Source organism: Haemaphysalis longicornis, unplaced genomic scaffold (assembly GCF_048455015.1).
Source record: "Haemaphysalis longicornis isolate Haplotype H1 unplaced genomic scaffold, Haemaphysalis longicornis Haplotype H1 scaffold_6, whole genome shotgun sequence".
In the NCBI taxonomy this organism is placed as follows: domain Eukaryota; kingdom Metazoa; phylum Arthropoda; class Arachnida; order Ixodida; family Ixodidae; genus Haemaphysalis; species Haemaphysalis longicornis.
Genome location: NW_027526407.1, coordinates 198,748,597 through 198,892,775, shown reverse-complemented (window position 1 = coordinate 198,892,775; position 144,179 = coordinate 198,748,597). Strand labels below are relative to the sequence as shown.

Here is a 144,179-nt window from a genome sequence, read left to right as displayed (position 1 = left end):
GCCGCATGCTTTTGGAGATGTCCCAAAGTGGGCCGCGTTGCACGCGCAAGAACCGGCTGCAACCGGCAGCGCAAACTCGTCACCGGGAGCGCGAGCTTGTCTGTTTTCGCCAACGGAGGCCCAAGCGCACGTGCACTGCGAGGGGGAGATAACGCAAGAGGTCACGCCACGAACGCAGGCAGTCGTTCTCGGAGATCGAACGACACGCAAGGATCTTTGCTCGTTTCCTCTCGTCTTGTTCGGGCACAAGTTCGCCCTAAATAAAAGTTCTTTATTTACCATTGTGTCCCATCCTCCTACGTGACAAATTGTGGTGGAGGTGCGGGGTAGTCCTCTATGGCGCGGGGTCTTTCACCAGGACTGGGCCTGGGAGCATTGACTCCGAAAATAAAAGTTGATTTGTACAATGTACGCACACAGTCTTACATCTTTCTTAATGATGTAATGGGCGAACTTTCACGGGAGAGTTACGGTTACCGATGATCTGCTCCTCTCGAGCTTCGCCCCACTTATCATCATTCATTCCGTTAATATGGCGTGATTTTTTTCTTGCGTTCAAATCATGTCAATTTTTCACCAACTAGCCCAGCAAGAAGTTCTCGTATCCAAGGCATCTTTACTCTTCAGGGCCTTGGTGTGTCATCATGGTTCTGTGAAGCGGCTATAATGGATTCTTAGCTCTTTCTTTTCAACGTAGTTTTATTGTGCCCATTCGGTGGCAACGTAGGGTTTCCGCAGCGGCAATGTAAATTATATGTAAACTATACCGGGACTAGACGTTTTAATGTTACACCGGCGGATAAAAAGACACTTGTGACATTGCAGCCACCTTCGCACATCCATTCTCAAAGGTAAGTCGGCACAACCGCGCGGAACATTACATCTGCGTGCCTGTCATTTTCGCAGGCCATGAACAAATAAACAGCGTAAAAATCAAAAGAACACACTTTGTAGTGGAGAATTAGGGTAAGCGTTTGTGGAGTTCACAACATAACAGCTCTTGCGGACGCCTAGAAATCACCTTCCTAACGTAACTACCCCAGCGTTCTCTGCTCGACTACGCGCCGCGTAGTTTGGGGGGTGTGCACGAGACGCAGCAGCAGTCTTGTTGCAGGGTACATCTGCACACTTCCGAAAAAACAGTTCTCTGCATAGGTTAGACCCCGGGAAAAAATGTTTTACGGTAGGCGGAGTAAATACAGTTGTGGAGCTGAATTCGTTTAAATGTGCCCCTAAGCACATTAGCGCACACATCGAAGTTATGGCGAAGTTTTTAATGCAAGAAAGACTATTAAATTCAATTGATAGTTCTTTTAAAATGCTAGAAAATCTCGTACATACGCTGGCAAACGCAACGGCAAAACCAAATACATACTTGAACTCCGCCGCAGCCATCCGGATTTTTAATGCCCTAGAGCGACGTCGGCGTATAGCGCTGAGTATCGGGGTAAAATGTGTCTGATGCGAACAGTAGGGACGCCTAAGTCGGCCAGCAATTCGCAGTGTGGCGCGCACCGGCGGTGTGCCGCCAGCTGAATGTGGTGGTTGTTTCTTTTTATAAAGCAGTGGTGTCCGGCCGACACTGCCCACCCAGGGACACACAAGATAAGGCTAGCATTTAGATAACAGCAAAAATGAGCGCGCAAAACACGGATCGACGTATGTCTTCTTGGCATCGTTATGAATCGCCCTTCGCGGAAAAACTTGTCTCCAAGCGCCCTCTCCACCGTAGTTTAGGCGCGACTGCATCTCATTCACTCGCCCTGTCCTTCTATACGGCGTTGTTGTCCATCCCCACCCCTCCCCCATTCTCCTCGCCGCGTGAGCTGCCCTCTCCGCCACTCACCCCCTCTCCTCTCCGATAGCGAACACTCTCTCGCCAGGGGCATTGGATTGGATTCGATTGGGTTAACTTGGCTTGGCTTGGCTTGGCTTGGCTTGGATTGGACTGGATTGGATTGGATTGGACTGGATTGGATTGTATTGGATTGTATTTGGATTGGATTGGATTAAAGTGGATTGTGTTGGATTGTGTTGCGTCATAGCCGCGGTCGTTCCAGCACCGCGTTCCGATTTCCATCGATGCGTTGAATGGAGCCTAACAATTCTGCTATCGCCCGCGCAACCGTAACAAGCACCTGTCACTGCGATAAGAGGAATGCTAGCACCACTGAAGACAAGGCTGCGAAGCGGCGTGAACGTGATGCTGAACGCAAACGTTTGAAGCGAGCAGCTGATGCTGAACTTCGTCAACGTGAAGCCGCTGCCGTACGCGAGAAGCCACCGGCCGATGCTGAACTTCGTCAGCGTGAAGCCACTGCCGTAACCGAGAAGCGAGCGGCCGATGCTGAACTTAGTCAACGTGAAGCCGCTGCTAAACGCCAACGTCGAGCTGCTGATCCATGTACCGTTCGTCAGACCGAAGCCGCTGCTCAACGTAAACGGCGGGCATCATAGGAGAAAACGCCGCGTGTTATATAAAGAATACATCATACACGTTCCTCACACGTTTCACGCAATTAGAGAGTCAACCCAACGGAAACACCAAGTGAACCCCCAAGATACGTCGCATCTCAACAGGGTGCCCCTCGCGAGAAGGTGGGGTAATTTTTTTGTTCTCTGCTATCGCTCAATTCGTTAAGGGACAACGCAGGTCAACAAGGAAATCTTGCAGACATCCCCAACGTATTTTAAACGCAATTGAATCAAAGACCGCATGCCGTTCACGATCAACCCTCCACACAGGCATTGATAGGAAGCGAAGTCATTATGTCGGAGTCCGAAGTGAGCTCAATAGAAATAAACACCTAAACATGACAAAAGGACCCAAACAGGAAATTTACCCGAAAGGGATATCAGGCGGTTGTAGATTAAAAACCCATTCACATTAAGAACCTGGAATACCGTAAGCGCTGCAGCAGGTATGTCTGAAACTAACACAGACAGTTTAAACCAAGCTGTACAATAAGAAATGATTACAGGGAATGAGTGCGATGTAAGTATGGTTGATAGTAAAAAAATGGTATTCACTCTGTGAAGCTTGAGAAAGCATTCAAAGAAAGCGTCTGGAGGTTTTACACTCCTAAAACAAAAATTACTCATTTTATTTTAAATCCCAATATAGATAACTGCAGTGTACTTGAGTCTTGCGGACATATTACTACATATTGCCCGAAGCTAGTGTGCATTATTATCGATGCATTTTTATCGACAATACATTGGGAGCACATGTAAGTATATCTTACGGGCACTTTATAATATCCAGGCGCAGATTCTCTAATTTTCATGTGAAAATGTTTCCTCTACTTGAATGTGGCGAGTTACAAAAAAAGTATGAACCCCTAATCGTGCATATACCTAACAATACAAACGCTATAAATAAAGCCGCTGCTGTGGCTCAGTTGGATCCGAAAGACGAGGATTTATTTTAGGTGAAAATAAAGAAAGAAAACACCGGCGTATGAATTTCAAAATACCCCAGAGTTCTCTGTTACGGCTTTACCAACAGGCCAAGTAAAGCTGCGAGGCGTTCAAATCCCACAAGTTCAGTTTTAGAATGCAGTAATTACGGAAACCGAAGAACAATGAGTTTCAAATGAGGGATCGAGCACTACGCGTCACTAAATCTGTTAAACTATACAAAAGCGGTTTATTGAGTAGCCAATCGGAGAGTAGCTGCGCCAGTGTTCTACCTAAAATATTTGGTTCACTCTAGTTTGTCGAGCAATAAGACACCTTTGAGGAAAAGCCTTAAGTGGCCCGTTTTGCGACAACAGGCATTATTTTTGCTGTATTTGTCCCGTTGAGAAAATGGCCGCTGCTGTATAGATCAACAAGTTGCGGCAGATTTGCTTAAACCTGTGAATATGTTCTCGTACGAATAGTGAACTGCCCCAGCTGCCACGCAGCACACTCTTCCCTCTGTCCCTGCGTCCCCTCATGATTTCACCTGCTTCTCGCTCTTCCACACCAATGAAATGGCAATTTGTCGATTCCCATTCTGAGCACTCGAACTGATCGCGAGCCTCCAGGTTGAAGAACACGCAACTTACCTTCTTGTCACAAAAACCGCACCAACTGTTTGTTTTGTCAAAATAGCATTGCTTCCGTAGGATACGCGCTGATATGCTTCCTCAAACAAGCCTGAAGTTTCCTTGGCACTGCATAAAGTGAACATAAAATGCCTCATTCTTGAGGATTTACTGCTTGGAGTGCTATTTTGTATTTTTACTTGTTGTAAAGAAACCGTGCAACACTTTTTTTTAACTTTTTTGAAAATCTTTAATTCAACCAACACATTCACCGAACCAACACGTTTAACCGACACAATCAAACAACACATTCAGTACTTACATTAGGTGTCGTCAAGTGCCTCAGCCAAAAATAAGTTCTATATGCAGATCTAATAACCTAGAAACTTGCTGAAAAGACTTTGGTCTGTTTCCAAGTCGTGCCGGTTTCGACCGCTGGTATTACGTCATTCAAACAGCGTACCGGCTAATTACCGACTTTCATTCAGTTGCAACAGTGATTGCATTTGAAAGCCACTTTAAAAGAAAGCCGTAAAAGCAAAGCAGAAACGGAAAGCGCATCCGCTGCGACGACCGAATCACGCAGTGCCGCTACATGCCAGCGATAACTATTAGCCGCAAGATATACATGTAGGTGGCGACAGCGTCGCGCTGCAAGTGTGGATGCTCCGCTGAGCGGCCCGAAGGAATGCACGTTGTGGGCGCGCTTCCTGCATTTTTCGCGCCGTATGTGAGCATGAAAGGTGCAGACGAGAGTGGTGTGCTGTAGTTCGGTTCCTCAACGTTCAATGTGTAGCATAGAAGCGAAAATGAGTTTTCATTACTACACCGAAAGAGCGGCGACCCATCCGGAATTTCCGAATGGCAGCAATAATGACTTAACTTTTACGCCGTGGCTCGTAGCAAGCTCGACATTTCCAGACTATGCCTCTGAGCGTTCAGTAAAAGCATATATAGAAACGAATCTGAAGCCTCAATCTCTGGAATTCTTTTAACAACGCAGTTTCAATGGCTTTCACTCGTAGCACGACGCAGTCTTGCATTTCTGGGATGCCCGGAAAATTTTAACACCACTAACTGCCCCGACATTTTAAATGCAGAGCATTTCTTGTACTCACGATGTCACCAGTTCTAGTTGTCCATCGTAGTCCGCACCCCTCCCCCTACACTATATAAAAAAATAATACTTACCGCCGCCTGGTTTCGATCCCACGACCCTGCGGGCGGAACGCAAGGTACATGGTGCTCTACCCACTGCGCCACAAAGCCGACACAGAATGGAGGGCTACGAACGCGCCTTATATCCTTGACTCATTCAAACTACGTCAAGAAGCTGCTGATACAACGCATTCACTACCTGTGGGCGGAACGCGAGGTACATGGTGCTCTTCCCACTGCGCCACAATAATCATACCCACCTGCTAATAAATGATGTCACGTGACCACGTAATTACGTCTCCTCATTTAATTACAATACAACAACCAACAGCAACAAGTGCAACAACATTAAGGTAACGCAAACTACTTAACGTCGTGCGCCCCCGGAAATGCTCTGCATTTGATCGTGCCCCTCGCGAGGGGGATGTTTAGTTTCCTGCCGCAGCAAGAACCAGGCGGCCTCCTGGGCAGTATGTGGCGCATACCCACTTGGAGGATTGGCCAGGATCGTTTCATTTATGACTCGTTTTATTCCCCTGGAGTAAACGTGACCGGCTTACTTTTTTCTGACAGCTTATGATATTGCCGCGAACCATGCACTGGGTATGTTTATTTATGTTTCGCTTTTTTCGCCAGGTTGCGCCGGTCTGTGTTATCTGTGTGCCAAGAGAAGCGCGTGTTCCATTCTTTATTTCTATGCTGAACGTGTTATCTCTTTCTCTTTTGATAGGGAGAACGTTTCAAACAAACGTCAACAGCCTAAAATATTCTTCTTTCATCTACAATGTTGTGGATGTAAATTGACGGTTCGAGAAGCACTCGCGCCGAAAGATAAAAGCGTGCCGAGCGGACCCCGCGGTATTCCATTCTTCGACGCTCGCCTGCGGACGTTGCTTTGTTGACTGCAGCTTTGCCGTCTGTGTATTCTTTGAGTTGATAGGGGATACATGTTCGCTACATTGAACTAGTTTTGTATTGAAGGCAACTGCGTCGTCTTTGACTACGTGACAATATTTTTGTGTGTTCGAAAGGCAACATAAATGTTCTGAATTTTAATCAGCGCAGAGATATAAATGCAACCGTTTTAAAGGGTCTTTTGCGCGCAGCATTAGTTAAATGAAATTTTAGTGAGTATGACGGAAGGTTTGATGAATACCGGTGTCGGACCACTTATTTAAGTCTTTCGTCGCAAGTGCACTTGTGAATTAAATTGCTAACGCGCGCAGTACAATTAATCAACATCTCATGTTTAGCTAGACTTGCCAAGTGACAAACAGGTTTACAGTGGGTAAACCAAGCTTGCGGGACTTCACAGTGAGCCCATATTTTGTGCTACGGCTGCACTGTTGACCATTTGCGTTTTTTTGAAAATCTAAAAGGTGCCTAGAACAGCGAAGATGTCTCTGCATTCTTGCCCAATGTTGCCTACGAACCCTAACAATGGCAAATAAAGTGGCCCTGTGGCTGATGTGGTAAAACGTTCCTTTTTAGTTCTCGTTACGAAACAGCCCAAACTAATTTGTGTTGTACACTGATCCCCTGGCTTTTGTCCTGGCATTTGATTCTTGAGGATTGGTTAAAAAGGCACAGATAAAATTTTTTTGTGCAGTTAGATTTTTTTTTTTTTGGGGGGGGGGGGTCCCTACGTTCCAAGCTCAGGGGGAAAGAGAACGCATGTAACGCGAAAAGCCAAACGTTGGTCATCAGTTGTACTCGCAATTGGAAGGGCGCTAGGCGTCATGTTCCCTAGTGCTGAAAAAGCAGTACTTCAACAAGTAGACGCCAGCATTTTCGAAACTGATTAACCCTCCTTTGGGCCAAGACTGTCCAGAAATTGTGGCTCGCCTTTTTCAAAATTGTATTGAAAGTGAGCACTGTGGGAAAAAAAAGCGAGTTATGGCACACACCCTCTACACATGTGGGCCACAACGTGCATTATATTACGCAAGTTTTCCTCCTCCTTTAAACATAGGTCCGCCTTTGAGGCTTACATGTTATCATATTGGGCATTTGGTTATGCGGAGTGAAACACATTTCTGGACAAGGTGATTCGTGTCGAGGTTTGAAAACGGGATATATAAAAATGAGACACGAAATTCCATAGGCCAGAACCAAACTAACAGCTGCTTAATTTTACCGAGGAATCTCCCCGAAGTACTCCTGCGCATCCAGAGAAACGTATTTTAAATAATTTGTAAAGTTAGCAAGACAGTATAAGAAACGACTGTCCAAAAATTGTATTTATTTTCGAGAAGGTACGGGAAGAATTTGATCACACAGACGCTTGCGGGGGTAAAATACGTCCCAGGTTATGTATGGGCGATAGCGCACGGGTCGTGTACAGTGTAATTGACTTTGTTTGTTTCTTCTTTCTGTAAAGACACATCGCAATTTTACAATGGTGTGGCACGGGTATGTTCAGGCTTTTTTGCTTCTACCGTTTCGTGTATTCTTTTATCCTTTAAATAACCACCACCTTACCCGTTTCGTGTATTCTTTTATCTTCTACATAACCACCGCGCAACATTTAAAAAGCACCCTTTGATGCTCCCGAAACGGCAAACGACTGCACTCATCAGTAATAAAAGTGCAATGTGTCGAAGCGATGTTTTTAACACGTTTCACACTCAAGCGGTGACCACGGCAAAAATGTTTTGTGGATTTTAATAAGCGTTTACCCGCAACGGCCGCTGATTATTGCGTTTCTAGAAGAAATGTCCAAACACAGGTAAATATGTAAATTCTTACTGCCAAACAAGTGCACATATTCGTTATTTACCGTGTGCAGCACGCGTCTTGCGCCGCGCGCAAGGTGAACGAGCAGACGACGCGAGAGCGGCATCCACAGTAGGAGCGGTTCGTCCCGCACCCGCCAGGAGCCGACTGTGTTAGATCTCGGGACTAATAGCTTTCGCAGTTCTTCCACATGTTGATGAAAGAGTGAAAGCGTTAATAAAAAGTGGTTAGAATCACTGTAAGAACCACCTAAGCTTCGGGCTGCCAGTCAAATTAATATTAAAATTCGGCATTTTGGAAACTCAAAAAAGACAAGCGTCTTTAAAAACTTTCGTTTCACGGGTATTGCACCCGGCTTTCGGGGCAGCAACTAAGTGCACACCCGCCGCTACCCCCCTGCGTTTGCTGAGGTGGGTTAAATTTTAGAATAATGCGGGCCACTTGAACACTAAAAGACACGGGATTATGCAATATCGCGGAACCCCACCCACTCAGGGGCTGAGCGTGGGGCGCCGCCCTGCGTGCTCCTAGTACGCGTATAAATACATTCGCACCGAACGATAAAAATGTGAAGCCGAATGACGAAACAAAACACAGTTGCAAATGGATATATTTGTGCCTTAGGCCGCTATTTTGGAGATGTATGGTTCAGATAAACGCCCCGTGGACGGGACATAATTTAAATACTCACAACATGGTCTTCCGATAGTACATCAGACGCTTCAGCGCAGTAACAGGAAGATGATATACATGCGCTATGCAACACCGTCTAGGTTCGTCATTGTAGTATAACGGGTAAATGAAACTCTATCGCTATTTAACTTGTGGTAAATGTTCCTTAGAGAAGAGCCTAAACTCTTTAAGTGCAAGAGTAAGCCATAATATGGTCATTTCCGCTGGTGTTGTCAACCCCGAGATTCTACGTTTCAGGTTGGGTTCTGGATTTCGGAGGTCCGTTACGCATGCGAGATGGCCTAGCACAAGATTATAAATGACCTCTTGCATGCAAGCAGCGGTTATTTCATAGTTAAAGTTGTAGGGCGCTATGTCGGGCGAGAGGAAGGAGCCTCAGGCAGGACGACCGTTCGTCGCAAGGCAAAACCACATTCTATTTTTGTCAGCGCCAGTGCGACCCCCGTGTCCTCGTGCGCTCGCGCGGCCACGCAGCCTGTGTCCATGTCCACCGGGCTGCTGCGCGAGGAGCGGCGCTCGATCCAGCGATGTCGCTGGAGCTGCCGCTACAGGGCTCCCCCCCAAGAGAGGAGCGGGAGTGTTGAGCGAAAAAGTCATGCATGTTTCCAGTGGATGCGCCGAGGTCGTCTTGTTAAAGGGGGCAGAGCAGGTTCCAACGAAGTGACTTCGGGCGGCTCGAAGTACGCGGGCTTCAGGCGTTCGATTGCCACGGTGTCTGGAGAGCCGTTGATGTCCAGTGCGAAAGTAGTCGAGTGACGTTGAACGACTGGATAGGGGCCGATGTAATGTGGGCGCAGTGGTCCTCGGACGGGTCCGTAGCGCACGAACACATGCGTGGCAGTTTTGAGGTCAGGGTGCATGTAAGTCGTCGAGTTCTTTGCAAGGCGTGTGGGCTGAGGCCGAAGGTGTCGAAAAACCTCTCGTAGGTTATCAATGTATTCACTTGCCGGGACAGGTTGCGGAGACTCGTCGAACAAATCCGCTGGCAAACGCAGAGGTGTACCGTAGACGAGCTCAGCAGACGTGCACGAGAGGTCCACTTTGTACGCGCTCCGGATTCCGAGAAGCGTCAGTGGTAGCCGTTGGACTCACTCGGTGGGGCAGCCGTGTGCAGTGAGTGAAGCCTTGAGGTGTCGATGAAAGCGCTCCACAAGGCCGTTCGACTGCGGGTGGTACGCAGCTGTTCGCAGACGAGTCGTTCCGAGAAGACGCAGTAGTTCGGTGAACAGGGATGACTCGAACTGCCGGCCGCGATCGGTGACAACGGTGGAAGGGCATCCGTAGCGCGACACCCAGGTAGACACAAAGGTTGAAGCTACTGTGGAGGCCGTGATGTCGGGAAGAGGGCAGGCTTCGGGCCAACGTGTGAACCGGTCAACACAGGTTAGAATGTACCGGTAACCTTGGCAAGGGGGTAGGGGGCCAACGATGTCAACGTGAACGACAGAAAAAAGTTCATCGGGCCTGAGGAATGGCTTGGCAGGGGGAACGGAATGGCGTTGGACTTTTGAACGCTGGCACGGCGTGCAGGCTCGTACCCAGTCTCGAATGTCAGCGTTCATACGGGGCCAAACGTAGCGGGACGCAATGAGCTTTTGAGATGCCCAAATGTCGGGGTGGGCCATGTTGTGTATGGCGTCAAACATGCGGCGACGATGTGAGGCAGGTAGGAAGGGTGGAGGACACCTGTGGACGTGTCGCAGACGATGGTGACACCACGAAACGGTACATCTTCAAGGTTGAGTGCGGTAGGTGCTCCACGTAGACGGGAGAGCTCGTTGTCGTTGGCTTGCGTCGTAGCCAGTTCTTGTACGTCAAGCGGGTGTGTAACTGCTTCCAGCGCTCTTGGTGAAATAGCATTTACATCGTCCATGCGACTCAGTGTGTCTGCAGGGGAATTGGCCACACCACTGACGTGCTGGATGTCGGACGTGAACTCCGAGAGGTATGCTAGTTGACGCACCTCTCGTGGAGTGTAGAGGGTGTCAGGGCGGTTCAAGGCGAACGTGAGCGGCTTGTGATCAGTGAAGATCGTGAACGTGCGTCCTTCGAGGTGATGTTTGAAGTGTTTGAAACAGAGAAAGACGAGAGACAGAGAAAACATAACAGGTGGGTTAAGGACACGGGGTGGCCACCATACTGGTGGCGACTATAGCAGTTCGTCGAACCCACAGCTCTAGGGTGTTGAAGTTTGAGGTTCGCGGCGTCTCCTCACACTGGTCGCTGCTATTCATTGGTTTGAAATAATCTTGAGGGCGTTCCGACATGCAATGGTGAGCGACGCATAATAGCCATGATGCAGACCTTGAGGAGAGGGAAATTTAAAAAATAAATATTGCGCAGGATCCTGTTTAGAAGGCTCCCATTTTACAAGAGAAAGAAGTCACCGAGCGTTATTGCGGCACAAGGAATGTACTCGAAATACGAGGTAATACGATGGAAACAGAACTTCCTACTGTGTGAGTCGCCATTTGCCGCCGGTGGCGTTCTTTGAAGCGCCGCGTCGATTTTCGTGCATGTTTTCCACGAGGATGTAGACTCGCAGGTCTCCTCACCAGGAGCAGTGAGGAAGTGGGACCCGTGTAAGGACAGCCCAGGACTGGCGATGAGAGCGGGGCTCCGGGAAGTCGATCCGTGGCTCGTGCGTCCACGAGAGCTTCAGGCGAAATTTATGGACTGGATTTCTGGGGTAAACCGACCCGCAAAGGTTCAAGCTCCGGAGCCCACCGCAATTGTCGCCCGCCTTGTAGGCTTGCCTAGTCTTGGCGGCCGCGTCAGTCCAGGCCGCCTGTCAGCCCTGGAGCTGCTTCCAGATAAAAACTTTCAGACCGTGCCTCATGCGGAAACTGCGTGCTCCTGTACGCCTCTTCGTTGTGTTGTTTCTCAAGCGCACATAGGTTTCGGAATTTTTCTGTCGTCTCTGGATGCCTAACAGATTCTTCCCGTTGGTTCTTTTCAAAATTTAGTCACATCGGCCGCATCATTACACCTGAAGTGACAAGTAGGCGGCGACAATTCTCAGCAGCAAATCAATACACTTCGCATATTACCGATCGGTCCCTCTCGAATGGGCGCGCGTGATGTATGATTAGTTTATGCAGGGATCTTTAAATTGTCAATGCGGAAAAACAGAAATGGCGCAAAAGTAAATACAGCGTATATGTTAAATGATGTAATTTTGCATTTACATCTCGGTGTTTACGTATTTCTCTCGCTTATAAGCAATGTGGGGGGGGGGCAGTTACTGCGTGCCTTTTGTGTGGGACGGTTTATGTTAAATGTAAAAGGAATAAGTTAAACCTAATCTACAGAAATGTAAAACTTCTGAAAAAAATCTAGATGTTTTTCCGTAGACTGGACTTTATGAAACAATTCATGCTGTTTCTTCTTTTTGCCCTCCTGTTCATTTATTTTTAAAAACAAGAAAACCAAAGATAAACGTTAACTTTTACATTATATGATATAATGCTCTGTTCTGGGTTTTGAGGCTTCGTGTTGAGATAAATGGGTGCAGTGGAGGCCCGTGCAACGCGTTCATGAAATAATAAAGCAGCGAAACTCCGAAGACCTATATTCCTTCTCATCCATCGTTGGTATACATAGTTGTATTTGCTCACATGTGCACGTGCACTAGTAATGTTTCCGATTCGGTAACAGGAGCTCTTTATGCTTCTCATAGTATACTGCCTCCCTTCATTTTTACACCAGTTGTTTCCATGAACTCTGCCACCTGCTTTTTTTCCAGTTGTCTTTCTGACAAAAAAAGCATTTTTGTTTAACATACCTGCAGTCAATTGTTCCGCCGTCACTTGCTTATCAACAAGGTAGTTATAATGGTTCTAACTGCTTCAACCATCGTGCGTTAGCTGCCGATATTTCTAAACTTTGTCAATTTTCTGGCTACAAGGTACAACTGTTTGTGACAGTGGCTGATGTGTAGCAGTATTTCGTTAACTTCAACCAAGTCGCTGTTAACGTCTTGCTGCAGCTTCGTACAAAAAGCAGCAAATTTATGGTACGTTATTCGTCTCCTATTGCTCATAAAAGCAATATTTTTCAAACAATTTTCATTTTTATTTGCAACACTTCCCCTGCGGAAAACTTGATGCAAAGCAAGATTACATTATGTCTGTAGTATGCATTGTTTATGTTGTATGGCTGTATAATTATGCTGGAAGACAGTTTCTGCCACGAATAAAATGACCATTTTGTTAAGGCCATAATACATTGAACGATCTTTCACCACGAAGTTCTTGCGGCGGAACATCTTCCACGGCAGGACGCCGTATGTTCGTCGGACTGAACTACACGGAGCTAAGTCACGGCATCCGCCGCCGCGCTGCCGCTGGGTTGCTCTCAGTGGTGGTAACTAAACTTTCACGTCCAGAATTAACGGCAGCGTCCACTAAACAGACTTAGTGAAGGAGCTTTTCGCTTGGGTAGTACGTCATTTTACGATTCTGCGTGACTCTGGGGTGTTTCTTCTGCTGCAGTATTCATTTTCAGTTCTGTAAAGAGCTAAAGGCAGTAAAAAAAAAAGAACGCCCCCGAGGAGATTCAAACAAGCGACTACTAGAACATAAAACTGGCATTCTACCGCCACTCCATCTCGACAGATGGTGCTTCGGTGCGAAGTACAGCATGTCAAGCCCGGCTGTGAATACATACGAGTGGCTTCTTCGAGTTTTTGCTGTATTTGAGAGGCCCCCACAGTGATACCAACTGTTCCTCAGATGCGGATACGGCAGACGGACCCTTTCTGCTGTTAATACAAGTTATGTATTATCGTTTACCGTTCATTTGTGTCTCGCAGTAATTTTATGCCATTTTTTAATTTTTTTGCACCGGCACTTCCTTTGTGCATTAAATTGTCATTACGGTATTTTTTGTCGCGGTGCTTCCTTGTTTGATTCTTTCTAGATATTGTGTACATTTTGTATGCATTGTTGTTTACACGCTGTTTTTGAGAGTTATATGCATGTACTGAATGTGATTTGTTTTTCATGTTTCACTTGTACTTTACTTGTCTCCTAAACCCACTGCCCTCTATAATGCTGTATGCCCTGAGGGTACAATAAATAAATAAATAAATAAATATGTAGCCGGGTCTTCTGTATTTAACCTAATAACAGACATCGTACACGCTTATCTTGGCGACACCAGCCACGTTAGTTGGATCGGGACGGTGTTGCGCTTGCGGCTTGAGCTAGCGGAAAAGCGCGGACTTCACTCCTTGCAACACTACTCTCCTCAAAAGGCACGGGACAAGGATACGCTTCTTAAACACTTCCAAAGCGGCCATCTGCAGCAGCACGTACACGCCATACGCCACGGAGGGGAAATCGGAAGACCCGATTGTTTCCTTCGTTTTGCCCCTCGCCTCCACTCCGCCACCGACGCACTATTCTGACCATGCTATATCTGCGGCGGACGACGTGTTTTCCGCCGCCGCTGCCCGTCGGCCACGCGCCGCCGAGCGTGGTTCGTCATCTTTTCGTAGCATATTCGCTGAATGTATTGAATGCCCTCTAGCTCACAGGGAAAACGTGCGGAAGCACAGAGGGTCTCGGATTCGTCATCCTAAAATGCTCTCAAGGTGCCTGTACCAAGGGTACGAAGTACAATTAGAACTCATGCAGCTCCTGTTTAATACGTTTCAGAGCGCCATCAACCAGCATAAAGTTCTCCAGATGGCTACGTAGGCTATACTGCACACAAGCGGTGGTCTGATTTTTCGGTGGTAGCGGTCGGACCATCTATGGGCAACCGATTCGCGGAAATTATGAGTGCTATAAGCAAACGGGGCACATGGAAAGGTGACACCATGCCTCCCGAAGACTGCATGAGCAGGGCCCGTCAAGGTTTGTCTGCGTTGAGGTCCGCAGCCTAAAGTCGTATTCTTGATACCGCAAACCCAACGAACGAGTCGTCTTGATAAGAGTGAAACAATCGCAGCAAAGCCAGAGAGCATCTTAACTTTATAAAGCCTGACTGAAGCTCAAACGCCTTTTTTGTCAGTTTCTAGCACAGAGATCTGCCAATAGCGAGATCACAGGTCCACGCTCCATAAATATTAAACGCCTTCAAAGCAGTCGAGTACATGATCCATGCGCGGCATTGGTTTGATATCCAGTACCGCGCACCTACCTGCCATCTACATTCGTGCCAGCTACATCTTGATGCCACGATGCGCTGACATACCCGTGGAAGCGCATTCTATTGGTACTTAGCTTGGTAGAAAGGCGGTAGAAAATTTGGAGTAGCAGTTTATTTTGCTTTTTTGTAGGATCTTTTCTCATGGTCGCCGTAAGTCTGAGAAGTCACTGTTCAGAATCAGAAGGCCTGGAAACGGGGAAGACGGTGCACAAGAGAGTGAAGGACAGAGTTCTGCCATCAACAAGAAGTGACAGTGGTGCTTTCAGGGAAAGATTTAGTTGGGGAAGACTTATTTGAATTTGTGAGCGTCGCAGAGCCACGTCTGAATCAGACAAAACACGTAAGAATGAGGCCTTAGTTTTGAACTTTAAAGTTCGGATTGTACTATGAGTATCGCACCGTAACAGGTCTGCGTAGGAAGAACGGTAAGTATCACCTAGTGGTGGGTACACAGGGTGAGCTAACTATAGAAACCCAAGTGCGTGTTGTTTCTATAGAAGTGGAGGAGCCAGGAATTTTTTTTCGTTTAAGGTATTTATTTCTAATTGCAATAATTGTTCAACTCTAGAAGCACTGTCCCAATGATGAAAGCGTCCGTGGGGCACTTGTAGGTACCAATGAAGGGCCTAACTGCAATATTATCAGAGTCGCAGTAACTGCCCGTTTGTTTATTCTGACTGACAAATAAACCCCGCCATGCATAAAAAATGCCACGGGAAGGCGCTTACCCCGAATCATAAACGAGCGCCCTGAAGTGACCAGATTAAAAGCTGCTGCTTAGCTTGTCACGCGCGCGAAACGACAGCACATCACCTTGATAATGGCATGGAAGGAGCAGACACAGCTAGTTTCGCGGTGCGCGTGTGGCCGATAAGGCACCAATGCAGTAGCAATTTCTTCTTTTCTTAGTCTTTATTTCATTCTGGCTAACCCATAGGGAGCCCGTTCGAAGGCGTTTGTTTGGGATGCGGCCGGGAGCGTCATTGCTTGGTATTTTTAATATCTGGCAGTATTTCCTTATTAGCCAATATACCCGCCTCGGTGGCTCAGTGACTACGGCGTTGCGCTGCTGAGCACGCCGTCGCAGGTTCGATGCCCAGCCGCGGCGGCCGCTTTTCTGCTGGAGGCGAAAAGCAAAAACGCGCGTATGTACGAGATTTCGGCGCACGTTAAAGATCCCCATGTGGTCAAAATTAATCCGGAGCCCCACACTACGGCCCGCCTCATCGCCTGCGTTTTGTCGGCACGTTAACCCCCACAATTCATTGATTGATTATTAGGCAATATAAATGGGCACGAAATTAGTTCGTCGGAAAAAATACCGTAGTCGGATGCCTCCCGTCGGTACCTACAATTGCGTTATTGACACTTCAATAATTAAGTCAGTGTTTTTTGAGCTCAATAACTAATTACAAATAAAAGAGTAAATCTCATTACTAAAAAATCCCTGGCCGCTAGTTCACTGTACACGAAACATTATGCACTAGCTTCCCTCTTTTTAAAATGTTCGTGCGTGTAGTTCGGAGGTCCTGTACAAAACGCTATACACACTCGCTGTGAAGTGTATAGTCTGTGGCACTGCTGAAATTATAGGATTCTCCGCATCGGTCATTTCAGTTTACCGTTGCTGACAGGAAATGATGAGTGATGCGGATAGCAGGACATTCCAATCCAAAATATCATGACCCCAGTGTGGCACCATTGCGCAATGAACATGACGGCTTAGTGCATCGATTAAAATTCGCACCGCGCACTGTCTAGAGGGCTCCGTCCTGCTGGTGTTAGCAACTTCAACAAGGTATGTTTTAGGATGTCCGTGTACGGAATGCAAAATTACACCTTGCACATAGCTCCAGGGGACGCACCACGCACAAATTGTAAGCATTAGACAGCAGGTTCTCATTGCCGAGCTATGATGACTGTGGAAGGTATTGGCAAGACGACGGGGCGGAAGTAATTGAGAGAGTCCAGATATGCGTTGCCATCAATTTACAAGCGCGCATGATCGCTCGAGCAATCTGAACGTATCATTCACTGCATCTTCATCGTTATCAGTGGGTCTCCTAGTGCTATGCGTCGGTGTCCACTTATGCTCCCTGCAACCTTGCCCCTTCGTCGAATCCGATCGTTAAGGTTGAAGCCACAGCTTATCAATGGTGCAGAGACGATGAGATGAGATGAGATTACAATATATAGAGAAGTCCTTGCCTCCCTGGATGAGGATGATGGCTTGCCAAAGACTAGCCCCGGAACATCGTTTCCCCCTGACGCCGCGTAGGAACGTTCCGCCCCTTGCATACGGGCCACAAATCTGGGTAGGAGAACGACGTCGTCTTCTGGTGAGGTTGCAGCTGGTCAAGTTATGTACCCTTTGTCCCATCATTTGTGCGCTGTAATGAAGTATCATTTCATTAGGTCTCGACTGGTCATTGGCAGAAGGAATGTGGCACATTGAAAAGGTTGTGTGCAATCTAGCCTTCACTTTTAAAAGAACCGCTGCACACCTTGAGCATCATAGATAACGCAGTATTATTGCATCGCTATTTACATTTCTGCGTTGATGTGTTCAGACTCAGTCATTTCATGCACATTTTATTTTACGCCAGAAACTTTGTATGTCCTTTCCGTAGAGCAGAGCTCCAAACATGACTGTGCGAGCTATTTGATCGGCCATTTCTAGTGTTCTATTTCTGGCCTGTCGATACGACCTAAAATGTCGTAGCGTCCGGTTCTGATTGACACGGAATTCGGTTTTCGTATCCTCGACGTCCTTGTCAATTCGCATTGGCGCGTGGGAATACGGAAGCAGAAATGAGCGCATCACAATATTTCATAGCATTGATTTAGCAAGCAACGATACAGCAGGCCTGATGGGTCTCGAAATAGGTTCGGACTGGGCAAATGAGCACAAATAATGTGTGTTTCGGTTATCAAGTCCGAAAACTGGGTGAGTTAACAAATAGCTAAAGATTGAACAATACCCAAGTGCAATGCTGAACTGTTGGTTTATGAGAACAGCACATTGCAGGATTCAGGCACATGGCTGATGGTGTACATGGAAAACGCAGACAGCTACCGAGTCTATAGATAGCCTAGAGTCTACAGACAGCTACAGACAGCTACCGACAAAACCAGCCTTTTTCGCGGCAACATCTAGATGGTGAGAAAAAATAGGGCACAGTTGAACTAGCAAAAACTAGGGTGGCATGAACTTTTATGTGCCACGGCAACAGCTGCAGCAAGTGTACAAGTTCAATGATGTGACCAGCCATCCCTAAAGCTTAAGGGTGAAGCATACAAAATGGCATTACAATTCATTTCGCTATAAACACAATATTTTAGATTACTGGACAAAGCAGAAGCTGACAAAGTCGGCAAAGGTAGGAAAATGATTTTGTTAAACCCTTTAATTAACTTGAAGGCGTTTATAGAAATTTTAGGTTGAGGATAACGTAAACGCGCATTGCTGAGATTTCCTAAAAATCATCCGAGAAAAACGAAACTAAACGTATCTATATTGACAAGCGTGAGCTACGTACAATTGAGGCAATATTACATATTGTCATACTTATATCAACTGCAAAATATATTACCCGTCTCTATAGCAAGTTCAAAATACAGCATGCTGCTTATAATCTAACTTCGCAAAGCTACAGTTCCTACATAATAGAACTAAGATACCTAGAAGACATCATTATATTCACTCTGATTACGGACACGGCTCTTACTATATAAATAAACAAGTTTTCTTTGTATATTCTGTCACTGTTGCAATATGCTCCGTCTATGATGCGATGACAATTTCAAGGTTTTACGTTCTGCAACGTTACCGGTAATTATCAGAACGTTACCTAAATGAAATAAATCATTTTTTCTGAAGATGATGGCAGGTCACGTGACTCTCTCAAGGCCCTTCTATGACTTGAAATCGCTAACATCCCCACAGAGCCAGACGATAAGTGGTTGGCTAGGCCACCACATTATTGTTTCGCAAAATTCAAAGTTACGCAAGACACTTGTTGAAAAGCTTCGAAATACGGCTGAATAGGCCGCTTGACGTATTCGACACTCACCTTTCAGCATGTCTTCACTCAAACGCGAAGCTATTGGGTATCAAGCTCCAGAGCATGCCGGAAACGCTCGTGGGCATTCCGTGAGGTGCTTCGAAATATGAAAAGATTCATTACTGATTTTCCTTGACAACCCGTAGATACGAAATGCCACAAGAGGACATGTGCGTCCTACCGCAAATCAGCGATGCCATCTACCACCGCTAGGACCATGCCAAGGTTACATCGTCGATGGACAGATAACCGGCTACTAAAAAAGTAAGTGGACTTGAGGGCCTGGGAGAAGGCTGCGTGCATAATGATATACGTAATTCATGAAGGAAAGCTGATTCAATTTCTGGCTGTGCCTGGCTCCAGCAATGTTTCAAGAAATGAAGGAAAGTTGAAATCACCTGTCATCAATAGCTACATGTGCTAAAGTGGTACACCGGTCCTAATGAACTCAATGACGCTGTCTCTTCTCGTGAAGAAAGCATGCGCCATAATTGGGGCCAAACACCGCTTAATAACACTGCTTAGCGGTATTTCTTTTCAGAAGTTAGCGTTGCTATGCTACTTAGAAAATATGTTCAAAAAGCGGCAGCACTACCGACACTACTGAGTAAAAAAAAAGTACACGTCTGCAGCCATGTTAGCTAGAACGCCATTGCATACGTTGTAAAAGTGCAAAAAGTAAATGAAGAAATATAAGGGCGCTCATATAGTGTACCTTACAGGAGCAGTGCAGTTCAGTGTCCGGATAGCGTTATCTGCGACCAGTGTTCTGTAAAGGCGTCCCGTGAAGCCGGCATTGTAAATTACGGAGCCCTTTAGGGGCCCGGCCTGTCGTCGTAGCTCATTAGCGGTCACTATAGTTAGCCACTGCCGTCACCCATCATTCCTTACCCTCACCGACGCTTCGAAAAGATACCCACTTCTTGCTCGATTCAACGTTCTGGCCGTATGTTAAGAGTATAGTAGAAGAAGAGTTTTATATATACCAGAACCGTTCAAAACTCCCGAAACCGGTGGCACTGCTCCATTTCTCTGTTATTTAGCGCAAAAAAAACTGCAGGTGCATTTGTGCAAAATATATGTCTTAACCGGCAGTCCCCACTTCCCACTTCAGTTACTTAGGAATGCTTCTTGGGTTGGTTTGTATGATAATAGGCGAAAAAAAGTGGCCGTGGAAGAAAAAACTGCGCCGATAAATACGCTCACCTACACTGAAACAAGGTGTCTTCGCAAAAACAGGAAGCACGAGAGATCGAAGTATTAATTGGAATTGATCAAGTTTCAATGACCAAGTTAAAACTTAAACGTGGAAATGCGGAAGTTCCTGCATTGACAATTATATAATTGCTGTCTCTCACGTAAAGAGCGAAGTTTTTAGAAAACGTCAAAGAAACCCAACTAATTTACTGGCGAAAGAGGAATTTAAACAAAAAAAGAAATATACTTTGTGCAAAAATAGGACTTAAAAAAAGGAATATAAATTACTGAGTTTTCACTCTGTAGAAAGAACTGAAAGCCAACCTGTAACCTGGTGAACAATATAATCGGCAGACCGCGAAAGGCTAATGTTGATAAAGTTATTGAGGAAGCTTTCCCCCGCCAAACTCCACAAGTATTAGCTGCTAACTTTAGTGGTCAGTTTCAGGAGTTGTTCAAAAACTGTATCAAAATAACCTAGAGCCTGTATCTGTTCTAGAGTCTTCATCATGCTGTAAGTCTGCTTATTTACCAATGGCGACCGAGTTTGACTTATGGCAGGCCATGCGACGCATGCCCATTACCAAGTCTCCTGGCTTGGATGGAATACCACTAGGTTATCTTGTGTGCATTTTCAGTGCTGTTAATTTATTACTACTTTATATCGTTATTGAAACCTTCAGAACTGGTAGAATACCGTGAGGGATGAAGACTACGGTGATACGGCACCTATTAAAAAAGGCTTGAAGAAAAAATTACTGAAATTATCGGCCTATAGCCATTCGGAGATCTTTGGCTTGCGTACTTGGAAGATAGTTTAAAACAAAATTAATTTCTTTGGTAAAAATTCGAGCTCTTCAGCTCTCATCAGTTTGTGTTTCGCCGTGGGTTAACAACTATTCATCTGCTTGAAGAATTTAATGTCCGTTTATGTAGTGAAATTGTTACAAAATTGTCATGATAGCAATTTTTGTACACTGGCAAAACGCTTTGACACAATAGACCACTTTATAATTGTTAATAAATTTAATGATTTTGCTTTTAGTGGTCCTTATCTTGCTTTTTAAAGATTACTTTTCTGGACGTCTTCAACGCATCTGGGTAGGGGATTGTTATAGTAAGCCGGCTCAAATGAAAATAGAGGAACCCCAATGGTCAAACCTCGGGAACCTGTTATTTCATATTTATGTTAATGATATGGTCAGTATTTCCCTTTAATCCCATGTCTATACGTATGCCGATGATACTGCCGTAGTTCTCCCTTGAACAGTTTACAATGATGGTGCGCGTGTCGTTCAGAGAGATATTTCTACCATTTTAGACTGGCTGACAGATAATTATATCGATATCAATAAATCGAAGACACATCTTACTTGCCTCCACCGTCCTTACCAGTCGTATCAGGTAGCTTACCTATTACACCAACATGGCAGAAAATGCTATAACTGTTCTTGTTCTGTACTAACACTTCAGCATAACCTAAAATACTTGGGGTTATATTTGGACGACACACCTAATTGGAGCATTTACATTGAATACGTTGCCAAACGTCTTAGAGCAGTGTGCGCTTTCTTGTATGCGCGGCGTTCTATTATTGACACTTCGTTCACAAAAATGGTATATAAAAGTTTAGGAGAGCCCACTATCAAATACGTAAATACAATATACGGTCTTACGTAACCTTATACACTCAATATTCTGAACACCTTCCTCCATAAAATTGCCTACAACCTCGCTCATATTACAAAGCACCATGCTGAACCAATTAAGGATGTTATGAAAGATTTTGTTGTTTTACCTGTAGGAAAGCCATTTATGTTGGATGCTTTGCGCAAGCACATTTATCAGAATCAATTTACACTTGTCTAATGTTAAAGCTAGGCATCTAGGAAACAATGAAATGTTTCTGTTGCCACGTGTGTACACTTATTACGACAAATGAGCCCGTGCCTTTTATGTCCCACATTTATTTATCAGAATTAAAACTGAGCCAGCCACTAATAGGACACAGGCAAAAACGTTTTTGTCATTTATTTCACATATTGAATAAAGGCATTGTGCTGTTTTGGAGCTACCTAAAACCATTGTAACAATTTTAAGTTCGGCTGGGTGTAAATGCCTTTTCTATGTATTTAGGTAAAACGTCCGTTGTCGTTTTGAAGTGTTCGTTCGCTCTCTTGCTTGCTTTTATTTTTTATTACTTTTTTTTCTTAGCACGGTAGTTGCTCAGATATGTTGCTTGCGATTGTTTGGCTCTTTCAGCTTTCCATTACTAAGGTGTCCCAATTCACATCCTTTTGTGACTGCCAAGCGACGCGCACAAGCCATGTGGCTTATGCGCGCTGGATAATGTTCGGCAATTTCGAAGTGTGAATAACCATTATTAATATTATTACAATGGTAAAAGCCTGATGTCTAAGCCGAGCTGTATTCGTCTCACTAAGCTAAACTCGATATACGTCATATCGGTGGCTGAGAACCACACGCCTTGTGTACATAAATAGCGCTCGTCAGGCGAAGACTAAATTAGACGCCAAGTAAAATATATAAAGGCTTTATTTGTAGAGTGCCCTCTGCAGTCTTACTATACTTATTATCCGCCTCAGCAGTCTTTCTCAAGCGCTCCCTCACCGTTGAACTCCTGCGCAGCTTCTTCTTTTTCTTTTTGTTCTTCTGGGCAATTGCATTCTCGCCTGGCAGCGCTGCGCGTTTGCTTATAAGTCACCTCTCTTCGGACATCCGGACCGTCTCTGGTGGCGTCATCCCCCGTGTGCGCAACGCACAGTCAGAGAGAGTTCTGACGCTGCGCTAGCTTTAAGGGCACAGGTGGTTGCCCCTAGCAACGCCGGGTGAGAGATGTCGGGAGAAGACAACAATCCCTTTGTCGCCAACGGTGTTTGCTCAATCGCTCGTGATTATATGCTCCTTCTTTATTCCGGTGCTAAGTTCTTATTTTCAGTTTTGTCCAGCGGTCGCATTAGCACACCTTACGCCATATTCCTGGCATGGCACGGGGATCTCTCTGGAGGGACGCTCACGAGCGCTCCGAATATTCGTGGTATTTTGTGTGTTCATTGATGGCGTAACCAAGATCTTAGACAGCTCTGCTCTTGAAAACGTTGACCACAAGCCGGCGCATTTGGGCCTCATCACGAATCCGCCCAGACGTTCTTCATAGGCCCTTCCACGCGGCTGCGTCGTCGAGACGGCCGAGAAACCCACTGGCAGAAGGCAAAAAGGACCCTCTATGTACAGTCCATTGCTGAAGCGAAGGACAGAATAACGCGATGATGTGGGAGAGAGATCTCACGTTATCGTTTCCTTTTTCGTCCGTTTGGCCTCTATGCTTTAAATTGCCTTTGGGTTCATTGTCGGAGACTCGGATGCAACGAGAACTACAGCGGTGCTAGCCAATTGCTTTAAAACACACGCTGCCAGCAACGGCTACACGGTCGCAAGAACTCTCTTTCGAGCAGACGTAGTTCACTACGATTATTATTCAGTAAAATCAAGACAGGCATAAAGCGCGGAGCAGCGTATAACTTCGTCTGACGAGCCGGCAGCTCGCCCAGTGACGTCCAGCTCTAAACAATCGTTGGGTATACATAGATAGAGTTCAGCTGAATGTTGATATCAGGAGTGCCCGTACGTGTAAAAACCTTCAAAGCTCAAGCAGAATGCGCAATCCGAGCACAAAACCAAACAACCTAGCTCCGTATCCACCTCCCCACCTTGCAACCAATGTTAAACAGTAACTGCTACTACAACGCATTTTGCGAGTTCTTGTGTATTAAGTATCGCACATGTCACTCACGCAAAAATAAAACCTTCTATCGCAGCGATATACTTGTCTCTTATCCTGGAAGCGTATGGGAACTGTTAGTGCACCAGTTTTCTTCAAGCTACTCGACGACCTGCGACTGCGGCCGCGAACTTGGTTTCTAGTCTCTCGGGTCATTATTGCAATTCCGTAATATCACCAAAGATGATGCCGCGTGCGTGATCCGCGAACTGCCCCCAAAGAGGCTAGGGGGTACATTAGTTGATTCATTGAGAAAGCTTGTTGTAATGTTTTTGCATCTTTGATAAGCAATGTCTTATGTCTGTCACCTTTTGAGCACAAATTTCCAACAGACTCAAACTTAGGCACCATCTTCTGCACAATCCCGAAAAGGCCACGATCCCATAAATATATAGGACAATTTTCCTTGTGTCTGCCCTTTCCTAAGTCTTCAAAAACGTTACATCGATACCTTTTGGCACTACTCTGGCCACGATTTCATACTGGCCGAACCACGTGATGCCCTGAAGGCCAGTAAAATAAACCTTACCTGTTTTCTAACGAACAGCAGTCCTTCTGTGCTCTCATTACTATAGGTTGATATAGTGTATTTAGACTGTAGCAAGGCATTTGATGCTGCTCATCGCAAATTACTTATTCGCGAAAATAACGCATGCGGTCTATTTTATAAGCTTTACCATTGACTACGCAGTTACATAAACGGCAGGTCTAATAGTGTTTGTGATGGTGGTGCCACCGCACTGCCTTTCGCGATAACCTCAGTGGTATGTCACGGGTCGACGCTTAGCCCTCGTATGTTTCACACTTTTTTTACGATGTGCCTCGTTATAGGAACTGTTCTCTCTCTCAGTAAGCCGATGATTTCAAGTTCGATCGCGCGGATTGTTCGCCAGACGATCGCGTCCTGCTATAGAATGACATCAACGTAATTTGGCTTGTTGCGATGGCATCTAAGTTGAACCTTTACAAAACTGTCGTTCTTTCCCATACTGCCAACACTTTTAGGCTGTTAGTAATACAGCGCGACAGAAACAAAGACTTAGGCGAGACACTCAGGACAGCGCTCGTCCTGTGTGCCTCGCTTAAGTCTTTGTTTCTGTCGCGCTGTATTATTAAGATGAATCACCAACTAGCCCAATACCACACTTTACTTTTAGGCTCTATTTTACGTGCTCTGTGTGCGGTGAAATCGTAAAACCTGCTACTGTAGTTTAGATCTAGGAAAATTCGTGGATGTAAAACTACTTTTAAAATCGCATGTAAGCTAGCTGACCAACTATTGCCTCCCTTCGCTTGGGGTGATCTTCCAAACGTTCAGTGAAATCACTGAGTGATCAGGCTAAGTCATGCTTTACCGCACTCTAAATTTACCTAAGCTAGACTTTTCCAGCTTAACTTGGACTCATTTAAGCCCTTTGGTGTCCTGTGGACCTAAAAAGGTTCAGAAGCGCTTTAAAATAATGGTATTTTGTCGTTACTCATCACCCAGCCATTGTCCGCACGGAGACCTTCGGAATCTTGTGAGCTACGAATCACGCGCTTCAGGCGTGACCTGAATTTTTTAAAACTGCGTTCATTCAAACATAACTATTCAGCTCAGTTAATGTTAGCTCAGTGTGAGCGCAGTTATTCTGGGAGTGCCAAGCAGACCACTACCCCTACATGAGGGCTCTCACGTCGATAGAACTCTGCGCCGGGCGCCACTTCGACGTTTGCCACATGTGTTTAACAACCTGTTTTTACATCGTATTGAATTCATTGTTGTACAACGGTTTTATTTAGGCGCTCTTTGACAAAATCAATATTTTTAATACGCCCTTTTTGGTGCTCTCACACGTGCCGATTTTTCTCTGTTCTTGTGTGCCCTATTCGAAGAGGAGAACCTTACGCTTGTCTGTGTTAAGTCATGCATACTGTGCGCACCCTCTTCAATCTATTTTTGTTAGTAAAACCATTTTGGCCTTTGTCCACACTCCACTGCTGCATACTTATACTGAGTTAATTTGACCCATTTTTTACTTCCATCTCGTGGGTGTTAGAGGTTTATATCCTTATATTTATGATTGTTCTTTTTCTGGTTTCATCTTTTTAAGTCGGGGGGGGGGGAGGGTAGACATCAGGTGCTATTTTTGAAACTGCTAATGGGAGAAACCAGGGTTTTTTTTTTGACGACCATTCTGAAATTTGAGATTTTTCGGGTAACTTCAGCTTATGTACCAAACAATAAAGTCTGTTTATTTTCCAAATAGCTAACATAAGCTTCTTAACTTTAACGCACTCAAATTGTTGTTAGTTTGAAGGTAATAACCTGGGGAATATCAGAGTTTTCTTGCAAATACTCTTCGAAATTTCGCGTTTGTTTTGAAATGAATCAGTAATGACGATACAAAAGAGCATTCATTACTTTTGAGAAATGAAACATTTTAGATGCGACGGCATCTCATTCACTCCCCTTGTCCCTCCATACGGCGTTGTCGTTGTCCGTCCACACCCCTCATCTATTCTCCTCGCAACGCGAGCTGCGCTCTCCGCCGCTGACCCCCTCTCCTCTCCGATAGCGAACACTCTCTCGCGAGGGGCATTGGATTGAGTTCGATTGGCTTGGCTTGGCTTAGATTGTATTGGATTGGATTGAATTTGATTTGGATTGGATTTTGATTGGATTGGATTGGATTCGATTTTGATTGGATCAAAATGGATTGTGTTGGATTGTGTTGCGTCATAGCCGCGCCACGTTGCGTCATAGCCCCGGCAGGGGGTTCACGGCACGTTTCACGCGATGGGAGAATCAACCTAACGGAAACAACAGCGGAACCCGCTATGCGTCGCATCTACACAGGGGTTCCCGCGAGGGGAGGTGGGAGTAATTTTGCTCACGAAATGCTGGTCATGGATTTTTTACACATCCTGGTTTACGCACAATATTATCTGCATGCGGAACAGGACGGGTTTCACTCGAGACCTGCTTGATCGTTCAACGTATCTCAGCTGGGAGAGAGTTCTCCCTGCTTCGCGGCTTCCATTAGCTAGGCAGAACAATGAAAGTGCTGCATTGCGTAGGGTATCGAGCGGTCGAGTCAGGCCAATACACAATGAGTTCAAAAGATGTGTTTGTGGTGCTTGCTAGCAGCAAGTACTGGTTGAGAACGGTAGACCTTCGGCCCACTATTGTACAGATGGCTACTTTGAAAAGGTCCATTCGTGGAGAAATCGTGCTTAACGCAAATCCACTAAAACATGTCCGGGGTGCAGAAATTGGCAAAGTTGTGTGAAACGAACTTTACTTATATTCGTCGTGTACAAACAGCATCACCCTACAGCACGGGGACGCGGGTTCGATTCACGGCCACGGCGGCCGCTTTTCCGATGAATGCGAAAAGCAAAAAAGCCAGTGTGTACGAGATTTCGGTGCACGTTAAAAGTTCCCCAAGTGGTCAAAATTATTCCGGTGACCTCAACTACGGCGTGCCGCATCGCCCGTGTTGAATCGGCGCGTTACACGCCAGAATCAATCAATCAGCATCACCGAGAAGGGGCATGGCTGTACGTGAGTGCTTAAAATGAAAAAAATAGTAAACAATTATATTACTTATTAGTTTCTTATAACACCTAATTATTTGATTCATATAATAATAAAAATAATAATAAATAAATGAGGAAATGAGGTTCAATAGGTACTGGACTGCGGATGAGGGACAACAGTTGGGTTAATGGTTAAATGCAGTGGTTGTTAAGCGTTGCCACGTAATAGAAAACAAGGGAGGACCAAAAGGTCGATGAAGAAGTTGACTCAGATAATTCGTAGGAGAAAAATTGTCCCGAAAACTGGGGATTCGACCCGTCGGAAATGTTTTGGGAAGGGCTTTGTCTTGCACTGGCATCGATGAAAGGAGGCTTAAGACGGGCCTCAGTTGCCACCGGCGCATTCGGAGAAGAGTGGGGGATGTCTGGTGGGGTTTTCACGCTCATCGGAGGCCACTGGTGACCGGCGGAGCAACAGCGCCAAAGTCCGGCCCACCGCGGCTTACGTCACTGCGCGGCCAAGCCAGTAGCCAATGGTCGGCAGGCGGGGACGAAGCATACGACAATGGAGATAGCAAAGCGGAGACGGTGGCGCGAGCACGCGAAATTCAACCAGAACTGGGCGACCTCCGAAAATGGCGGAGAAGTTTCACCGATACAGTGTGTGGTCATGTCAGGCTTCTCCTAACCTTTTTTTTCTTTCACTTTCAGTGAGAAAGAAAATACTGCTGCTGAATATGATAATGGTCATTATGTTGAAAACCAAACATTTACCCTAAAAAAGGCAACAATTGAGACCTATGACAATCCTTCAAGAAAAACTTTGCATCTCGGCTCTCGCCAGTGCAAAGGGGAAGATTATGGGATGCCTGACACCATTGACGCAAAACAATTGTCACCATCATTTTCTAACATGGCAATTTTTAATCTCTACATTTCTGTCTTTATCAGTCTAGTAATAAGTACTTTAAGTCAAAAAGTCTTCATAACGTACCACAAACGTGCAATTAAAGAAAATCTATCCCTATCCACTATAAAAAGGACGACCACCGAACCTATGCTCAGCGCACCAATCGCATGAAACAGAACAGGCTAATATGTAATTTTCGAATGCGCACACTTCTCAGTTAACTGTATCAATGAAAGCTGGAAGCACTGCAGTTTTACTCTAGCGGACAAACATGGTGCTGTTCGTTTTCCTCCTCTGTCGTAGGCATTTTTATTTCTGTGTAACAGCCAACCCAAACCGCATCGACCACAGAATACTGTAGCCAGGTCGCATCGGGCCGTGGGTCGCCCACGCGAATATATCCCACAACCGCCCGAACGGCATCAATTGGAACATAAAGCCTAGCGGCGTGTGTGCACAACCTTCTGTCGCCCCCACCTTTCACGTGTGCACGCGTGACCGGCCACCAGTGATGTGCCCATGCTTAGGAGTGAAGGACACGAGCAAACGTTCCCTCCAGAATGCCTTCAAGCTCGGCGTGAAGTACTCCAACTCAAACATCCCACAAGAAGTCACTGAACACGGAAACACAAGGAACTAACTCTTAAATGGGAAACGATGTCCAGTATATGTGGAATCGGGAGGATTTAGAGCTTGGTTGATTATTGATTATTAGGCGCCGTCACTCTACTACTATTAAACCTTTCTTTCAAAAACACTAACCAGCGCACGAAGAAACCAAGTCCAACTTTTTGAGCCGTTTCTAGGTCATCCGTGCTACGAACAAAAGCGCCAATACCGCACTTCTTTTCAGCTTGTCTGACGCAGTAGGCGCGAGTGCGGTGTTCAGCGCCTTGGCCCTTTATCACTTTGCCATTTTGTGCACAACCCGCACGCGTGACCGTTGTTTTTGGCGAGTAAGCAACCGACAGCTTCTTGCAGTTTTTTTGTAACTTCAGCAGTCACTGTTTTGCTACATGGACGTGAACCGCTCTTGGGGCTCCTTTCCAGGAGCCTCTTTTCGTTTAGGAGACAGATCCTAGAGAGATAAAACACGTCTATAAAGGAGGCGTCGGCGCCGGTAACACCGGCTAGACCTGTCTGGCCACTGATGCGCCAAGATTCGGCTCGTTCAGTTGTTGCATAGCCTCAGTTGTAGTTTTGGCTCAGATAACTTCTGGATTACCGGCGGCTCTCGTTAGAAGACTGCTATCCAGGTACGTGCGCACTGCAAGACATTCATCTTGGCTGCAGCTATGACGCATTATTTTCCTTAAAGTTCGCACAAACCCCATGACGTGTGACGTGTGGAATAGTCATGAAACATTAGAGTTTGATTGCCAACCCAGTTACGCAAAAAATTACAGAATACCATCATCAAATCACAAATATATTTACTCTCGTTTACGGTCTCACGTGTTTTTTCTTAGCCTGAGAGTAGAGCTGCCGAAATGAAATATCTTTCCCTGAAACAAATATGTGTTCCCGGGCATTGCAATACCCTCGCTGTACAATACGAATAAAAAAATTAGGTTCGGTTTCATGCCTGGGACATACAGCTTACTGTATGTAAGGTATGATTCCCACCATGGTAAGGGTGTTTTTCCTGGTTAGTTTGATGGTGGGCTTCTTTTTGACTCCATGAGGGGGCCAGAAAACCTTGCTTCGTGACTTCTTCCAAAGCCCCATCCACGACCTCAATCTTGGTGTCAGGCTACGAGGTGGTCCCTGAAGTTTCCCATTCTATTTGGTTGCAGAGAAGCCAGTTTGCTTTAGGTTTATCATCACCGTTTTGTGAAACCCACTCTGTAAAGTTGGCTTTCCTGCAGAGAATTTTGGCCGACATCGAGAGCCAGCAGTCTCGCAAATGCTTCACTGTTCCTCCCAATAGGCATAATTCGCGTCCCCTCGACCACATACCCAATTTATTGCAAGAAACGGACACACCCGTGTTGGCTAGTTTCACAATATCTTCTCCCCAAAAGAGCCCCAAATCAAGGCCGCCTACGCCGGAATTCGATCAACTTTCGTAATCAAGCTGAGCCTTCCTGACATAACCTCCTCGAGCAGGTAAACCACTCTCCGGAAAATTTATTCGCTTCCGCCTGCCTCAAGGTCTTACTCAGACATTTCACACCTAACCCAACCAAAAAGCAACAAACTCCTGATTATTTTTTAAAATCTCTGACCTATCTGCCTTACTACCGCTATGTGCGTAAGGAAACTTAGAAGAAACAATTACAAAAACTCTTCAGAAACAAATTGCACAATATCTTGAATTCACAAGAGTCTATTACAACCCCCCACAAGGAGGTTTTGACCCCATACTCAGGAGCCATTGCGGACTTTGGCTGATGAGTGTAGTATATGTTCGGAAGGATTCAGGCAGCCCCCAGCCACCATTTCGCAATGGACCTGACCAAGGTGCGTTTAGCCCTGAGCCAGTAAGCAATCCTTGAGGACGTTTTAAATGCTTTTGCCCGCAGAAAATATCGCGGTTGTACCGAAATTTCCTCGTAGTGCGCGCCATTCGACAGATGAAAAATATACCCAAAACAACATGCCTGACAATAGTGCATGGCGCAAGGCCGAGAGAATTGGTTCTGTATTGTCTTGTGCTTCGCACATAACTCTGCAGGTGCATCAACAGCAAATGCTCCCACATCCCTACCTCTCTAAAAGTGTGACTGTAAAAACTGCGATGTTGGGACCACGCTGCTCCCACTTTTGATATTATATATAGTGATTACTGCTTGTGCACTGTGCGTTACATGGGACTGCCTTGTGAGTAAAATCCGGTGGCACGCTTAGGCATTGCGCAGGTAAGTGCCCTGTTGCGATAAGCATTTGTTGTCCGTGTACCCAATCAGATCTGGACTCGGCAGTGTGCCTTTGGACTGTGCCGAATATTTCCAGGTCGACAATATAGATGTCGGTATGCTGGTTTAAATGCGAATGGTCTCGCACAACGTCCCTGGTATGGTTTTTGGAATACTGAGCAATGAACTATTTTTCCGCAGTTATGACTACGCTAACTGCTGTTTTTGTCGCATAACTGCCTCACTTTTACTCTTCTGCAGCGAATCGTGCTGATATTTTGCAGGTACCGAAATAGTGCCCCTCCGTTTAATCTGATTATCTTCTAAATTTGAGGTCACCTAGTGCGAGAGGTATAATAGCCCTACTTTTTTTCTTGCATTCTAAATTTAGTACCGGATTCTGGGGGTGTTTGCTTAATTTTTGCTTGTAGGCCTCGCACGGGCATCTTTACTTTCTCCTCAAGATATTGAAGACATTCAACTGTCGATCAACAAATGGAACACTCTCAATTTATCTTTGTTTTCTTCTCGAGCCATTCGAAATTGATTTAAAATTGCTACATATAATTTCTTGCCACCCCAGTTACTTTAGGCAGGTATGTTGTTTCTTGTGCCTGGGTATTACAAAAGTAAGGACCTTCTGTATCACGCTGAAACTAGGCTCTCATTGGAACTTTTCCACATGGAGCCTAAAACTCAGTACGGTGCCCAAAAGTATTCTCGGAGTCAACTTAAGATTTACGCAAGCAGAACAAAGACGAACTTTTACATAAGCACGATGGAGATTCCTAATTATTCCGACCGATGTATTAGGTACAGGCAAATAAATAAATAGACTACGTCTGAAGTACCTACCGGATACCTTCACTTTGGGTACCTGGACAAAAAAGAAATATTTCTTTTTCACCGGCTATGATTGATTATGCCACAAATATTGAAAGATTTCTTTTATTTTACCCCACAGTTCCACGCCACCATGAAGAAAATCATAGCCTTGACCACTGTTCTGGCAGTGGTACTTCACCTCTCCTTTGGCCTCTCGGAGAAAGAAGAGAAACTCGTGTCGGCGAACAACGATTTCGCACTCCGTCTTTTCAAGGCTCTGGCTAGCGATGCAACCGAGAACGTCTTCTTTTCCCCGTACAGCCTTTCCACAGCCCTCGGCATGACCTACGCCGGAGCTCGGGGAACCACGCAGGAAGAACTGTCTGAGAAGCTCGGCTACACCGAGGCGGGACTCCATGCCGCTGAGGTCCTCGATGCATTCGCCCAACAAAACGACCGCCTGCAAGCCCCGGACGCCACGAAAAGCCTCGAGGTGGCAAACAGTGCCGCTGTGCAAGAAGGTTTCGGAATTCTTCACACGTACTTCCAAGACCTCACCCAGAGCTTTAACGCTCGTCTCTTCCAACTTGACTTTTCTCGCAATGGTGAGCAGGCAGTGGACACCATCAACGAGTGGGTAAAGGAGAAGACGCATCAGAAGATTCCGAAGCTGTTCGACGAGCCCCTCGACACCGACACGAAGCTGGTCCTGGTGAACGCCATTGTGTTCAAGGGTTTCTGGCAGAGCCAGTTCAGTCGCAACCTTACCGCAAAACGTCCATTCTACAACGGCGGGAACGACCGCACAGATGTGGATTTGATGTTCCAGCGAGTTCCGACGTACAACACATTCGACAGGAATCTTCAGGCCGTTGTGGTTGAGTTGTTGTACCAAGTGGAGGACTACAGCATGGTCATCGTGCTTCCATTTGAAAGGGACGGCGTGGAAGCGGTGAAGCAAGACCTCAACTTGGACAAGCTGGAGGCGGTCATTTCTTCGCTGAAGAACACCACCATCGACTTTTATCTTCCCAAGTGAGTGTGGTAATTAGCAGAAGCTCTCAGTATTCAATTCTAGCTTTAAAGTTTCAATTGGATCGAAATTCTGGTTGTTTTGGCAGTAAAATGTAGAATACGGCCGTTGTGCCGGGGCAAAAGGTGACGCAAATGACGCCTGACTTGGCTTGGGCACCAGGTGCCACTGGAAACAGACAGCGTCTTCAGCAAGAAAACATTTAACGAAAGGAAACCAAGACGCCCTCAAATAGCGACACGGATTTTTACAATAGCGAACACTAGAGAAAAAAACAAAGAGAAATACACTAGTTCAATGAAACGAGTCAACACAAGGCGGTGGGCAATTTTATAGATCACATATAAGAATAAGCAAGCAGATGTAAAGACAGCAGGACGGCAGTACACCAGGTCAACGTAAGTCAAGACATATTTAGAACGTAAAGCGCAATATTCTGTTTAAATAATAATGGAGACCCATAACAGTCAATATGGCATAACATGTCAATGGTACTGCAATATTCAAGTCTGTTGCCAGTTATGTGGTTGCAGAAAACTTCAGACATCCCGCGCTCTTTCCCGACGCCAGAAAAACTGCCTTGTACACAACAGCGCATGCCGAAAGCACAACAACAATCCAGCACTAAACAAAAATGCGCGCCAATCCACCCGGTGAAGATGGTTGCAAAGCGAAGCTGTAAACGACACCCAGTACGATTACACATGCGACATCACTTGAATTCACACGTGGTTCTAGAAAGAGTGAAACCAGAGACAAGTGAAATGCGCTTAACCACACCCTTTCTCTTTATTACTTCAAACAGATATTATTTGCTCAGGTTACAGTGCACGATTCATGAGAGTTAGTTCGTTGAGTTGAATTCGTGAAGCGCATGAGTGGAAACTTTTATTTTATAAAATTCACGGAAGGCCAAGACCGGTGTTAGACGATCTCACTCCTCCACCGTCTCTGCCGCAACCAACAGAGGTGACGGGATCAGTGGCAGGGACGGAAACGTGAGATGCCATGAATTGGCGTGAGCTTTCTTTCATTTTATAACTCCTGATGAATGCGCAAGGTGCGCACACAGCCGCTACAGGTGCATGGTGGCGTGAGAGGTCACGTGACGCTATCACGTGTCATTCAGCGATAACACGGGGGTACGCCCACAGATCTGCTCGGAGAATGCACCATCTGTCTCCCCCGTGTCCGTGCGGGCTCGTGACACAATGGGTAAGATGACAGGCTATCCCTCCGTTTCTCTATTCTTTTCAGGTTCGATTCCTGGCGGTGCCAGTAGCTTGATTTATTTGTTCGCGGGAGTTTTCTGTTGACACCAAAGGTCGGGAGAGAAGCATTAGGACGTAGAGGTAAAAAGTTTCGCTTTGAAATTACCTTCAAGATAACACTACCTTCCTTCTCAAAAACGTTCAATGAACAGACGAAGCGATATCTCACCCTTAAACGGGGTGTTACATTTACAGTGCAATGGGTTCTGGACCTGAGAAGCGCTCAACCTTTTGTTCACTCTATGCAAAACTTGTGACAAAGTGTTTACTACAAAACGGCATCGCTCCTTTTATTTTTCTTGTTACTAAGGTGGCCCGCAATGAAACTTGGCACACTATATTACATTCCTCCCTGTTGTGTTGTAAGCGGACACAAAGCGATCGCGGGGTGTTTATTTGGTGGGCATCCGGTCGTGCATCTTCTATGCGATTCTCCGACTGCATAAGCAGCGTTAGCGCAGTGTCTCATCGCCTCTTGCTCCGTTTTTGTTCCCCGCTGTTTTGTATTTCAGTAAGTCAGCAGACATCTAGGCTGTTTTTTTTTGCGCCTACGCCATGTATATAGGACAAAAGGCGTCCAGGTGACGCTGTAACGCGTTTATTGGCTTTTCGGGTCCTAAAATATGCCTTATATCCGGAGAACGACAGAAAGTTTATGTTCATCAGTTCAAAACAAGAGCAAAAATACAATTAGCCTTTTTTGGCTAAATATACACAAACGGGTATACAGCTTCGTATACAACCAAAGCGTTCGTGTTTTGAGAATTCCGACCAGGTTAAAGAACCCAGGGCACGCCGCCGCTATTTACTATTGCGCGCTCCATACCGCCGAGTTTATTTGACAGATTGCCTAGCAACTCTTAGATGTTTCCCGCGACATTTTCATGTGTATTTGCTTTGAGGTGCAGCCAATAGTTTTGTGCTCGCAATCACCGGAGGTTCCGCTTCTGATCGATGCCGCAGACACGCCAAGCCAAACTCCGAAAGATTATGTTTGAAAATAGGTGGCAAAGCACCAAGTAACTAGTTGGCCAGTCATTGACATCACACAGCGTGCTGAACTTTTTCAAGAGCACATCCGAAGGTTCACCATTGCGCATCAAGTGAAACAAATTGCATGCAAGGAACGCCTCTTAGCTATTACCATGGGCACGCCCCGTATTAAACAATATTGCAAAACAGCGTCACCAAAAATCGTCGTATGAAGAGCCCCCCATTTGTGCTTTTATTTGACGACACCACCACTTCTCTTGGACTAGGAAAGATCGATTCATAGCGCATGAAAAATTTCATGGATGGAAATTTTCTGCGCAAACGGTAAAGAAGTAATAAAACATGTAAATTTTTCTACAGGTTCGAGCTGGAGAAGCAGAACAACCTCAAGGACGACCTGATGAACCTCGGTGTGCGCAAGATATTCGGCAACGCCGACCTTTCTGGCATCACGGGACACCAGGATCTGGTCGTGTCCGACATTGTTCAGCGGGCGCTCGTCAAGGTCGACGAGGAGGGTACCGAAGCGGCCGCGGCCACTGGCGTTAAGATCATCTCCCGTGGGGCGACCCAGCCCCCCGAAGTGGTTGTGGACCACCCCTTCCTCTTCTTCATCCGAAACCGCAGGACGAGCGAAATTTTCTTCGCTGGACAGGTCAACAAGCTCTGAACAGAATCACCGAAGCGATGTTCAGATCCTTTTGTCGTGCGGCGTTGTTTTTAATAGAGACATTTCTCTCTAACCTGCAATGTCTATTTTGTTTAAAAGCGTGGTTCCTTATTGCTCAAACCTAAGAAATCAGAAAAAAAGTATATGCGCGCCTGCTTCAGCTTCAATGAAACCACAGCTCAGGGGTATCAGGAGATGCTTAAGATATGTATAGTTCATACTCGCTGTAATTTGAAGAACACTAATAACAATAGAGATACCATTACCAGGGATCATAAAGACAATGGCAAACTTATCAGGCCTTTCGAAACCGCGCATTCAAATATTTCTCATTGTACGTATTACAGGAGGCTGCAACCTCATTGCAAACTTGAATGAATCCATTGTCTGCCTCATACGTAAGGTAGGTGTAATGAGGCGGACTGTTGCTAATACCAGTTACCCAGTCTCCAAAAGAACAGTTGCTGCTACTACTTAATTATCACACGGAAACCTCTGTGCGTTATCGATTGCGTTTGTGTCGGTTAGGCTGAGAAATGCGCACTGTCACGCTCCCTTATGTCAGGGCTCAATAGAGACAGCAACTAACTGTTTGGTATAGGAGTCTACTCAATACTTCAAAAATTTTAAGCACCACAGCCACCACGAGTAGGGTAAAGTTGAGCGATCACTAACAAAGTTAAGCAAATGTTACGGATGTCCGTCAATACTCCTATATTCAGAAAAAGATGTCGCAGCATGTGGTCGAAAACAGAGTCTATGTTCAAACGTTGGTGCCTTTTAAAACAAAACATCATTTGCTTTAGAAACATGCTATTAAATTTGTTAAAACATCCCTTCTACATATCCAATGCATTCTCTGCCAACAGCATAATGATCGCCCAACACAATCTTGTCCGTGAATGCAACTCTTGCGCCTTGAAAGTCACCGTTGTTTCCCAAATTCATGTGCGGACAATTAAGTTGTCAGAAACATTTCAAGGCTACATGACGAAGGCATCTTCGGACTCCACAAGGCTTCCGAAAGAAGTGTATAGGACCTTGTACGGTTCCTGTGTACACTGAGTGAAGGAGTATTTTGTGTCACCGACTCCTTTCAGTGTCACATTTATAAGATGTGGGAAAAAACTTGTCAGTCTTCAAAAGAATAAGAAAAAAACACCAGGACTTGTTTATTGTCCACCAATTGTCCAGACCTTAAAGCGAGATATTAATGACAAAGAGACTTAATGTGTTGTTTGACTGCGGTTGCTTTGCGAGTGCTGCCACTCGGTCTAGTTCTCTCTCAACAAAGAATAGTTTTTTCTGGCTTACCTCAGGCAAATAATATATTGAGTGAATCCTGGAACAAGAAAACAGGAAAATCGAATATTACAACAAAAACTACTTCCCTAAGAAAGAAGTAACTGGCACACAAAAAAAGGGCAGCTTGTTCATAAATACAAACATCCTCCAAGCAGATTCGAGGCTATTGGGCTATATACCCAGTACAGCTAGCTACACGGGCGCCGACTGGTCGTTGGCGTAGCCATAAGCACCGTCAGAGGCATGGTGCAATGCCCCCTGGCAGGTGCGACAAACCACGTCGAGGGCGAGGAACATGGGTGCACGTTCAAAGGAATATCAATTGTTTTTCTATTCACCCTGCCTACATAGCAGATTCATACCGGTGACTGCAATCAAACTAGCTTCACGTCGCGTGTAAAATAAAAAGCAAACGCGGCAAAAGTTTGCCGTTGACTAGCGCCCACCCGCCACGCTGCAGTGGTATACTTCACTCGCCAACTGGACATACAGTTTGAGACCGTGACCAGTAGAATGAACAAAATCCCGGGTCATCTGCACTAGCGTAAAACCTGGGCAGGAGTGAAGCACGCAGTGCATAAGTGTATCCTTAGTGCCTTTGCGTTTTAGCCCACGGATATGAAACCTCAACATGAAACCTGGAAAAGGTGAAGCATGCAGTGTATAAGTGTATTCTTGGCACCTTGGCGGTTTTCCTCACGGAGATGAAACCGTTGGGGGGTAGAGGTTTACGTATTTGCTGTACGTCTTGGTCTTTGAAGCACAAAGCTTTCTAGCGCGGGGCTTTGGAAAACGAGTGTCTCAGTGTTTCAGTACCGTGACTACATGATACTACGACGAAATGAAACACCAACGACATTAGAAGCCTACAGCCCGAGCCCCTAAGGGACTCCGCCCCTTTAACTTCCGGATCTCATGCTCAGGTAGAAATTGACGTGGTAATCTGTAGCGTGGCAACTACTGCAATGTAGCACCCCTCTCGTCGTGACATATGTTCGTTTGTTCCATCAGTAATATTTCATTTCATTTTATTTCATTTATTCCACCTTAAAGACCCGAAGGCATTACATAAGGGGGGGCGGCGTACAAAGTATAGGAAACAACGCAAAAACAAAAAAAAACTCAAAGGGTACCAAGAGTTAACATTCAGAGAACAATAATAATACAAAGGATACAAAATGCAAAGTATACAGTAAACATTACCAAGTGCAAGGTAAATGTAAAGTTACAGGGGTAAACATGCAGAGAAATATGAAACATTTTAAACAGTACTTCAAAATTACTGTAAAAACTGGCAGGAGAATAAAAAATTTAGTTAGATTGTGACAAGTGAATTTTTAGTTTATTACGGAAGGCTTGGCGGTTAATGCATGTTACTAAATTATCGGGTAGTTTGTTCCAGAGTGTAATCCTATTGGGAAAGAAGGAGGTAATCATTGCAGATGTGTGTCCATTTATGGGTGCGATAGGATGACTGTGGTCTATGCGGGATGAAGTTCTGTGTGATGGTCGAAGCAGGACGTGTCGCGATTTAGGATGATAATAGAAAGCATGCAGAAGACACAACCGAGGAATGATGCGACGAGATTCAAGTGACGGCAGGTTCAATGATTCTTTTAGTGCAGTAACTCTAATATTGTTAGAGTATTGGGAGCAAATAAAACGGGCAGAGCAGTTTTGAATCCGTTCTATATCATTAGTAAGATAAGTTTGTGAGGGGTGCCAGATTGAGCAGGCATATTCTAATTTCGGTCGGACATAAGTTTCATAAGCTAGCTTTTTAATGTCTGGTGAGGCTAATTTTAAGTTCCGGCGCAGGTATCCGAGGGTGCGTAAGGCCTCCGAACAGATGGTTTGAATATGGTTTGACCATGATAGCGAAGATGATAGATGCACTCCGAGATATTTGTAAGATAGTGAAGGGCTAATGGTAAGAGACTTTATGCTATAGGTGTACTGTGCTGGGATCATTTTACGGGTGAATGACATCATTTTGCACTTAGTGAGGTTTAATGGCATAAGAGATTTATCACACCAAGCTACAATTATATCTAGATAATGTTGAAGTTTAGCTCTGCCATCGGGTTTATAGATTGGAGAGTACAGCACGCAGTCATCGGCAAAAAGTCTTAATTTTGTTAGTACGTTATTGGGCAAGTCGTTTATGTATATTAAAAAGAGAAGCGGGGAGAGGCAGGCACCCTGGGGGACACCTGACGTTACGTCAGAGAGAGGTGAGTCATAATCGTTAGCGCTTGTGAACTGCTTCCGGTTTGTTAGGAAATTTTCTATCCAGGAAGTTATGTTGAGAGGGATTCCAAGGTTGCATAGTTAAGATAGTAATAGGTTATGAGGGACACGGTCGAATGCTTTAGAGAAATCTAAAAATATGGCGTCAGTTTGAAGATTTTCGTCCATGAAGTGAAGTATATCATGTGTGAATTCCGCTTGTTGGGTTTCGCACGATAGTAGTTTCCGGAAACCATGTTGATGAGCAAAGAAAAAATTGATGGATTCCAGATAAGTCATACGATTTGAAGCTATGATATGTTCGAGCATTTTGGATGGGATACTGGTTAAGGAAATAGGTCGGTAGTTTGCTGGGATTGCGCGGTTGCCTGATTTAAAAATTGCAATAACCTTAGCCTTCTTCCAATCATCTGGTACGTTTCCTGTTTGCAATGATTATGTGAAGATCAAGTAAAGTATCTGGCTAGAGACTGAAATGGTACTTTTTAGTAATTTACTGTTAATATTGTCGCAGCCGGCCGAAGAAGAAACTTTTAGATCGTTAATCAGTTTAAATATTCCTTCTGGAGATATTTCAATTCCTGGCATCGCTACAGCTTCTGGATCCCGCAATGCTACGGTATCAGTGGTATTAGCAGAGGAAAACACAGACGAAAAGTGGTCATTCAAAGCAGAAGCGCACTGTGCGGCGTCGATTGGTTATCCGTCAGCATTAGTGAGGTCTAATCGATTAGATTGTGACGTAGGGGAAAGCATGCGCCAAAATTTGTTAGGGTTTGATTGTAGAATCGATAATAGGTCATCGGAAAAGAATTTAATTTTTGTAGCTTTGAGTTCGGTTAAATACTGTTTCGCGCATGAGCGATAGCTCTCCCATGCAGTTGGACTTCTGCTTAGGTGAGCCGATCTGTACAAGCGTTTCTTCCGGTTGCAGAGTGATTTGAGCTGTTTGTTAAACCATTGACAGTTGGAATCTGATTTAATGAGGGTAGTAGGAATGTATTTATTTTTAAGGTTAAGCATTGTAGTCTTAAAACGTTCCCAGTTAGCGTTGACACTACGAGTTAGGTGCGTAATCCTGAAGTTGCCTAAGAATTTTGTGAGTTCGTGATTAATGCCGTTAAAATTTCCTCTCTTGTAATATGTGATTATCTTCTGTGTGGGTGATTTCTTTTTCAGCGGGGAAGAAATGCAAATATGGATTAGTTTGTCGTCACTAAGACCAGGGAGCGTGTTAATTGTTTTTATGTCGTCAGGGCACGAAGTTAGCAGGAGGTCTAGGATATTATTACCCCTGGTAGGGCAGGTTATGGCCTGGTGAAGATTAAAATCAAGTACAGTGTTTAAAAATTGATGTTCTTGAGACGGTGACCCATTCGACACTGAAAGCAATGACCAGATGATTGCTGGATAGTTGAAGTCTCCGAATAAAAATATGGGTGCCTGAGGATATTTATTGGTAACTGTAAGTAGGGATTGATGAAGTAGGTCGCAGAAGTCGGGGTGGCTGTCCGGTGGCCTATAGCAGGCGCCAAAAACAAATTTCGAGGCTCCGTTTGAGACAAGTGCCCAGGTTAATTCTATTTTGTCATCATGGAATATAAGTGAAGATGCTAGGGTATTAGCAATGGCTATCAGCACGCCACCTCCTCTCTTTCTATCTCCATCGCGGCAAAAAATTGTGAAGTTCAAGTTGGAGGGAAACACTTCCGTATCTATAATGTCTTGATGCAACCATGTTTCAGTTAGTATGATTATGTCAGCACTGATATCATTTATGAAACTGTAAAGTTCATCGCGTTTAGGAATTATGCTTCGTATGTTAGTAAATGCGATGTTTAAGTTTAGAAATGCCATAGGGCGGACACACGTATTACACGAGGCGGAATGATTCGAAACCTGTCATGTGATGCCAACGGAGGTGGCTTGTGATAGTGGGTTGTTATCTAATGTAATGATGGGTGAGTTTTCAAGCTCCGTAATGCTATCATTTTTCGCGTCATATAAGTAGGTCTTGTTTCCAACAAACAGATTGTCCATCCGCAGCATAAATGCACACTTTTTTGGCCGAATGAATTTAAGCAACTTAGCACGCGCAAGGCGAGTGGCTGCAGCAAAGTCTTCCCTTACGGCGAAGGTCGTTTCTTTAAGCTTGATTCCGCAGCCTAAAATCTTTTCTTTTGTTTCGAAGTGAGCAAGCTTTACCACGATTGGTCTTGTTTTGTCAGGGGCAAATTTTCCGATCCGATGAGCCCGTTCAATTGCACTTGGTTCGATCTTAATATCGAGTTGGGTGGTGCAAAAATTTAGCACGTTAAGTTCGGATTCTTCCCATGATTCTTTTACAGAGTCCTCAATACCGAAGAAGAGAAGGTTATTGCGGCGCAGTCGATTACTAGCGTCGGTATTAGCAGCATTTAGTGTTTCTATTTCATGCTTGATTGTGACGGCGTCTTCGGGTACGGCGTTCGGTGAGGGTTCAATTTGGACTGTTTCTAGCGCTACAATTCGGTTTGTTAATGTTGAGAGAACTGTTTCATGGTTAGTTTGTACTGCCTTGAGCTGGTTAATATCTTCAAGAATGGTTAAAACGGTTTCATCGAGCTTCTTGATAGCGTCAAATAGGGCTTCTATCTGAGCTTTAGTTGGGCCGGGGTTTAGCTCCGGACAGCAATAACATCAACTGTGACAGCAATTGTAGGGTGCACACCTTGTAACATGTACATAGCAAGTTGCGGAATTTGAAGTCGTAGGGGCACGAGACCGCGACAAGGAAGTAGTTGCTGGTTGAGCATTGTTTAGAATGCGTCAGGTAACTAACCTGGAAGGTCAGGAGCGGCGTAAACATAGTGCGCAAACCGGTGTCGGGCCCCGAGGTGAGGGTGATGTTCCAATGATTAAGTAGGCCGGATAGGTCCCACGTGATTGGTGACGTCGACGATGAGTAGCGTTGCCAGGCGTAGTTGCAGGCGCAGGGTGCTGTCGGCGGGCTGGTGATCGGCAGCAGGATCCGTCGTTGATCCAAACAGCGCGTGGGCGCTAGAAGCACGGGTAGGCCACCGGGTGGTGACCAAGCGTAGTCGCCCAGGCCAGCGGTGTCAGCAACCCAGCAGGCCACGATCTGGAAGGTCAGGAGCGGCGTAAACATACTGCGCAAACCGGTGTCGGGCCCCCATAAGATACGATGACGATAAGTGCAAGCCGCCATCAGCAAGGGTTAGCATCCTGCATATTTTAGACCTGTCCTATAAAAAATAGTAATATTCCGCAATCAATCGTCAGTAGGACTTCAGAGCAATGGGACACAGTCTTGCTCAGTTCCGAGACGGATACTTAATTGGACTGCGTTCAATTCTGCATTCAAAGGTGCCACCGGGGCTCGAGTGATCCGGACGCCTTTTAAAGACATTCAGCCAGATTAGCGCTTAAACTTTTTTGTTCGCTCCTGGAAGGATTGTGAAAGCGGTAGTTATTGCGACCACAGAGCGGCACTGTGTAATTTCCTCGTATCAGGACACCGCCCTTCCGTTTCTGCTTTGCTTTGGTCGCTTGTTCTTAACAGGATATGGAAAGCATTTATGGTTGAACCTGAACGAAAGCCGCCCTATAGCCGCACAGTCCACGTCCGGGAAAGACAGAAATTGTTCTTCCGCGAGTTTCAAAGTTATCTTTGGCATAGAGCAGTAATTTCCGGTGAGCAACGTTGTGACCTCTTATTCTAAGTACTGGATGTATTTGTTGACTACGTTCTAACAACAAAGATTTTCTCTCCTCTCTGCCGCCTCATACACACATGCATAAATCAGCTAGACGCGAAGCTTTAATCCCGGCATAATTTGGTTGAAATGAACGGGCGTGTGGTAGTCTCTTGTGTGTTGCTGTGCTTGTCGGAGTCGCCTATTTTTGAAATCTGGGAGCCGTGTCTAAGGCATCGAAATATACAAGAAAACCTTCCAATGTTTTAGTATCTTTGGCCAAGACGCCACCATTTCCAAGCGCAGAGAACGGACACACTCAAGACCTGGTGCTTTACCAGCCGCCCCTCGCTTTCCCGGCCGGTCCATGGGGCAAGGCCCAAGGCAGTGAGCATTATCGTTTGTAAAATCATCTCACAACGCCCTCTTTCCCTCGTGCGTGAGTCTCAACCCCGGCCCCATTTGGGTGATATACATACGCAAGCTAGCGCTACCTAGTCAGAGTAAACCCAGCGGTGTACAAGTACAGAAGAACGGAGCGGCAGCCTCTAAAGAACCTCTAAAAAAAAAAAGAAATCTTGGATTTACCGTGTGAATGCCTTTCCTTTCCTTTACATGTACTCGGGGTAGCAGAAATGTAGTGGTGCCACGTATTTAGGAACGGGCGAGTGAAAGGCGAAGGAAGGACGCCGCCTTACATCAATACCCCCCGCCCCCCCCCCCGGTCGAAATGCGTACATAGTAATGATTAACTGCGCAAAAAGGCACAGAAAACGGAAACATACACAACACCCTGCAGCTGTATTCCGTGGACAAAGCCATTAGCAGAAGGAGTCTTATTGCCGGTTTGCTTCCTCAAATCAATTTCAGAGTATTGATACTCGGCCGGCACGACCAACGTTAGGAGAAGAAAGTACTCATGAGGTGTGCTAAAGAATGAGAGAAAGCGCTGCCTGCTTCTCTGGTTGCTCCAGGTGATTTGGGTGGTGTTATTGGACAGTTGTTTATGCAGATGCCTAGTACATGGGAGCCGCCGCGATGGTTTTTTTTTTACGCATTTGACTCCGAGATGACTTCACAAAGGAGTTCAGCCATTTGCTACGTCATCTTGGTGAAGAACAGGCGTGACGGAACGCGATCGACATGGTCGCAACTCAACAGCCCCACTGTCTACTTATAAATACCACGGAGAGGAAAACGTATAAACAAATTAGTTTGTACAAAGCACAGACAGTAGCCGGCTCTTCTTCTGCTTCGACATCGAGCTTCTGGTGCAGTTGCAAGCGGCCATGAAATATATTTCATGTTATTTCATTTTCTAAAATAAGCCCAGTGTGTGTGAGGGGGCGGGGAGTAGAGGCGGGTATTACATAAAGGGTGGTCGCGTATATAGACAAACCATTGGAACACATTAGTTTTATCAACACAGGCGAGTTGTAATATTTTCTATGAAGGTGGTTGATGGGTAGGTGGTTGAAACAATGCAGCAGGAAAGGTCATTCCAAACTTTGGTGGCACTGAACAAAAGAGGCGGAAAAAGTTAGTGCTGGTCCGATAATGGACGCTTCAAGTGGGTGGCCAGTGCGGTACCAGTGCGGTACGAAATGTATGTAAAGGCGGATGATGTAAGGGGTTTCAATGAGCGAAGAATGAAAAATTCTTATGAAAAACGGAAAGGGTAACGATACGGTAGCGAAGAGAGAGAGAGAGAGAGTTGTGATAATCGGCATTGGGCCGACAAGCGAGTAGAGTAGTGCATGAATCGGGCGTCGTGATTTTGAGCGGATTCAGGATTGTTCGTGACATATATTTGCGGTGACTTCCATATTAGGGAGGCATATTCAAGCCTCGATCGTGTTCAAGAGTTTCTCTGGCGTAGTCCAAACCTGATTTTCAATTAGCGTAGTGCAAAGCCTTCTCATTTGACTTGGACCAACCACCATGGACGCACGTTCGGTTGCCTCCGCAATTTTACATCTTTCCCAGCGACAGAGTCAAGTTCCACGCTGCCCTGTATACCTTGGACCGCACTCACCACCGGAAAACACTGACTTTAACAGCCGTGTCAACATTAGTGAGTCACCAGGGGCAGTTCCGAACGAGGTCCTTATCTCCTAACACACAGTATCAATGCGTGAACTGGATAATTTATCGGAAAAGCCAGATTTTCTGGACGGAGTATATCTTGGGACGAAACCTGTTTAGTTGAGATTTGATTTTCTAATCATCAGAACAAAAACAAGTTTGACATAGAAATATGCGTGATTATTAATAAGGAGATTCTCAAAGAAACACCCTCTGGACATGCCCAAACATACAAAGCACCCCGAGATCTTCCCTGCAACCAATTCCTGCCACAAAGCGCCCTACTTGCTGGGAGGCATGGGTCACACCCCCTAAGGAGCTTCAAGAGCTCTATTGGACCACGCTGTTGCACCACGTTAAAAACACGCCAGGACTATAGATAGCCAGGTATATAGTCCCTGCAACCTAACCTAGAAGCCGAGCAGTCCTTTGGACACAGGCTTCAAAATAAAGTTTATCTCTCTCTCTCTCAAAGAAACATGCTAGGCCATTTGCTTCAAACTGAGTTCCATTATCCCCCGCCCACTTCCAAATCAAATTCATTGAGAAACATGGGCACGTTTTATGTCTAAATCTTATGGTAATGTTTAAAGAAACCATGCAGACACAAAAGCGATATGATACAACGTTCTGCCACCTCAAACACGTTGAAGCACGTGCTATAATTACAGGTCAAAGGTTACGCCACTTGCGTTTCACAGCATGTTTTAGAAAGAGAACCACTGTCATTTTTTGGTGCCAACATGATGCTGGCTGTTTTCACGGTTTGTTACAGATGTACGCATCTTCCTGTGCTTCCATAATATGGCGCGTAACATCACGCGGTCCTGTGAGGCTTCGATGAATCACACGTGGTGAAACTGAAATGAGGCTACTCTGCAAATGAAGCGAAGTTAGCTGTCAACAACAAAAAAGCTGGGCCCAAAATTTGCGCTGACCAACCTGCCCCAGCTGGTTGACAAAAAGGAATGTTATCGTTGGTTAATGCAATGGAAACAGCAGAACTTTGTAAGCTCGAGCTCTGTGCGCGCGAATCATTCACAGGACATATTGCTAGGCGAAGGGGACACGGGGAAAGACCTAGGCTGCGAAGTGTGATGAAAAGTTGCAAGGATGCAGATAGTCCAGAAATAGGTGTTGGGAGTGTGCGCCTTAAGGAAAACAAAAACTTGCTTCGAGCAGTCGGAATCGAACCTGGGTTCCTCGCGCTATGAAACTGGCGTCTGTTCGATACCGCTATCATTTTTTTCTTTATTACCGGCCTTGAAAAGTGAACAAAACACCGAAAGAACAACGTATGCTTCAACCACTATATAATGATAAAACCTTCATTTGCTACTACTGGTTTTTCGTGTTAGGGCGTTAAGAAGAATATGAAGAAGCGTTAAGAAGAAGACCAAACTGGTTAAAAAATTCGTTCAGCTTGTTAGCCGATTAAAGTGCTACCTGAATTTTGATCGATGATATTGGAGACGCTGTCAATAGAGTATTCCTTTGCGGGTCGTGCATCCGGGTCTGCATGTTCCTCGGCCATACAAGGTTTCCAAAGACTGCGCATACTGAAAGCAATAAGCCCGTCAAGTGGCATGCCTCCACCATTGCGTGTTAGGAAGAAAAAGTTTTACGTACGGAGATAACGGCAGTTCTTTGTGTAGTGTCTGCCGGAGAATGTCACATTGAAACAGTGAGTCAGAAGAGCCCCAAAAAATGTGTTCCGACGTCTCCAGTCTATCGCAATGTCTGCAATTCACGGACACCGCTACAATACGCTTTTGTGGCGCACAGAATTTTCATTGGTTCGTATCGCAGGCACTAGCTTTGGAATGGCTGAGTTGAAGTGAACTTTGGCTTCCGATTATGGTAGTATTAATTTTGGACTTGAGGAGGGTGGAGTGTGGACATTGATTTATTGTAGTTAGCCACGAGCAAGTTTCTTCTTTAACAGGGGAGCTGTTGTAGCTGGGAATGTGTGCTGCGTAACGCGTCATAAATAGCAAGAGAATTCCGAGCACTAGTGAGCGTGTGCCGCCTAGCGTGCCCGGAACGAGCAGTGGCTTTAGCAAAAAAATAAAGTGGCGAAAACCCCGAGGAACGATCAAATGCAGAGCCCTCGTGAGCGCGTGCCTGGTGGCGGCGGCCGAGCGTCCCAGGAACGCGCAGTGGCTTTAGCGAAAAAAAAAAATTGGCTGCGTACCTGCTTGTTTCGTTGCAAATGTCGACAAAAGACGGTAGTCTTTATCGACTTTTGCCAAGTAAATGCCTCCATTCGCTTTCCCGCTTACCTCTCATGTTGTTCCTATTGCGTCGCGCTCCTCCCAAGGTAAAGACGCCAAAGGTTTGCTTTAATCATTTTAAATTTCCCGCGTTCCACTGCTCCAAACCGGGTGTCTCGATGCGAACGCTGCCGTACGGCGAAAACGCGCGTTAATCGAGGCGCCCTACTTCAACGTTTATAGAACCGCGTTTCCCTACGCCACGTGCGTTGCAAGCAGAACGTGGAACCTATCTAGTAGAACCTTGCGTAACTGTTGCCGGTTGATTTCTTAAAATGGCGCCAGAAGCTATAGTGGCGCGGGCGACAGCAGGCGACGGCGGAGTGAATTCTTTTTCTGCAGTTGATGAAGTATTTAATTTCGCAAAAGTCAAGCATGTTTGATTTTTTTATAAAGGAACACTGCAAATATCACTTCTGTATTGCTTTGTTGTCTCATATTTGCGTAATTTCTTGTTCTTGTTCAACAATGTTGACAAATATGAACATTACACCGGACATAGACGGGTAGATTTAGCTGTGACTATATAAGATTATTGCGCAGGCATTGTTTTGATTTGGCAAAAAGTTGGCAACCCCAATTGAAGTGCTGCGTTCGGTGCGCCAGGGAAAAAAAAAGCCAGGGCTGCCCCCTCAGCCCTCTATTGTTTTGCATATACATCGAAGCCCTGTGTATGAGTATAATCAGAAATAGTGTCATCGAAGGCTTCCGACTGCATGAGTCGGAAGTTAAACTTTTGGCTTACGCAGACGACGTGGCCGTTTTTTGTATGAACGAAGAAAGCGTTCAGTTGCTGGTTGACACTGTCAAAAAGTTTGGCATGGTGACGGGTAGCTTTGTGAACTGGGCAAAGTGCCTAGGATTTGGCATGGAGAATGGTCATCAACACCGCCAACCTTCGCTAATATTAGTTGGGTCACCACTCCAGTGAAGTACTTGGGCGTTGAACTGGAATATTACAGGGATAGTGAACCGTACTGGCGTAGCCAGACAATGGTGTTGAGGGAGAAGGCCGAGAAATGGAAGGGGGCAAGGTTGTCAATTTTTGCAAGGGCCACGGCATGTAACTTATTCTTTGTAGCGAAGATTTGGTATATCATGCAGGTACTGCATTGTTCGCGAATAAACGTCCAAAGGCTTCACCGGGTATTTGCGGTGTTCGTTTGGGGCTCAACATGGGAGAGGTGCAGCAGAACAAACCTGTTTCGGAGAGTCCGAAATGGTGGCTTGGGGCTGGCGCACCTTTATGTGCGACAGCTGGCAAACCGGTTTTTGTTTTGGCGAGATGTTCGTGACCCGTTCTTGCAGAGTGTCATGCAAGTACGGCTGGCGCGTGCTATGCCGGAATATGTAGTATCAACATGGTGCATGCCAGGTGGCGTGTATGGGTATTTTAAGGAAATAGTTATGACGGCCCGTTTTCTATTCGCACGTTTTTCTGGCGAGTACCTGTCCTCTGTGACACGCAAAAAACTGTATAAGGACATTTGCGATGTTGTTTTCCCCGTCCCTATGTATAGATATAATTACCGTGCTGGGCCAGGCCAAAATGTGCTAAAGCGCGTCAAAAGAATGGAGGTTCACTCTGGTGTGAAAACCTTTTTCTTCAAATTACACACAGGCACCTTGTCTGTTGGAACCTGGATGCAGGATAGAGGGATATCTGTGCCATGGGGAACTCAGTGTTCAATTTGTAAACCACCAGAAACGATAGAGCACGTTTTTCTGCATTGTTGGGCGGCGGTATTTTTGTGGGATGTCCTCCAGAGGACCCTTCATAAAGACTTCCCGCTGAGCCCCCATGGCATACGCTATCTAGCGGTCGAAAACGAGGAGGGGGCGCCCTTGGACCTCGTTATGTTGGTGGCCTTGCATAGCATATGGCGCTCGCGCATGGCTTGGCTCCACGGTGATGTGGACGCCCGCCCTACGCGGCAATGTTTTCGTGAGTCTATATCCCAGTACGTAGAAGTCCAGAAGCGCAAGGCATACACTCCTGAGTGGCTGTCAAGGATAGAACCCTTGACTATGCTTAGGGAATTTTAGAGAGACATCAGCCTTCATATAGGTTGGTAGCTTGTCGCTCGAGTTGCTCATGTGAATAAGTTTGTTTTGTGTTTCTGTGTTGTGTCGAAGACCGGCATTCAAGAAAAAAAAGATTTGGCCAGGTGGCTGAATCGAGTCACAGACAGACAGACAGACAGACAGACATACAGACTGACCAAAATTTATGGGTTTAAGCCGCCCCAAGAAAGACTATCGTCTTTAAAACAACCGGTGAAAGCCTCGAGGAGGGAGAAAATGCATAGCAGCGACAGAATGCCAAAGCTCGTTAGCGCCTGCCGCGCGTCGACCGTGATGCGTCCGTGGCTCTCGCAGTGGTGGTGTGTCCTTCGCTGGTCACGTAGAAAGAAATCCTGCAGATTCGCTACGGTTCAAGCCTTGCGCGAGTTCCTGCAAACTTCTTCAGTTTTTTAGCGACCTTTCGCCTTAAAAATGGGCATATCTAAGAACTTTCAAGATAAACTTGTGAAGACCACCGGATACGCTGTCTCCTCAGTCTTCGCATATCTATTTCAAAGTTGGCCGGACTTTTTTGCACGAAACCGCGTAAGTCCCATTGTTCTTTTCCTTTTATTGTAATAGAACAACGCTTGCGTCAAAAGTCAGTGGATTCGTATGCTCATTTTTACTCCAGCGACTATAAGGGCTCGGCATAGGTGATCCGTATTACACAAAAGAAGACTTTGCCTACAGCTTCTCTTTCTTTAATGATCATTATTAGTAACTTCACCATGACTTCTCAGCAAACGTGATAGACATGCCCTATTCACTACTGGTTAGTTATTTTCGAGCGGCGTTTTCAGTATGCATCAGGATCATGACCGGCATTGTAGATAGCGACGCGCCCACACACGCCGATTCCTCGTGCGGAATTTTTCATTGCTTGTTTGGTTTTTTAGTTCTTTTCGGCGCCACTGCACTGGCTGTCTGCTCGGCCTGCAATCATCGTTATTTCGTATTTCTCTTGGTTCGCAGGCTCAGTCTTTGCCGATTCACATTTGGAGAAGAGCACACCTTATGTGGGGCTGACGGTGTGATGAAATGTTTTTTTTAACGCGAAATCGTTACTTGGCTAGGCTAATGAAAGCACGAACGCGGCTGGCGTCCACGGAACGAGTACCCACGCGGATACCTTCCGCAAAAAAACTATCCACAGCTTCTAAACTTGTGCTAATGAATTCCTCGGCATTCTACGTGTTGATATCGCGCGTGCAACCGAAAAAATAAAAAAACATATTCAACCGTCTTTGTTTGATAACATGGAATAGAAAAAAAAAATGAACAGGAATAAGCTCTTGTGGGCGTACTATTTTATATAGTTCACCAAAAGAAAAAGGGAAAAAATGTATGTGGCTTAACTCAGCTAACCTTTGATTCGCAAAGCAAAAGCTTGGCTTAGTCTGATTGAGCCTTGGTTTCGCTTGGTTAAGCCTTTGATTTAGCTTTATTACCGAAAACGTCTCAAAGCAGTTCGGTTCCGTGCAACGCTCACAGAAGGAGGCAGGGCGAACGCGGTCATCAGAGCGATCAGCAAAAACCCAGCTCCACAACTCCAAGGGCGAGCAAGATAATTACAAGTTCGTTAAAACAATACTTGTTCATTCTACTCCGTTGGTGTCCAAACATCCGCCTCTAGTTTGCCCTACGGCACGATTAAAATCTACTTCAAGCTTTTTATGCCTCTAGATCAATGCATCTTCGGCTGTGCCTTGATGAACCTGTCATTGAGGCAGTGAGTCGGTTGGTCGGCGCAACGACAAGACGCTTGCTTCTGAGGTTCTCAATGGGTCGAACGCTACACCATACTCATTGACAATCCCTTTGACGTTTTAGATTACGGGTCTTCTCTAGCCATTTCTGATATTTTAATAGAATGAATATACGGTGTGTCTCAGCTATCATGCATTAGGATTGAAAAGGCGCAACGGTATTACATGAACACAACCTAGCACATAATGATTTCTGTACCCTGGAGAAGCGGCTTGTTGGGTAAGTTATTTATTATTGTAGTTAATTATGTAACCCAACAAATACTGTCCTAATAATTAAAGTGTCAATTAGCACTTGAACGCACCTACGAGATGACGTAACTGCGGTATTTTACTGACGAACTAATTGCGTACTCATTTATTTTTACTGATAAAAAACACCTCTGAATATGAAAAATACCACGTGATGGTGCTCCCTCCCACTTAAAAAAACAAGGCCCTGAAATCAGCTGATTGATAGCAAATGCTGTGACTGTCACACGCCTCAAGAGAGAGCGCATCACCTGGACGATGGCGAGCAGGGAGCAGCAACAGCATGTTTCCCAGAGTGCGTGTGGCAGACAAGGCACAAACTGGGTAGCGATTTCTTTTTTTCTGTGTTTTCTTTCTTTGATACTGGATAAAATAAACGCTACCTGTTTGAGTGCACTGCAATATGATTTAGGCGGACGCATCGTCACGTGGTATTGTTCACATTTCGTGGGGTTTCGTTTTCACTCAGAAGAAATTAGTAATAAATTAGTTCATCTTTAACAATAGAGAAATTCATACCTTTCGTGGGCGCACACAAGTGTGTCATTCACACTTCAATGATTGGGGGAGTGCTTCTTCAGTTAGATCATTGGTTGTTATTGAACTGTTCCCCACAAACCGAAAAACGAGAAAGAATCGTTCCAGTATTCTCGGGTGCAGTGATATTGATATATTGGACACTAGATGGCTTTTTGTCTGAATTTCCTGCCATGTGTAAATCAAACAAACATTGTATTGTTGAAATATGGGACTTCCTTAACCTCCAAGTTCTAAAATGGGACCGTGACTTAGTACCTGTGAACCGAGAAGTGATCCGCAATCGCAATCCTTGGGTAACAAAAGAAACAGTACGAATCAAAAAGAAGCTAAAAAAGGCACCTAAACCACACAAGCAACGCCCAACTCCTCGTACGAGCGATAGGTTTCTCGGCTTCCGTATATTACTAGCAGATACCATAAAAAAATCGATAGTATACTACCAAAAATAACGCTAAAGAATTTCCTTGTGTCTTCCCCGGGTATGTTTTTGCAGAACTTATCGCCAACAAAGATAGTTACACCAAAACTCGGTGTTTGTGATACCTTTTTACTGAAAGTGCCGAAATTGCAGATGAGCTTAACAAGGGCTTCTGCTCGGTGTTCAAGTGGGATGACGGTATCAGCCCGCAGTTTTATAGCAATGAACCGATTATGCCTATTGGTGATGTTCAAATTTCAGAGGAAACACCTCCAGGAGCTGACGGAATTCCGAATGCATGTCTTTCGCGGTACGCCGAGTGGTGTTCAATCACTGCCATGCGCGGAACTCCCAGCCGATTGGAAGTACGCAGAAATCGTCCCCATACCAAAAACAAAAAATCTGCCTCTCCCTACATCATACAGCTACTAGCTTTACTCTACGCATGCGCAAACGTCTTGAAGCACATAATTTTCAACACATTTCTATAATTCTAAACGAGAACGCCATAATTGATGCAAGGCCACATGGCTTCCGGCAAGGCTTTTTGACCGTAACCCAGTTCCGGGAAACCGTTCACGACATGGCAGCAGTTCCAGATAGCCAAAGACAAATTTACCTAATGTTCTTCGATTTCAATATAGCGTTCGACCGCGTTTCTCACTCGAAACTACTGCTTAAAAGGAAACCTACTTTAAAGAACGACCTTTTAGCAATAAAATATTCATAATAATATTTTTTGGAGAAGATTGCGTAGTGACAACTTGGCTTGCTTTTTCGAGCTTCACGACGTATGGGCCTACACGCACACGATAGCAGGAGATTAAAAGTGTGCAACGAAACGGCAGTGAAACAGCCCTGTTTCAGTCAAAATCCAGAGTTAACCTTGGTTCTGACTTTTAACGGCTGTTAACGGCTCTGACTGTTACGGGGATTTGAATGCTGAACGAATTTACACAAGCGTTATCGGATAGCCCAAATGGTGGTGACGTAGAGGCGTTGTTGCTACCTGTCGTGGTCGCAAGGCGTTCGTACGTAAATGAGAGCTTCTTGGTGGAATTTACCATTTTATATCCGTAGTTCTAGTTCAGTGCGTGCAAACGGAGACGGAGAGAAAACTTCAGCTTAGTGGCGCCGTCAGATCTTCAGAAGAAGAACCCCGTCTGTCCACGTACCGACAATCTTACTATTTTTATTCCCGTTTTACATTTCAGTTTTTATGTTGTGTGTAAGTTGCATGGGCAGAAAGGGCCAGAAGGAGGCGGGGAAGTGGGAAGGTGCAGCATTCAGAAAATTATGCCGGGTGTTCTGGCACTGAAATACCTCCACGCGTCCCCACCCTCCCGCCTCCTCTTATCTACGCCCTTTGTCAATATAGCCGTAGAAAATACATATCAGAAGAAGTCTTTATAGGTATAAACTTTGAAACTTTAACAATGGGTGGTATCCCACGCCACAACCCCTCAACACTAAAAACTTCTTTCAAATGATCAGTATATGGGAACTCTTTCTTCATCCTTCTTTGTGGACATAATGGCAAGTATATTGACAACTATAGCTTGCAATTTGTCCAGATACATAATTGAGAGTTCAGACTAGCACATAAAATAGCTAGATATTGCCGAGCAGTACTTGTTGGAACATTGTGTAATCTTAGGAACCACTATCATTAAACAGAAGCACAAAAGCGCAAAACTTTTAATTTCAAGAAATGCCGATGCCTGACCTGACGGTTCGGGCATCAGTCGGACGTATTTTCTACGTACCGAAAAAGGGACTTGTGGTAATAGTTTTTAACACAATTTTTTGCCCCATACACATTAGGCTGGCCAGTTTTAACGTATAAAGTATAAGAGCCGTATTTATAATATTAATATATAGTGGGACTAAAACATAAACCTCAAATATTATCAGAGAAATTTTAAAAAATGCAAAAGATTAACTAACTAACGGAAGACTAATCAGGTGAATGCCCACGCACGCCGTAATTCAAGGAGTGATTGATTGAGGGGTATATGTAACTGTGGTTGTCTGCCGCTTCGTAACAGTGTATAGAGGCTTTGGGTATTTTTGGACATACATTTATTGGCACTGCTACTCTTTGGAAACGCAGCATCTGTAGATGTGGTGAAACTGCTACGTTCGTTGTGATTGCCTAACTAGACGTTAACTATTCCTCACTAGGAACGTAGACACCTGGGACACCTCACTCTCAATGAGAGCAGATGCAAACGAATTGTGGTAACGGTCATTTGATAAACAGGTATGGTATGAACTGTAGGAGCCGAAGAATGCTTGCGTAGGCAACTAGATATCACAAAAATAACATGATGCAAAGAAAAAGCGCAGATGTTTTATAGTGCTCCACACACCTGCTCCCCTTATTTGGGAAGAGCTGCTCGTAACAGCCAATATGATCGTACATACAGCGCTCAGTGGTTTAAAGCAATTTTGAATGTTTCTCGTCGAGCTTGAACTACGCTGTACGTACTGCACCCCGAAACAAAGAAGGATTATCGTCCCAGTGTTTTATCGTCTCCCAATAATGGCCAGTTCTGAAACATATTGGCCCTAAAAAGTCCAAAGGGAAGAAACTCTTCTATTTACTCTATAATTAGGAGCGCGAGCGATGCAATACGAATCACAATACGCGTATATGGTTTGTCGTTAAAATGATGAAACATTACTTGGTTTTTTGTTGTGTCATGGCGGACAGCTTTACGGGCAAATTAACCCGCCATTAGGCTCGTGCTGTGAACATTGCCCTGTACGTTGATTGGACGGCAAGGTGAAAGTTGCTTTTTCGGGGAAGAGTTACCGTATTGAAGCAACACTGCCTACAGTTTCAGGACAACAGAAATTCTAGACGTTTGCAATTTCTGTAAAGCTTTCCAACAGGGTGCGGCGCTCAGCTCTGGTGTGTCTTCCCTGCTGTAAACGCTAAATACCTTTTTAGTGTTTTTGTGAAGCCCAAGTTATCATACGCCGCATGTGATCGCGCTGCCATTGATTCTATTTACATGGCCGCTGCTTTTATTATTTTACGCGCACCATTACTAACATCCTATACTGGGGGGCAACTATGCGCGGCAATGCAGAAAATCGTAAGGTAGCCGAACCACGCCCTTACGCTGGCAAGATGGAAGCAGTTCAACAAAAATAATTTGCTGAACGCAATCTAAGCAATTCATTAATATCTAATTAATAACTGTTGGCCATGGATTGAGAATTGCTGTAAATGTTCTGCAAAAATATGGAAACAGAGCATTTTTTAAACTTTCTGGTGTGTTTTGTCGCGCCCTTCGCCACTAGCGTCGCGTGGGTTCTCTTCAAAAAAACAAACATGGCACCCTTGTTCACAACACCTTCACTTCCCCGTGCAGCTCAGCAATTCGTGCTTCACTTAAAATTATAAACAACCTTCAGAACCTAAAGCTCTCAGAACGAACGAAGCAAGTGGTCTAATATGTACGCCCAAGTGAGACTGACGCACTCCGTAATTTCCGTTGTTTCCGCATGTCTTTCGGTTAGCCATGTTGCCTGTATAAGCGAGCGTACTCTAGCCCGGCTGAAGGCGGAGGTTCCAAGTGGTACCCTGAAGTCCCGAAAGCGGAAGACGGTTTCGTTTGGCGCTTGTCTTTCCCTCTTGTCTTTCCTTAACTTTAGCTAGGGAAAGACAAGAGTGCACCGGTGCGACAGTTTCACCCTTCAACGCACTCGACGAGAACCACACGTGATTTGAATTCTCGCGGTAGTGTGTGCGCGCCGCTCTTTCTTATACAGCCCCTTACGTAACCATGCCACAGATGTCCCTTGTGCTGCCCAGTTTTCAGCTCCAGAAGAGTTTACATATTAGTGCTTTCCCTCACAACTGCATCGCTGACAAAATTCGAGTCTTGTTTAGACGATAGACAGTGGGACGGCATCGTTCATGCTATAATTCAATCAGTCGGTCAGAGTTCTCCATTAAAAGCGTTGGCTGTGCTGAGGAAAAATGAAGCGTACGAAAGTATAAGTCAATAAGCCTTCAGGCCGGGTGATCGTGGTTCTGCGCACTTCAGCACAGAACTCATGTGAAGAAATCAGCTGTGGCAAATGACTATCTGCCACGCCGAAACTGAAACCGAAACAAGTTGTTCGGCAGCTACTTTCCTCCAGTAACACAAAGCAGTTAGCAGGTCCCCCCCCCTCCCCGATAGCTTTCTTGCCATCGCCACACAAAATTGCCCCGAGTACAGACGTCGCCTATCATTTTTGTGTCCCAAGATCACTAAATGTGGAAAAAACGTTCACCTAAAATGCCTTCAAGGACAGAAGAGCTCCGAGATCACACACACCGCCCCTGCGGACACACCTCTCCTTGTCGCTGACGAATGATAAGATATCCATGACGCGGTCTAGTACTTAAAACCACTGTTTTCTCAGTTGACATCTTCCACAGAAGAGTGAGAGAGGAAACATGTTCATTTACATCATTTGTGTTATCCTAGGGAGTGGTTCACTCCTTTCAGAAATTCATGAGTCATGTTAGCAGAACATAATTCGAGAGTTTTCCACAAAAGAAAATGACCTTGTACATGCACAGAGGCAACTGAGGGTATGTAAAACGAGACAAAATCGCTTGCCGCTTCTCAAGACCACTTTTCAACACCGCTTGCACTTAGCGGCAGGTAAGCGTTATGTTTATTCACAATGACTATAATTTCCTCCAGGAAGTGGAATAAGCTGGCTTGTGTTCTTTGCGTTTAGTCGTGTAGTGCGCGCGGTTCTATTTACTGCAAAGGTAAAACTTTGTATTTAAGTTTCTTTCTAACGGTTGCATGCAAATGCAGCAAACACGCAATGCTACTAATATATTTTTCTATACAGAAGTGGTACAGACTGTCCGTTATCAAGTAATCTGCTGTAACGAACACAACCTGGTAGTAGGGCGATGGTCGTTGCACTGTGGCATACTTTGCTTCTGCTCCTAAACACCGCAATATTTTTCATAATATATTTTATAGCACCGGGACTATCATCCTCAGCATGGTAACAGCAAAAGTAAAAGATAACGGGCGGGGGCGGGCACAACAAGGAGGGTACTTGAACCCAACAGGAATAGCGATGTATTCAAAATGGCGAGAAACGGCTTTAAAGATTGCGCCTTCGTGGTCCCAGCTTTGAACCTGATGCCGGCAAACACGCTTGACCCCATGTTGCGCCCTCTCTAAGATTGCTTCTTTCTCGTCACAATCGTTATCACGTTGATTCATTTTATTGGTTGTAGCGATTAACGCGCCGAAGCAACGCAGGAAATGAGGCACGCTATTGTGGAGGGCTTCGGAATAATTTTGAACACCTGGGATTCTTTAACATGCGCCGAAATGCCGTACACGTGGGTGTTTTTGTTTTTTCCTCCATCAGAAAAGCGGCCGCTGCGGCCGGGAATTCTTTATCAGGGTAGTTTCCGCTGCAAGACTAAGACCTTTTGGAAATATATTCAGCTCCTTGTGACTTATCCAAGTTCTTTCTTTGCCGCCGAACTGTGTTAGTTCGTCTCCCCATGAAATCTTTTTTTTCCTATTTCGTCTGCAATTCATTGGTAACCACTCCGTTCAACGGATGACCCGCCTGTTGTCGATCATACGCAATTAAATGACCGCCCCGTCCCAACCTACCTGCATAATTTGAACTTGGATGACTCCTGTGCGTGTTTGTTCTCTAGTCTATACTTTAATTTTCTTTTTTGTCGTTGTCATCCCGATATTGTTTTCTTAACAGTTTGGTCGGTTTGACTTTTCCTTTACCTTCCACAGTGAGACTGCAACATTGCCCCCATTGTTCGTAACAGTAACAACACAATTTGTATATACCCGTGTTTGGAGTGATAATGAGAATTTATTTTCCCTAAATTGGCGATGTTTGCCGAATGCTGTTCAGCGCATATCAATATTGAACTTAGCTTCCTTCTCGCGGTTAGGCTCACCCGTGATGGGATGGTAAATGCAGTGACAACAATCCGCCTTCACATCATAATGTTCCCTACCTAGAATGGGAGATTCTCTGTCTGTCCCTACAACATTATCGTCGACCTCGTGCTTATCTTAAAGCCTGGTGCTAAGTTTACCGTATACAGCCTAATGCCCCTTGCTACTATCAAAGGGTTATTCTATTCTCTATTAATCCAAAAACCCCCATTCTTTCTATTAGGTTCTGAAAGGTTTCTATTAGGTTTCTATTAGGCCTTTTACGAAGTGTAATAGTTGCGGTGAGATTGTTTCTGCTTGCCTGATGCTCTTCCGATAGGCAATTCGTTCTTCTCCAATAATAAGTTCTACCCGTGCTGCCTTCCTAAACATCCTTGAACTGGGTATCGTAGGTTTCTTGTATTTCTTAAACTTCAGTGTTTCCAATACCATAGAAGTGCCCCGTAAGTAAAATGGCTTGCAGAGGTGTTTATTATATTGAGGCTTATGGGTCTGTACTTTTTTTGTGTGTTTGACGTTGCGGGATACATAAATTAAAATTGCGTTTGTCGGTCTCCTCACTTCGGCACCTCACGGTACTACGTTAGTATAAGAGCAACGAGGCTATATTTTCTGCGACAACGCCTCCACCTTGCCGTTATAAATATGTTTTAATTCTGTCGCCATATTAGCCGTCATGTTTCTTCGGTTGTTTTATGGCTATTTGCACGTCATCGGTGCTTGAGCTTTTTAGAGGTTTTCTGGCAGTTATTTTTGGTTGGAAACGTTTTTCTGCAAAGAATATAATGCCTAGAAATTGCTTTAAAAATTTTATGACCCCCGCCTCCTCGCCCGCCTTCTAGACTACAAAATCTGTTCGGGGCACCGAAGTTCGCTTACGTGCTATGAAGGCGAAAATATGGTCGTATTTATGGAAGGTTTTATTGTTTCTTCATAGTATTTGCTTTCCTTCGGTTTGACTTCACTGGTATGCGGCGCGAAATAAATTACCAATATTCTCGCTTCCATTTCTTCTGTTTTTGTATTTTGGCGCGAAAGAATTTCATCATTTGACAGGGAGCACGCCCCAGCTTTCCAGAACCATATTCTCCGCGACTGATGTGTGCTTGTTTTACTTAGGCGCCGCCACGTTCTCAAGTTAAAATGTTCCGCGGCTCACGCTATTCTCACCCTTGTTTCACTGCCGCAAACGCGCGCAGATGACTCCGCGGTAGCGCACTGTTGTTGTGAAGGCCGGGATTTTATTTCTAAGCGAATTGAAATGTGTTTTTATTTATTCGGTGTAACCACCGCCATTTCGTGTACCACAGGGTTAGGACAATAAAAACACTAGCGTCATTTTTTTTTCACACTGCGGCTCCAAAACATTTCGCCTATAACGATGATTGAAGCACGCGTTTATAACCAAATGACGCTAAACGTCTCGTCGAGCATCCGATACAAATGTCAAACAAATGAATTCGGACTTCTTCTTAAGGCAAAATACTACAGCAGGGCTGCTTCATCCTGTTATGGTGATGATCACTTGTGTCAGATTTTTTGGGAGGCTAGAAAACTACACGAATTACTGCCGATTCATCTCCATGCCACCCAGTCATTGCTCTCCACTCTGAGACCAACAATTCAGCAGCCAAGTTTCGAGAAGAATTTGCGACAAGGGACGACCAACTATTCGCCAGAAGCTTCACGTTCTTCAGAAAAAACAGGCGAGTTTATTATTGAGCGTACGCCTAAACGTAAGTTCCTGAATTGCGAACATTGCTTGTAAACAACAAATGCAGCCACACGGTCATTCATCTATGCAACAAATTGTAATTTATAGCGGCGAGGCGCTTATTTCCGCAGAAAAGGGTGAAAAGATCACCCACGCAAAACGTAATGTTTTTGGGTAGGTAACGTAATCTACAAAACAGAAATTTTCCCTCAGCGGCGGTACAAAACATTTTCGGTCCACAGCCTACATACGAACTTACAAGCCGCAAATGTATTTATCAACACTGCGGTGATCGTGGCGTCCGAGCCATTGCGCGATTGCTAGGTTTGTACTGTTGCGTGGGCCTTTCCGGCGCGCCGGCGCGCCGCCGCTCTAGCCTGGCCGTGTGTACTTCCAAGACGGCCTTTCGTACTCCGGCCTCAGGTGAAGGAAGTACACACAAAACACGAGTTAGCCTGAATGGGATAGATTTTTGGCTGAAATGCGTCTTTTAATCTCCTCACAGCAGGCGGCCTGCTCCCACGTGTGGTAGTATGATGGTGGATAAACTGCCAGTTTACACCGGGGGCCACGAGCCATCGTAAATAGGCGCATTTAGTACGATTGTACTTCTTCACAAAACGCAGTATCTAGCTGTGAATACTGTGTTTGTCCTAATGGGAGTATTAAAAACTACCACGCCTCCACCATCTCATCCTCCTTCACGCCTCCTTACAAAATAGCTGCCACACGGTGTCGTGTGAGCTCCAGCGTCCCCGAAAACGTATTGTCGATGTGAACTTGCGGCCGCACGAATGGATGTGAAGTGCTTCCCGACAATCGAAGCTCGTTGCGAACATTTTGGAACCAGCCTAGACTAACGTGCGACATACTGCAACGTCCCCTCCGTGTCACCGACCTTCGAGCCGACGGAATATGCCAGCGAGCCGACGCGAAGCCTAAATGCAGTGATCGCGAACGGAGAGTGGCTCGTTAAAAACAACGCGGTTGCGCTTCTGTGAGGTGGTTGAAGGTAAGAGTTTCACATTTTTTTATTGTACCGAACATTTAGGGCGACTTGCGCCTCTTCTAGTGTCAAATAAACTCAGTGTGTTTCCCTCGTCACTGCATGGGCGATTCTCCGCCACTGGAGGTGAGCGTTGTGCGTAAGAGAGGGCGCCATGCCCGGAATGCCATTGGGGAGGCCGAACGGTGTGAAAGCAATCCGTATTTGCGCGGGTCTCGAGCAAAACACTCAGTTACACACGCGAGCAGAATGAACACTGTCCGCACTGTGAACGGCTGTTAGGTGTTTTTGTTAGGCTGTGGTTATGGCTTATTGGCAGGCGAAGGTGAAGTTGGCCGGTCAAACGTCGCAGGGCGGCTGCTTTTCTTGAGAAGTACGTGTGGAGCCAGCCGCGCCTGCTACGACGAGGGTGACTGCTGCGTGCCGCCAGCTATTAATTGCTTTCACTGAAAAGGGAGAAGGTCTGGGCCCCGTGGGAGCTCTCCGTACGCTAGGCGCGTGTAACTATAACCAGCAAACGCCATTCCAGGAAGCAGTCTGTGTAGTCAACGGACGACTGATTATTTTTTTTTTTTGAAGGAGGGGGTTGAGGGGCAGACGTGGGCGTCACTCCGACCGAATTTTTTCCTTAACTTTGGAGGAGGGGAGATAGGGGCAGTGCGGGTGGTAAAACCTGCAGCTCGTTCCCACAACACTACACGCAAGTAAAAGAGAGAAAGGAAGCATTTTGAGAAGTTGGTCGCCACAAGGGTCGCGCTCCCTTTCGAACAGCACATAACTTCGTTTTGACGAACTAGTGAGCGCCGGTGTCTCGGAGCGGAAGTGCAATTTTGCGTAGCTTTAAATAAACATTCAGATATTACGGAGAGCTGGACACAACAGCGACAAGTGCAGCATCTTTACAATGCCGTTTCTTTATCTTTTTTTCAGGTGAGATGCCCAATATGCTTCTGTATTTTTTGCCGTAGATTTAAAGCGTTTTGCTATCCCTATAATGCATGTGTTACTGTGGCTTGCTGATGAACGTGCCATGAGGCGGGGCAACGTCAGCGTTTGGGAGGCAAGTGGAAGCGAACAGCGCACTGACGACATGCTTACCTCATTGTTTGCAAATGGCTTACATTTTTTTCGTTGAGGAGTGTTGCAGTAAATAAAGTTCTTACCAAGACACCTTGTGTCCTCGATGTAGGTGTTTTGTTGATTCAGTGTTGGTATTGTGCTATTAACGTGTTCACACGTTTATCGTATCTATTTATTTTTATGCAATAAATTGACTGTTTTAGAAAACAAACTTGTCACGTTTCGCCATTCAACGTTTGAAGTGGAAAAAGACTAAAAATTGAGTAATCCTAAGCTAAAAATGAAAATGCGGCCAGTGCGCTCATTACGAACTACCGATTACATTAATAAATTCATCTGCAGCGCTTATACGAAACGCACAAAAACAAAAACAAAAACCTCCAATGCAGGTCAACACTGCTTCCAATGCTCCCCCTGAAAACTCCCAGTTGGAGGAAATAATACACTCCCAATTGTACGCCTGAAAAGTCCTATTGTAGTGTCAGTAAAATGAAACTCCCATATGCCCGAAAAAAACTGCGGAAATAAAGGGAGTAAGGGGAAACTCCCATTGGAAGGAGTTTTTAAAACACCGAGTTTGTACTGAATTATGCTACAAGCCACTTACTCCCATTCCGGGTTATTAGCCGAAATGGGAGTAAAATAGCTCGAACCTATGTTGGTTCCTCGCAATGTGCATAAGTACATTCCTCAGGTGGTACATCGGTTATGCATATTGTGAGGTACAGAGGCCAGAGAACGGGCACCCAACACGAGGGCATGGGCTTCACCACAATTGTTACGTGCGGGGAACGACGGTTTATTGCCAAGTCAACAAGGGGTAGCTCAGTATGTCCGACTGCAGCCGCGAACGCTAGCAACCTCGTCTTTGTCTACCTTGCCAACACATTCCCTTAAATTCGTTGGTCAATTCCTTGGGACACTTGACCTTGTGGACCGTGAGTAGACAGCGTAACAATATGCCTTTGGCCACTTATTATCATAGCTGAGTAAGCTATCGGAGTGAGTTTTGATGCTTATGCACCGCTTGGCCACTGGGCTACTGAGCGCTAGCGGTAGCTGCTACGGGGACGCATCGAGTGCCCCTCCGCGAGAAAGTGTATCTGTACCCCTCGTTGATGCAGCCCCGTTGCGTAGTACGACGGTGCGACAGCGCCTCAACTGTAGCGGTGGTATAGGCATTCAAAGAGAGAGGACCGAGCCACCATCCGAAGTAGTGCACTATAGATTTAGGCTTGTTACTGGCCCCTGTGGGTAGAGCACGAATGTGGTAGCGGACGCGCCATCTCGTGCTCTGTTTTCCACCAAGATTCATTGTCCAAGTGTGACTTAGCCGCGGCGCCAATGCGAGCGCCCACGAAGGAGGTTAAATTAACACCACCGTTAAATGAAGGAAGGAAGTCCATAGTTGAGAAAGGTGTGCCGATTCCGGCGCCCCGCAGAGCAGACGAGGGCAGGCGCTTATTGCAAACTCCATGCCGCCGGAAACCGGACGGGCCTCGGCTGTCGGAAAATAGGGGTAGGCTATGTATTCAGTTAGGAAGAGCTGTTAACCACCCAGAAGAATGACCGGTTTTGTTGGCGGATTTGCGAGGGTGTGTGGGAAGTGAAGTGAAAGAGACTTTAATGATCGCCGGCAAGAGACGTAACGTCTCCACTACGCACGGACGTAGCCACTCGTCGATCCTGCTGGCATTCTACTAAGCAACACTTTCGCTACTTACTGCGGGGGTGGACACCCTTGTCCCCGGAGGGAGCGCGTCCGCCCGCAGCTTTCTCTACGGTGCTGCCGTTCGAGAGCCGTTAGGACCTGCTGGACGGCTGAGAGTTTGGGGGGGGATTTTTTTTTAATTTTATTTATTTGAATCGGCAAGACGCAGCTTGTAGTGCTGCGGGCGTGCGCCGATGAGCTGCTTGTGTTGTAGCTGGCGCGGGGGCTGAAGGCAGGGCGTGTCGCCGATGCCGCGGGGGTCTCATTTCTGCTGTATGGTGAAGGACTCGTGCTGAAATACGTAGCCACCCATGATGAGGCAACTGACCCAATCAATGTGGTAACCCCCAAAGTCTGAGGTTCGCGCTGCGGCGTTCTGCTCAAGACGGACCCGATTCCGGTCATTTACGTGACTCCAAGGGCTTTGGAAAACTAGCTTGCGCCGTCACCTGGCACAGCATGAAGCGAGGTATTTTTCGCTATTGCCGATTCTGCCATGTCTGTCGAGTGGTGTAGGTGCGTGGTGGAGAGCCGCTTGGAATTATGAAACCAATAGACAGTGCTCGTCCTTGGCAGACAGCCGCTTGCGATTTCAAAAGACCCTTCCCGAGGTGCAAGCAGGGCTATATTTACCTGGTGCCACCAGCAGACGATATGGCCCAAGATCCTACCGGTTCATCGCGGCAACGAAGAGGCACCCCCGGTGATACAGGCTGCTGTCGGCGGCTTATCGATACAACCTCACGAAGAGGTCACCTCAGTGATCATAGCACATTAAACGGCAGACGGCAGAAGCCCGTGCTCACGTCACTTTTTCAGTCTATATCAGCGCGGCTGCCCAGGCCGCCCCAGCACATTCACTGTGGTGTTTCGGCTTCATGCAACATGGGCCCGCCCTATCATATGACTTTCAGGGAACAACACCACAAACACGGTCGCGCTACGCGAGCCAGCTCTGGCCAGCCCCGATTTTGGGGTTCAGAAGGACTTAAGTTTTCGAGCCCGGAGAGGGGCAGAAGAGTTAGGGGCCCTGGAAGGAGGGCACCATCCTTAGGACAATCGCGACATCTTATTTTTCCCTAATAAACTTTTCTCTCACTCTCTCTCTCCCCACCAGCAAGCTGTAAGTGCATGTTGTCTCTTTTCATTTGGGGATCAACAGCGGGCATGTTACGTGGCTTTGATTATATTATTGTATTTCACCCGCCGCCGTGGCTCAGTGGCTAAGGCGTTGCGCTGCTGAGCACGAGGTCGCGGGTTCGATTCCCGGCCGCGGCGGCCGCTTTTCTGATGGAGGCGAAAAGCAAAAACGCCTGTGTGTACGAGATTTCGGCGCACGTTAAAGATCCCCAGGTGGTCAAAATTAATCCGGAGCCCTCCACTACGGCGCGCCTCATCGCCTGCGTTGCGTCGGCGCGTTAAACCCTACAATCAATCAATTATTGTGTTTCATTTAAGCTTTGTTGAGTGCATATAATGTATCTTGTATTGAATATAATGTATCTCGTAATATATTTGCTTGTGTTATCGTTTAGTGCTGGTATTATTGTTTAGTGCGCAAATGTTGAAGTAATTTTTTCCGCTCATTATTTTGAGCGTAGTACCGTGAGATGTAGAAAAAACGAATCTTCCCCCCTTAGTTTGTGGATTCGGTGCGGTTCGGGTGCCAGCCTTGGTGAAGTTGTTAGGTGTTGTTTTTGTTTTCTTTTCATTGCACGATATATTGTTTTCTTCTCCAAGTGTTCTGGCGTTCTATATTTGGTACGGCAGCCCTCTTAGTCTAAGCATGCAGAATGAACTGCCTTGTACATTTCTTTTCTTTTCTTTTTGAACACTTTTAGTTTCAGCTGGCCCCTTCTATTCTGCTTTTTCACTCATGCGCAGACTTGAACAAAGAGCGAATGGCGAAAATCGGAAGCTAGATTGTTCCAGAGGAAAGTGTCCGAATGCGGCCGCGGGCGTCCGCGTGCAGACGTGGTTGAGAGGTATGGACCTGTTTTTAGATGCGGCGCATCTCTTGCTCTGAGGCATGTCCCTCCTGCGTCGGCGTCGGCGGCATCCGCACGCCACCTGCGCATGCGCGGCTCTACTCCACTCTTCTCTCCGACAGCTGTGCGCAACACTCTCCCTCCGTCTCATTATCATAAACAACAGCTGCGTGCGCGCGCTTCGCTCGCTTCGCTCCGCTCCCGTCGCGCAAGTGCGCGCATGCGCGACTCTCCTCCGCTGTCTCCTCTCTTTCAAGCGCTGTCACTGTAAAGCGGGCAGCGTGCTGCGGCGGTTCAGTCAGCGCTCGCTCTCGTTCGACTTCGCGTCACTTTGCTTCACGACTGCGTGCTTGACTCGATTCTTCCGATGAAGACGTGATGGAAGCGACGGTCCCTTCAGCGAGTGGTGTGACACAATCCAATACCAGCGTCATTCCAAACGCTAAAGTAAAATTACGCCCATCTTCCCGCGTATGAGAACACCCGCATGTGATGGAATGCATCATACGAGTCGACAACACGTTTAACCCGATTTAGAGAATCAACCCAATGGAAACGCCAATTGAACCACCCGATGCGTCCTATCACATCAGGGTTCCCTAGCGGGAAGATGGGCGTAATTTTGGAAGTGTTGGGTTCTGCCGTCCACGATCGCGGTGTTCATCTGAGCAGGGCGTTTTTGAGGCCGTTTTGTGAACTGTGGAAAGTTAAGAGATCAGGTCAGACTTTGGAGGACCGTATATTCAATCCTCACGGGGCAGTGTCTTCTTCCTGGAAAACGCTCGCGTGGTGGACGCTAGAGAGAGGGGCACATAGCCTTGTGTCGAGGGACCTTGACGCGGTGCCAGAGAACTGTTTGGCGCGGGTTCTGAGGGCGTTCGTTAGTGCGTTTGGTGTGTGCGTCTACCGGCAACAGCCAACCCAACCAAGCATTCCTCGAGTGGCTTCTGCTTCATCCGGTGTGCCCGCGTCACGTGCTGTCTCGTTCGTGCGGTGAACGGCCCGCAGCCAGTGGAATCGGCTGACATGGAAAGTGATCCGGCGTCGTGAAATTGGCCGGGCCCTGAACAGTTGCGCTGACCGGGGGCAGGTGGGAGAGGAGATGGGTTGGGGGGTGGTCAACGACATGTACCCCCTGCGCACCGCCTTCATCAGTCGAACGTAGCCGGACTGCCCTACTCTGACAAGAGCGGGACTGGGGGTCAGTTGGGTCTGGCAAAATGGGTGCCCTCTGAAGATAACGGCAATGTGGTGCTGTCATTGGAACCGTACCATGCGTCATCGGCACCACGGCTATCGTTCGGCTGCTGCCTCGCTCACGCTCGGTTTGTACCATAGAGTTTAATACTAATATATCGGTCGCTGCAGTCGCGGGCCGCCATGGGCGACTCCATTGGTGCTAGCGACGTTCCTCGCCTACTTGGCTTAGATAGCCATATGGCTCCTTTTGTGTCTCGAAGCCAAAATCAACAAAAATTGGTGACATTTTTTTTTCTCGTTCATCGTGCATGAAGCTTCTGCACAGTAAAAATACGAATTATTCGTTCTAGATGTTCAATTTTATAATAACAAAACAACTTTGATGAACCTTCTACAGTAATATTGTTGGTTTTTGCAGCCAGAGTCAACTTTTCACCCTGTTCATGAGCCATGGCAAGGACAAGTGGAATGTGCCTGCCCGGTATATGACGGTACGCTCACCGAAGCGCGGATCCCGTAGAAAGTGACGCAAGATTTCCCTTAGTGTATATTAGTATGAAACTTTATGGTTTCTACTATTGCGGGGCGCTTTTTACCCTCTTTCCTTAAAATGACGGCTAGTCTCGGCGCCACTCTGTAGATCCAAGCAGAAGTATAGAATTCCTGCCTGAGGCGAAGGCAGTAGCGACGACGGTTGCGGCGATAAAGGACTGTCAGCGTCAAGCCTTCTCCGCCCCGGTTTGTAATTAAGGCCGAGACACATGGACGATTGGTGCATGCGATTTGCATGCGACTGATTGTTACGACGGTAGCCACGATTATTCGGACGCGTGAATTTGAGACACATGGTCCGATGCGCACGTGCGATGCGTCGTCGGCGTCACTCTGCCCACTCTTTTCGCTCCATGGTTGCCTACCTGTTTAGGAGCCCTCAGGCCGATTTAGATGTGCGCAAGAGAAATGCGAACCGGAAAAGAAAACACCAACTTGAAGTAAAAATGAATAGTGCTATTACGTTACACATTGTTCTTTATATATTCAGAGAAGCGGTGTGGGAATATTTAGCACCCATGATTCGTCTTGTCCATGATGTAGGTACCGCTGGCAACGTAACGCGTCTACCAGGCGGAGAGTTCACGGGTCCACGGCGGCGGCGGAAAGCTGCTCCGCACAAAATACTTAGAATTGCCACTGGAGCCACCTCGGTGCTTTGAAAGAAACTTTCTCGGCGATGAAACCATCGGGCTCTCATTGGCTCTGGCCACACGATGATCGCAACGATGGGACGACTGCATCAGGCTTACCAGTCGCCAGTCGTGAGCCTACCCAAACCAGCGAAGGACGCCTAAACCGGTCGTAACGATCAGTCGTAACGATCAGTCGCATGCGAATCACATGCACCAGTCGTCTATGTGTGTCGCGCCTTATCCTCATGGCCTAGGTCTAATTGATCGGCACCCGAACTCCCTTTCGCCGGGACGCAGAAAGCGCGCCCTGCGTGGGGGACTGTTCGAGGAGACGCTCAACAGGTTGCTGAAGATATGTTACGAATTCTCTACCGTTCCGCCGCACAACGGTTGCGCCCGCAATACGCCCGCAAGCCCTTCCGGCTGCCAGCACATGCCTCCGGTTGCTCCCGTTGTCCGTTCGCTTACAATAGGCCGAACCTAACACTTGACGATCACGCCGTGCCGGACGGGCCTGTGAGCAAATGGACCGCGCCTTTATCACTGTTGCGAGCCAAGCTGGCCAGCGCGGCGATGCTCAGGCCAGATTGCGCGTGGCTCCCCATTGCTTCTTCCACCCTAAGGGAGGTACGTAAATGTAAACCATGTAACTTGGACGTTGGTGTAAAAGAAACGTCTTCCCTCCATTTTCTGGGCACATTCCTTTGTCGCCCCTGCTCCATCTCCCAATAGAGGCAGTGTTGAGTTTGCGCGGCAGCGTTTCAGTGGCGCGAGGGTGCTCAACAAGCTCGAACCCACGTTGCTTACTCGCAGTGTGCATACCTCTCTGTTAATGCATCGGTTATGCATATTGTAAGGTAGAGAGACCACAAATTTTTAATCGGAGAGCTAGAACCCACAACCCCGGGTAAAAAGGGGAGACTAATACTGGCACGTGCAAATCGCAGCACCCAGTGGTCCTGAAATGGAAAACGGGTGTCGACCTGCCCAGCTTTTGAGGAAGGTTTAGGTTATCCAAAATTGGTAATAAGGAGGATATGCTTATTGGTGTGCAATTAGATTCGATTGTCAAATAGCTCACGGCAAGCTGGCCAGGCTGGAAGAAAGCTTTTCCCAAGCACGAGTGCGCATTTGGGAGATTTTGCATGAGTTCATACACTCGTGCAAAACCGAAAAGTTTGGGAGGCTTCCGGATAATGCGGGAAAGCTGGCCGGTATGTTGGAGGGGGACAAATGCATTTTAAAACGAAACATTATGTAACTATAAAAAGGAAAAACCTGGCGGTCCTGTGTACGCATAAAACTACTCTGGAGCAGTACTGTGCGCATGCGCGAAAAAAAAAAGGTCGGAGAGGCGTTAGAAGTAACCGCGAGGTTCAGATGAAGAGTCTCCCACGTAGCAGGCAGCGCACAAGCCAAGCTACTGTATAAAGCCTAGCTAAAGTGACAACGGCAGGCAGGAGCGAAGTTGGGGCCAGTGGAACAGAATCAATGTGGCAAAAGAAAACACCAGCCAGACATTAAATATTCGATTGTTAACTATACGTAAGTACATAGTGCATGGGTGCATTTTTTATTTACAACTCGTCTTTTCTAAAACATACAAAGCTATGATTTTGCTTTTTCCGCTCAGAGTGCGTTGACCTGTCCAGCGAAGAAAATTTCCCGCGTAATTCGGTTTCGAATGAAGAAGAGGAACGGGTGGTCGACGTTAACGGCGGGGGGTTCGATTCCCGTACGAATGACTGTAACTCCTGTGGCCGCCGCCGCTTCGGTTCCTTCTTCGTCGACCTTGATGACCGCCCGCTGAACTACGTCGGACACTTCCAGATCTCTCTCTCCCGTGACGCCCGAAAGGTCAGCATTGCCGAAAATCTCGCGCAGACCAAGGGTTGCCAAGTTGCTCTTGAGGTTGTTCTGCTTCTCCAGCTTGAACCTGCGGGAAACGTTCAGTTGCAAATTACTTTATTTACAGAATGTGCAAGAAAATGAAGCGAATATCTACTCACTTCGCAGCAAAGTCTCTGACACGTGAATACCTCTCTTCTCTTTCCCTCCCAACATTCACGCTCTTCACCTTCATTTCCATCCTTCCACGATAAACATGAAGGAGGTTTCGAAAAGTCAATTCACTTCTCCCGCGTCCCGCTGCTCGTGCCACCTACTGAAACAGCTCTTACAGTTGAACTTGGAAAACTGCAACGAGGTCCAGGTTCACGCGAGCCCTAATTGTATTTGTGGATCGAAATATACTTTTTAACGCCTATTTTTTTTCTTCGCTCTCGCACTGATCAGGAGCAAATTTCTTTACTACTATATGAGCGCTGGAAGTACCAGTTGTGCATTGAACGTTTGCTTCAAAAATTCCTCATGTTATTTTTCTTGCTCAACAATCTTGACAAATATAAATTATATCTCCAGATCTAGTCATACCGAAAGGTTTTGCCTCTATAAACTTCTCGTGCAAGGTATTCTTTAACCTTTGGTTGGACGGCCGAATCGAGGGACAGACAGACAGACAGGCAGACAGAGAGACAGACAGACAGACAAACGAATTCTTTTATTTAATCACCCCAAGTAAGACAACCGCCTTTAAAGCTAATTATGCGTAAAAAAAGAGAGAGGCCTTTATTGGAGGCAAGGGGGCCTCTATGCCTGTAGCGGAAGGCGGGATAAAGAAAACGGTAATATCAACTTGTCTTTTCCAATTGATAGGGACTTGGTCTTGTCCTGAGCCGACTAGAAGTGCTCTGTTACTTTATCTGTTGCGTGCGGGTTTTTGTCCATTCTTCTGGAGCAAATAGCTGGGTAAAAATATGAATACGTGGCCCCCAAAAATGGCGTGTCACCTGTCTTACACTGTTAGCTTGTGTAGCAATATATGCTCACAGAACATGGTGCGCACCACTGTGAGTCAGTTGAGTGCGGCAGCTCACCGCAGTAAAAATACAACATAATAAACTACACAAAACCTGCAAAGGCAAATGCTGAAGGTAAACATTTTCCATAGAGTACGGAGCCAACAACCGCTTTTCAGGTTTTGCTTCTTCAAAAGTGAGAAGCACTTGTCAAAGAGTGCTATGGTCAAGAACGGCACAGTGGTCCTAATTCTCGAAGAAACAGCAGTGAAAGGCAGGACCACACTATTATGATGGAGAAATGTCGGCTGTATTTTTCAAACGACACAGCATTTTTACTAAAAGCGCGTGCTTTCTTTGGTTTGAGTTCTAATACAGCTTGTGTTGTTGTTGGAAAAACAACTATTTGAGTCGATAAAAGAAGCGCCTTTACAGGCAGGCTAATTAGCGTAAATTTTCAGCTTCCTGGAAACGTTACAAATTATGTGACAGCCACCACCAATCCCTGCTGAAATGAACCCGCCGTAACTTCGGCCCGCGATCTGCCTTCAATGTTACCTAACAACCCAAAAAATTAACGGCCGCGACGAAGGAAAGATTTTGTAGAATTCAAATTTGGCGCCCTTCAAAGACCGCCTCATAGTCTCTACAATGGCAGAAAGAGGGCGCCAGGAGTCCGCTAGAAGTAGGAGTTCCTGTATAAACATCCACCTCGCGAGGGGCACGATCAAATGCAGAGCATTTCCGGGGGCGCATGACGTTAAGTAGTTTGCGTTACGTTAATGTAGTTGCACTTGTGCAACTGCTGACGAGAGAGCGCTCGTCAGCAGTAATTTGAATGAGTCAACGATATAAGGCGCGTTCATAGCGTTCCGTTCTGTGTCGGCTTTGTGGCGCAGTCGGTAGAGCACCATACACATTGCGTTCCGCCCGCAGGGTCGAGGGATCGAAACCTGGCGCAGGATAGTATTTTCTTTTATATAGTGTAGGGGGAGGGGTGCGGACAAGGACGGTGCGGACTACGACGGGACAACACGGGTGACATCGTGTATCACTGAAATGCTCCCCATTTAAAAAATATAATAAAATATGTGGGTGTCTTCTTCGTTCAGAAATCCGCGTGCAACAGCTAATGCTCTAACCCGGGAGATCAGGGAGCCCTGAGTCTCAAGCTGAGAACTGTTCATCCATTAGCCCCAATGCTAGAGTGTGGAGGAAGACGGAATTCCGGTGGTCGGCACATGCCCATGCGTGATTTTACACCGAGCCAGGAGTAGGACAGATTTAGCGGTTGAATGGGTATGCAGTCGGAGATATATGATGAAGGTTAGCAGTGTTGAAGTACGTTTGGGTCTGGAGTCTCCGCCATGTGTCGCCAGTGTCGATTCAGACGTGAGTGGGCGAGTAATGGAGGCTGCTCTGAAGATATTGGTGAAGTATATCGGGTTAGCGACTTATAATTAGAAAAACGAAAGGACGTGGTGCCAAATCATCCGTCCGCGATGGGAATGCATGTAGGCGCCGCGGAAAGACGCACAATGCTGAGATTTTATTTTGGGGGAAGAACTGCTCGAGGGGCAGTCTGAGCCTCCGCAGCGCTTCGATCCGCCGGTTTTCTGAGAAAGAACGGGATTTTTTTGCCGACTGGCGCATCTCTCCAGAACTCCCGAACAGATGAAAGGCATTTCTTCCGCCTATGCAGTGAATGTTCGGTAATTGGAACTTCGATTTTTCGAATGAATGGTTAATGCGAACACTACGATTTGGTCTGGTCAAGCCTTTATAGAACTCTGCACATAAATAAGCTTGTAATTCAAACCGGTGTAGGTTACGCCGCGGATAATTTGGACTATGTGCCACCGCGCCGGCGCCTAAGCTCCGGGCACATGGGGTGAGGGACGCACCCCGTGTCTATATACCAGGCTTGAGTATGGTAAAACCAATCCAAATCCCACAAGGTGGAAATTCTTGAAGACGTCTTCTGTGCGAAATACTTTGATGGGGACGCGACTACCGGGTAGTGTGTGGTGCGCTGAGAGATGCGGTCATCATATCGCTAGTCAGAGACGCAGAACCTGTCTTTGCCAACGACAACGTGGAGGACGAATAGGAAGCGTAGTGCACCGTCCGCTCATATGTCATCGCCGGATGGAATGCCGCCCGTCCCTTCTTTAGTTTTCAAGAAGGCGAAGATGAGCCTTTCTGCTTTATTCCGTTGCTGGAGCAGGAAGTGCTCATTTTCGTCCACACGGGCAAAAGGCGGGCTGCAGTCATGGTATTTTCAAAATTCAAAGTAGTTACATGCCCAACTATACTTAAAAATTGCTACTCAATTGTTATGATTCACTTTTGTTCTGAGATGGCGTCCCCTTGCTGTTGGAACCAACGAACTTTGACAGGGAAGCAGCATTACAAAATCACGCCAAGTTTACCGGAAAATTCCTCCCCGACGGATACTTTTGTAATTATCACGCCTAAATTACTTATGTAGGCACCTTTTACCAGCGAATTTGTTCAGCAAATCGTTAAAGTTTCGTGCCCACAGTAACAAATACCAAGAAAATGCCGAGCGCACGTGTGTGCGTGCCTCTCGTGAACAACCCAGCGTAGCCGGCGCCTGTTTGTCAAGCCATGAACACCCACTTAAAGAAATTAGCAAACAAAGCTCCACCGTTCACCGTAATTGAGGCAACACTTGCTCGGAACGAGAAAGACATGTCATATGGTACGTTCTTCCAAGGTGATGTCCAAATATTACTCCTTCAAAAAAATGAAGGCAGGTCACACTTATAGCAACAGTGATGGAGTAATGGTCCTTGCGGCAGCGAAGAAGGAAATCGGCTGCAATCGTGGGCTTAAACGCTTAAACTGTCGTGATGATCGTGAAGGTTGCGTATAGTCGTGCTACCTTCAAAGTCTTGCGCGTAAGTGTGAGCTTCCTTTATTTTTTATTTGTGCCTAACACACGTTTGCAAATTTACGGTCACAACGCGTGCACCTGGCGGACTTTTAGTCAGCTAGTCCCGTTGAGCTGACGTGACCTTTCTCGTGCGCGTTTGTATGGCATTGTAGGGACGATAGGTTTGATTAATATTCCGGGTAAGTGTAGTACCTGATCTGGAAAAAGTCGAGCTCACGGAATTTGAATAATGTAATTTTATTAAACTACTTCAGTCACATTCCTTGCTCCATCAGGCCTTCTCGCCACCTCTCGGTACCGAAAGTGAAGTTTGGCCTTCAGACTGTAGAAGATTCAGCATTCATTCAAATAAATCTCTTAACAACTACCGGGCTCGTATGCACCCCCTCTAATCTCAATGCGAGATAGACACTTTGCTACCGAAATTTAGGAACTAAAATAAATCATTGCTGCACAGGTCACCATATTGAACCAGTGCTCCCAATTCGAATGCACCGCTTCGGCGCGCACTGAATAAAAATGGCAGTTGTGTCGTAGCAGGCACTTTCGAGACTCGAAACAAAGATTCTTTTTTTTGTTGCTACTTCGTAAACTTAACAAACCAACACAATTTTTGTTCTTTTTTGTTGTCTGAAAATAGAAGAATCTTTTATTGTCTTTTAAAAATAGCAAAAGGTGTGTTTTGCCGAATTTACTCTCCTATCTTACTACCTTATTTTCTACTGTGGAACAAGCAACAGTACGTAGCTTTAGTTTTGCCTTGCAGAAAATAGCTTTCGCTTTTTTTTACCTGTGAGTGTTTCTTTGAAGAAAGCGCCCGCCTCAAATAACCTCTGTGAGACGCTGCGCACGCTGAATAGATGCCCCGGTAGCAAGATGTTGCCATGACTATTGGAGGATCAGCCACCGGGTTGTATAATTTGCAACTGTTGTTAATGACCAAATTTATTAAGCTTTAAAATGCACTTTATCATAAAGCCAAAAACGTGGCGTGGGCGTTTTTCTGTACTAAATATGGGCCCAAGCGACAGTAAGAAGTGAGTAACTGGCTGGGACACTTGTGTGTTCACGCAGACATCAAAGGTGATTATATAAAAAGGGTAATTTTGTGAATCATGTGCTCCGTGACTTGTCTGGTTTTTGTGAAATATATTTTCGATGCCTACACAGTTTTGTCGGTAACGTACTGGTATTGGAAAAACTTTTTCGCTGTAACCTTTCCTTGCCAGGCTTTAAAAACTCTTCTCTTGCGCTGAATTTTGTAAAAATGACGCAGCAATTAAGCGCATGGTTTTAATAAAATTATCCCCAGTAGTGTACCTGCCAAATGAGGGATATATTGTACTGCAGAAAAGAGAAAGTAGAATGTTTATGTAAAAACAAAGAATATATATATTTCAGTTATATTTTATATAGGTTATATATAAATATATATGTTATATTGATATATAAGTTATAATATAAATAACCAATGTTTAAAAAATAAGTTATGTTATTGAAACAAAATAAACCAGCAAATACTCACTTTGGAAGCTTCAACCGGATGGTTGTATTCCTTAACGAAGCAGTGACCGCATCGAGCTTCTGGATGGTTAGATCTTGCTTGAGCGCTTCCACGCCACTTATTTCAGATGGAAGCACTATTACCATGCTGAAGACATCTCCACGGTACAGCAGCTCAACGACATGTGCCCGAAGACTCTCGTCGAATACGTTGTTGGTCCTCACTCGCTGGAACATCATATCTACCTCTGAGCGTAGCTGTCGGCCGTTGTAGAAGAAACCCTTCTCAGTATGCTCACGTCGGAACTGGCTGGCCCACAGTCCCTTGAATACGATGGCGTTCACCAGGACTAGCTTCGTACTGGAATCGAGAGGGTCGTCAAACAGCTTTTCTATCTTCTCGTGTGTCGCCTGTTTCACCCACGCGTTGATAGTGTCCACCGCCTGACGACCATTGCGGGAAAAGTCTAGGTTGAAAAGGTGAGCATTGAAACTGTGGTTCAGTGTAGCGTAGTAAGGGTCAAGGATTTGGAACTCTTCTTGTATCGCGGCACTGTTTGCCACCTCGAGGCCAACCCTTGCGGCTTCGGCCTGGAGGCGGTTGTTTTGGTGGGCGAAAGCCTCCTCTACATCAGCGTCATTCAGACCGGCTTGTCTGTAGCCGAGCGCCTGAGACATTTCCTGCTGTGTGGTTCCCCTGGCCCCGGCATAGGCCATGCCGAGGGCAGCAGAAAGGCTGTACGGCGAGAAGAGGACGTTTTCATTTTGGTTGCTTTGAACTGTCTTGAGGAGACGTATAGCGAAATCATTGTTCGCGGACACCAGTTTTTGTTCCTTCTCCGAGAGGGAGAAGGTGGCTTGGAAAAGTCCGACTGTCAGGATAGTGGGAAACACCAAGATTTGCTTCATGGTGGTATGGCACTGCAACAAAAGACATAAAGGAAAGGTTTAGTGCTATCACAATGAGCTCATTGAACATGATAAATTGATAATGTTTAGGCGCAGAAATACGTTTTTGGGAAAGTTGGCACTCAATAAAGGTTACACCAACCAACCAATGTTGCTTCTTACCTTTGGAACACCACACAGTGCAAAAGCAGATGAGAATTACAAGAAAGATTACAAGACGATGCTTGTCTCGAGTTCTGTCTTATAGTATTCGTCTGTCTTCGCGCTGTAATATTTTTTACACGGCTAAGCCACCAAAACAGAATGAAGTTAGTAGTGTTTATCTGATATCTGGCGCATTTTTGTCCTTTATGAACTATCTTGAATGCACTGAGCGGACGTATTTTATTTTGTATTTCAGGACGGCGGTGTATGTTGCACAGTTTGTTAATCCGACTTACTTTACAAATGAACCTAGAACTCCCATTAGCCAGCAATAATGGCTTCGTTTGCGGTGTACCTGCCGCTAAACCGAAGTTGACAACAGTAACGTCTATGAGCTGTATATTAGCTCATAGAAGTTGACCTTATATAATGAGCTATGAGCTTCGTGTCGGAGTATGTTTTGGGTACCTTTCTGTGGACATCGTGCACTGGTAAGACCAAGACCGGCTGGGCTACGGCCCATTGTTCTATGTCCCGAACAAGTGTCCTTCAATCAAGCGCCAGTGGCCAGAACACCTCGGCTTCCCAGGGAGTTTACGTATTTAGCATTATGGAATACCAAACGCCTTAATCAAGTGAAGGAGTATGAACGTTTTATAAGAGTACGCGGTCCGAACGATAGCCCGGTGGCTGAGGCTACTTGAAAATTAGCGTTACTTGAGCAAATATTGATTTCTGGCTCGTTGATGAATTTTTTACTCCGCTCAGAGAGAGATTACTATCGATTGCAATTGCTTTGTAGGTCAGTAGTCAGCAGCGAAATCGAGCAATGTCCGAGAGACAGGCAACGAAAAGCGGAATGCTTTTCACTTCATTCAGAAACATAATATTACTATTGAGTCGTCAACAATCAACTCCGGAAGCGCTGGGGAGGAGTGTCTTGAGATATACTTGCGACGCCTACTTTCAGAAGAGGATCTCGATATGCTGATGGGGATCGAGTCAACCGTGCCTTTTTAAGAAGGTCAGGAGAAACCCGCAGCCGCAATTACGATTCCTTTGGTTGTTGGTTGAAAATTCTAATATTGTGTGCTTAACAAATAATTTTTCTCCAGGCTACTGCTTGAAGCTTGTTGACGAGGAAACAATTTAGGCACCTTAGGGACCATTTTCAGATAGCAAATGAGCGTTCTTTTCTGGAAGTAGTACCTGACCACACATACGTAGGTGGGTGCTAGTCAGAGAATTGAAAGAAGTTGAGGGCTACATATATTCCCATTCGCATTCATCGTGGAAGGTGGTTGAGGTAACAGGCACCGGCTGCCTTCGCCATTATGTTATATGGAGTACAGTGTAGACGGGAGACCAGGCCAAGTAATTTAGCTTGACTAGATTTTTGGTATACCTTCCTAACATTAAATGGCTACAATACTGCTTAAAGGGGCAATGAAAACAAACAGCAAGTTGGGCTCAGACAAAATTTCAGCGACTTCGACGCCTTCTCAGCTTTTATTCGGCAGCGAAAGATGCTTCTTTTGCCTAGAAATTACCAAACGAAGGACGCCTTTTATTCCTCACGCCATTTCATCACTTTTCGCGTGACGTAAACGGTTTCCGGAAGCGATTGAGACAACGGTGTTATCTAGCAGGAAAACTAAAACCTACCCAACGAAACAACACGCCCCAGGAGCCACTGGTTGGCACTAGGCGCACACGACAAAATAACTTGGCAACCCAACACTTCCGTTACGCGCCCTTCTCGGCGTGTCAATCTTGGTGCTACACGGGACGTAAGTTGGTGGGTAAAAGTGTGAGTGTGCCGCGCGGCCCTTTACTTCACATTCAAAACGTCCAGCCGACAGCGCCACCGCAGCGAAAACGACGATAGGGGCGCTCTTTGCATTTGCATTTTGTTATGGATGGATAGTGCGGTTTTAGTCGCTTCGATGCAGTTGCCTTAAAAACGTGGCGTAAAAACTTGTAACAGCTTGCAACGCTAAATTTTAGGGGCGAAGCTCCTTAAGTCATGAGTTTGTCCATCCCTTGTGTCTCGTGGTACGTGACCGCCGCATGCTTTCGGATAGATAGATAGATAGATAGAAACTTTATTGTTCATGGGATGGTGGGGCGAATCAGCCGCCTCGGTCCAGGCAGCCGCTGAGGGCCCTGACGATGTGGGCCGCCAGTTCCCGTTGCTGTTGGAGACTCGCCGCAACAGCCAGCCACTCTCCGGTGTAATTGTGTGGTTGGGTAGGGTTGTAGGGGCACTCCCACAGAATGTGGTCCTGGGTAGGGGGAATAAGGCAGTGGGGACAGAGTGGGACAGGGGTGTCTGGCGTGCGTTGGAACAGATGGAGACGAGTGGGTGTGTGCAGTGTATATGTTTGCGCCTGCCGAATGACTACTTGCTCGCGACGGGTAAGCCCGGAATGGAGAAGAGGGAACGTGCGGCGTATGCTTAGAATGTCTGCTAAGGTGGGGAGCGGAGGGGGAGGACAAGGATTTGTGTCGCGAGCGTCGACAGGGGCCCGGAGGAGAGCTTCGCGGGCAAGCTGATGAGCGCGTTCGTTCCCTGCGACGCCTGCGTGACCAGGGATCCAGTGCACGTGAAAAGACCCTTTAACGTTGTTGAAGAGGGACAGTGAGGAGGGGAACGCAAGACCTTGAGCCAGGTGGTAGCATGCTGACTTCGAATCCGTGTAGATGTTGGTCGTGCGGATGGGGGATGTGTTGTCAGCAGCGGCAAAAGCGATAGCGAGAAGTTCGGCTTCTTCTGGGGAGGTGCAGCGTCGAGTGATAGAGTAGTGAGTACCCTTTGAAGTGATGAAGGCGACCGCACCGAGGTTATCTTCAAATGCCGCATCTGTGAATACGTGGCGGCTGTCGGTATCACGGTTTACTTTCTTGGCGTAGTATGCGGCACGAATAAGACGGCGTTTGGGATTGCGTTCCTTGTCCATGTGGCGGGGAATAGGTGCTACGGTAATATGTTGGAGTATTTTGCTGTCTAGAGGAGTTGTTTGAGGTCGAGGAGGACGGGACGGGTATCCTAATGTGCGTAAGATATGAAGGCCTGTTGCAGTTTCGGAGAGGCGTTGACGTTGGTGGCTGCGGTGGATGTCAATTATGTCAGTAACCGTCGGGAGAACACCAAGTTGCGCAAGTCGGGTGGTGCTAGTGGTAATAGGAAGACCCAGAGAAATTTTTGTCGCTTTGCGGATTAGGGCGTCAAGTTTCCCTTCCAAGGTGCGCGTTAGGACGACGTACGGCGCTTGATAGCGAATTCGGGAGAGGATAAGAGCATCACGGAGTTGAAGAAGGTCCTGTTCTTTGAGTCCCCTGGAGCGTGTAGTGACACGGCGCATCATGTTAAGAATGGGTTCGGCCTGACGGAGAATGTGCTGCACAGCCAAACCTCCTCCTCCATCAGATTGCATGTGAAGGCCAAGAACTTTCAAAGTTTTTTGTGGGTAGATGGTGTTGTCATGGTGATGAAGGACAACTTGAGGTGGTTTCCAATTACGGGAGTGCACAAGCAGCAATGAAGTTTTCTCAGCCGAGCAAGCTAGGCCGATACTGTGAGCTGCTTGATCAACGGCTCTGAGGGCGTCTTGAAGGGTGTCTTGAATGAATCCCGGACTGCCGCGTTTGATCCAGATAGTAATGTCGTCGGCATACAGAGAGTACTGAATTTCGGGGAAAGATTGTAGAGCACGGTGGATACGGCGCATGGCGAGGTTAAATAATGTAGGAGAGAGGACCGCACCCTGAGGAATGCCTCTCTGAGGGTGAGGTACCGCGTCAAGCTTGTGGTCGCCAATTTGTATGGTAAGGGTGCGAGATTGGAGAAAGTCCCGGACGTAACTGTACATGTTCGAGCCGCAATTTGTCTCTGCTAGTTCTGACAGCATAGCGTCGTGATCCACGTAGTCAAATGCCTTCATTAGGTCTATAGCGAGGATGGCTTTCAGCTGGGCTGAGCTGGGAGACTGAAGGACGTCCTCGTATATGCGAAGCAGTGTGTCTTGAGTAGATAGCTGTGAGCGATATCCAATCATAGAGTGAGGGAGTGCTTGGGTATCCTCTAGATGTTGCTGAAGGCGATTTAGGGCCATACGCTCCATAACTTTGCCAACGTGAGAGGTCAGTGTTATTGGACGGAGATTAGGGAGATCTAGAGGTTTACCGGGCTTCGGGATGAAGATTATGTGGCCCTTCTTCCATAAGTTGCAGAGTGGTATTTGTCCTGTCCAAACGAGGTTGATGGCATGTAAGAGATGGTGTTGGTCAGCATCTGACATATTCCGAAGTAGGGCGGTAGTTACAGAGTCGGGACCAGGAGATTTGCTGCCTCTACACATACGGAGGGCGATGCGAAGCTCAGCCAAGGTGAATTCCTCATCAAGTTCGGGGTTCGGAGAGCCATTATACTCAGAATACCGAGGTTGACACAAAGAAGGGATATAAAGTTTCTTCATGGTGTCCAGTAGAGTGGCTGGGTCTTTGTGTTGAGCGGTGAGGCGATTGATCTTCTGGGTGGTCATAATCTTTGTGGAGTCGGGATTTATTAAAGCTTTGAGTATACGCCACGTCTTGCTAGTGCTCAGGGTGTTCTGAAGTTCATCACACATGGTATTCCAGTGTTCCCTGCGGAGGTCGTTGGAGTATTCGTGAATGTGCTCGTTGAGTCGATTGATTCGGGCGCGGAGTCTACGGTTTGTTTTGCAGCGAGTCCACCGCTTCACGAGAGAAGCGCGGGCTTCCCAACAGTGTGACAGGTGTGCATCTATGTGAGGAGTGACCTCGTTCGTGGCAAGAACCTTGGTATGCTTATCAAGAGCATGCATAAGTTGCTGGGTCCAGGTAGGTACGTCTGTGAAAGGGGGGTCGCAGCGCTGTTGTCGATATTTGTGCCAATCGGTGATGCGAACAGATTTCCACTTGATTCGTTTTGGAGATGCGGAGACCGTGAGGCGTAAGATGGCATGGTCACTGCTCATATATTCTTGAGTGTGTTCCCATCGTAGAAGGAGAGCTCGAGTAGCGAAAGTGAGGTCGGGGTTGGTATTGCGTTCCACGGAGTTGCCCATACGTGTGTATTCTTGTACGTCGTTATGTAGTGTGTACCCAGCTTCTTGCGCAGCACAATGCACCCGACGGCCTTTCCTGCATTCCCTGATATAGCCCCAGGCAGAATGTGGGGCGTTGAAGTCGCCGGCCAGGATATGCTGAAGACGGGTTTTGGTTCGACAAGGATGGAACAGTTCTTCAAGCTCCGGTAGAGTGTTGCGCGGGGGACTGTAAACGTTGGTAATGAGCAGAGGGCCGCGCTTAAGAGGAATTGAAACAGTGAGGCTATTGGCGGTGTCATGTTCAAGAGTTGCCGTGAGGGTGGAGTGGACCAGCGTGGCAAGGCAGGGACTTTGCTGAAACGTGACATATCCAGGTAGCGTAGGATTTAGTCCTGTCTCTTGGAGGAGGAGGATGTCTGGTAGCTGAGGTTGTGACTGAAGCCAAATGAGGAAGGCATTACGCTTGTTCTTGAAACCATGACAGTTCCATTGAATTATGAGTACGTGATCTGCCATGCTTATTCCGCGAGAGGTGACGGTGCTGGAGGGAGGGGATAAGTGGACTGCAGTTGAGTGATAAAGCTGGAGAAGAGAGATTGAAAGTGTTTACTCTGCTCTTCAAAGCGCATATTGAGCTCACTAGAAAAGTGGGCAACGTGGTCAGTGTATTCTTGATGTTTCTGCTGGAAAAGGGCTTGCTGCTCGTGTATGAGAGAAAGTTGGTGAGTCAACTGCTGCTGGAGATGGGATATTGCCGCATCAAACTTCTGGGCGTATTCTTCAATACGATGGGAGAGAGAGGCGTAGAGGTCGTCTGGTGGAAGGGTCACTGGGGCGGACGGTGACCCCTCCGAAGAGCGGCTGCGTTTGGATGCCGGAGTCGAAGCCGGGGGAAGGGTAGCGTTAGGCGGAGGGGGAGGAGGAGACTGTGGGGAGAGAGGAGCATTGGTCATGTCTACGTTGGGTGGGGGAGGGGGACGAGGCTCAGTGGCTTGTGGGGCAGGAGGTTGTTTGTGGAGGATATCTCGGTAGGTCAGTGCAGGAGATTTTCGAGCGTGTTCAGGTGTGTGGGAGAGTGGCTGGCTTACCTGGGCAGCTTGATTACGGCTGTGGTGGACCGCAGGGCCGTCGTTCGAAGGGTTTGCAGGAAGACGTGCAGACGAGCTAGCGGAGCGGCGAGAGGGCATGGTGAACCGGGTGCGACTGCGGCTGCGTGACTTGCGCGGTACCGTAGAGGTAGTGGCTGCTGCTTCAGCTGCCACTGCAGCTGCGCGCTGAGCGACACGTTTGTTGTACGCTGTCTGGCGAACGGCTGCATCCGCGGCTTGCCTGTCCGAACATGTGGCGTCGTCAGCGCGATGGGGACCTCCGCAGCGGAGGCAGACCGGATCTGCTGAGCAGGTGTGGCTAGCGTCTTCGGGCAGTACTTGGCCGCAGGTCGGACAGCGGGGTTTGTAAGTGCAGACGTCAGCACGATGGCCTATTTGCTGGCAGCGGTGGCAGTATTGGGCTTTGGGACGATGAGGGCGGCAGCGAAAGATGCCACCAGCATAGCAGATCTCACGGGGGATGTGTGTACCTTCGAAGGTGATTATGGCCGTGGCCGTGCGGCCCATCATTCGTGCAGCTAAGATCTTGGTGCCTTGTAGAAGCGTCGACATGTGGCGCATAAGATGGTCGGGGCTTGTGCCCGCTGGAATGTTGTGCACAACGCCTTTACAGGTGTTCGATGGAGTGGTGGGGTAAATGGTGACGTGACAAGAACGGTCTTCGAGGTCAATGCTGGATATTAGCTGAAGTTGTTTGCTGATGTCAGAGTCCAAGCACAGCAGAAACGCAAGGTTTTTGACATTGTCGACACGAACCATGAACTTGGCAGCTTCGGCGGGAGTAAGGGACGCCTTGTTGCGGAGCACTGCATGGAGGGTGCATGGGTCGTACTTGGAGAGGTTGAGATAGTCACCAGGGCGTAAGACAAGAGTGGCTTGCAACTGAGGAGCGGGGCTCGCAGAGTGTCGGACAGGGTGGTTCCAGCCGTCTTTGTCTTGAACGTATTTGGGAGCCATGTCGGAGGAAGCGAGGGGCTGGCCAGTAGCCGGTCGAACGGCGCGCCGCTGGAGGCGAGCTGTAGTAGGCTTAGCGGACGCGCCTCAGTTGAGTGCGGGCATAAGAGTCCATCAGATGGTCGAAAGCTCACCAAAATTGTTCAGGACATTCCGGAGATGTTCCTGGAGCACGCAACAACCTTGGGCTGGTGTAGAAGAAAATTAACTGGGTTAAACTCGCCGAAAATGACGGAACCGATGCGGTGGCTCGCTGTCCGAGAGAACGGAGATGTCGCCAAGTGGGCCGCGTTGCACGCGCAAGAACCGGCTGCAACCGGCAGCGCAAACTCGGCACCGGGAGCGCGAGCTTGTCTGTGTTCGCCAACGGAGACGCGAGCGCACGTGCACTGCGAGGGGGAGATCACGCAAGAGATCACGCCACGAACGCAGGCAGTCGTTCTCGGAGATCGAACAAGACGCAAGGACCTTTGCTCGTTTCCTCTCGTCTTGTTCGGGCACAAGTTCGCCCTAAATAAAAGTTCTTTCTTTACCGTTGTGTCCCATCCTACGTGACAAATTGTGGTGAGGTGCAGGGTAGTCCTCGATGGCGCGGGGTCTTTCACCAGGTCTGGGCCTGGGAGCATTGACTCCGAAAATAAAAATTGATTTGTACAATGTACGCACAGAATCTTACGTATTCCTTAATTATGTTGTGGCGGCGCCCCAGCAGCTTGCGTCGTCTGCTGCCGCAAACGGGCACGCTCCAGGAACGATGACGCTGGGGCTGAGCCACGAGTGGCGAGTGCTGACCACGCGCTTGCGGTGCGCGCTGGGCACGAGCGTGGAATAAAGCGGGGACCCCAGTTTGGGTCCACGGCGCTGTAGCGTGCAGACGTGTGTCTTCTCATCTCTCTGTCGCCGTCGCGACATTGGTGACCCGGACGTTGCAGCGGAGCCACGTACTCAGAATGGACCCTCCCCGCGGCGCCAGCTGTCCTTCTGTGTCCTCCGCTGCCTCTTCACCTGGAATCTCCGCCGTCGCTTGCCGTTTGCCCCCCTTCAGCGCTAAGCACCCCGACGTGTGGTTCCTTCAAGCCGAGGCAAGCTTCCGAGTGAGTCACATCACGTCGCAAGAGACCCGCTTCAACCATCTACAGCAGTCGCTGCCTATTGAGATCGCGGTTGAGGTTCGTGACATCCTTGCCACCCCGCCTACCACGAACCCTTACGACACGTTGAAGGCTGCCATCTTGAGCCGCACGAGCCCTTCGGAACGGCAGCGTTTCCAGGGGCTGCTTTCTGCAGAGGAGTTGGGCGACCGTCGACCTTCGCAGCTCCTTCACGAACTGCAAACCCTGCTCGGCGACGCACCTTCTGCCACGGACTCCCGTTTGTTGAAGGAACTTTTCCTGCGACGGCTCCCCTCTTCTGTGCAGATGATCCTCGCGACTGCTTCTGACCTTCCCTTATCCGCGTTGGCCGTGCATGCTGACAAGATAATGGAAGTCGCCACGTTGCATCCGCCTTTGTCCACGGTGGCATCCGCTCAATCTTCCGACCATACCACCGTGGCGGCGCCTGCTACTCCTTTGCCCTCACCGCTATCCGACGACCTCGCCGCTTTCCGAGAGCGCATGCAAAACTTGGAGGAGCCTGTCGCCTCGGCTGGTTACAGCTCGCCGCCGCCTCTCAACCCTCGAGCTCGCCGGTTTTGCCCTTCTCGCCGTACCCCGTCTCCGCAAGTATTTCGCCAGGAAGGCGAAACGCGCCAGCCACCTCAACACCCTGATTCATTGTGCTGGTACCACCGCCGCTTCGGTGCAGCGGCGCAACGTTGCACCCGTCCTTGCGGCTGGCCGGGAAACGGGACGAGGGATCGTTAGCGGCGGCGACCGATTCCCAAGCCAGCGACAGTTGCCTCTTCTACATCACAGATGCAACAAGTGGTCAACGTTTCCTAGTTGACACTGGTGCTGAAGTGAGTGTGCTCCCCGCTAATTCCTGTGACCGCACTCAAGCACCACTCTGCCATCTTCAAGCTATTAACAAGTCCAGCATTCCCATGTACCGAAAAAAATTCCTGATGGTAAACATCGGCCTACGCCGTGCGTTCCGCTGGATTTTCCTCGTGGCCAACGTGAGTCACGCCATTCTAGGAGCCGATTTCCTTTCGCACTTCGGCCTCTTGGTTGACATGGCCCGAAAAAGAATCCTGGACGCCACAACCGCCCTTTCTTTCATCGGCAAATCGTCTCCAGTCCATCCGTTCGCATTTACGCTTCTTTGCGACCTACCTTCTCTGTACCGGGAATTGCTGAACGTGTTTCCTTCCCTGACTGCCCCTCAAGACTGGACAAAGCCAGTGAAGCATGACGTCGTTCATCAGATCATCACCACCGGTCCACCTACGCACGCCGTGGCGCGTCGACTGGCTCCAGAGAAACATAAAATCGCGGAACAGGAATTTCACTACATGGTTGAAATCGGCATTGCTCGCCCGTCATCGAGCAACTGGTCCTCGTCGTTACACATGGTCCCTAAGAAATCAGGAGACTGGCGACACTGTGGTGATTACCGCTCCTTGAACGTGGCCAATGTACCCGACAGGTACCCCCTACCTAATATACAGGACTTCACCAATACGCTCAGTGGATGTACCATCTTTTCAAAGCTTGACCTCCAAAAAGCCTACCATCAAATCCCCGTAGCCCCGGATGACGTCAAGAAAACTGCCATCATTACACCGTTTGGCCTCTTCGAATTCACTCGGATGCCTTTCGGGTTACGCAACGCAGCTCAGACTTTTCAGCGCTTCATAGACGTCGTCCTCCGTGGTCTACCTTTTGTTTTCGCCTACATAGATGACGTTCTTGTCGCCAGTTCATCGCTATCTGAGCACCTGCATCATCTGCGGATAGTTTTCGAACGCCTAGCAGAGCATGGCCTCATCCTTAATAGCGAAAAGTGTGCGTTTGGGTTGCCGTCGTTGGAGTTTCTCGGTCATTTCGTAGACTGCAATGGAATTCGCCCTCTGCCAGACAAGGTGAAGGCCATAATCGACTTTCCCCGACCTGAGTCCTTGCGCCAACTGCGCCATTTCCTAGGGCTGTTGAATTACTACCGACGGTTCATCCCGGACTGTGCGGCCATTGTTCCACCTCTCGAAACTTTCCTACAAACTTCCAAGTCTCCCCAGTGCAGTCTTGAATGGTCTGAAGCTGCTGATCGCGCATTCACTACCACCAAGGAGCGCCTGGCCTCCTCTACCCTCCTCGTGCACCCGCGCCACAACGCTCGCACAAGCCTGATGGTAGATGCTTCCCACTGTGCGATTGGAGGTGTACTTCAGCAGCACATCCGCGGCAGCTGGCACCCGCTCGGTTTCTTTTCGAAGAAGCTTTCTCCCACTGAGCAACGGTACAGCACTTTCGGACGGGAACTCCTGGCGGCATACCTCAGTGTGAAGCATTTCCGCTTTTTCCTCGAAGGCCGCAGCTTCGTGATCTTCACCGATCACAAGCCTCTTACGAACGCCTTCAAGTCATCGAAGACTACATATTCTCCCCGAGAGACGCGACATTTGGCTTATCTTGCAGAGTTTACGATGGACATTCGGCATGTCAAGGGAGTTAACAACATTCCAGCCGACGCCCTTAGCCGTATTTCCGCCATACAGCGCACCGGTTTCAGTTCTCAGGAGTTGGCCCAAGCCCAAAGCGATGACGAGGAGCTCCGAACTCTACGTTCTTCAAACAGCTCCTCTCTGCACCTCGAGGACATTCTATGCCCTGATTCGGGAATCAGCATCGTTTGCGACATTGGCCCGGTCTCAGGCCGCAGACGGCCGTACCTTCCTGCGTCTCTCAGGCGCATTGCCTTCCACTCTATTCACCGCCTCTCTCATCCTGGAGTTCGTGCCTCACGGCGTTTGATTGCCGAGAGATACGTCTGGCCGGGCATGAATACTGACGTACGCGCCTGGGCCCGTTCCTGCCTCGCCTGCCAACAATGCAAGGTCTCTCGGCATACCACATCGCCTCTGGCTACTTTCCCACTACCGGACTCAAGGTTCTCCACAATTCACGTGGACCTTGTTGGCCCACTACCACCATCTAAGGGCTGCCGCTACAACTTGACAGTGATCGACCGTTTTACCCGCTGGCCGTAGGCTTCTCCAATCGACGATATTACGGCTGAGGCTGTTGCTTCCACGCTAATGTCGACGTGGATCGCCCATTTTGGCGTGCCGTCGGAGATTATCACAGACCGTGGCCGCCAATTTGAGTCCACACTCTTTCGCCGCTTGACATGCCTACTCGGTGTTACTCACCTAAAAACAACGGCCTGTCATCCTCAAGCCAACGGCATGGTCGAGAGGTTTCATCGTCAGCTCAAGGCCTCGCTGATGGCTCACGAATCACCTTAGCAGTGGGCAGTTCACCTTCCTCTTGTGCTGCTAGGACTACGCACTGTCATCAAAGATGATCTTGGTTGTGCCTTATCCCAAATGGTCTACGGCAGGTCTTTGCGATTACCGGCAGACTTCCTGGTCCCTCCACAGCCTCAAGATAACCCTTCCTCTCCTGGCCCATCCTACGTAAATTTTAACCCGGTTTTTCAGCTATATCCGTCCCCAACCGCCACGGCCGTGTTCCACAAAACCCACTTTTATTCACCCAAGTCTTTCTGTCAGCCAACACGTTTTCATCCGTGTCGACAGTGCCCGCCGGCCACTTCAACCGCCCTACACCGGCCCTCATCTCGTCATTTCACGCGGCGAAAAGACGTTTACAGTTCGCGTTAACGGCCGCGACAGTGTCGTTTCCATTGATCGCCTCAAGCCCGCTTTCACCTAGGCCGAACCGCCTGCCTTCGACACCACAATCCACCACTCCACCCTGAACACCACCACGCTCCCCTCTGTTCGCAGCCCCACCCGTGAACACCCCAGCGCAAAGACTGTCGGTTTTGCCGACACTCCGTCTGAAGAGGGGGGGGGGGCTATGTGGCGACGCCCCAGCAGCTTGCGTCGTCTGCTGCCGCAAACGGGCACGCTCCAGGAACGATGACGCTGGGGCTGAGCCACGAGTGGCGAGTGCTGACCACGCGCTTGCGGTGCGCGCTGGGCACGAGCGTGGAATAAAGCGGGGACCCCAGTTTGGGTCCACGGCGCTGTAGCGTGCAGACGTGTGTCTTCTCATCTCTCTGTCGCCGTCGCGACAATGTAATGGGCGAACTTTCACTGGAGAGTTACGGTTACCGATGATCTCCCCCTCTCGAGCTTCGCCCCACTTATCATCATTCATTCCGTGGATATGGCGTGATTTTTTGCGGACCGCGTCGCGACGTGAGTTTTAGTAGAACGTTTCTTGGGTTTTCTATCACGATAAGGTAACGCCTATTGCGGCAACTGTTGAATTTTTTGCGAAGCACATCGGCCAGAAGTCTGGCTTTTTCATTGAGTGTGCGGTTTAACGCGTTGACACTACACAGGCAATGAGGCGTTCCGTAGTGCCAGAAGTGTGCCTAGAGCTTTTACAAGCGCACAAACCACTACTCATAAACGCCTTGGAGCTAGTATGGAATAAAAAGCGTGCATAACTGATACAAGTAGTATCGCTTTATTCAAGTACGCACAGTAGTGAAAGCGTCACAGCAAACAATGCCCTGAATCAGAAGACCTAATTTGACACACACTTTGTTAAACTTCAGCAAAATCAAGAAATGGTTTTAAACAAACACATCGTACTCGCATGGGCTATGAAGTCGCGAAGCGCGAAACGAACAGGAAATTGCCTCTTGTGATTCACGGTGTCGAACCCGTGAATCGACCAGCGCAAGCTGAAAAGGTTTTAAAAAATATTGTGGACACTTTACATAACCGGCGCGGGGTTGAATCGTCGCTAGGGATAACTTTAACTTAGTAAGCAAAGTCAATTCTCAGGGGCACCCTGTCAAGCTCTATCGCGAAGCGAATGCCACCACAGCGCGCACACAGCTTCGGCCACCAGCCTGGGTGCAAAACTTTGTTGGGGAGACAGTGCTACGTGAAGAAGAAACACATTTGTTCTATTAGACCCATATTACTGTCCGCAGGAAAGCGAAACCGTGGAAGTCCGACGCGCTACGTGCCGCCATGATGTAAACAAGCAGATAACTCACATGGGACTACATCGAACCTGCAATAAACTTCGCTACTGCCACCGGCGCCGCGGCTTGGCAGCTTGCGAAAGTCGGCATTGCTTGAATATATCTGTGCATTTTTAATTGTTTATGTCCTATGAAATTTAACGTGCGAAAATTTTATATGTGTTTCTTTGAGAGCTTGGCGCGCTGTACTCATTGTGTTGTTCGTCAGGTGACTCTTGGCACATCCGTTCAGTAACGGTTTACGTAATGTCTGCTGGGCCACTTATTGCCTCATTTTGTGATTATCTACGCGAATATTTTCAAGGTACTGCCCCAGAGATTGGTGTATTCGTTTTCTACGGCTGCCAATATATTTATTTTGATAAGCTTCGGTTTTGTTTTCAGTGTCTTTTTAAAAACGTGCTGCGTGTATATGTACGCTTTCATTGGCGCCGCTGCGAGCAACCTGATTTCGGCTATGAAGTGTGCGAAGCCATAAAAAGTCCGCAACCACACAAGATTTCTTTCGCTTTCATTTCGGCGAACTCCGAACTGGTCCTTGTGAAACACGATGGCTCAAATTGAGAGGATGAGGCAAAACCTATATCTGACTCTCAGTTGCGTACGAAATGGGAAGTATTTTCTATTAAACGCCTGAGTTGGAGTAAGAGCTACTCCCGCAGCTTGAAAACCACCCATGTTTATGCCTATGTCTGGGTGTTCAACAACGGAAGCGTAGTGGGTTCCGGAGTAGTACGGTAACCATATATCAATAAATTTGAAGTCATCAAAGTGCCGTCTATACTATTTTTCGATTGCATCGTTCTGCTTTAGATCGTACATCTTTAACAGGACAAACACCAACACCCAAAGAACGTTAACTATTGTTACTTTTTGCAATAATATTATTTAAAGACGCAGGTGGGCATTCTGACGTTCTTTAAGCGGGATTCACACGACGGAGAAACCCTCTATTTTTGGCCCGCGGGACCCGCTCCCGTGACCGGTTTTAGGCTCCGCCCCTCGATGGGGATAGCCCGCGGTGGCTCCGCGAAATAAAATGCCTCCGCATGTTTTCACTCGACGGTGGTGGCCCTCGGCGGGGAATGGAACCTGTTCCACAGCGCTGTCGTCTGCTAGTCACTCCGCGTAGCTCCGCACGTGTGGATGCTCCGCCGCGCCGGATAATCCGGTCACGTGCTGTTGACGTCACTTATCCGTCCGCCTCCGTGAGAGGGTTTCTCCGTCGTGTGAATCCCGCTTTACAAACAAAATGGCCGACGAATGAATAGCAAACAGCAGCCTGCTCAAGAAATAACAGAAAGTCAGAAAATTATTAGAAATGTGCCACTTTTTTGGGGAAACCTTCTAGAAACAACGTCAACACTTATTTTGAAATCAAAATGAGTCAACTTCGCCCTTGGTGAAGCATCAATCGTAGGCCTCCCAAAACTAAGACGAGCCCAGAATAGTAGACCGGAATGCCTCGCTGATTCCCGCGAACTAAGGTGGATATAAAAGGTGTGTTGCGTCCTTCCACCTCAAAACTTGTGTTAAATAGGCGTACTATCGCATACAGGAGTAAATTTAGCGTTCATTTACAGTAGTGCCAAATAGGCGGGTACAAAGAACGCTTAGACTAGGAGGGTTTGCAAGGATCAGTGGCCGAGGCTCAGAGCGGGAGTGCGGAAAAATTAGAATAAAAAATCTCAGTAACGTAATACGGTTAACGTGCCTTGAGGTCAATGTATTATGTCTTTTTTTACTACTACGCGTTGTTCGACTATCTTTCTTCGCTTGCAATTTTTCGTGTTCGGGGTCGTGTTACTGAGACAGGCAGAGTGACCGCAATTGTCGTGTCAGCTTGCCCAGATACAGAACTCTCTTCGGCGAGCACCTACTTTTCACGTGTCGTGCGTCACATGCCACTTTTATGGGGAAAGCCTCGCTCTAATACTTGCTTTTTAATTTTTAAAGACGATAGCATTTCTTGAGCTACCTAAACTCAAAACTTTATCCTGTCTGTCTGTCTGTCTGTCTGTCTGTCTGTCTGTCTGTCTGTCTGTCTGTCTGTCTGTCTGTCTGTCTGTCTGTCTGTCTGTCTGTAACTCGATTCACCCACCTCGCCAAAGAGAAACAGAAATTGCACAATAGGTTTATCACGGCCACTCGATGGAAACCTTGTTCCAATCGAGCGGCCGTGGGTTTATATACCCACAGCCAAGTCTAAACGCTATGTACGGTGGGAATGTTCATACTTGTCAGGATTGTTGAACAACAACAAAAAATTACGTAAATGTGAGAAAAAACTCAATACATAAGTGATATTTGCAGTCTTGCTTTGTAACAAAGTCATGGGTGCTTGATTTTTGTGATAGCAAGTTAAATACCACATCCACTGCAGAAAAAAAAATCATTTCGTCGCCTGCTGTCACCCGCGCCCTTATAGCTTCTGGCGGCATTTTAGAAATCAAACAGCAGCAGTTACGAAAGGTTCTACTAGATATGTTCAACGTTCCGCTTGGAACGCACGCGGAGAAGGGCAACATGGTTGTATAAAAGTTGGGCGCCTCGATTCCTGCCCGTCTCCGTTGTACGGCAGTGCTGCCATTAGGGCACCCGGACTGACGAAGTAGAACGCGGTAAATTTAAATTGACTTGAGCAAGCCTCTAGCGTATTATCGTGGGGGGAACGCGACGGGAGAGGAATTTTATTAGAGGTGAGCCGGAAAGCAAAGGGAGGCATTTACTTGGCAAATGTCGATGAAAGAAGAAGCAGATACACCGCCAATTTTTCTCCGAGCGAGGATGTCGGTTACCACTGTGGTAAGCGCCCTTGTGTCGTGATTTTTCTGCCCGGCTTCAAATTCCAGAAGAACGTAAAAGAGTTTTCATTTTTTCCTCTGACAGTGGTGGTGGTGTTGGTGTTTTTCGTGTTTGCGTACTACGACGACGTCTGCGTTCCCTTGTCGCGTTTGATGAGGCACCTTGGTGTTTCCCTTAAAAAAAGAAGGGGGAAAGGAATGAGGGACACAGTCGTAATGCTCTGTATGTGTCGTATAAGCGGTTATTACGAACGCGGCGTTACTGCAGGCTCCATGCCACAACTCTAAAAAAATCAGCGCGGGGCCTTTCCGCGACACGTGTTATTCAAATGTCATCTATGTAGTTTATACTGAAATGGACAACCAACCATGTATACCAACAGCAGCCGTAAGACGTCGAATTAGAGGCCAAGGAAACACGTCAGGACGTCAATGACAAAACATCACGCTTCACAGAATGCGGGGATTTAAGTTCCACGTTTCAGCAACAATGGTTTTATATTCTCCCATCATAGAAGCGCTTAGTTGTCCAAACTCTTCAGAAAAGGCCTAGTTCTTGATCTTTTGTACCAACTCCCCTGTTCCTTTGAAAAGGGGGCTAAAACATTTCCACTTTTTGTTTCTATTCTGCATGTAACCATGCTATTTGATTATCTGTCTACAGTTCGGGATAACATGCAGTCAAATCATGCATAATGGCTATGCCGTCATCAGTTTGTAGTTTGCACATACCTGGTTAATGGCTTTCCGGCGAGAGCGCCCAGTATTCCAGAAGCTAGATTTCTCTGGAGCTGTTGACGGCAAAACGTCTACGAATCTATGCAAGAAACGGACGTCACGATGCTTAGCACACGCGGCGGCCTGGGAAGGTCTAGATCATATTACGCAGAAAGAGGCGTCATAAATAAGACATCTTATCTCGTGGAGGTCTGACTGGGAAACGAAGAGAGGCCCCTCGAGAGGAGGAAAAAAAAAGAGCGTGCGTCCTTTTCAAAAAACAGTGACTGTTCAAGTTACAGAAGCGGGGGAGAAGCAGTTGATTTCTGACATGCTGACAACTGCCCAGACGAGTCGCAGTTCAAACGGAGACAACAGAGCGATAAACGTTCATGGCCTTGAACCCCGAAGGCGTTTCTTGAGCAAAAATCTTTTCAAAAGATGTGCTTCCCAACTGACTGTTTCTATAGTTTGCACACCGTTTTTAAACAAATAAGGGTTCGGGATGGTATAGGTGGAAGATAGTGTAAACGTGAAGATGCTTTCGTTTAGAAAAGACAATGTATTGGGACCGGTAAAGAGAGAGAGAAGCAAAATATAAAACCCACGAAAACCGCATGCATTATACAGTTTCGAAGCCACGAGCTGCAATTGAGAGTTCTGAGACGGTTGCCAGTTAGAATGAATCAGCTTCCTGCCACTGTGCAAATTGCCTTCAGTGTGGCACAACCCAAAAAAGACAACTGTGAGCAAATAATTCGGTGCTATATTGCGCTGCCTAACCTGTTTTTGCGCTTTATTGCATTCCAAGCCGCGTTTTTTGCAACTAAGCTTGGTACACTTCATCAAATTTACTTGCGACATTTGTAATCGTTAAATAGTTGTTTTATTTATTCTAGGGGCATAGTTGTAACCTTCATAAATGTTGCTTGCCGAAAGCGTTTAGGGAACGAAATGTTCAAGAACGAGGTGGCCAAATTTCCAACGATATTGTAACGAGGAAGTAGTCGGTGCGGTCAGGAACCCGCCACGCTTACCTTGTGCATTTATTTATTATATTTATTACTTTAGTTTTCGAATTTTATCACTTACATTTATTTATTTATTTATTTATTTATTTATTTATTTATTTATTTATTTATTTATTTAAAATTTCATGGCCCTGTAGTATCGAAAACAGGGATGGGTACACAGTTCTCTGTGCAGGGCTGACAGAATCAGATGCAGTCAATAATATCAAGGCGAAGTTGTATACAAGAACGAAAACGTGAACTAACACCAATCAGCTAGATTGAAGCAGGACGTATAGTTGAAGTGTTATAAGGTGTTCGGTATTTATAACGTGTAGAATACAGGGTGTGCATTATGGTGATCAGAAATGAGAATATTCAGAACTCTGGCGTCACAGCTGCCGATGCGAATAATTGGGCCATGGCTTCAGTTTAGATCCTCCCTAGGGCACCCGCATACAATTTGCTTTCTTTGCCTTATATTTTCTAGCTAACCAAAACCTCGCAAGAAAAAGATAAAATGTGTTTTAAAAAGAAGCCACATTTTAAATCCCCCATATTTCAGAGGTGCTTTTAAAATGTGTTAATAGAGATACGACTCCTTACAATTACCTGGCACACTCTTAATATTGGGCGGCATTATATGCTTTCGAGCTTAGAAAAAAACACGTTCGCCCAGCCCGCCGTACGCCCGTTTGGTGCTATTCCTTTTGTTTTTCTTGTGCATAAAAAATGAAACACCTTTAAAACGAGTTACATACAAAACGTAAAACGTATTTGAAAACTATGGCTTGTTTTCGTTAGTGATGAAATTTTTCACAGCAGAGCTGTTTAAGGCGACCCTATTTTATCCGTTGTACAAAAATGGCGGCATATCCGCTCCGTGGATGACGGCGAGGGTGCGGAGTAGGCGGAGTCGAAATGACGACCACGTTGAGCCCCGAGTGACTTGCGATTTGCGCCCCGACCGTCATTCGATTTGAGCCGTTTGTTGCACTTTGATTATTGTCTAAATGAAACTGCAATCCATGGCTCAAATCGAATTTCGCTTGATTTGGATGGACGCGGACGGGCAGTGGGAGGTCCTAAGGTATTCCGCACCGGTACAGGCGAATGAGTAAGCCATTTGACCCTCGGGTACTAACTCACGGTCGTAGCACAATGGGTAGGACGACTGACACTAAGTCTGTATGGTCTACAAGACGTAGGCTCGAATCCTGCCGGTGCCTGTGTGAATTTTCGCGATTGCAAATGCTTAACGCACGAACGCGGACGTACATTTGGCGGTCATAAGGTACTCAGCACCTAAAAAACTCGCGGAACATTGGCCTTACCTCACGTTGCCTAGCAACTCCTGGCGCAGCTGTACAATGCTTCGCCCTTGATCCGCTTGCCTAGGCATCCCATGGCTCCGCAGAGCTTCACGAGACACGTCAAAGCGTGACGTCACTGCGGAACAAATGGTATAAACATCGTTTAAAGCGCCGTCATCTAGACTTGCGGGTGTCCTTGCGCAACGTAAGATGTTCGCATAAAATACGAGGAAAAAATACTGAACGTTTGTGGACGTGCGCCTCGTGAGGAGCGCCCGGCGGCGGACAGGCCGACGTTCGACAACACTCTGCCCAGTATTCGTGGCGTGTTCTCTGGCGTGCTCTTCGGAATCGCAACCTTTTGGCACACGCTGCTGCCAGGGAGCAACTTCAAGCACCTCCTGCGGTTCCCACTGGAGCAACCACGTCTCTCCAGTTGTATTAGTAACTTCGGTTTCGGCATTTAAAGAAACTAAGCAGACAACGTACGCAAGATGCGACCTCAGACGTAGTCCTCGACTTTCACAATCCTCTTCCATGGTCGCCCGAAATATTCGCGAAAAAAGTCTACACTAACACGGCCCACATCCCCCCTCCTCCTCCTTTTCCTCCTCTTCCTCCTACTCATCATCATCATCATCATAATCACAATCGTCGTCGTCGTCATCGTCACCACCATCATCATCATCATCACCACCACCACCAGCCTATTTACGCTTACTGTAGGGCAAAGGCCTCTCCCATTAATCTCCAAATACCCTGGTCCTGTGCTAACTACGCCGCTGTGCTCCTGTGCTCCACCGCTGCCCCAACTGCGGTTGTGGTGGCACACCAAATTTGTTTATTCTCATCTGGCTCGGTACCACATTCGATAGAGACCGTGTTAGGCTGTTACAACTCGCTCGTATCCGAATACATACGCCGTGTACGGGAAAACCCCCGAGCCCTCGAAATGATTACGGAATGTGCTCATGAGAATAGTCTCTTCAAACTCGTGTAGCCGTCTGACAGACTCCCCTAGAGTGCACCACACGCGCTCCCTCTGCTCCATTTACGTTTTCGTGAAAAGTAAAAAAAGAGACCCTAAATAAACAGCGAGCGTTTGCATGAACAAGGAACTTTCATAATATTGTGCCATTAGTGGCCCGGGACACTTCCTATCTAAACGCCGCCATTGTCTTACGAGAGCTTTCAGTGTCAGCTACATGTTCCTCCAATGAGACTCAAGCAAAATACGCCAGTGGAAGCAGCCAGAAAGTTGGTTCTTGAACATTTGGAGAACTCTTATCCCAATCACCTTCAATTTTTACGGATGGCTGAGTCAATCGGGTCAGAGGGGTTAGTGCAGCGGCGTATGTAATTCCTTATAACCAGGTTTCCAGGGCAGCACGCCTGGATCATGTGGTCTCCTCCATCGAATCCGAGTGCACTGCCATCACGGCTGCTTTGAGGAAACTAAAGTCTTATAATACCGCAGGAAGTTGTAATTCCGACTGATTCAAAAGCAGCACTACAACTTTTTTAGCGTGGAATCCGCACAAAAAGGACCTCTCACAGTTACTTACGGCTTGTGCAAAAACTCCGCAGCAATGGTTTTCATGTGCGCTTTCAATGGATTCCATCCCATTTTGGCGTCAAGGGCAATGAGACCACCGATCATCTGGTACGGAAAGCGCGGCAATTTGCGCCGACTGTTAAGGTTTCCGCCGATCACTGGAAAGACTTCAGGGGAACATTCGTCGAACATTTCAAGTCCTTGGGAAGATCCCTATCACCAGCCTTACGTCCCAGAGGGACGTACGAGATCGGAGGCAACATTTCTGTACCGCATCCGAACGGGTTCTGTGAAGACTCCAGCATGGCTATTCAAGGTGGGTTTCGTGTGACCGCCTGTATGTTCGTCATGCGCAGTAATACGGTATTTATACCACTATGTAATGTGGTGTCCAGGGCATGATTTCGACCGGACTGCAAAGCTCTTAGCAATTCGAACGTTGGGAGCCCCACACAACACCTTGGACCACATAGTCTTCCCAAGGGGTCATTGGATGCAGCGCAGAGACGTGTCGCGCCTTCTACTAAGCTTTCTTCAAGAGACAGAACTGCCGAACTCGTGGTCAAAGGACCCTAAAATAGACTAATTAGGGGGAGATTGCGCGGATCAATTGCCGGTGTGATGACTGGCATCCCCCGGCCGCGACAACGCGCAAGCAGACGACGGAAACAAGCCGGCGGTGGAGGAGAAGACGACGACGAGTGGGTCCACGCTGAGCGCGGAGCATGAGAGGGGGGTGTGCCGGCAGCGAGGAGCGACGAGACAGCGCTAAAAGAACGGGGCAAGGATTCTTCTCGGGAGGCGGTTGGAGGGCAAGCCAGGAGCGTGCTTGCGCCGTGCTCCGAGAATCGTCCCGGGAGCTGCTCCGGGGTCCCTCTGCTGCAACACGGGGTTCCTGTTCCCGCTGGCGAGATCCGGAGGCATGTTCCGGGCCAATATTCGGGGCGAGGCCTAGAGTGGCCAAGAACTAGCGCGGCATCGACATTCTGTACCTGCGACCCCCACGTCTCAACAGGCGACGTTCGACCGACGTTCCACTTGTTCCAACGACGTCATCCCGCCCAGCGTCGAATAGACTGGAACGTGAGCGTGTCCCCTCGTTTTTCCTTTCCGCGCGAACTTTGGTTCGGACTTCAGTGTTATAGCCATTCCTCCGCGTGGCGCGTGTGCTGCTTTTTGTTGCCAATCAGGTCGCCAGTTCTTTTCCCCAGTGTTTGTGTGTCCTCAGAAGAATATGTTTTTTTAGTTGTTCTCGACCCATGGCGTCACTTGTCGTTGATCCTCCTTCGTGGGCCACACGCCCGCCTGCTTAACACGCGGCCTCACAATTTCTGGCGTCCGCGACAGGACCGCGTGCTCGAATTCCATCTAGAGACTAAGCAGGCAAGTGGGTGTGGCAAGCGAGGATGGAACTAGAAAAGTTGATGTCCATTGGGAAGGAGCTAGGACTGTCCGGACCAGCTCTAAAAGAATGGATTGACGAGGAACGCATAAAAGAAAGGGACCGGCGCGCAACTGAACGCGAGGCGGCTAAAGAAGTGGCAATACTAGCCCAGAAGACAGAATCCGAGACCAGAGCGCGCATTGAGGCTGAACGTGCCGTGCTAGAACTGAGGCTACAACTTCAGGAGCGGTCGCAGGGTTCCAACGCGAGTTCGGACGCCGTGGGAAGTGTCACTGCGAATAATGCAGCACAAGGCGTCCACAGCCCTCACAAGTTCATTCCTGCCTTCAACGAGGATCGAGATGAGCTTGACGCCTACATCCAGCGTTTTGAGAGGGTGGCAACCAGTCAAGGGTGGCCCTCAGACAAGTGGGCGCTGTCCCTACACTTGTGCTTGACCGTTGGTCGCATGTCTTCTGAGGATGCCATGGATTACCCTAAACTAAAGCAGACCCTACTACAGAGGTTCAGATACACCGAGGAGGGCTACAGGTGCAAGTTTAGGGAATCCCAGCCACAGGACTCGGAGACAGGCCGTCAATTTGCGGGCCGCCTACTCGGCTACTTTGACAATTGGCAGGAGCTGGCCAAAACGGAGCAGACATATGCCGCGCTCCGAGTCAAAATGGTGGCCGAGCAATTTCTCGACAGGTGTCACGAGAAGCTAGCCATTTTCCTCAAAGAGAGGGGCTACAAAAACCTGGACCAGCTAGTCGAAGCAGCTGACCAGTACCTCGAAGCTCAAGGTCTCAACAACTTGGCAAGAAGTCGAGAAGACGAGAGGGGCAGGCCACCTGAAGTTGACAGGCCTCCTGACCAGCAGGACCGTAAGGCGAGGCCTTACTGCTTGCTATGTAATAAGCAGGGCCATTGGCCAGCTGACTGTTGGACGAAGTCGACGTCTCCGGGTTCCAGCCATGCCATCAAGAAGAATGCCTTCTGCTTGAGGGGCCGTAATCTCGGACACCAGGCTGAAGCTGGCGCAAACCTGCCCGAGAACGAGGGTCAAGCAGCAATCTTATTGCCTGGACCCAATTCCTTTGAGATGGAAGCACCGACCAAGTTTCAACGACGCCAGGCTCCGCCGGAGTATGACTGCAGAAACAGACGCAAGGTGTCTCACGAAAGGAAGCCGGTAATAGCAAGCACGGTTCTTGGAGAAGGCAGCGTCCGCGTCCCAGAAGACCTGCGCGGTCGAAACCTGCCGTCGTCTTCGCCAGTTGTAGCAGGATCGAAGTCCCACAGTTGCGCCTACGCATCAAAAAGCAAGGCTCCAAGAACAATGCCGCAGGTTCCTGCCGTTGCTGACAGCCCCTGCACTATCACCTCTGCTGACTTATGTGCGCTACAGCAGCAAGACCCTTCTCTCCGAAAGTTTTTCGGCGAGGTCGGCAGAAAGGGGACATTCAACGCAGCGGTGATCGAGTTCGTGAAGACTGCTGGGATTCTTTATCGACGGCATCAGTTGCCCTCCGGAAAAGAAAGAAAGCAACTCGTTGTCCCCCAGGAACTACGAGGCATCGTCTTGGACAAGGCCCATCAAGGAAACCTGGGCAGTCACAGGGGTATCAGGCGAACCATGGAGCGCGTCTGCAAGGACTTCTACTGGCCTGAGATGCAAGCTGACACCGCACGCTTCGTAAAGTTGTGTCGCATGTGTCAGAGGGCTGCGCCTAAACACTGAGTAGCCACGGGAGATCGTGGCGGAGATCGACGCATTTCGGCGTGTTGTTATCGATCTGGTCATCCACCTCTTGCCCAGCGCCTAGAAGAGAAACCCCTCCACAGGGTTCAAGATGCCACACGCACCCAACAACGAAGTTGCGGGTGTGTCATTTCCTCTAACTCCTGTGCTACCACCGACTGCTCGTGCCGATTAACCTGTACATTTCCCACCCACTGACAGAGTAGGCACGGAAGAGGGCACCTTTGTCCAACTTTTTAAGTAGGCAGTTTAGTCTACAGAGTGGTTTTAAAAGAGTGGCAAACGCTGTTTCTTTTGTTGGTTTCCCTTTTATTGGGCTAGAGATTGTTTTGGACTGTTTCGGACAGTACTCTTGTCGTGGTGCTAGAAAGTCTGGCACGACAGAACGTACTTCAGTGCCATATGTCTCGTCGCGGCCGTGCTAACATTATGTGCCGAGTTTTGTTTGCCCCAAACAAACCTCTCGGGCAGGGGGTTGAATGTGATGACTGGCATCCCCCGGCCGCGACAACGCGCAAGCAGACGACGGAAACAAGCCGGCGGTGGAGGAGAAGACGACGACGAGTGGGTCCACGCTGAGCGCGGAGCACGAGAGGGGGGTGTGCCGGCAGCGAGGAGCGACGAGACAGCGCTAAAGGAACGGGGGCAAGGATTCTTCTCGGGAGGCGGTTGGAGGGCAAGCCAGGAGCGTGCTTGCGCCGTGCTCCGAGAATCGTCCCGGGAGCTGCTCCGGGGTCCCTCTGCTGCAACACGGGGTTCCTGTTCCCGCTGGCGAGATCCGGAGGCATGTTCCGGGCCAATATTCGGGGCGAGGCCTGGAGTGGCCAAGAACTAGCGCGGCATCGACATTCTGTACCTGCGACCACCACGTCTCAACAGGCGACGTTCGACCGACGTTCCACTTGTTCCAACGACGTCATCCCGCCCAGCGTCGAATAGACTGGAACGTGAGCGTGTCCCCTCGTTTTTCCTTTCCGCGCGAACTTTGGTTCGGACTTCAGTGTTATAGCCATTCCTCCGCGTGGCGCGTGTGCTGCTTTTTGTTGCCAATCAGGTCGCCAGTTCTTTTCCCCAGTGTTTGTGTGTCCTCAGAAGAATATGTTTTTTTAGTTGTTCTCGACCCATGGCGTCACTTGTCGTTGATCCTCCTCCGTGGGCCACACGCCCGCCTGCTTAACACGCGGCCTCACAGCCGGCATATCCAACCAGGCGTCCCCACTCCCCTGATCCCATAAACCACCACCACCACCACCACCAGCACCGGGAACTTTGTAATTTCCCCTGCGTTTCTACCCCATACCTTTTGGCCTATCTCATGGGCTTCTGGCCTCTTACATCAATAACATATTTCTCACTCTCTCACTCCCGGCCAGTTCACGTGCATTCGCTCTTGAAGTGGGAAGCACAGACGCTGAGTTCACGAAGCCGGTTGCCGAGGGTTCTAGCGCGTGCCATCTCGTTCCAATTTAGGAGAGCTGCGAAAGCCTGCAGTCTTTTTAAAACAATCAGGACCAGCATCCATGAAGAACATTGAGCGGCAAGTTCGGAAATTCGTGATAGGTTCTACAGCCGGGTCTTGGGCGAAGGGGGTCACCTTGCACCCCTAGTGCAAACTGCGCCATTTTTTCTCAACTTACGCTGCGTTAAATGAGAAGATAGATAAAATCCAATGACGCAGCATGGCTATGGCATGGTTTTCGCATGGACGTTAGATTATCCTGTCCCGTTACAACAGCATGCCGCCAGTATTCCAAGTGTACAAGAGGGAGACTGATATCGTGCATGTATTGATATTTGCGAATTTGGTATGCTGGCTGTATAATAATTTTTTTTAACTTGGAGACAGAATATTTTTGTAACAAATGCAGTGGTAAAAATGCATCAACTTAACATTTACTACCTATGATACACACTATACTGCTGATATTTGTAAGCGCGCGTAAGTGAACTGTAACTGGATGTCGAAATATTTAACCATATTGAATGGTATCCGGTGTAGCTGCCCATGGTATTGTTTCAATGCTTCTTCAAAACGTTGCGTATCCACACATATCTAGTAACGAGATTTTTACTTGATCCATTGTGATATATTACGAAACAGAGAATATTTTTACCAGAAGCAATATCTGGGTAAAGGAAAGATATCTTGGGGTCTCGTGTACGCAGAAAGACGCCTCTGGGGCAACCCTGTGCGCATGCGTGAAACCACCAGGTTGGAGAGGAACTATATGTAAGGGCAGAGAGACTGGCTGGGATTCAGATAACCTTGATACACTGACGCAACCGGTGACACTCGTGAGCGGGAACGGTACACAAAGGGAGCAAAAAAGAGTCTCGCACAGAGGGTTGGCGCTACGATCAACTGAGTGAAGGACTGCTCAACCGACAACTGCAGACAGAAGCGATGCCGGTGCGGGTCGAGCAACTTCGATGTGGCAATAGGAAGCACTGACGGCACTTCATTTCAGAATGGGGAGACCACGTCTCATGCGTAAAACAACGGTCACACATTACCGCTCCTCTGCTTAATCAGCTGCGCGGTTAAATCTGTACGGAATGCATGGGCGTGATTTTTACCCTGTGTCTTAATAATGAGACCAAAAGACTTTCGTCAATTGACCCCAGGAATTTTTTCGGAAAATTTCAAGCAGTCAATCGCCTTCCGTGGGCATTAAACTTGACGAAGCATGCTGTGGGGTAAGAACGAAGCCAACCACTTTTTTGGCAGTCGGGGCTATCCCCGCTTCACTAATTTCAGAGCTGTGAATAAAATCAAAGAAGACGATATGCACTAATGCTGTTTATTAACACAACAACGTAAATCACGTCGTCATATTGTTTTTAGCCAAAGAAAATCTAATCGGTGCGAAGTCCTTCCAAGATGCATAAAAATTCTTCGCGTACCTACTTTAGCCGCTCCAAATGTCGTCAAAAAACTATGACTATCTGTAGCCCTGATCTCGCATTCTTACCCACTGTGTTCCCCTAGCTTCTTCCTCCGCGCATGATGAATGCGTTCAAAGTTTCTTAATACGATTCCATTTTGCGTTCCCCGTGTTCGAGCGCCGTATGTTCAACTATTTTTCTTTCCTTTTTACTTGGAATAGTTCGAAAAGCCGTTTTGTGGAACTTTACTTTATGATACTTGTTTTCGCCACTGCGTTTTGCGGCGTTCTGTTTGCGCGAAAACTTGATGTGGTGTATTCATCGAAAAACCAGAGTGGTTGTTGTTGTTCACCGGTCAAGGAAATGACCGACGCTGTAAATGTTAAATAAAGAGTAAAAGACACGTGCTCTGGAATAGGATTCGGACAACTATTTGTACAGTAGCAGCCCAGGGCTCTACCAAGTGCACTATCTCCTGTGTTTTAATGCCGTATTCTGACAGAACGAAAGCATGAATAGACAGATACACAACAATTCTAGGACTGCGGCGCGACATCCCGTTCACAGAAAAGTGTTAGTATTATTTAGGTATCGAGTGTTTTCTACAAAGGCAGCCATTCTGGCTGGGTCTTCCCTAATTTGATGCTGATGATCATAGTCTCAGAAAAACTCCTTTGAACGCTTAGCATGAGCGTCTCCGTAGCGTACGGCGATGGGTGACTTCCAAATGCCGTCCAAAGCCCTGACCATAACGAGGTTATGTCGTACCCAGTCGGCAAATTTGATCAAACAGGGGGAGTGGCCAAGATTTTTTTTCATGGGAACCAATTAGGTCAGGCAAAATATCGCCACAGAAGAAAGGACTTTGCGAGTAGGTTCAGGAGAGAGAGAGAGAGAGAGAGAGAGAGAGAGAGAGAGAGAGAGAAAAGGAAATGAAGAGGAGTAGGCAAACAAAACAAAAAATCAACACCATCCAAATAGTTTTACCACGACAGTCACGCCGTCTCTGAAATAAAGAAGTGGACGGCATGACACACATCCCTATGTCAGTTTTCCTCTTCAAACGGCAAGAGCACTGGAAGCTATCTCCGCGTGTTTTCCAACGTGAAAAAGGGTTTTCGTTGTTGTTCTTTTCTCCGTGACACACACCTGCTTACGGGATTGACCAAGAAATGGTATACTTGAGGGGACAATTTGCGAGCTGTACCCCATTCACATAGCCATAATTTGGAATACTGAATGCTGTATGTTTGAATGCTGTATGTTTGAAGCAAGATCTGAGGTACTTAAGCATGCTTACACTGTGTAGTACAGTGTTTGTTGCGTGTGGAAAGTATTACGATGCTGTGCGGGTTGGTAGGAAGTTATATGAGACTGAGGGTATTGCGGGAACAAGTGTTTGGAGCTGGCAAATTATGGCTCCTTTTTAGGGGAGAACGTTATGTAGAGGAGGAGACATTTCTTGGATTAGTCGGCAATGCGCAAGCATGCGATTGTAGGGAGTAACAGCGTATAGTTGTTGGGGGTAGTTAGGCGGCGTTGTGGCGTTCCCTAATCGCATGACATACTGCTTCTGAATCCGCCCCACGCTCCACTTCGTTACCGACCATAAAGATAAGTAGTCAGAGGATGCATGTTATGTGTATTTTACGAAATTTGTGCGTACAAATTTATATTTTCAAATAATAGTTACGGGCAACATACCTGAACTTCAGCTGAAACGTTTGAGCGTGATCTTTTTTGCTGAGTTCCTAACCGCGAATGAGCTAAATTATCCCTCCCTGTACGCATCCGTCCTAACGACTCGAACAACCGGGGCCACCAAGATCGCAAGAACCGTACATAGCAAATACCGACACTAACAACCCGTTTTTTTACTTACGGTGTCTACATGAAACGCCGTTATTGAGCCGTCGTTATTATATTCTGCATAACTCTAAAAATGTTCATTTAGATACACATGGTTGAGTATTGGGCATTCGTATACAGTGTTCACTGTGTATTTTTTCGATCTGTTCTGGTTTACTGTGGCGTGATGTGTAAGGTTTCATACATTCAAGGTGCGCTGTATGTATCAATAAATATGTTCAACAACATTGCGTGGCTACTGGCGAATTATAATATATTTTAAACATTCGAGCTTATCTACTAATTTTTTTCTAACATCTTGCTGACTGAAGTGCGGGATCGACGGAATAATTTCTTTTATAACAGCAATAACACTCGAAGCAACAAAAAGCATATTGTTGGCGCTAAATAACCGTTCGCAAAGCGCAAAACCCATTTAGTAAAACCTTCTTTTAGGTCCCTTCTTCCATTTTAATAACTTTCCGCACCAGGTATGAGTGCTGCAGCATATCAATAACAATTCAGATGCACTAAAGTCTGCTACATGTGGGAATTTGATACCAGTTCATTGTAGTTCAAACAATGCATCCCATGTGTAACGGCATGCAGTGAATATATCAATTTCGGCGATCACAGCGTCTTTGTCATCTGCGAGTCACATCTATGCCACGCTATCTTGTGCCCATAACGATTGCGGTGCCATCGGGTGGTAGTAGTTGTTGCTGATGTAACTTTTCTGTGTTTGGTGTATCGTTTGAGGGGGACCTTTGTTGGCGACAAGAGTTCACAGGCACCGCTGAGATACTCGCTCAAGGTACACATCGCTGTATAGACAACACCGACGCACTGAAACAGGTCCGCTGGTGCGTTAGTGTACTACTTAACACGTTCATCTTCTTCCTTGAAGCAAAGCTTTTGACCTCTACCAGCCAACAGTTTCGTCATGGCGTGCGCCGCAAGAAACTCCGACCAGACAAAACAAAAACTACTGGCACCGCTAGGGATCAAACCTGGCCCCGAAGAGAAGCTGAGAAAGAGAGAGAGAGAGAGAGAGAGAGAATGCATTTAATGGTAAAAGCGAGGTTAGCTGAGCCATATCGCTTAGCATGCTACGCCATATGAAGGAAAGAAAACATGAATGTCTGTGATCTGAAATAAATAAATAAACAAATAAATAAATAAATAAATAGAAGGGGAAGCGGAAGATGAAGGTGCGGCCGTAGCTATTTTTGTGCTCCGTGTTAATTTCCCAGTTTCGTACAAAATTCTACGTCTCCATAAATGTTCTAGGTTCACAGTAAATCAAGAGATCTGTATCACTACCGAAATCCACGAGACATTATTTATTTGTTTTATTTATTTAATACACACTGCAGCCCATGGCTAGGTCCAAGCAGGGGGGCAGAAGAAGATAAAATGCTAAAAAATACAAACAATACAAGCAAACAAGGCACTTATACAGGGGGTAATTCATTCCACTCTTGTATCGTACGCTGAAAAAAAGAATATTTGAATGTGTCAGTAGCAGCAAAATATGGGGCGAAAGCGTTCGGATTGTGATGCCTAGTAGGTCTTGTTGACAACGGTGACAAGAACGGATATGGGTCAATTGACAGTGCACCTTTGCTTAGTGAAGAAAGGAAATCAAGGCGGAAGCACTTTCTCCTGGATTGGAGGCTTGGGATATTGTTAGTAAGCATTATTTGTGAGGGAGAATCAGTGCGGGAGTATTTAGGGTAAATAAACTTTACAATAAGTGAGATGCTTCTAAACTCCTAATTTTCTTTCGCCACGGCGGTGGTCAACCAAGATCATTGGCATGAGCCTTACGCTCGGAGACAGCACTCAAAACGCGTGAGTGCCACTGGTAAATCCAATGAAGAGACTATGTAAAGGAACAATTCAATGACGCCATAACAACACCGGCGTTTGCATTTGGTTCTTCAAATAAGTATTTGCAAGTCATGCCTGACGATTTTGCAAACTCGAAGAAACCACGTTTAGAAGGAAAGGATGGTCCTCTAAAAGACAACTGAGCTCCCGTTTCTGGAGAAAATGAAGAAATTGACGCCTATAATACTTCCTTCACTCTTGTAACTTATTAGAAACAGAGGATGCAAGGCATTCTGGTGGTGTTTAGGCCGTTAAACACGACGCTAAAGTTTTTTGGCATGTCAACCGTGATCGGGTTGCCTCCGCATTGCGGTCAAGCATGCGACAATTCCATAGGCTAAACAATCCGTTCAGCACGAAAAGGTCGTGTGGCACGGAACAGCTCTTCATTACTGTACATTGCTGTACGTGAGCGCCATATAATTCGGAGGCCCAGTGCCATGACTAAATCGTAGGGCACTGCGTCCTCATTGTCTATTTCACGGGAAACGTATACCGTGAGGACAAAGTAGAAGCTCTTTGTGTAATGTTCTCTGTAGCAGACCCAAAAAATATACTCCCTGCCAACAATGTAAAAATACATGATCTATCATCTCATGTGATTTACAACTAAAACAATCTGCCCCCCAAGGTACAAATAACCTTCTTTCTTCCATAAACGTTCACACTAATAATGTTCCTGTATGTAACCTATACACAAAAGACTTGACCCCTGGTTGAATCTGTAGTTTTTACCCTCTTAAGCTCATTGGTTACGGGCCTTCCACAGTACATGGCTCTGTGCATGGACCCTAGGGACACATCATCGACAATGTCAATGATACAATTTTTTTCCGTATCACCGTACCTAAAAGCTCTTCTGAAAACTTTGTGGCCACAAATTTTACGCTGGCCACAACCTCCTTAAAATATCCCAAAATACCCCCGTCATGTACTCAGTCGTAATAGCATACTGGGGGAAAACCCCGTCTAGCCCTAATTGGCGCTAAACGAGGAAAAGGGTTACTTACTTTCCTTTCGCTCACTCAAAAAAAAATAAATGTATTTACTAGTTGGCCCACAAATACATGCGCTAGCCCCACTCCTCCATCTTTCACACGCCTAAAAATGTTGTTACCACCACACCTCTCCCAGTTCGAGGGCCAGACCAAAACAGCGAACACTCGATTCAACTTTTGCACGTTCGTGAGGGGGCAGTGCAACACGTGCCTCCGATAGCAGAGTTTGCATACTAGGAACAAATTACATACGGTAGCCCTAGCAAACGTGGACATATAAGTTCCCTTCCACTTGTCCGCTTTCGCGCCAGTTTCTTGTGTCTGTTCTCGCCAATATGGTTCGCTACCTCTATAAAACTGAAGTGGGGTTCCCACATACTTAACCGTGGTTGTCGTCCAGCCTACATTGGCTAAAGTGTAGGGGAACTGTTTCGTGACTTTCACTACTTTATAGGTACTCTTCTTGTTTTGACAGAACACAGTAATGTCTTCCGCATCAGCTGGCAGTTTCACTTCAGTCTCGAGGAGGCGGAACCCACGAATCTCTAAATCTTTTAGCACACGCAAACGCAAAGCTTCAAAGTAAATACAAAACAGTAGTGGGCTGAGTGGGCAGACCTGGTGCACCGAGCGTTGCACGCCAATGGGGACTACGGATGTCTTATTCGCCCCTAACCACGTAGTGCAATTTTGGTACGCCAGAGCCACCCCTTCTTTAATAACAAAGCCTACATTAAAATATTTCAGTATACGAAACCCCACTTCGTGCGACACACAATCAAAAGACTTGTAGAGACCAACCTGAAGAGCCGCGAAGCCTACATATGGGGCATTGCTACAATCAAGCCCGCACCTGGCCTCGTGAATGTTGGTACATATAGATCTTCTTTGTATACCGCAGGTTTTATGAGAGTCTACTATTTTATAGTTAACTACCTGGAGCCTACTTGCGACAGTTTTCATAAACCTTTATAATGTATATTCATGAGTGAAATGGGCCCGTTTGAAGTAACTTAAGTTTTTTCCCATCTTCTGTTTTTGGGATCAATATCGTGTGAGCGTATCCATAAGAATGTCGCTGGTCATTCAAATTAATGTCTTCCTGGAAAACGGCAGTTAGCACCGTAGCTATTTCCCTCTGAAAGTTTTTATAGAATGCCGTTCCTAAACCATCCGGCCCTGGCGGCTTACCCGCGTTTAAATTGTGAATAGCCATTTCAACTTCTCTTAGTGTTATTGGCTGCTGTAAAAGCTCCTCGTTTCATAATCCAGTCTCGGCGTGTTGCCAAGAATTTTTTTCTTGAATTTTTTTCTTATCAACTTCCCGGAAAGCGGAAAGCAACTTATAGTACTCGAAGAACACACATTCAATGTGGTTGTTATCGTCTGATGTAAAACCATTCCAGTTAATCTCGCTTATATCGTTCCGGCTAGCGCGCGCCTTCTCCAACCCAAAAGCCCCCTTGGTAGGCCTTTCACCCGCTATCACCTGTTCTTCTCTTGCTTGCATAAGCGCTCCGGGATACAATTCCTCGTTGTGATGTGGTAAGGTGTGGGGCGCGGTGACTAAAGGAAGAGGACCACATACCACAAGAGGGACTGGCTCGAGAAGAAGATGATGAAAGAAAAGACGAAGAAAAAGAAGAACCATTTTACGGGATGACGAGAAGGATTTTTAAGGGACCAATGAAGAAGATACACAGGGTGATGGTTGAGGAGGAGGAGGTTAGCTGAACAAACAAATGGGAGCCTCACACGGTACGATGCGAGCTGAAGAGGTGGACGACGAAGTTGGAGTAGAGAGTGGGGAACGAGGTCTTAGCAGCTTTGGCTTTATCAATCGTCGAGGTTCTCCCCCCGTTTTCTTGCGTGTGGTTGGCACGTTATCGCCAATACCTGTTCAATCAAGATGCCTCCGATCATGGTCTGAACACTTCTCCTGAACTGGAACACCTCAGGTACCGCTGGAAGAGAAGTTTACGCCAACCTCGCTTGTGCGAAGTATTGCTGACTTCTTTCCGTTGTGGTGTGCCGCCACTTAATCGGTATTTATATAGGGCAGATTTGATAACCTTCCCCTTGTGCCACTTTTGCCAAGAAATTGAATCCGAAGAGCATTTTTTTCTTTTTTGCCGCCGATTTTCTAACAATCGGAGAAGGCTGCTGGAGATTCCCCTGCTACGTTTCGGACTGCCTTTGACTGTATCGGTGCTTTTATCGTTTGGGGGGACTAGGCTGGGTCGATGCCATAAGGACGTGTGCAACGTCATCCACTCCTTCATTTCGGAGAAAGGTCGTCTGCCGTGTTAAAAACATTCGGATTAGGCTGACTTTTACTATAGTTTTCCGACTCTTCCCTCTGTTGTTTTCTTTTTTTTTCGTGTTTTTTTCCCTCTCACCCAATAACCTAGACCAAATACTTTGTTCTGCTCCATTATTTTGCCTCGCATAATTGATTGTAACATAACTCTTCTTGGCCAATCCGCCTAAGTGGGTATGCGCCTATTTTCGGGCCACCACCACCACCACCTTGGCAGGAATGGTGGCCAGTTCGGGTCGAGTATCGGGGCTTCTAGGTGGTTATGCTACCCCCGGGACGAGAGCTGGCGGACCGGCGTTGATCACCCTGAGCCCTGAAAGCATCCTTTCGTGAAAGCGCACCGGCGGCGGCGCACCGCCGGCGACCTGTCGGGCCACGCCCCACAACGGAGCAGCGGCATCGCACCGTTTGGCAGCGGGCAGCTTGGAACCATCGGTTATCAGCGGCTTCGCACTGCTGGCCTCCTGCTGAGTCGTGCTGCTCAAGGAACCCATGGCATCACACCACGATGATCCAGACCACTGGCGACCACCACGGGCCATCGCGACGTTCTGCTACGAGTGTCAACGCGTAGGCCAGCCGACCCACCGGGCCACGTCATCGGCATCGCAGCGGCTTCAACCTGTTACAGGGTAGGACTTGTTTGACTTCGGCATAGACGGTTCGTGTAATATAGTGACTTTTTGGTTAGATTTTTGGAGTGTGCGGTCGTACCTGTTTTTTTTTTAAAGACGATAGTGTTTCTTGGGCTACTAAACCCAGAAATTTTGGTCTGTCTGTATGTCTGTCCGTCTGTCTGTCTGTGACCCGATTCAGCCACCCGGCCAAAGCAAAACAATGCCTGCGCAATAGTCTTATATAGCCACAGCTAAATCTACCCGTCTATGTCCGGTGGAATGTTCATACTTGTCAACATTGTTGAAGAAGAACAAGACATTACGCAAATATGAGACAACAAATCAATACAGAAGTGATATTTGCAGTGTTCCTTAATAAAAAAATCAAACATGCTTGAATTTGCGAAATTAAATACTTCATCAACTGCAGAAAAAGAATTCACTCCGCCGTCGCCTGCTGTCGCCCGCGCCACTATAGCTTCTGGGGACATTTTAAGAAATCAACCGGCAACAGGTACGCAAGGTTCCACTAGGTAGGTTCCACGTTCTGCTTGCAACGCACGTGGAGTAGGGAAACCCGGTTCTATAAACGCTGACGTATGGCGCCTCGATTAACGCGCGTCTTCGCCGTACGGCAGCGTTCGCATCGAGTCACCCGGTTTGGAGCAGTGGAACGCGGGAAATTTAAAACGATTTAAGCAAACCGTTGGCGTCTTTACCTTGGGAGGAGCGCGACGCAAGAGGAACAACATGAGTGGTGAGCGGGAAAGCGAAGGGAGGCATTTACTTCGCAAAAGCCGATAAAGACTATCGTCTTTTGACGGTATTTGCAACGAAAGGAGCAGATACGCGGCCAATTTTTTTGTTTAGTGTGATATGCGTGTTCATTAAATATGATCCCGTTCGTTTGGTGTTTTGTTTTGTAAATATATTGTGCGGACCTCGAATGCCTCAACCCGAGCCTCATTTTTCTGCCGCGTGATACGCGTGACACTCGTCTATTACTTCTAGTTTTTGTTTTCTTTGTCCCATGTCGTCCCTATAAACACAAGGCGTTTTGCTTTCGTGTTCTGTTAACGTTTGCAGCGAAGCTCGGAGCAATGTTTCCTTCACATATTGTGCGTACCATATGCAGCTGGCCCTTTCGAGAGATTTAGTTTTCACTGCTTGCTTAGTTTGTTTCCACATTTTCGCTGCCGTATTTTGGCCGTCCTGGTCAATTTTTCTATGTTTGTCCATAACTATGCCAGTGTCGGATTCGTGTTTTAAAAGCTTTGGATTTAACTTCCACGGGTCCCATGCGAAATGTTTACTCCATTTTGTGCACCTAATCTCACACGAAACTGTACAATGGTCAGAAAAGGACATCGGCAGGAAACTTTAGTTGAGAAACCTGGGAAACAGTTTTAAGATATGTATATCCGGTGCAGACGGTCGTGGCTTTTACCCTGGAAACGGGTGTATTGTTCTAGTCTGGTTCCCATCATATATTCAGCAATATTCTCCATCCCGAATTCTACTCTGTGCTGACGTAACAACTCAGTGCTCGCATCCTTAAAAGACCAGCTACTGGTCTTATCACGTGCGGTTAATACACAGTTAAAGACCCCTAATGATATTACCTTCCTATCATTAGATAGGAAGGTATTCTCGGAGCGACAACCTCGGAGCGCAAGTCCCACATTCGCAAAAAAACTTTACCCGCTCGTTGAGTAAATTAGCCGCCTAAATACCCATAATACGACACTAATAATAAATACCCATAATACGACATAAATACAGGTCGCGCACCACAAACCTTCGACACAAACAAGCCATAACAGATTGAAGCACTAGAGCCGGCAGCTTTCGCACCAAAAGCACACTTCCCGCCGAGGTACTGACTGCATGACTAACGCGCATAGTATCTGGCCGTGAAAGGTAGCACCATGCTCTCGGTCTCTGCCTACTCCTGAACTTTTGTTTCCTGAATATCCAACACACCAAAGTCGTGCTCACTCAACCATCAGATCACTTGACTTTGCTTGCTTCGCTCCCCAATCCCCTGACCGTACGCTTAGACATGTTCAGTATGGGGTGCTGTGCAATTTAAATTAAATTAAGGCCGAGAGCATGGCGCCTACCTTTCGTGTCTTGGGCCGGGATACGCGTTACCTCCCGCTGCTGCGCTGTCAACCTAACTGCGTTGTCCGGTGACGTTTCCGCAGGGTTCCTGTCAGGTGGGATTCTTGTGGCGCTTTCACTTGTGGCTCTCTGGTGTGCGCGTCTAGTGCCTAGTCTTTCTCTTCTCCCTCTTCAACGTGGGGACGCTTGGCTGAACCCGCACCATCCACAGGCGTGCCCGCGTCCAAGTTTTCTCCCTTTGCACCAACGTTTCCCCGTATGCGCCCCGACGTTCGACCGCATTTCTCCGCTCTTATCTGCGCCCTCCGCCTCGTTGTTCAGCCCTCAGCGTCTCCTTCCTCCTCCTTGGCAGCGGCTTGCCTCGGTGTTGTCGCAGTAGTTCGCTGAGTCTCGCTGCCACACGCTCCTTCCTCTGCTTTGACGACGTACATCAAGTGCTCGAGAGGTAACTCAGGGTTAGCAGGCCCGGTCACCAACGCGTACAAGGGCACGCACTGCGCGGCGAGGTGTCCAAATCGCCTGCACTGGATAGAACGCGGCTCCCGGCGCACATGACCTGTCCGTTGCAGCGAAGACACTGCATAAGCCTGCCCGACACCACCACTAGGGCGAGCTCTCCCGTGACTTTTATCTGATGTGGCAGGTCGTCCAGCTTGATGCCCCTTTTCAGATTCAGCAGCACCGTCCTCGTCGTTGACCCCTTGTCTGTAACGCCTTGGCCTAGCCAGCGTTCGCGGTTCACTTTGGCCACTTTGCGGTACGGCCCGACAGCGGCACGAATGTCTTCGTCGGTGACGCCGTGCAGCAGCCAATGCAGCTTCAGCCGTTCCTGTTGGTCTTACGGGTCAATGATGACGCGCAACCGTCCCTTCACCTGTAGCTTGGTAACTGCCAACATCCACGTCCGTTGCTTCGGCGCTGTTGAATGTTATCGCCCAAACGTGACTTATTTGTAGACTACCAAGGCGACAACCTCGGAGCGCACACCAGTCCGTGCAAGCACGTCTTTGAAGTTTAAGACCTTGAAAGGTCTTGCTTTCACATCACCGTGCCATAATAGCGTATTCCCGACAATACGGCCGGTGAGCAGTCGTGGCAATATTACCTGATAATCCTCGCTGTCACTTCTGTTAGGCCTGTGTCTGCGGCTCTGCTGAGCCGCCATTGCCGCTCCGCCGAAGCTCACGATTCAGACGTCCGAACGCTAGAACGACGGGAAGTAGAATGACTGAGCTACGCACAGACGTGGAGACGGGGAGACAGACGCCGGTTTTGATTCAGCATCTGGGAAGGCGGAGGGCGCTTTTTCAATGCCACACAGAAACAAGAGTGAGGGGGAGGTAGTTAGAGAGGTGATACAGAAGCTGCGCATTCCGCACTCCTCTTTACACTTCAAAATACGCTCCTTCACGTTTTCTTCCTCCCGACGCACGGCCCGGATAGAGCGGCGGCGCCCGCCGCTCTAGCCCGGCCGTGGCCGACGCTGCTGAATCCTTGGATTCCCAAGCTAAATCCTTGGCAGGCCGTAGAGGTCGGGCCGTAGAGGTCGCCTTGGCACCGTTACCAACAGCTGCACTTTTACCTCGCTCTGGGAAAGACGCGTGTGGTTCGCTCGAATGTACACGAATGTGGGAAATTTGGAAGCTCCCGGTTTTACCATGAATATAAATCGTGGAAAAGTCGGAAGTATTTACCTTTCATGTTGAACTTCCTCGGATGCTTGAGTAGTTGCCATATCGTTTAAACTGAAGCCCTTAGTTAGCTAAGTAGGGCGAAAATTCGGCCTGCATTCCACACCAAATAAACTTTGAATGGTACATGAAATGGCCGACTTCTCAAACATGAAAATCACGTAAATGACTTCTTTAAATGAGGGTACATTACTATTTGATCTTCTTAAAACAAAATAACAAAATTTATGCACGCGGAAATTGAAATCAGGGTCTATTAGACTGCGATATCCGCACGGCATTCCTGTACCATCAGAGGACGATTGTTCTGGCTAAGCAAAGGTGACCCTAGCGACGGAGTTGTGACCTTGGACACACAGAACAAAGATAAGTCGAGCACACAGAAATGTAGGCCTCCGACATTTACTCAGTTTACAGAACCGAGTGAATGCAGGGGTAACATGAGTAATTGGCCAACAGAACATTGCAAAGGAAAGAAACGGATGTTGACAACGACAGGACACTTGCGTACCACTAGAAACTCGCTACCGCAAGGACCACGTCATTACCGGGCGGAAAATGAAAGCGCTCACTTCCGCGTGGTATTGGTTCTCCAAATAATATTAGTGCTGCGTATCTGGCATGGACTGCATCGACAGCAGCTGTAAAATAAGGGAGCGCAGGAAACATCAGGCATCCGTTCCAACTATATAGTAATTTTTTCACATTGGCAGCACCCTAAGGTGTTTAAGTGTTCTACAATGGTTTTGGAGCTTCTCTAAACTTATTAAAAAAGGCACAACCATTTAAAAAAATTACACCGCAAGTGAAGAAAACATTTTTATTGATAACTCTTCTCATCCAAAAAATTCTTCACATCGTAGTTTCGTTTATTCCACTCAAAGGTTGTTGACCTGCCCAGCGAAGAAAATTTCACCCGAAACGCGGTTTCGAATGAAGAACAGGAACGGGTGGTCAATCTTTATGTGTACTGGTTCTAGACCCATGCGGTTGACCTCTGCAACCCCAGAAACGGCGGCCGCTTCTGTTCCCTCTTCGTCAACTTTAAGGACAGCCCGCTGAACTACGTCAGACACGACCAGCTCAGTGCCTCCCGTTGCACCTGAAAGATCGGCGCCGGCAAACATCTTCCGCAGACCAAGGCTCCTCAAGTGGTTCTTCGGGTAGTTCATCATGTCCAGTTCAAACCTACGAGAAAATTTATATTTTATTCTCTGTACGAATACCTATGTGCATGCCTCACTCTTGTATTCGTTTATTTTATCATTTCATTTGTCTTCTTAATTGTTGTTTTTCTCTCAAGGATGGCCGATGTACCGGCAAAATTTTATTTTAGTTGAGCAAAGCGAAATGGTACTGTTCGAATGTTAGTTGCTGGACAGATATTTTTATAGATGTATCCACAGAAAAAACAGGTAAAGGGGCTAAACTGTCAGTCAACTTGTTGCTCTTGTAGAAACCAGTAAACGAGAATTCTCCTATAAAGAACTGCAGACACACAGTCAATAGTTTTTTGTATAGGGAAGCGGCATCCTGAACGTGTCTTGCTGCCCTCAGCGTGAGAAACACTGCTTCTTAAAGCTCAATGTGTTTTACGACGTTATTTTCGTAGAAATATGTTCTGCAGAGAAAGCGATTTTTCAAACCCAGTGGTTTTTTACGGTGGACGTCATTTTACAAATATCTGTCATCTATCTAGGGTTTCCCCGGTTTGCATCTTTTGAGGTTTATGATTTGTCGGAGACAAAACGTTGGTACTTATTTCATGTAGAATTAGTTTAGTATATTAATATAGGCAATCGTTCACCTTTATGTTTGAAAAATATAGAGTCCAGACGTTTATCTGAAGCGAAGGAGGTAATTACTAGTGAGCCAATTTTGTTTCGTTGTATTTGTGTTCACATATTTTTGCGTAAGTTCTAAACAGAACTGGCTATAGAAATATTGCTGGTTCGGGCTCGCGAAGACCTAATGCAACGCGAATTAAATTCGCATTAAGAGGTAATGGCAACGTGCGGCTATGGTAACAGATTTATAGCCATACCTGACCAGCAGGCAGTGATAACACCCGTAAAAATTATAAATAGTATTTTCTGGCAAGCTTTGACATTAACCAAAACTTCTTGGTCCGTGTGGCACTCTCTGGTATGCTCAGGTGCTAATCCTAATGTATACATGAAGACTTCGCAAGCTGCGCAGAGAAATAAAATAATTAATTGCTTCACATTCCACAAGTTCGGCCAGTTTCACCAAGCTGAATGAAAAAAAACTGTGGGTGCTTTAAATAACAAATATTATGTATAAAAGAACACGCTCCCGACTTACCGACTCACTTACTGACCTCTAACCCCTGAGCCGGAAGTACTGCTGATAGAATAATTTACACGCCCAAAAATTTCTTTCAGTGTTTCTCATGAACCGAACCATTCAGGGTAAAGAGGCAGTTTTGGCAAGTATTACGGATTCTTCAGCGCAGGTACTTACCAAACCTATAACAAATAAACTTTTGCCGTACAATTTTACCAGTGCAAATTCCCCAAAATCACAAACCAATTCCATCACCAAGGCAGAGAAGTGACCTAACGAGTGATACTAACTCCCTGAAAAACAGCCGGAGGCACGAAAGTGAACATTTAGAAATATATGTTACCATTGCATAGGAAGGCACAATCACTTTCCTTTTAGATGCGACCGCTTCTCATTCACTCGCCTTGTCCCTCCATACGGCGTATTCCACACCCCTCCCCCTTCACCATACAAAAAAATAACAGTTAGCGGCGCCCGGTTTCGATCCCACAACCCTGTGGGCGGAACGCGAGGTACATGGTGCTCTTCCCACTGCGCCACGAGACCGAGACAGAATCAAATGCTACGGACGCGCCTTATATCATTTACTCATTCAAACTACGTCGATTCTACTGATACAACGCATGATGGGGCAATAATTAACACTTGCAATAAAATAAAAGAAGCTCCCACTTACAGCAACAATGATGGAGTAAAGGTCGTTGCGACAGCGAAGCCCCAAGCATACCACTTAGAGAGATTGACCAAGATTGGCCAATAAATCATAATATTAATCATAAAACATAATAATCATACGCGTTCCCGACACGTTCCACGTGATTTCAGAATCAATCCAACGGAAACACCAAGTGAACCCCACGATGCGTCGCATCTACACAGGGTTCCCCTCGCGGGGACATTGGCGCAATTTTAAAATTAAGCCCCAAGTGAGGAGTTAAGTTGAAGTATTTTTTTAGAAATCTCTTATTATAGCGTTGACGCGCTGGATAGGAAACTTCTATTTTCGGCATTGATAACTGATGCGAACGTGGAAACGTTTCGCGTGGTCTCTGAAAAACTAACTTCTGAGGAGTAAATCTTTACAGGGATAAATTACGTAACTGAACAAATTTTTATATGCTAGGCGCGTTATGCATTCATGTCCATTTTCTAAAAAAATGTACCACTACAAACTCTAAATACCCAAATTTACCAGGAGAATTTTTGTTCTTCCAAACCCCACGCACGACGTTTATGCGGCAAGCTAACTGTTCATGACATGCAAAAAAAGTAAAAACGGGTTAGACCTGCTATCGACTTCTAGACAAAATTGCAGGACTTTGTGACTTGGAATTGTTGGACATAAGTCGTAATACGGCTTAAAACGTAATAGGGGCGATTTTCCGCGAAATTTCTAAAGAGAACAACTGGCAATGAAATTATTACTAAAACTGTTCTGCCATTATCCGTGTTGGTGGGTGCTTTTTTGTGTTTATATTTGGTCCCTAAGAAAACAAAAAAAGTGCAGAGGGTTCATCCGAAGATATTGTATATCAGATAAGACCGTTCGCATGTTAATTGATTTGTCGGGATGTATGCATCGTTTTTATTGCCTAAAATAGTATTTACAGTTTGTCTCAAGCAACACGTAACATGCCAAATAGGTGGAAGTCAAATTGCGCGCTGGTATGATGTATTCATAGGTATAGGTTACACCCGTCAGCATAGCGACACCATTTTTACTCTATCGCATGTATAATAATACAGCTGGTATTTCAAACTCACTAAATTTGCATATTTGTCAGTTTTTTTACTAACTTGACCCGAGTTAAGCATGAATGCGTACTATTGAAAGGGGAGCATAATTGGGACTTAAAACTAATAACCCGTTCTTCTTCTTCTGTATGGTACGTAAAAATGATATCGAACACTTTTGATTCCGTGGGCGAAAGAAAATACGCGAGCTTTATCGCGAATTTTATGAAAACGTAATAACACTGATGCCTGCTTTCACGCTGTTTAAATTTTTTTATTCAGTAACACTGAGCGGAAGAAAAAAAAAACGTAAAAAACTGTCTGTGCCACGACGAAAATCAATTGTCTAGCACTTCGTTTGAGTTCTTAAAAAAAAAAATGCGCCCACCTCCCCGCAAGGGGAACCCTGTGTAGATGCGACGCATCGTGGGGTTCACCTGCTGTTTCCGTTGGATTGATTCTGAAATCGCGTGAAACGTGTCGGGATTGCGTATGATTATTATGTTTTATGATTATTATTATGTTTTATTGGCCAATCTTGGTCAATCTCTTTAACTGGTATGCTTGGGGCTTCGCTGTCGCAACGACCTTTACTCCATCATTGTTGCTGTAAGTGAGAGCTTCTTTTCTTTTATTGCAAGTGTTAATCATTGCCCCATCATGCGTTGTATCAGTAGCTTCTTGACGTAGTTTGAATGAGTCACGGATATAAAGCGCGTTCGTAGCATTTGATTCTGTCTCTGTTTTGTGGCGCAGTGGGAAGAGCACCATGTACGTCGCGTTCCGCTCACAGGGTCGTGGGATCGAAACCGGGCGCCGCTAACTATTATTTTTTATAGTGTAGGGGAAAGCGTGTGGACGGACAACAACGCCGTATGGAGGGACAAGGCGAGTGAATGAGATGCAGTCGCATCTAAAAAAATAATTGGCACTATGACAGAAAATATCCCCGTCTCATAGCATCTTCCAGACAAAAAGTGACTAAGACGGATACCCTGCTATTACGTTGATACTCTTAAAGAACCCCAATGGTAGTAACGATTGCACGCGAAAACACAGAGTGATTGCATAATGTTTTTAATGCAACTTCGGTTAACAACTACTTCCCCAAATGTAAACAACTACAAAAAGAAAGTTTAGAAAAGCCGGATAAAAATGTTTTGCAGTGCCACGAATTGAGGAAATTGTCGTTTTCAAATAGAAACGTCGAAAGTGCGCTTCTGAGTTCGCACAAAGTTCGCATTGCAAAAATAAAAGAAGTACATTTGTTCGCTTGAGGTGTTTGGATATTGATCTCCGCTGTTTTCGAGAACCAACTATGAGGGGTGAGACTTTCACACGTTTTTTTTTATGGAACGATAGCGTTATCTGCCAAAGCGTATCGAAGTCGTATTTTCTTATTAGTCGCCCGTCGGAAGTTGTTCTATGTAGTTAACTTTACAAAAGCCTGCACCAGCCTGGCGGAGTTATTTTTATAAAGTCCGTGAACCCGTTAGCGGCCAACGAAATAGGCCGAGGAATTTAAAAGCACAATTCGGTTATAAATGACGGTGGTTTTGCAACAGCTACTCACTTTGGAAGGTGCAACGCGACGTCTGTGTTCGCCAACGAAGCCAAGACCGCGTCGAGCTTGGCGATGGTAAGATTTTGCTTAAGAGATTGCACGCCAGTTCTTTCTGAAGGTAAAACGATGACCATGCTGTAGTCATCTCCGCGGTACAGCATCTCCACTACAGTGGCCTGCAGAGTCGCGTCGAATGTATGGTTCGTCTTCAGTCGCTGGAACATCACATCCACCTCTGTGGGGTCCTGACCGCGGTTATAGAAGGGTCCTTTTTCGGTAAGCGCCCGGTCAAACTGACTTGCCCAAAGGCCCTTAAATACAATTGCGTTCAAAAGGAGTAGCTTAGTGTCGGTACGGATGGGGTCTTGAAACAACGTCTCAATCTTGTCATGCGTTGCTCTCTTCACCCACGCGTTTATGTCTTCAACCGCCTCCTGTCTCTTGTGGGCGAAGTCAAGTTTAAGGAGGTGAGCGTTAAAGATGTGGTTCAATGCAGCGTAGTACGATTCCAGAATTGGAAAACCCTCTTGAACCGCTGCGCTGTTCGCTACGTCAATGCCGACCCTGGCGGATTCGGATTGGAGCCGATTGTTTTGGTGGGCGAACGCCTCCAGCACATCATCATCATCGAGCCCGGCTTGTGTGTAGCCAAGTGCCTGAGACATCTCATTCTGCGTCGTTCCGCGGGCGCCGGCATAGGCCATTCCCAGAGCGGTGGAAAGACTGTACGGGGAAAAGAAGACGTTCTTATTTCCGTAGCTTGGAAGAATCTTGAGAAGGCTGAGGGCGAAGTTATTGTTCGCTGATACCAGTTTTCGCTCATTCTCTGACAGGCCGGAGGACGTCTGGATGAGTCCAATTGCCAGGATGGTGGTGAACGCTGAGATGCGCTGCATGATGGTGTGGCACTGCGCAGCAAAATGGAATTTAAAGTTTGGTACTTTCGTTCTAGACTAAAAGGGACGCTTAGTTATGCGACATCTGGCAGTGAAAACCAATACAAACAAAAGTTGGTCGAGGCAAATGATTTTGGTGCATTCACCCCATTCCTTTGGTAAGACTTCATGCATCTGTAGGGGTTAGGTAATAATTGATATTCCAGGAAGCCTGTGTATTTATTTACCACTCTTCTGTTTTATAGAGTGAGCTTGACGCGTAAAGGTTGAAATTTGGTGATTTGTTCTTTACGTATCTAGTGCCAAGAGAAAGGCGCAAGTCGAGTCTGGGGATCGTTTTTCGTTTCCCCATGGAAGCACAAGTCACCACAGGATAAATTCTGACTTGCGGCCTAACGCCTTCTGATTTTTTAAAGCATTCCAAAAAGCATACTTTGAGGGCAAAAAATTTGTTTTAATTGCACAAAAAGTTTCGCGGCGTTTGCTGCTGAATATTATTTCTTCCACGCTGAGAAAACATCAAATTAACTCAATAAGCGTGATAAATCAATTGTGGACAATGACTTTCTAATACCCTCCGCACAAACCAAGGCAGCTTCTAATAACTTTCTTAGTTTGTTGCAGTTTTAATGCTAATTCATCTTGGCTACACCCAAACAATGGTGTTTGTGTGCGTGCGTGCGTGCGTGCGTGTGCGCGTCCGTTTGTGTGTGCGTGCGTGAGTGCGTGTGTGCCTGCGTGCGTCCGTTTGTGTGTGCGTGCGTGCGTGTGCGTGTGTGCGTGCGTGTGTGCGTGTGTGTGTGTGTGTGGGCGTGCCTGCGTGCGTGCGTGCTCGTGTGGGTTCAACGGTTTTTAGATAGACCGCTATTCTTGTGATGTCAAATAAAAAATATCCCGCCATCTCCACGAAGTGAATGATGATGAGAGGGGCGAAGCTAAAATGCTTATCGGTAAAACCGTGCAACATTCGCCCACACATCATATGAAGACTCGCCACATATAGCTTTCCACCGCTCCGTTGACAAGCCCGTCGGCGACGTCGATGTTTGTGGTGATTATGAAGGGCTTGTTTGGGACGATGAGAATCTCCATGGGTAAGTTGGCGAATTCGGTGTGTGACATTTTAGCCACCTTGGCCGTCGCCTTGTGCAGGTCGTCTTGTGTCGCGTACCCCTGATACCTGTCTTCCGCTCGCAGGCGGCGAACGACAACTTCTTCTTCTCCCTCTCCTCCTTGTTGAGTAGCAACGAACGCGTTGAACGTTTTGACCTCTTCGTCCAATCTTTGGTTGGCCAATCACTAGGGGGATCCGGCCACAATCATCATCATTCCGCCGTGTATGGCAGCAACGAGGGACGGGACTGGGCCCGAGCAGGAGTCTTGAGCTCCAAGGCGACGAACGGCAGCCTCTTCTCCTTCCTATACTCATTGCTGGATAGCAACGAACGCGTTGAACGTTATGACCTCTTCGGCCAATCTTTGGTTGGTCAATCCCTAGGGGGATCCTGCCACAATCATGATCAATGTGCCGTGTACAATGTGCCGTTTACTGCCGGTACAGGGCTTGAGCAAGAGGAGCTTCGCCCCAAAAATCCGAACATCGGATTGGTAATTTTCAGGCTGTTTGTAAACGTCGTTCCCAGAGTACAATTCTCTAAAAAAGGGACGTCGTTTTGAAACGACGCGATAGCTCCGTGCAAATCCATGTGTTCTTCGGCGTCGCTTTGCGCTTCTTGCTACAGTGGTTTTCTTGACTTATCTGGATCCTCTTCTGCACTCAAAGCGGCGTCCCTGAACAAGAACACGTGGATTTGCATGGAGCTACCACGTCGTTTCAAAACGACCTCCCTTTTTAAGAGAATAGGGCCCCAGATTGTCGTGTTCGCAAATACAGTTCAGTGATTGTTTCCCAAGGTGCTTTGTCTCAAGGCCTACCGCTTTTGTTAGGACACCCTAGGTCTTTGTGATCGCTAAGTTCACCTTCAGCTTGTTAAACCCGAGCGTCAGCCGCGATTTAAGGGTTGCTTGAAACTTCGCTTTCTTTAGGCCCATGGTTGAAACTAAAAAAAGAATCTGGCCTATCTTGTTTCTTTCCACTAAATTACCATTCCCCCTCTTGCGTCCATACTTTGAACCTATCGCTTGGTCACACCCACGCCAGATGCCGTTTTTTTTCTTATGAAAATTGTTATCCTTAGGCGTTTAAAAAGGCATAGGTAGACGCTCTCTTGCAGTCTTTTTTCACTTTGGAGTAAACACCTGCCTGCTGATCTCGCGTGCTGTTTGTCCACAGTAAACCTTAAACACAAGACGTCTGCGTACATTTTCCTTTACCGTTATCTTAAGTATCTCCATGTCAACAAACAGCTGTAATTCTTGGTAAATATCCCAGGCATTCGTGACTATGATGCATGCATCGCTGATAAAGTCGCTTAATTAGTGGTAAAAGGGTGTAAATTATCATAAAATATCTACTTCTATGTCATTTTTATTCTCTGTAAGTTTTGGTAAAGACCCATGACCTCTGCCAAAATACCCGGCTCGGACATAGTGAATGCAGCTTTTTGTTGCCCATAAAACTTTCAAATGCCACAGTGAACACTGCTGTTACAGACAATTCTACTCTTGCATTAATACCAGCAGTCAGGCGAATACATATAGATGGCTGCTCTGTGCACAATGCCGTACATATTTATACCTTTCCATTTCATTCTGGCGCTTTACTTGGTTTAGCCCACCCAGAAGTAGATACAAACTTTGAACAATTCTAAGAAAACAACATTTTAGAAAACATTTGTATTGGATTTCTTTAGGTGGCTCGCTAAACGAAGTTGGAGCCTTTTTTTTTTCGTTACTCGGCACAAAATTGAAGCCCTTGTTTTTAACATGTGATACGGCTCAAAAGGTGTTAAATGACGCATGGTACGTTTAGCGACTATATTTCTACAGTGAGGGTCATACCTGTTTTAGAGTGTTCCGATGAGAGCTGCAGAATTCCTGAATGTCAATTTTTCTCGAACCGTCGTTAGCACCACTCTTCTAGCAGGTTGAACTGAACCTCTCGATGATGTGCGCACTCAGTTGTTACAAACGGTGTCGCTTCTTTTCTGCAGAGCCAAGCACGCTATATCGAGATTGTTTATCTCGTCGAGGTCTCCTTCCAAAACTAAAATAGAGCCTTCTGAAGCAGCTACATGAACGGCCAGTCCCGTTTTGCGAAAACAGTGCCTGGTCAAGTTACTAAAGACGTAGAAAACAGCCTTTTCCTGACCCACTAGCGCCGACTGCGACGAACTGCGGTTTCACACGATACGTCAAAGTGATAAATGGCCAAGGTCCCGAAGCCCACATCCTTGCCTTGCGTGTCTGATAAGCTGAATAGAAGTGCTGTCCTGTTGAGATTTTACATATGGCTGGTGACCTAGAAAGGGCTGAAGACGGTTGGTTTAGTCTTCTAAGGTCATTGATAAAGTTGCTTCAAGGGAAGTTGTTATTGCAACAATCGGCTAGGACGCAAGTGCTGGCTTTTCTATGTAGATTCGTATTTTTTTCTGCAGTCAACGTTTCGGCAGGATGTCAACTGGTTGAATAAAGATACAGTAAGAAAGCCATACAAAACAAAATTTTTGCGTTTGAGGCATAGTAAGGCTCTCTTCTTTAAAATTACCCCTCTGCACCTGCAGTCACATTGTGAATTGTGTTTTGCGGTTCATACAACAGCACCTTGAAAGGCTTTCGTAGCGACGTTTTGGATGGAGTTTTAGATGCAAAGCATCTCATTCTCGGGGCTGTGTCCCTCCCTCCCATGTTGCTGTCCGCCGTCTGCACTCTACTGCGCATGCGCTTCTCTTCAGCCGCGTCAGCGTTTGGGCTGACGTCAGCGCCGCCCACTATAAAAAGAAATAGTTAGGCGGCGCCCGGTTTCGATCCCACGACTCTGGCCGGAACGTGAGGTACGTGGCGCTCTTCCCACTGCGCTACAAAGCGAGACGGGAGAATGTGCTACGAACGCGCCTTATGTCCTTCACTCATTCAAACTACACCAAGAATCTACTGATACAAAGAAGGCACGCGAAGCTGAACGTCAACGGAAACGACGAACTGAAACTTTAGAGCAGTTTGTGGAATTTCCTGCGGGAAAGCTGTGGCGGGAAGCGCCACGCGCCTTGCAGCTCAACCAGAGAAGAGGACGAAGAGGGCGGGCAGCGGGGTAGGAGCGTGAGCACGCAATAAAGAAAGAGGAGAACCAGGAGGTGTTCGATTAGGTAACGTGGGTGTCGGTCTCTTCGCTGTCTACATTTCTCTACATTTCTCTGCCTCTACATGGGGTTTACACTACGTTCCTATTCGTGCTCTGATAAATGAAACAACTTAATGGCAGCACAATGGAACTTAAACCGAACCCCAATTATCCTTCGCACCCTCTTCATCGGTCCCCACGGGAAGATGGCGTAATTTTTTTTGTTCTGCAATCCCGCGCCCATCACCATCCGTTCCTTTGTATGTGGACGGGCTGGGGTAGGTGAATGAGGGGCAGTTTCGTTCAGGCGCTTCCATAATGAATGCACGCTCAGGTTGAGATCGATTCTGATGCTTTGTTACAGAAAATTGCTCTCACTCCTATTTATTCAAAAGTTTCCCAAAAGAAATTTTGTTGCAAGTAAACGTTAAGCCGACCCTAACACCGGTAGGCCGAGTCTGATCCACGTTTCATAATTACGTACTTTACCGCGAAAAAAACTAATGCGAAATTGCCATGTAAAGTCATTGAATGGGTTTTTAGGGATGCGAAAAGGACGGCTTCATGCTTCCTAAAGTCCAGTCCATCAAGATTTCGCAAAGATAATAACTACGAACTGTGCTCTAAAGCAAATTACAAGCAAACGCGCTTGAAGTCGTCCATTCCTTAAAAGGCGTCAAGCGTCGCTGTTCATCCTTATTCACTTTCGGGAGTTGCACGAAATTTTTTTAGGGGAAAGCTTAACACGCAATTTAAGGACGGCACTTTAGTCGGTGCTTGTTATTGAACCTCTTATACACTGTACCATTATAGCCAATAAACCGTAATGCAGACACCGTAATTCCAGAGAGGAATTCTCGCCCACCGCAGACTAAAACGCTCCGGTCTCTAAACGGGCCTCTTAAACAATTACTTAGGGCACCTAAAGCTCCTCCTAACAGATCCTTTCCTTTGCTCACTGTATATATGTGCACAAGTTTCATTTAAGTGTGTTACATAGAGCAGCATGCTTTGAAGTTTTGAATCAAGAGAATAGAAAGCACGGGGTAGGTTGTAGGCTATTTTGAAGTCGCCGCCGCTTTTAAGTACAAGCTTTAGATTCCCACATATTTCTTACCCTTGATTCAGCAAAAAACTGCTTCCTATTTTGAACTTATGAACGTAAATCTGTAACTATATTTTTGTATATTGTTTGGCGAATGCTACCTTCAAGTTGCGGTCTGAGTATTAGCTCTGTATTCTGTTGTGTTTTTTTTGGCCTTCACAGGATACTCCACACCGATTAGCTGCTCTCCAGGCGCAAGATGCCACGTTTCCTGACATGATAAGCGGAGGGTGACACGTTCAAATAGCCCTCATAAATTGGGTGCACGTTTTCAAGCCAATTCTTGGTATTGCCAACTCCTGGGGAAATAAAACAATATGAGCGTGCCGGCTCGTCGTTTATTTTACATGCGGAGGCTGGTCCATAAAATATATCTGTATAATTCACAAGAACAAGATAAAAAATAAGGTATTGCATCGTACCAATTTATTTAAATGAACTGAAACAGTTTTCGGGCTGGCAGCTTATAATTTTGTGAATTAATAATGTCGGAATTAGAAGTTAAAGTTTTCATCGATGTCTAACCGCGTCCTTGAAGCCCTCACGTGGGAGCTCTTTCAGGTAGAAGAAAGTTCTTGTTTTTGATGTTCCCAAAGTTTTTGTTTTAGTTTGAGCGACTAGCCACTATTTCTTACCCAGCTGCTGAATCGCGTGCTAGGTGTTGATGTGGATGTGTAGTGCGGTGAGCTGCTTTAGTGTTAGGTCGGCATTCAAGAGAGCTTTTGGTACAACGAAAGTGGCTAACAACAAAACTGCGCCCATTAGCACAAGAAATCCGATAAAAACAACATTCTTACATCTCCTCGTCGCGCCATATATTTCTCGATATCGTCACAACTTGCCAAGTGAAGTACCAAACTGACAGTTTTTCTGCCTTCGCATTGGAACGTTACAGAGTTTCCTCTCAATTAAACTAGAACCCTAACTTAAAGTGTTCGTTTGCATATAGTGCTGTATCAGTCGGCATATAATATATCGAATTTCAAATATCCGTCATTTCGTTGCCCAAGGTTCACTCAATGCCTTTATGAAGGCACGTTGACGCCTTTCGTAGAGGTGCATTGGATGCGAAACAGCGGTTATTCCTTCAGCTATTCAGTTTTCCCATTAAAAAAATAAAACCAGGTGGGAACACAAGCTGTTCCACTGAGGCTATTGTAGGTTTAAAGCCAACAAGTAACTAAAAAGGGACAAGCCCAACAGTATTTTTGCAGAAAAAACAATTTGTAGATAAACAAATCACCCTTTCGCAACTTCCCAGATCTCAGAAAGCACGCTCATAGGGGGTGGGTGTAAGACAATTTAGAAGCAAAAAAATAACCATGAATAATAATAGAGACAGTGTGGCCGCTCTGCACACTGGAAAAAAGACGCCGATCCATACTTTGCGGACATATTAGGGCAGCTTCGCAAACTGCCACTGACGCACAAACGCGGCCTAACTACACACTCATCCCAGGTCAACAGAAACGGCAGCTACCAATCGTTTGTTAGACACTGCGACTTCACAGCCGGCGGGGTAACAATTAGCAAAAGCCGACTAAAACATCCAGTGCCATAGGAGTGTTGGGCGGCGGGGCGGGGCAAAAATTATAGCAAGGAAGGTTTATAACGCGGTGGTTAATTTAATATTCGTTTCTAGGGCGAAAAGGGTTGGGTTAAAATAAACCCGTAGTTCAATATTGCCGCGAACCATACATTGGGTTTGTTTATTTGTGTTTTGCTTTTACCGCCCGGCTGCGCCGGTCAGTGTTATCTCTGCGCCAAGGGAAGCGCGTGTTCCATTCTTTCTTTCTGTGCCGCATGTGTTATCTGTTGTGATAGGGAGAGCATTCCGATCTAACGTGAACAGCCCAGAATAATCTTCGTGGATCTACTATGTTCTCGATGCGAATCGACGTTTCGAGAACCACGCGCGCCAAAAGATAAAAAGCCTGCAGTGCGGACGCCGGGGCATTCGATTCGACGACACTCGCCTGTGCAAGTCACTTTGTTGACCGCTGCTTCGCCGCCTCTGTATTCTTTTGAGTTGTTAGGGGAGCACAAGTTCGCTCCAATAAACGTGTTTCTCATTCAACACCACTGCATCGTCCTTGTCTTCGTGACATCTGGTGGAGGTGCGGGGTACGCACCCTTCATGCCCACTACAACCTCGAAAAGCCGCCAAGCCAGTCCAACAAGAGCCAGCCCCCGCCTGCAAGATTTACCGCCCGAGTTCGGTTTGATGCCAGAAGGGCCCAAGAAAAGGAACGCTGCAACCAACACCATGGTGCAAGAAACAACGTCGCCAATCATCCTGCAGCAGCCCCGGGAACCGCCATCGTTCCGAGGAGCCCCCGCAGAAGACCCAGAAGAATGGTTGGAGAAACTGGAGCGCGTCCGGAAATTCAACAGGCGGGACGACGCAGAAACGTTCCGGCACGTTTTCTTTTACTTGGAAGATTCGGCTCGCACTTGGTTCGAGAACCACCAGAGCTCCTTGACAAACTGGGCTCAGTTCAAAAGCGAGTTTACTAAGACCTTCACTACCGTCGTGCGGAAAGAAAGAGCCGCCCTTTTGTTGGAAACGCGCACGCAACACCCCAACGAAGGTGTCGTGATCTTCGTTGAGGAGATGAAGCAGCTATTTCGCCGCGCGGACCCCGAAATGACGGAAGAAAAGAAGTTGCGCTTCTTAATGCGCGGAGTGAAGGAGGAACTGTTTGCTGGACTTGTCCGAAATCCACCCAAAACCGTCGCCGAATTCGTGACCGAAGCCAGCACCATTGAGAAAGCCCTCGAAATGCGTGCTAAGCAGTATGACCGCAACTTTGTTGGCGCGGCCAATGCGGACGACTTTGGCAGCACGCGGATCCCGGCCGACAGCCTACGCGAGACTATCCGCGCAATAGTGAGAGAGGAGCTGCGGAAACTTCTCCCAACGCCGCCGCAGCCCCAAGTCGCTTCCCTCACCGAAGTGATTAGAGAAGAAGTGCAACAAGCGTTGGGAACGTCTACGCCATCCGAGGTACCCCGAGAGCCACAAGCTATGACATACTCCGCGGCTGTTCGTCGACCCCGCCCTGCCCCAACACGCCGTCAAGAGGCCCCGCCGTACCGCCGCCCACTGTCACCCGCCCGACCCCCGGTAGCCCGAAACCAGACGCCGAGGAAGACGGACGTATGGCGAACTCCCGATAACCGTCCTCTGTGCTACCACTGCGGAGAGGCCGACCACATTTACCGTCGCTGCCCATACAAAAGACTCGGACTGCGTGGTTTCTCCGTCGACGCACCTCGCCCTCTCCCTGGCCAACGACCACGTGAGATCGACGAGTATCTACCTGAAACCAGCCGTGGCCCAGCGCGTTTCAACCGTTCGCCGTCGCCCTACCCCTACCAATCGCCGAACCGCCGTAGCAACGCTGACTTCGCCCGTGGAAGGTCCCCCAGCGCACGCGGGGGAAACTAAAGGCGGCAACTTCTGGAGGTGAAGTTGCTCTACGGCGAAAAACTAGAAACCCTCCAACGACGCAAGGACGCGCTGAAGACAGCGATTCACGACATGCCCTCATCCCGCCGACCCGACCTGACCCTGACGAGACTCCCGAACACGACGACAGCTACACGGCGCGACGCGTACCCGACCTGACCGAGACGTCCGTTGAGAAGACGACGACAACGACGGTGCATAGTGCCCGACCATCAGCACGTACAAGCAGAGATACGACGCCCCGACGAGCCCGGAACTCGAGGACGACTGCATCTGACGTCAAGGTGTCCATCGACGGCTTTGACGTAGTCGCCCTCGTAGACACGGGAGCTGACTATTCGGTAATGAGCGGACCATTTGCGTCTAAACTGAAGAAAGTTATGACCAGATGGGACGGTCCGCACATACGCACAGCAGGAGGCCACCTCGTGACGCCAAGTGGAACGTGCACATCGCGCGTCACCATAAACGGCTACAACGTACCCTGCGGCGTTCGCCGTTCTGCCTAACTGCTCCCGCGACGTGATTCTCGGAATGGACTTTTTGACGGACAACGGCGCAATAATTGATCTGCAGACCAAGTCGATAACATTTTCCTCCAATCGCTCCACGACGCCGCAGCCGAACCCAGATCACCGTGCTGCTGTCAGGATCGCCGACGATCACATCACCCTGCCACCCCGCGCAAGCTTGATGATCGCCGTCTACTGTGAGGATGCTGCTTCTGACATCGACGCTATCGTAGAGAGTGATCGAAGGTTGCTTCTCGACCGCGGTGTCTCCGTCGCAAGAGGCATTGCGCACTTTAAGCAACGCCAATCTCACGTTTTGGTCACTAATTTCACCGAAGAGTACCAGCATTTAAACAAGAGAGCTGCAATTGCGTTCCTCGAAGAAACGCAAGAAGCCAGTGATGTGATCGCAGTCGCCGACTTTGAACGCACACCCGTAGAAACATTCAAGCTCCCGCAGCCATTCGACGTGAATCCGGCGCTACCGCAAGAACAACAAAAAAATTATTGGCTTTGCTGTGTCGCTATAGCGAATGTTTTTCGTCGAGCGCAACACTAAGTCAGACCCCTCTAGCGAAGCACCGAATAATAACCGAAGATGGAGCCCGACCTACCCGACACTCACCGTACCGCGTCTCTTCACACGAACGGGAAGCCATCCGTACTCAAGTCGACGACATGCTGAGCGACGACATTATACAGCCATCGAAAAGCCCCTGGGCTGCGCCCGTCGTACTCGTAAAGAAAAAACACGGCACATTAAGGTTTTGCGTTGACTACCGGCGACTGAATAAAATCACGAAAAAGGACGTGTACCCCCTCCCCCGAATCGACGACGCCCTCGACCACCTCTGCCACGCGAAGTACTTCTCATCAATGGACCTGAAGACCGGCTACTGGCAAATTGAAGTGGACGAGAGAGACCGAGAGAAGACTGCATTTATAACCCCAGACGGCCTATACGAGTTCAAGGTGATGCCGTTTGGCCTGTGCACAGCACCAGCGACGTTTCAAAGAGTCATGGACACTGTGCTAGCTGGCCTTAAGTGGCACACCTGCCTCGTATACCTCGACGACGTAGTGGTATTCGCCCGGACTTTCGACGAACACCTTGCAAGGTTAGAGTCTGTACTCGACGCAATTCGTACGTCGGGGTTGACGCTGAAGCCTGAAAAGTGCCGTTTCGCATACGGGGAACTGAAGTTCTTGGGCCACGTCGTCAACGCCGCGGGAGTCCTACCTGACCCGGCAAAAACTTCAGCCATTGCGAACTTCCCAAGGCCGAAAGACAAGAAGGGCGTGCGGAGATTTCTCGGGCTGTGCGCATACTACCGGCGCTTCGTCGCGAACTTCGCACGCATTGCAGAGCCACTCACGCGCTTGACGAAAGATAGCACCCCTTTCAGCTGGGAAAACGACCAAGAAAAAGCATTCGGCGAGCTGCAAAAACGCCTGCAAAGCCCACCCGTGCTCGCTCATTTCGACGGAAATGCCGAAACGGAAATGCATACGGACGCCAGTGATATAGGCTTGGGTGCCGTCCTTGTCCAAAACCAAAGCGGCTGCGAAAGGGTAATCGCCTATGCTAGCCGTGGTCTGTCGAAGGAGGAGAAAAACTATTCTGCCTCTGAGAAAGAGTGCCTGGCTATTATATGGGCGATTTCAAAATTTCGCCCATACGTGTATGGAAGGCCATTCAAGGTTCTAACAGACCACCATGCGCTGTGTTGGCTCGCCAATTTGAAGGACCCCTCTGACCGTCTTGGGCGGTGGAGCTTGCGCCTGCAGGAGTTCGACGTTACAGTCGTTTATAAATCCGGCAGGAAACACTCCGACGCCGACTGCCTGTCCCGCGCCCCCGTCGACCCACCACCACAAGACTCTGATGAAGACAGCGCGTTCTTCGGGATCGTGACGGAGAGCGACCTAGCCGCCCAGCAGCGTGCCGACCCCGACTTACGCGTCATAATCGAGTACCTCGAGGGATGCAACGTTGCCGTTCCTAGGACCTTCAAACGCAACTTACCAGCATTCAGCCTGAGAAACTCCGTCCTTGTGAAGAAGAATTTCAGCCCCGGAACAAGAGCGAATTACCTTCTCGTCATCCCCGCGGACCTTCGTGACGAAATTTTGGAAGCGTGCCACGACGACCCGTCTTCCGGACATCTGGGCACAGCCCGCACTATTGGAAAAATCAAGGCGAGGTACTACTGGCCCGGCCTTACCTCTGACGTCACCCACTACGTCCGGAGCTGCCGTGACTGCCAGCGACGAAAAACGCCGCCGACAAGACCCGCCGGACTTCTGCAACCGATCGCCGTCCCATCGAGACCATTTCAACAGATTGGAATGGACCTTTTAGGCCCGTTCCCTACGTCACGATCACAGAACAAGTGGATTGTCGTAGCGACAGACTACATGACGCGCTACGCAGAGACCGCCGCTCTTCCGAGGGGGACTGCACAAGAAGTGGCGAAGTTCTTTATAAGCCAATTTGTGCTGCGACATGGAGCCCCGGAAGTCCTAATCACAGACCGCGGAACGGCATTTACTGCGGAGTTGATGCAAGGAGTATTACGCTACAGCAACACGGATCACCGAAGAACGACGGCGTACCACCCCCAAACGAACGGACTAACAGAACGTCTGAACAAGACAATCGCAGATATGCTGTCAATGTACGTTGACGTTGAACATAAGACTTGGGACGAAGTGCTCCCGTATGTCACGTTTGCGTACAACACGGCTATCCAGGAGACGACACAGCTGACGCCGTTCTAGCTTGTCTACGGTAGAAGGCCGACTACGATGCTCGACGCCATGCTTCCGCACGTAGAAGACGACGACCTCAACGCCGACGTCCACGGATATCTTCAACGTGCGGAGGAGGCCCGCCAGCTCGCTCGAGTTCGTATAACGGACCAGCAGCTGGTGGATGCGGGCCGCCACAACCTCCGACGCCGAGACGCCGAGTACCAACCAGGGGATCGTGTGTGGGTTTGGACTCCCATCCGACGACGCGGACTCAGTGAGAAGCTCCTGCGACGGTATTTCGGACCCTACCAGATTCTACGACGTTTTGGCCAACTTACCTACGAAGTGATCCGCGATGGTGACTCCGGCACATCACGACGACGCACGCGGCCTGAAGTCGTCCACGTGGTTCGCTTAAAACATTTCTACGGACGATGACGAACTTTTATTTTCATTTGTTCGGACTGTCGCTTATGTTAGCATCGGGTCGATGCACTCTTAGAGGGGGGGGGGGTAATGCCGCGAACCATACATTGGGTTTGTTTATTTGTGTTTTGCTTTTACCGCCCGGCTGCGCCGGTAAGTGTTATCTCTGCGCCAAGGGAAGCGCGTGTTCCATTCTTTCTTTCTGTGCCGCATGTGTTATCTGTTGTGATAGGGAGAGCATTCCGATCTAACGTGAACAGCCCAGAATAATCTTCGTGGATCTACTATGTTCTCGATGCGAATCGACGTTTCGAGAACCACGCGCGCCAAAAGATAAAAAGCCTGCAGTGCGGACGCCGGGGCATTCGATTCGACGACACTCGCCTGTGCAAGTCACTTTGTTGACCGCTGCGTCGCCGCCTCTGTATTCTTTTGAGTTGTTAGGGGAGCACAAGTTCGCTCCAATAAACGTGTTTCTCATTCAACACCACTGCATCGTCCTTGTCTTCGTGACAATATCAAGCGTGTTCTTTGTACTCTCACTGCATCTTTTTGCCCCTCTAAAAGAACTGACGATTATTTGTTACATTTGTTTGCCTTTGTCAAGTTGTGCTCTTTTTTACTAAACTCGTACTGCAGGAACACGTCTATCTCTCAAACATAGCGAAGAAATTTACCCTGCGCAGTTTCTTATTATCGGCAAGTTTGTTTCCTATGTTATTCCCACGAAATGCAAAAACGTCCGTGTGTACGACATTTTGGCGCACGTTATAGATCCCCAGGGGGTCGAAATTAACCCGGAGCCCTCTACTACGGTGCGCCTCCTCGCCTGTGTTGCGTCGGTGCGTTAAACCCTACAATAAATCAATCAATTACTTCCTATGTTAAATTCAAACGTTTGTCGGTAATGGATACTTGTCGCAAGCCTAAACACGCGGTCGACTAATCATGTGAATTAAAACAAATTATGGGGTTCAACTCGCCGAAGCTACGAGGAACGCGGTAGTGAAGCGCTACCGAATATATTTAACCATTTGGGCTTTTTAATGTGCGGCCTGAATCGCGACACCGGGAGAGTTTTCTCTTTTCCCTCCACACAGAAAGAAAACACCGAGCGCGTTATCGAACCCCCGTATTTGCGCGCCGCAGCACAATGCCTTATAGCTACCGAGCCAGCACGGCTAATTAAGCCCGGAAACTGACTGGCGGTTTCGTATTTTGGAGAGCAACTATCGTAGGTTGGACATCTAGGCTTACCATTAGGGCCACATTGAATTCAACCTACTTTGATCTAAGGACAGCAACGATTTGCTCGAGGGTCATAGTACAAATTGCTTCGAAAAACATATTACCACCAGAATAATTTTTATACGTATTTATCCTTTCTGGTCGTGTGAGCTCTTTATGCTTATTTAGTCTCTAATGGTATCAGTGTTATAGAACGGCAAATACACTCCATCCAGGCAATAGGTTTCGTCCTTGATAAGTACAAATCTCCCTGTGCTCTTTTATTTCATTGTATCTGAACAAAATGGACACCTGTCTTACTTCTGTTTATCGCTATTATTTTACAAATTCACCCCTATTATTGAAGGTAAATATTCGAGGTGAACGAGTTGTTACCCATTCACGACTAAACTTTCCTCAAAATGCTTACAAAACAGTTGGGTGATTCGAATCACAACTTCTGGGCTTGTCGGGTGAAAGAAACTTCGTCCGTAATTTGATTTCGAATGAAGAAGTGGAGAGGGTGGTCAAGTTGCTACGAGGAGTTCGATGCCCATGCTTTTATTGCTGGTAACATTGCTGTTAGCGGCTGCGTCTATTATTTATTCTTATACCTTGAACACAGCCTGTTAAACGACGCACGACTGGGGTACCTGTGTGTCTCTCATCACGCCCGGAAGGTCCCTGTTGCCGAGCATCTCCCGCAGACAAACAGCCCTGAAGTTGGTCTTGAGGCTCTTTTAGTTGTCTAGGCCGAATCCGTGGGAAACGTGTGTATGGCAAACAGGCACTCAGGTGCGGCAACTGGGCAGTAGGCACTTAGATGGATGGCGGAAACATCACTGTTTGGATTTAGCTCAGTTTAACTGATTTACGCTCGCGGAGAAAATCCGATGGGCCGCTATTCTCTGATTGTATGTCTGTAGAAATATGTTAAGTATTTTCGTCTACATTGCTCGAGCCAGCTTGGTAATTTTTTAAATACCTGCCCGTTTTCATGCTTTGGTCCCCCTTAAACCCACTCCCCTCTGTAATGTATTACCCTGAGGGTAACAATAAATAAATAAATAAATAAACACTGAACGAGTCACAACAGCGAATGCTTTGCCCAATGCGTAGGCTTTTATGACAGATGATCGTTTTTTGAATTAAACAGCCAAGAAACCGCTTCCCGGAGTTCATTGTTTATCATCTCGGTATAACTGGATATACGGTAAAACCTCATTAATTCGGCCGCCGTTAATTCGACCATTCGGATAATTCGACGTTCCCGCTCCCACCAACAAAAATGTACATTTTCCTATGGCATCAGACCTTCGTTATTTAGGCGCCAATTCACGCGCGCACCGCCTAATTCGTAACAATGCCTTATCGAAGCGTGGGCCGCAACGCGCCGTCATTCGCTCGCTAACTCTGTCCGGCCTACCGAAAAATGGGGGGGGAGGTTGCGTGCGAGCATACATCGCGGCCAGTAAACAGCTGATGGCCATAAGCGTGCGTGTGGCCGAATACGCCAGGGCAATTTGTAGAACACTGTTCCAAGCATAGCGGATTTCTTCGTCCCCCACGCTGGGTTGTATGGAGGTGAGCTCCCTGCCGAGCTCAGAAATATCCCCAGTGTATTTCCTTTCCTTTTTAAAGACGATAGTCTTTCTTGGGCTACTTAAACCCAGAAATTTTGGTCTGTCGTATGTCTGTCTGTCTGTCCGTCTGTGACTCGATTCAGCCATCCGGCCAAAGCAAGAGAATGCCTGCGCAATAGTCTTATATAGTCACAGCTAAATCTACCCGTCTTGGTACGGCGTAATGTTCATACTTCTCAACATTGTTGAAGAAGAACAAGACATTACGCAATTATGAGACAACAAATCAATACAGTAGTGATATTTGCAGTGTTCCTTTATAAAAATTCAGACATGCTTGACTTTTGCGAAATTAAATACTTCATCAACTGCAGAAAAAGAATTCACTCCGCCGTCGCCTGCTGTCGCCCGCGCCACTATAGCTTCTGGCGCCATTTTAAGAAATCAACCGGCAACAGTTACGCAAGGTTCCACTAGATAGTTTCCACGTTCTGCTTGCAACGCACATAAACGTTGAAGTAGGGTGCCTCGATTAACGCGCGTCTTCGCCGTACGGCAGCGTTCGCATCGAGACACCCGGTTTGGAGCAGTGGAACGCGCAAAATTTAAAATGATTTAAGCAAACATTTGGCGTCTTTACCTTGGCAGGAGCGCGACGCAAGAGGAACAACATGAGAGGTGAGCGGTAAAGCGAAGGGAGGCATTTACTTCGCAAAAGCCGATAAAGACTATCGTCTTTTGACGTCATTTGCAACGAAAGGAGTAGATACGCGGCCAATTTTTTTCTTTCGCTCAAACCATAAACAACTTAGAGAATTCGTTGATCTGCTCACCTTCGAAGTTGAGCTTGCTGACTATGTTGCCTTTGATGATGGCACTATTGTCTCGTACTATTAAAGTGACGATGAGATCATCAACGATGCCCTCGGTGTGGCGGATGAGGCGCCAGATGATGAGGACCCGTGGGACATCGTACTTCCGGTAGGCCGTACTGCAAACCAGGCTGCGGATGCCCTCGCTGTTCTGGAAGAACTCTGCTGGAATGCTCCATGCAATGCTCATACTCTGCACGGCTTTTCGCACCTCCGAAAACTTGTGCATTTCACCCAGCTATCGCCTAAAAGGCAGACTAACATCACCGACTACTTTGAAAAGTAAACGTATCGCCTAAAAGGCAGACTAACATCACCGACTGCTTTGCAAAGTAAACGTACACATAATCGAATTTCAAATGGGATATTTCCGAAGCTCATTCGGTAATTTGACATCCGCATAATTTGTACATTATTTTTACACCCTACACATCAGAATTAACCAGCTTTCCCTTATACCTTATTAGAACACAATATTTGGGCCTTTTGGGTAAAGGTTCGTAAAGTTTCTTAAAGGGTGCGTAAAGGGTGCGTAAAGGGTGCACCACGGTTTATCAAAGACAGACGAAAAGGCTTACTGGTGAAAAGGCGCACTGGTGCACACCGGTGTGCACCGGTGCGGTTTATCGAGGATGCTATTTGTTGGCTGCTGCTGCTTCGCCGCCCGTGTATTCATTCAGTAGTTAGGGAAGCACAAGTTCGCTCCAATAAACTTGTTTTTCATTTAAGACAGAGGCGTCCTGTTTGTCTACGCGACGTCTGGGGTGCGGAGTACGCCCCGTTTATGCTCCAACGACCTCTGGAAGCCGCCAAGCCAGTCCAACAAGAGCCAGCCGCCGACTGCAAGGTCTGCCGCCTGAGTTTGGTCTCCTGCCAGACGGACCCAAGAGATAAAGCCACTTCCCTCATCGTCCTGCAACAGCCCCGGGAACCACCTTCGTTCGGCGTATCTCCCGCTGAAGACCCTAAGGACTGGTTGGAGAAAGTGGAGCGTGTTTCGATCTTTAACAGGTGGGATCGCGAAGAAACGTTTCAGCATGTGTTCTTCTATTTGGAGGATGCTGGTAAAACTTGGTTCGAGATCCATGAAAGCTCGTGGACGGACAGCACTCTCTTCAACACTCTAAACTTTTTTTCCTCCCATATACTCCCTACAGGTTCTTTTTCGCCTGTCCTCTAGTGGTGCTCCTTGTAGGAATTTTTTTACTACAGGGAACAGGGAGGTTTTGTTTACCTCCTCAAAACAGGGAGTTTTTAGGTGATAGAAAGGAGTTATTTAGGGAGTGTTAACAAATTTTCGGAAGAATTTAAGGAGGTCAAAATGGAGTTTTCTTTACTTCCTAAAGGGAGTTTTTAAGTGGTTTATGGAATTTTTAGGCGGTTCAATAGGAACCTATTATGGCTCCCTTGGGAAGTACTTATGTTAGTTTAGGGGCGTTTTAAGAGGTTCAAGGGAAGCATTTACTTCTTTTGCATGGAGTTTTACGAAAGCTTGGGGAGTTTTGTAAGCCTTCCGAAAGGAGGCTTTCAAGGCCACAAGGGAGAATTTCTAGTTCCCTGCGGGAGTACTGATTTCACACGGTTTATCTCGATTCCAGGTTTATTTCAAACGAACTTTCACAGACAAGTTTACATGGTACATGGTGTACACAAGGAGGTTCCGAAATAATAACTTAGGGAGACCTCCTATAAGAAAACACAAATGGTACATTGCTAAATAACACGCCAGTTAGGAATTGAAGACAGCAATACGATGCTAGTTGAAAAAACCGTAGAAACAATATTACTACAAGAACTTCAAATACGCGAAAAACAAAGATAGGCACAAACACAACCGCATGGTAAGTAAATCATTATATAATACTAGCGGACCGAGAACGCGTCAGTAATTATCAGAACTTATCAGTACGCATCAGTGCTCAGTACACAAAGTGAAAAAAAAAATTGGTTGCAGTGGTTTACAACAACAAAAAACATTTTCAGTTAGTGGTGAAATGAGCGAGAGCTGTGTGCCAGTTGAACAAATTGTAGAAACAATATAATTACAAGAACTAGAAATACTTGAAAAACAGATAGGCACAAACACAACCGCATGGTAAGTGAAATCATTATATAATACTAGAGGATCGAGAACGCGTCAGTACTTATCAGAACTTATTAGTACGCATCTGTACTCAGTACACAAAGTGAAGAAAAAAAATGGTTGCAGTGGTTTACAACAACAAAAAAAATTCCCCGCATTTCCCCGAGGGGAAGAATGTGAAAGTGCGAATGCACGAGTTGAATTTGCGCGGTTCGGTAATGTTCGCGAAAGAGAGATCACACACACACACAACTACAAAGAAAGAAAGATGCATTTATTCACAGACACCTATTTGTGTTGTCGTTGTACTTGATTGCTAGAGCGGATCTCAGCTTTGAAATTTCGTGTCAGTACTCCTTTAAGCGGGTGCATTAGCCCTTCTCACGCCCGATTCCTGGCCAATCCTCCACGTGGGTATGTGCCATGTCAGCGGCCAGGCAGCGCGCGCCCATCTCCCCCCGTTGCTAAGGAAGACGAGGAGCGCGCGCACCCGCTGCTGTTGCTATGCGGACTACGGCGGCGAACGATTCAGGCTCGCTTAAGAAGTGCATTCGCACTTAAAAAATTTCTGAATTGGTGGTGAAATGAGCGAGAGCTGCGTAACGATTTGATATTGAAAGGTAACGAGCATTTTGTAGGTGGTAAAGGCACAAGAGATAAATGATGTAGGAGACAGACAGCAGTGAGATGGCTATGGATAAATGAGTAATATAAATAACGAAAAATATGCTGCGGAAAATACCAGTGCGTTTTGATAAAGACACAAATGCGCAAAGAAAAGTGACCGAGTCTGACGGGTTAATTGCAATGATATAGAACAGAATCGGTGGTATCACGACAGCTTCTTTAGAGTGAGAACAAAAAGCCATGAAATTCGTGTTTATCGGATAATTTTAGTTGATTCATTTTGCACCAGTTGCCAACATTATTTAGATAATTGTTTCAAGTTAAATTAGTTTGTTAATATTATTGCTTCACTGAAAGATAGCTGTATTATCAGCATACAGAACGGCCCATCAAACATCTCCTTTTCAGTAAAAAAAGAAAAAAGAAAAAGTCAGAAATATAATACGGAATTCTTTTTGACTACTATCCAATGATTACAGGATTGAAAACAAATAAAATATTAATGAGCGATATTGATGCGATAAAAGTTAATTAGTTCGAAATCCTTCACACGTGGTTTGGTGCTGGCAAGGTCCAAAAAGGCATGTTCCACAAACGTTACAGCTCTGTGTGCCTTCTTGGGATATTGAATGTTGAAAACCCAGAACGATGCAAACAGACTACATAGTCCTCCCAGTAAAGTTGATGCAGTCAAGACACGCTGCCCATCGATGTGGAGGCTAATTTCCCCGTTCAAGGAATGCAGGCAGGGAGTCAAAGGAACATCTGCCTGAAAAAGCAAAAAAGAAAAAAAAATGCCCCACACGTAAAATTCAAAACAGACACTATGGTTAAATTAACTTAATAATTCGGTACAGTAATAAAATTGTAAGGCCAGGTTCCCTGCGGATTCCAGTACTTAAATTAGGAATGCAAAGGCTTCATAAAACCAAGTGCCAGTACATTAACTGTCGTGGCTTTTGCAGCAATAAAAAAGATATTACCTGCGCACAATATACTCGAGCACAACTTTAAATGACAGTGAAGATAAAATGCAAGTCTCTCTAGGTTGATAGATTAGTTTGTCTGTTTTTGACTGAAAAACACTTTGGTATTGCATGATTTTGCTAACTGCTGTTTCTTGCTTTAAGATGACAGCTTGTATCTATTCAAGTGAGTGGGCACACAGTTAAAGATGCAAACCCTTACACTGACTCTCCCCTACCATGGTGGCTCACTTTCAAAGAAAAAGTGCAGCTTTTGCGAGCTGGACGACTGTTGAGAGCCGTGGCAACACTCACTTCTGCTGGAGGGGCCAACTTGGTTTCCATACGCAACTTTGCCTTGTACAGCACAGCCTATCCTGTCTTAAGATCTATGAAGTCATTCAACTCGATCATGTATCAGGATCTGCAGAAGAACATCGTGTAAGCAAATAATGAATTCATGCCGGACAGGCACACACTGTTTCAGTTATACTTGCAGATACCTACATCTATTTCCCTCCTGGTGTTACATCCAAAGCTAATTTGTTACGGCTTCGCTCATCAAGTATGGTCATCTGTCATAACACAACTAGCCATACAGGAAAGTCCTTCACTGGGTCAGAAAACACTTTCTTTTTTTTACAGTAGCGATAAACTAGGCGACTCAGTCATCCGTATTCCGACACCTTAATATTGTGTCACCGTGCTGACAAGCATGATTAGTGCATAAGGTCATTTGTAGCCGCAACCGTTACTACAGCCTTGTTAGCTAACGTAAACCTCGTTCATGGCACCAAATTACTTGTGATTGCACGGCAACAAAAAAAACAGCTGAAATGGAAACGCTATTCTCGCAAACTTACCAACGCTGCAGGCCACACACACCTGCCTTTTTTAATGTTAACGTTATTGTAGAAGTTTCCGTCACGCAAAATCACAGTGCATTTTTTGGAGCTGCAAGCTCCGTGTCAAATCGAGTGTCAGATGATTCGAGTAATTTTTGTGTATGGTCTTACTATTCATTATGACATGAAGTTATTACCAACAAAAGAGTGTGTGCATTGCTCTTCTAAAAAATGATATCCCTTTTTATGCCCGGCAGACTTGTGTCATGCTACGGCAAACACGGTTCTCTTCCATAAGGGCATGTATTTTTGGTTTTAATTACGTGGCCTTAGCTGGCGACTGACAGGCCCCGATGGTATACCGACCCCTCATTATCATCCGAAAGGGATTAAAAACATTTCGGGTTCGAACAACGTCGCTGTCGTGGACCACACTATATGCATTTAATCGTTCGATAGGCTCATAGCATCTTTTACGTATCTTGCCGATTCCTTAATAGGGTGCGCTGTTAGAAGATGCGGGGAGTCGACTCAAGCGAGCAAAGAATCCCACCGAATCTACAGGGCACAGGTGACGAAGGGGGTGGCCGTCTGATGTGCAGCTTTCGCCGACCAGAGCGGTAAGAATGAGTCAGAGGCTTGAACGAAAACAACACAAAGACACGTTTGGACAGGCAAAACACGATACAAGCACGAGGACAGGAACGTAAGCGAGAGGTAACTTAGAATGAATACAAATGCGAGCAACAGTTCAAATACAAAATGTACAATCAGGAGCGTTAACAAATAGATATTACAAAGTAGAGTAGTTAACTAAAAAGAACACGAACAGTTCGATGCATATGAGAGACAGAGTCCCACAATATTCACCGACCGGGCCGGACGATGCACCGCTGTCGGAGGCGATTCGGCTACCTGTGAACGACGTCCAAACGTAGCTAACTTGCTTTGGCGCGAGTCTCTTTTTTATAACTGCGCACTTCGCAGAGATAGAGGGCACAACCCGCAACGCGCCCGCCGCCGACGAGCACACCACTTCCCTCTTCCTCCCTTCTAGAATCATCGACACGCCTTAGCACCGGCAAAGCTACGCTCGCCCCCTCGAAAGAACTGAGCTTCGGTGAAAGCTGAGCGGCGGAGTTTTAAGTGCGAATGCACTTTATAAGCGACCCCAAACCATCCACCGCCGGCGGCGGCGGCGGCGGCGTCCGCAGTGCTCCTCTATATTTAAAAAAGAAACAGCATCCGGCGCCAGGTTTCGATCCGAGGACTTTGCGGCCGCAGCGCGACGCTCTACCGACCAAGCCACGGACGCGACGCTGATATCAGTGTTAGTGACGCGCCTTATATCTTTAACGCATTCAAACTACGTCGTCAGCGGCGTGCGTTGGCGACTCAGCGGCGTTATAGCGGCTTGATAACTGCGTGGTGTACACGTGATACTACAAACCCGATGGAAGAGATGGAAGAGAAGGCGGCGAGGCGGTGGGCTGCGGGGGCCGAGCGCAAGCGCCGCAAGCGGGCCGACAACCGTGCATTCTCACTTTCACATTCTCCCCCTCGGGGAAATGCGGGGGAATTTTTTTATTTTGGTATTTTCTTGCCGGCGAGCCGGCCAGTGGTCGCGTTACCGCCGCTTCGTTCGAGAGAATTCCAGCATTTTCTCGGGACGAATAGAACTGAACTGAATGAATCGAACGACTGTAACAAGAATTAGGCGCTGTTCAATAAAAATGAAAAAAATATACGGTACTTTTAGACGTCGTACGCTCGAGTTTGTGGCAACGTACGTACCCGTGTGCGGCTCTGCCCTAAAGTTCGGAGAAACGCAGGCGGGTTGCGTTCATTTTCTCGTCTTGCATTACGCTTTCTTTTAAATATGAGCACCCTCTACCCCGACCACTCTACCTTCCTTCCCGCTTCCGTATGACTGCGCTGATTTTCGCGAGCACGAAGTAACCGTCACGTTGCTTCGAAACGACGCCGTGCGCGACAAGCGATTTTATCTCGAATGCC

The 144,179-nt window shown here is 47.1% G+C and overlaps 3 protein-coding genes and 1 pseudogene across 3 annotated transcripts; 1 reads left to right on the top strand and 3 right to left on the bottom strand.

Moving 5' to 3' along the window:
* The first annotated feature begins 29,394 nt into the window (after positions 1 to 29,394).
* LOC144142152 (iripin-1-like) lies at positions 29,395 to 35,986 on the top strand. Its single transcript, XM_077673540.1, has 3 exons — positions 29,395 to 29,525; positions 32,092 to 32,987; positions 35,610 to 35,986. The coding sequence occupies exons 2-3, from the start codon at positions 32,104 to 32,106 to the stop codon at positions 35,917 to 35,919; spliced, it is 1,194 nt and encodes a 397-aa protein (XP_077529666.1). The 5' UTR covers positions 29,395 to 29,525; positions 32,092 to 32,103; the 3' UTR covers positions 35,920 to 35,986.
* Positions 35,987 to 41,376: 5,390 nt separating this feature from the next.
* LOC144143431 (uncharacterized) lies at positions 41,377 to 42,682 on the bottom strand (annotated as a pseudogene).
* A 27,312-nt stretch (positions 42,683 to 69,994) lies between these two features.
* On the bottom strand, positions 69,995 to 93,637 carry LOC144141299 (iripin-2-like). The gene is made up of 3 exons (XM_077672874.1): positions 93,563 to 93,637; positions 75,729 to 76,627; positions 69,995 to 70,361 (listed from the first exon to the last, which is right to left on the bottom strand). The coding sequence occupies exons 2-3, from the start codon at positions 76,613 to 76,615 to the stop codon at positions 70,055 to 70,057; spliced, it is 1,194 nt and encodes a 397-aa protein (XP_077529000.1). The 5' UTR covers positions 76,616 to 76,627; positions 93,563 to 93,637; the 3' UTR covers positions 69,995 to 70,054.
* Positions 93,638 to 115,787: 22,150 nt separating this feature from the next.
* Positions 115,788 to 124,521, bottom strand: LOC144142151 (iripin-2-like). Its single transcript, XM_077673539.1, has 3 exons — positions 124,414 to 124,521; positions 120,566 to 121,464; positions 115,788 to 116,139 (listed from the first exon to the last, which is right to left on the bottom strand). Exons 2-3 carry the CDS (start codon positions 121,450 to 121,452, stop codon positions 115,830 to 115,832), a joined length of 1,197 nt encoding a protein of 398 aa, XP_077529665.1. The 5' UTR covers positions 121,453 to 121,464; positions 124,414 to 124,521; the 3' UTR covers positions 115,788 to 115,829.
* Between the last annotated feature and the right edge of the window lie 19,658 nt (positions 124,522 to 144,179).

Excerpts from the sequence above, each read along its gene's own strand:
- LOC144142152 (XM_077673540.1), top strand. The coding sequence starts at position 32,104 with ATGAAGAAAATCATAGCCTTGACCACTGTTCTGGCAGTGGTACTTCAC. Across the intron at positions 32,988-35,609 it reads ATCGACTTTTATCTTCCCAA|GTTCGAGCTGGAGAAGCAGA; the intron begins GTGAGTGTGGTA and ends ATTTTTCTACAG.
- LOC144141299 (XM_077672874.1), bottom strand. The coding sequence starts at position 76,615 with ATGAAGCAAATCTTGGTGTTTCCCACTATCCTGACAGTCGGACTTTTC. Across the intron at positions 70,362-75,728 it reads ATCCGGTTGAAGCTTCCAAA|GTTCAAGCTGGAGAAGCAGA; the intron begins GTGAGTATTTGC and ends CGTTTCCCGCAG.
- LOC144142151 (XM_077673539.1), bottom strand. The coding sequence starts at position 121,452 with ATGCAGCGCATCTCAGCGTTCACCACCATCCTGGCAATTGGACTCATC. Across the intron at positions 116,140-120,565 it reads GTCGCGTTGCACCTTCCAAA|GTTTGAACTGGACATGATGA; the intron begins GTGAGTAGCTGT and ends ATTTTCTCGTAG.